This window comes from Danio rerio, chromosome 22 (genome assembly GCF_049306965.1).
Source record: "Danio rerio strain Tuebingen ecotype United States chromosome 22, GRCz12tu, whole genome shotgun sequence".
Lineage (NCBI taxonomy): Eukaryota > Metazoa > Chordata > Actinopteri > Cypriniformes > Danionidae > Danio > Danio rerio.
Genome location: NC_133197.1, coordinates 8,482,753 through 8,598,661, shown reverse-complemented (window position 1 = coordinate 8,598,661; position 115,909 = coordinate 8,482,753). Strand labels below are relative to the sequence as shown.

The following is a 115,909-nucleotide window of genomic DNA, read 5'->3' as shown; positions in this document are numbered from 1 at the left end:
TATTCCCTGACTTTGGGCATTGGAATCTATTACTTGTTCTCAGGTAACGTGTTTTGGCAAAAGAGAGGCTGTGTTTCGTATTTTCACTGAAATTGAAAGGAGGCAGTTGTTATCGGCTCCGTTTTGTTATAAATATCCACACAGTGAAGATGACGCTCATCTTATGCAGCACGACGCCTCAACATGTCTGCTGTCTAAGTTGCTAATATTAAAATGAAAATAGGCAGTTCCTAAATCATGTTTACATTTTATTGTTGAGAAAGTGAAACAAGCTAGGGTGATGTGAATGAAGTTATAAAGTACACTGTTCCCTTTGAAGATTTACCCGTGTCCTCGGTATAATCTGCTTTTCCAAATCAAACTGAGAAGAAGAGATGCAGCCTTGATCAAACTTGCGAAGTCTGAACTTACACGGAGATTATGCAGGACTGAACTGTGCGTGTTAGGCTACTTAATATTCAGGAAAAGCCCCAATCAGAGAGGCGAATGTCTGCAGCCCCGCTTCGGTTTTCAGATGTCTCCGTTTTCCATCATCCACACTGAGACGGAGCAGCAGTTTTCGGCGCTCGAGAACTCCGGCGTAGTGTGGACGGTTGGCGTAACCGTAGCAAAACTTAGGCGTTTTCAAACTAAAACGCATTCGTGTAAACAGGGCCTTAGAGTTTTCCAGCTCTTTTCATCCCCGCTTCTAGCAGCACACTCCATTTCCGCATTACTGGATCTGTAGCGACAACAGACCGCAAGGGATGATGGTCAAGCATGGGCTGATGGCAATTGTAGTTTTCGCTATCTCCCGTTCGCTTCATTCGCCTGAGCAAATTTTCTCAGAAGACCTATAGTTTTACCGAGTCATGCGACTTCGGTAATATCGAAAAAAATTAATATTGCGGTATGACGGTATTTACAATACCGTTACATCCCTAATATATACACATTACATATACAGTATATACAGTATGTCACAAAAGTGAGTACACCCCTCCCATTTCTGCATATATTTCTTTATATCTTTTCATAGGAAAACACTGCAGAAATGACTCTTTGACGCAATGAATAGTAGTCAGTGTAAAGTGTGTATAGCAGTGTAAATTTATTTTCCTCTCAAAATAACTACAAATACAGCCAATAATATCTGAACTCCTGGTAACAAAAGTGAGTACACCCCTAAGTGAAAATGTCAAAATTGAACACAATTAGTCACTTTTCTTTCCATGTCATGTATTTTTGTCATGTAGTGTTAACCTGTCTCAGGTATCCACAGTTAGCAGGTGAGTTAAATTTAGTTTAAAAGCTCTTCCACTCTACCAGGCCACTGAAAGTACAACATTGCACCTCGTGGCAAACAACTCTTAGAAGACCTGAAAAACAAATTGTTGCCTTACATAAAGATGGCCTAGGCTATAAGAAGATAGCCAACACTCTGAAACTGTGCTGCAGCACAGTGGCCAAGACCATCCAGCTCTTTAAGAGGACAGGTTCTTCTCAGAACAGGCCTCGCCATTGCTGCAGAGACTGAAAATATGAGAGGTCAGCCTGCATGATTGTGGTCCTAGAAGGAATCCTCTTCTAAAGACGATGCAAGAAAGCTAGCAAAAGATTTGCTGCAGGCATGTAAACTAAGGACCAGGATTACTAGAACCATGTCCTGTGGTCTAAGACCAAGATAAACCCATTTGGTTCAGATGGTGTCAAGTGTGTGTGGTGTGTAGAAGTACAAAGACAAGTGTGTCTTGTCTACCATTAAACATGATAGTGGGAGTGTCATGTTCTGGGGCTGCATGAGTGCTGCTGACATTAGGGAGCTACATTTCACTGAGGGAAACATGAATTCTAACATGTACTTTGACATACTGAAGCAGTTATCTCAGAAAACTGGACTGCAGAGCATTGTTCCTTCTTAAGGTCAGAGTTTGCATTGTCCACATTTATTAAAGGAAGTTTTGTGGTTGAGTACAGATGATAGAGCTTGTGGAAGTAAAGCATAGATGAGATATTAATTAAAAATACTGTCTTTATGTTTGACTTTATATGGTAAAACAAGAAGAGGTGGTTAAGTGTTTTCCCCATTCAAATGTACATGTATATATTATATTCATTGTGTTTGTATTCATGTCATAGTTTAGCTTTTTATTGCTATGAGAGGGCATAATTAAAATGTTGCTTGCTCTTTTCTCTTAGTTTTGCAGCATTGATGCCGATCATGAGGACGAGACTCTCGGCCAGCTGGTGAATGATGACAACCTTCACCCCAACTGCACTGTCAATAAGATCGTTGTTCAGAGAAAACCTCATTTGTGCCTTTTTGCAATCAGGGATATTTTCCCTGGATAGGAAATAACGTTTGACTATGGCGCATGTGATTGGCCTTGCAGAAAGGTTTGACATTTTGGTCACTTAATACATTAATACTTAATACATTCAGCAAAGCTAAGAGTTTTGTAATGTTAATATAGATTAAGGGTAAATCTGTTTAAAAATATAGAGTTTGCATCATCCATAAGAGATAACGAAATCAATCTCTTAATATTTTCTTCTTGTCTTAATGGGTAAAAAAAGTTAAATTAATTGGGTAATGCTTTACTTTTAAGGGGTGTTCATAATGCCTAGTTCAGACTGCGTGATTTTAGCCCCGATTTTGGCTCGCCGACAGGTTTTGAGAAATCGCCGACAAATGCCTGAAATCACAGGCAAATCGCTGCTCGTGCACGTGAGTGACAATCACACAGTATGAACGCGATCTGAGAGAATCGCCGATGAGTCGCCGATGCCTGTGAGATATTTGGCGTGCTAAATATCTGGAGCTGTCGGCGATTCAAATCATGCCGTGTGAATTGAGTTTTGACTGAAAATAACATCAGCGATCGCCTACAGAGAGAGCAGCTTTCACTTGTGTGTGCGTGTGTGTATACCTGCTGCAGGCCAGCGGGAGGCTGGGGGAGAAGTTAAAAGCGCTCTTTTTCGGTTTATTTGGACCCACGAAATGGAGGGAAAACTAGTGGAGGTTTGACAGGACTCAGGAGCAACCATGTCTGTTTGACGTTTCATACAGAAAGAAATTAGTTTATTATCAACGTTGAGGAGAAATGGCTAATTCCCTTTAAACCCAGGTGAGCAAACATGTACATGTTCTACCCCATTAAAGGCTTCTTTCTCATTATGTAGTTAATAACAAAAGATATACATGTTTTTGGCTGTGAGGCGTAGTTTGGACGAAGTTGTCGGCGATTCTGTTATAGTAAAGTCATGCAATTTGAATGTCCATGTCGCCGATCCATCTTGCAGTGTAAACAAAGCAACGACGAAACGCTAGCCCAGATAGTCAAGCAGTGTGAAAACATCTGTGACAAGACTAGTTTGAAAATCATGCAGTCTGAACTCGGCATAAGACTGTCATGAAACCTTTATAGTCATGACATGACTTATATAACAAACAAAGCTGTTTTTTTAATAGCTTTCATTGAATGATGCCCATATGACTGCAGAAGAGAACTGCTCCGACAACTCTCTGATGAGGTATGCTTATTATTATTATTATTACTAGTTGTTGTTGTTGCTGTAGTAGTGCATTTAATTGTAATTATTTAACTTAGTGTATGTCCTACTTTATGAACATATGCACTAGTGTAACATTGTGGGGACCAGAGGCATGTTAGAGAAGCTGTGAAACACACTTAGTCCTGAATACACACACAGTAAGGTCTGACATAGTGGGGACCGGGACCCTTGATTATTGCTGAGTACTGCTGTGTTGCCAGTTATTTACTGTAATAGAGCAGTAGTGCTAACTGGAAACTGTGTACAGTTAATTACTGTACTGTAGGTTTACGAATGACAGCATCATACTGCAAACTGTTGTGATGAGTCAGAAGGCATTGAATCCATTTGCAAGCTTTATTAAAAGCACACATACAAACAATAACAAAGGGCAATCCAGGAGTCAAATCGAGGGACAGGCAAGAGTTCAAAGGCAGGCAGATATCTTACTTCGTCAGAATAACAGGCTGGAGATCAGGGACAGGCAGATGTCTTTCTTAATCGTAGAGTCGAGCAAAGGGTCAGAAGCACAGATCAGTCCGGGATGTGGAGTATAGAACGCTCAGAAATGACAGCAGGGCAAATCAAGACTTCGCAAAGAACCAGAGCGTGAGTGTGGTATATATATACGCTGAGCTGATGAGAGGCACCTGGACCGCAATCAGTGCCAGGTAGCAGGGCTTATGGGAATTTGAGTCCGTGAATCGAAATAGAATTCAGGCGATGGCTCCCTCTGGTGGTGCACAAGAGGATTGGCATCGCCCTCATTTACAACAGAACCCCCCTCCTGCGAGCGGCTCCTGAAGCGAGAATGCACCTGACGCCGGGGTCTACCGCGCTGTCGGGGGGCTGGTTTCTCTGGGAACCTCTGATGAAACTCTTCCGTGAGAGTTGGGTCTAGAATATCTCTAGCATTCACCCAGGATCGTTCCTCTGGACCATACCCTTTCCAGTCCACCAGATATTAGAGGGCGCCACCCCGGCGTTGAGAATCCAGCACTTCTCGAACGAGATAGGCTTCTTCGCCCTCGATCATGACAGGTGAGGGGGTCCTTGTTTCCGATCCTTCCTCAACCTCTTCCTCTCGTGGACCACCAGCGGGTTTGAGTAATGACATATGAAAAGTGGGAGAAATACGAAAATGATTAGGCAAAGCCAAGCGGAAAGACACTGGAGTAATTTGACGTAAAATTTTGAATGGCCCTACATACCTGGGACTGAGTTTGAGGCAGGGTAACCTCAGACGGAGATCCCGTGTTGACAACCACACCCACTGTCCTGGTTGATACGTGGGTCCCTGGCGCCGATGATGATTTGCCTGGATCTCTCTCCTCCTAACTGCCCTCATGAGATGTCTGTGAGCCTGATTCCAAACATCCTCGCTCCGTTGCAGCCAATCCGTGACAGCTGGTAACTCAGTGGGTTCTCCAGACCATGGGAACTGTGGTGGTTGATAACCAAGAATACACTTAAATGGAGTGATACCTGTAGCTGGTTTTATCAATGAGTTCTGTGCATACTCCGCCCACATAAGATAACGGCTCCATTCATTCTGCTGCTGATGACAGTAGGAACGCAGGAATCGAATCACTTCTTGATTCAATCGTTCAGTCTGACCATTAGATTGAGGATGATACCCTGAGGTAAGACTAACGTTAATATTGAGGTTCTTGCAGAGAGCGGTCCATACCCGAGAAGTGAATTGGGATCCCCTGTCAGATACTATATCGTCAGGTAAGCCAAAAATTCGAAATACTTGGTTGCACAGAGCCTCTGCTGTTTCAAAGGCGGAGGGCAATTTGGGCAATGGTATTAATCGACAAGCCTTGGAGAAACGATCGACCACCGTTAGAATGACTGTGTTGTTCTGGGAAACAGGAAGATCAGTGATGAAGTCCACCGCTATGTGGGACCAGGGTCACTGCGGAACAGGTAGCGGTTGCAATAAACCAGCAGGGGTTTGGTGAGATGCCTTTGTCGTTTGTCAAATATTACAGTTCTGAACATAATTGATCACATCCTTCGTGAGAGAAGGCCACCAGAAACGAGCTCTGACTATCTTCAATGTTGCCGTGATGCCTGGATGCCCAGAGCTGGGAGTGTCATGAACATCAGTAAGTAGTCGGGAACGTATATTATTGGGTACAAAAGTTAGGTGATTCGGACAATCTACTGGAGGACAGTTTTCTCGGTTCGCCTCTTGAATCTCGGTAAGTATGTCCCACTGCACTGGAGCCACTAATAGGTTGGTAGGGAGAATCGTTTCCTTGCTAATGGTGGGTTTGTCCTCTGTTAACCTGGATAGCGCATCTGCCTTACCATTCTTACTCCCTGGTCTGTAAGTGACGATGAAGTTGAATCTGGTAAAGAATAACGCCCAATGAGCTTGCCTGGGATTTAGACGTTTGGCTGAGCAAAGATATTCCAGATTCTTATGATCAGTCAAAATGGTGAATTGCTGATTAGCCCCCTCCAGCCAGTGCCGCCATTCTTCCAAGGCGAATTTCATTGCCAGTAATTCGCGATTCCCAACATCATAATTTCGTTCTGCGCTAGTCAATTTACAGGAGAAGAAGGCACATGGATACATTTTGGATTGGTTGACCCTGGCGTTGGGATAACACCGCCCCGACTCCTGTGCTGGATGCATCCACTTCCACAATAAAAGGTAGGTCTGGGTTGGGGTGACAGAGAATAGGAGCTGTGGTGAATTGAGTCTTGAGATCTGTAAAAGCTTGACGTGCTTCGGAGGACCAGGATAATTTGTGGGAGTTTCGTTTGGTCATGGCTGTTAACGGAGCTGCTATGGAGCTAAAGCCTCTGATAAACCGTCTATAGAAGTTAGCGAAGCCCAGAAATCGATGTAACTCCTTGAGATTTTGGGGTAACGGCCATTGTTGAACTGCCTGTACTTTCGCATCATCCATCGTAATCCCTTCTGCACTGATGACATAGCCCAAAAAAGCCGATCTGTGTCTGATGAAACTCACACTTCTCTAATTTGGCGTACAATTGATGCTGAATCATGCGTTGCAATACTTTACGCACATGCTCGACATGTTCTTTCATGTTGTTTGAGTAGATAAGGATGTCGTCGATGTAAATGATCACCCAGCGATCCAGCATATCTCGAAAGACATCGTTCATGAAGGATTGGAACACAGAAGGACAGTTTGCCAGGCCGAAGGGCATTACCGTGTACTCATAGTGCCCCCCTAGTGGTGGAAAACGCGGTTTTCCACTCGTCACCGGCACGGATTCTGATAAGGTTGTATGCACTGCGAAGATCAAGCTTGGTATAATATTTGGCCTGTCTTAGTTGTTCAAGGGCAGGAGGTAGGAGAGGCAATGGATAACGGAACTTAACGGTGATCTCATTGAGCCCTCGGTAATCAATACAGGGACGTAAACTGCCATCTTTCTTCTTTACAAAGAAGAACCCAGCTGATGCAGGGGATGTTGATGGTCAGATGAAACCTTTGGCCAGTTCCTCGTCGATATATTCAGACATAGCTTTATGTTCAGGTTGTGACAGGGGAAATATTCGATCCGTTGGAGGAATTGAGCCGGGAATTAATTCAATGGCACAGTCACTTGGCCGATGCGGGGGAAGTTGAGTCGCTTTTTGTTTACTAAAAGCTTCGTGCAAGTCATTGTACTCAATGGGAATTCGTTCATCATCTGGTTCAGGCAAAATGTTAGTGGTTCGCAACGGAATTCTATGAATGGGCCGAATACAAACCTTCATGCATGACTCACTCCACTGCAGGATCTGTCCGTGCCTCCATGAAATGTGAGGACCATGTCGACGTAACCATGGCAACCCCAATACCAATGGATGATTAACTGAGTCAATAATGTAGAATTGTACCTCTTCAGTCTGTAAAACAACAACTCGTAATTGTAGCTTATTCGTGATCATACGGATGCGTCCTTCACCCACAGGATGTCCGTCTAATGCTTCCACTGCAAGACAGGAGTCACATGAGCTGAGGGATAGTTCATGACTTAATACAAATTTCTTAGAAATAAAATTTCCAGCAGAACCGGAGTCGACAAGAGCAGTGGTATTAATCGTTCCTTTACCATACGTAATTGTTACAGGAATAAATACACTGAAAAGTGAGGTAAAGCTGCTGGATTCTGTATTGGCGAAGTCTTCTGTTGTGATGAGTCAGAAGGCATTGAATCCATTTGCAAGCTTTATTAAAAGCACACATACAACAACAACAAGGGGCAATCCAGGAATCAAAACAAGGGACAGGCAAGAGTTCAAAGGCAGGCAGATATCTTACTTTGTCAGAATAACAGGCTGGAGATCAGGGGCAGGCAGATGTCTTTCTAAATCGTGGAGTCGAGCAAAGGGTCAGAAGCACAGATCAATCCGGGATGTGGAGTATAGAACGCTCAGAAATGACAGCAGGGCAAATCAAGACTTCGCAAATAACCAGAGTGTGAGTGTGGTATAAATACGCTGAGATGATGAGAGGCACCTGGACCGCAATCAGTGCCAGGTAGCAGGGCTTATGGGAATTTGAGTCCGTGAGTCGACTTAGAATTCGGGCAATGGCTCCCTCTGGTGGTGCACAAGAGGATTGGCATCGCCCTCATTTACAATACAGAGTAAGGAAATGTTCACAGTATGTCTGATAATGTTTTTTTTTTTTTTTTGGAGAAAGTCTTATTGGTTTTATTTCAGGCTAGAATAAAAGCAATTTTAATTTTTTTAACACCAATTTAAGGACAAAATTTCTAGTTTGTTCTACAGAACAAACCATCATTATACAATAACTTGCCTAATTACCCTAACCTGCCTAGTTAACCTAATTAACCTAGTTAAGTCTTTAAATGTCACTTTAAGCTGTAAAGAAGTGTCTTAAAAATATCTAGTAAATTATTATTATTGTCATCAAAGATAAAATAAATCATAAATGAGTTATTAAAACTATTAAAAATGTGTTGAAGAAATATTCTCTTCGTTAAGCAGAAATTGGGGAAAAAAATAAACAGGGGGCTAATAATTCAGGGGGGCAAATAATTCTGACTTCAACTGTAGATAAACAGAATATAAATAGAATATATGGAAATTAATACAATTAATTTATATATTAAGATTGGAGTAATTAAGTAATTAAATCTGTTTTTAATCATTTTTATTGTCTGCATTTTATGTCCTAAACTTGTTTTTTTATTCCTGTTTATGTAAAGCAATGTGAAATGTGCTATATAAATAAACTTGCCTTGTCTTGCCTTGCCTTGCCTAAATATGTCACTAAAGAAAATGACATATATTATTAAAGATAGATTAGGTTTTTGAAGATGCTTGGAACCTTTTTATGTCTAAAAAAAAATAAGCATACACCTAATGAGAGAATAAAGGATATGTATGTGAAAAATGATGGACATGTTTTATAATAGGAGGCTCAACTTATTACTATTTTTTAAATTCTATTTATTTTATTGTGTTGTGTTTATATGTATGTGCAGTTGTGCCTATAACATGTGAACAGTACGTATACTGTTGTTTTCTATTTGTCTTTATTTTCCTTGCTATTTATTGTTTTCTGTTTTGTAAGTTGTTGACTACAAGATATGAACGTACCGTATAAGACAATTTATGCTGCAAGTTTGTGTGTTTTGTAACTGCAATAAAAAAATTTACAATAAAATAAAAAATGAATTTTTTTTTAACACAGTGTTTGAGTTTGCCCATATTTTGTGTTATGAAATTTAGCTTCTTTAAATTGCCCTAAATCTTTCATCAATCTTTAAATCAACATTTAGATGTAGAGTCAGAATTTGACGCAAACAACATGCAAGCTCTTAGCAACATTGCTAAATCTAAATATGCATGAATATTCTTACTGCAAGCAGACCAGAATAAGATTAGCATGAAATATATTTTGACTTGTGCACACATTTAATTTTGTAAATGTGCTCAGTTCTTCTTTTGACTCATTTTACCCTCAGTGCTTTTATGATCAAGCGGTCAGCAGCTTCCCAGAATGCTGTTTTAACATACACACCCACATCTATTAAGATATGACAGCTTTAAACAGGTTTCTTTCCATCTAATGGTTTAATTTACTTCATTTTTAAGGCCAGGCACTGTTTTTAGAATTGATATTCTTGATGTAAATAAAGTGTGTGCTTAATAAAAAAAGGTTTCCAGAGCCAATAGTAAAGTTGTTTTCTTTTTAAAAATATCTGTTATTGTGCATCTTTTATTCTCAATTAACACATGGAAACTTGCAAAGCTGTTATGTGCTGACTGACAGTCTAAAGTTGTAAAATTAACCTAAAGCAGAGCAAAGTAAAGAATGAGGCACAAGAGTTAAAATGAAAGCAAGTTTATTTAATAATGTAGCAAATAACAATGTAATGCCTATGCAATTACATAAATATATCTTGGATGTCACCATAACAGCAAAAGAGAGGAATATGTAGTAAATTATTAGTAATAAGTAATATTAATTTAATAAGTTGCATGTGCTCTTAATGTGATTAAGACACTGTGATTAATACCACAAGTCTTGTCTGAGATAAAATAAAAATACGTTAAAATGGTAGTTTTTTTTTTAACCAGACATTTAAAAATCTGTTTACAATAAACAACACTACAAACACTGTACACTCTTAGAAATAAAGGTACTGAGGCAGTACCTCAAAGGTACTTTTTAAGGTACATTTGGGGACTAATATGCACCTTTTTTGGTACCACTGTGGACTATTTGGGTACAAATATGTATATTTTAAATAGGTACTGTACCAATGATAGCTCCTGTAACTTTGTTTCTGAGAGAAAAATTGACTAAGAAAGCATATAAAGGAAAAGAAAACTTTAACGTGGTTGTTAAGGTTGTCCCTGCTTTTTACTCATTTTAAGATAGAAAATGAATCACAACCTTCATACATAAAAAACAAAAAAAAATTAGATTATTCTGAAGCTTTTAACTTTTTTTTTTTTTGAGTATAATTTGGTTCTATTTACACCTGCATTTGAAAATGGATTTGTCATGTCTTTATGTTTTCTTTTATTTTACTAGAGTACACTTTTTTTCAGTTTTTGCCGTTGTACTGGGGTTGGACAATGAAACTGAAACATCTGGTTTTAAAGAACAATAATTCTTTAGTATGGTGTAGGGCCTCCTTTTGCAGCCTATACAGCATCAATCCGTCTTTGAAATTATAGACACAAGTCCAGCACAGTGGCCAAGGGGATTTTGAGTGCTTCTTTTTTCAAAATAGTGGCCAGGTCACTACGTGATTCTGATGGAGGAACACATTTCCTGACTCGCTCTTCCAAAACACCCCAAAGTGGCTTAATAATATTTAGATCTGGTGACTGTGCAGGCCATGCATGTGAAATGTTCAACTTCATTTTCTTGTTTATCAAACCAATCTGTCACCAGTTTTGGTGTTTCTACTGGTGCATTATCATCCTGATACACAGCGCCGCCTTCAGGATACAATGTTTAAACCACTATGTGCATGTAGTCCTCCAGAATGGTTCGGTCATCCTTGGCAGTGATGCACCCATCTATCAAACATGCTATGATATGCTATGATACTGAGGGTGTACTCACACTATGCTATGCGAACCGTGCCCAGGCCCATTTCCCAAATCGTTTGAGAAGTGTGAGTGCTCTGAATCGGGCTCAGGCACCATTCATTTGGCTGGCCTTGGCCCGGTTGGAAACAGTGTGCCAGAGCAGGTTTTACAAGGGCTCAGGCGCGGTACGCTTGTATTGTGAGTGCAAAGTGCACCTGAACCCGAAACTGAAGACGAGACGTGACGTAACTTTTAAGGGACTGTTCAATATGGGTTTATTAATCATTCTTACTGTTCAGTGAAAGCAAACTGTCAGTTTATAAGTTATTAACAAGCATGCTTCGGCCCAGTTTAAAGCAACTGTACATAATGTGAGTACGCCCTGAGCATGCAACAGTCTGGGTGGTACGCTGCTTTGGGGCTTCTCCACAGCATAACTCTAATGGATGCGAGAAACACAGTAAAGGTGGTCCCATCAGAGAACAATACATGTTTCACATTGTCCACTGCCTAAGATTTTTACTGCTGGCAGCATTGAAACTGATGTTTGGCACTGGCATAAGCGACCAAAGGTTTGGCTATAACAGCTCGACCATGTATATTGACCCTGTGGAAGGAGTTGAGGTGCACATTTAATTCTGAAGTAAGTTTTTTGGATACAATATGGGTTAACACCCAGAGAACTCTTTCAAACAGCTTTCACTTGTGTCCGCAGTTACTCCTGGTAGATGTGGTTCATCCTTCTTGGTGGTAGGGTGACATTAACCTGAATACTGTGGCTCTTGACACAGCCTTGAGTCTTCACAAAAACTTGCTGCCTTGGTCACAGATGTGCCAGTCATGTATGCGTCAACGGTTTGTCTTTTTTTTAACTCTGATGTGTCACCCATAATGTTGTGTGCTTAGCAATATTTGAAGCAAAACTTTGCTATTACTCTGCTTATTAAACCTTCAAACTCTACTCTTACTTATGGAATGTGCAATCAATAAAGACTGATCACCAGGTTGCTCAAATTTAGCCATGAAACCTCCAGCTCTAAACTGACCACTGTTTCAGTTTCATTGTCCAACCCCAGTATGTTCATTGTTATACAAATAGAAATAAATAAAACTTCAAAGATCATGAATGCCTGAAGTGTCCATCAGTAGTACCCTTCAAAATCTTTTATTCAGAAGGGCCCTTCAAAGTGGCCATGTTGAGGCAATTCGGTTTGGAACGACACTTCAATATGGAAGTTATTTTTGTTTTCACTTTGAAGTGCCCTTCATAGGGTGAACTATCTTCATAGGGTAAACTATCCCGATTGGACAAAATGCCTAGGACTTTTCCACAAAGCAGTTTTTGCCAAAATGTCAAAATAAAGAAAAAAATTTTGTCAGAAAATAATGACAAAAAAATGTGAGATATTTTAGTTATTGTTTGTTTGGCTTGATTCACAGATTCTGATCAGTAAAGATAAGTAAGTCAGTGATGAATGGTTTCAAATGCATGATGTTTTTTAAAATAATTTTTTTTGGTTAAGCTACACACTTAAAACTCATAACAAAATAAAATAATTGTAAAATTGAATATGAAACAAACTGGATTCTATCAAAAAGTTTTAATATATACTGCACTTCATCATTGGTTATTTGGTTAGTCTTTTACCTCAAGTGGTTAGGGTTATCTCAAGTGGTATCAAGAAAAATAATCTGTTGCTGCAAACTAAGGTGAATGCATCTGTGAATGAGTTCGCTATATGACGTTTACCCTAATGGATGCAATCATTCAAGAACATCTACAGTTAAACAGGGCTGCTGTCTGCTTGTTTTTGCACATTCCTCTTCTTTTGAAGACTTCTGGATCTGCATTCATAAATCAGTATAGCCACCGCGGCCAGGCCCACCACAGCAGTGAGAGCCAAAAGGATCACAGCGCCACTAGGGAGGCCATTTTCTGAGGGATGAAGTGTCAAACTGTTAGCAGTGTTAAAATGTTTAAATGATAATTTATAGAATTTACTACAACTAACTAGAAAAATCACAGAATAAATAAGATTTTAATAAAGAGTCCGCCCTCTGGCCTGATCAACTTTGATGAGAGTTACCAACAGAAGCTACATTGACCACTGAAAACAAGAAGCAGGTGTAAAGCAATTTCTCTGCTCAAAAGATCACATTTTCCCCTGAATATAGTATATACATTAAGAGTATAGATAGATTAAGAAGATTTAAATGAAGGGAAAGCTGAGTAAAGTTTATTTGTGTAGATGATTAGAGGTTTCATTTTAAATTTTAAGTAACTACGTAACAAGACTGGCCATGTTTGTTCTACACTGCTGAAGCAATCAGAGCTGTTGGATTTACGTTATGTTAGCCCATCATTTTCTTCTAAACTTTAAAAGTTGCTGTTCGACTGAGAGAGTAATGGGGGTAAATATTCAAGTAATATAAACAGTTTATATCTTATGTGAATAAAGCACATCATCTAGTTATATTTTTAAAAAGTATTATTATTGCCATCTCCAGACAATAGTGTGTATTTTAGAAATCTTAGATGTTATGTTTCGCAAGTAGTTATTTGTATTTAATGTATGAAACCTAAAATGAATGTTATTTGTTTGTAAATACTAGTAAATTGCAATTTCTGACTAGCATCGTGCATCTGTGTCTATGTCTCAGTGCATGTCGTCAGATTTGAATTGAGAAATTGATGATGTGCACTCTAAACATCCTAATCACACCAGTGTGAATGCACTGGGTTCCATTCAGAAGTACTCACCCCTATGCCCTAATCCCTCCCGAAAATCCCTCTGAAAGACTCAGAGTATTGGGCCCTTTTGAACTGGTGTGTTTAGATTTTTTTCTAAACTTTCTATATTTGGTGAATAAAGCACATCATCTACAGTAGTTGAATTTAAAAAGTATTATTACTGCCATCTCCATAGACATGAGTGTGTATTTTAAAAACCTTACATGTAGATTCGTTAGTAGTTATTTGTATTTAAATGTATGAAACCTAAAATGAATGTTATTTGTTTATAAACACTGATAAATTGTAATTTCTGACTAGCATCGTGCATCTGTGTCCATGTCTCAGTGCATGTCGTCAGATTTGAATTGAGAAATTGATGATGTGCACTCTAAACGTCTTAATCACACCGGTGTGATTGCACTGAGTTTCATTTGGAAGTACTCATCCTTATGCCCTAATTCCTCCCCAAGATCAATCTGAAGGGATCAGAGGATAGAGATGAGCCCTTTTGAATTGAAGAGTTTGTTCGACCGATAATGGACTTTAAGACTGTTACAAGTGACATCACCATGCACTGCTCAATGGATCATGGCCTGAAGTGTCCATCAGTTGTCTCAATTTAAATGGCCTTTTAAAGTGGCCAGTTTTAAGCACTACAGTTTGGAACAGCGCTGTCATATAGTTTTCACTTCAGAGGATGTGTAAACATGCCCTTAGTGGGTTTGAGTCATTTAGACTTATTTGAACCCTGATTTACAGTAGTTAAATGTAAATATATACTTCAGACAGGGTGTTCTTACCTTGGACAGTCAGCTTGAATGTGTTGAGTAGCATTTCTTCGTTGGTGTCGATTACATTATAATCTCCAGAGTCTGTTATTCTGATGTTGTTGATGGTCAGAGATCCAGTCTGATCTAGCTTCAATCTACCTCTGAAACTCCCATCAAGAGCGTCTTCGTGCAATGTGATTTTATACGGACCACTGCTGATCTCGGCTATGAGAATGTTCTGAGGTCCAAACTTCCACTCGATGTCCCTGTTTCTTTGTATTTCTAAAGTGATCGAATCTCCTTCCACCACTGACACTGGCTGCACTATAACAGCACCAGACTCACCTGGAGAATAAAAATAATGATAGTTTGATAATATCTTTAAGAACATGTAACTAATACACACTTGCCTGAAGTTGACATTTTTAAAGAACTTCACCGATTTTAACAGTACTGTTCAAATAACTTACCAAACAGGATCAATAGGGTCAAACTGTAGACAATCAGGTGAATCATTTTCTTCAGCAGTTTGAACACCAGAACAAATGTATAAAATGGAAGATTTCAGTTGTGCAGCGAGAGATCGCTTGTGGCAAACAGAGAAATGGGTCCTGGCTGAAATACATATGAAAGTGATGTGTGAAAAAATACCCCTAAGCACCTCCTGTCAAAGTCTTTAGGCCTTCCCACCTTGTCTTATTTAGTCTTAGTGTTTCTGCATATTTCCGTGCTAGTGTTATGTCAATTTGTCCCACTCTGACATAATTGTCTACCATAGCACAAATCTAATGGCTGTATCTATCAGTTAAGCCTACCTTATAAAAAAAAAAACATCCTACAGTACGCTTCTGCTTTTGTGTTTGTGATGATTCCGAAGATTCTGATTTCATTACATTATCCTATCAGTGTGAAATAGAAGTATATAAAGATAAACAAAAAGATATAGCATGATTATACAGTGCAAAATACCTTATTATACTAGGTAGGATAATTTTACAGTAAAATAGCTAATCAGCAGTGTTGGGGAAAGGTATTTTTGAAAGTAATGCATTGCAATATTGAGTTACTCCCATAGTTACCTTTTATGTTAATGTGTTATGTTACTTTTGAGTTACCTATCGACTTGCTGAGGCTTGATCTCTTTCAGAACTTGCAGGGTTTTATGTTCTACTTTTTAAAATAGAGGAGCTCTGGAATTAACAACACACCATATAGCCTACACCTTGTTTTACCTCTTTAAAAAAACACATACAAAATACAATTTAGGTTAATGTTATCTTCTGAGAACGTACAGACCTCAAAACTGCATTTCATTCTTCTTTGTTTTATTTTTGCAATTGTAAATACAGGGTAAATACTTTAATTCCACTTTCTAACAACACTTGCACTGCACAGATACTGTAGATCTTAAAAATTAATTTTCGAATCATTTTATTTGATTATGAAGAGTCACATACAATTTTGTTATTCTGTTTCATTTCATTTGAATATAAAATAGACCTAAAATAATATTAAAACACCTGTATATAGAAAAAAGGTCAGATAACTGAGCATACATTCGTTCATTCATTCATTCATTTTCTTGTCGGCTTAGTCCCTTTTATTAATCTGGGGTCGCCACAGCGGAATGAACCGCCAATTTATCTGGCAAGTTTTTACGCAGCGGATGCCCTTCCAGCCGCAACCCATCTCTGGGAAAGAGAACTGAGCAGTAGAATGTAAATAATGTGTTTGTGAATCATTTGTCTACTGTAAACAACCACAGTAAAACACCCAGTTAAATTAATCGCTTATTCTTCAGGACACAAAAAAGTAAGTAAAATAAAATTGTCTTAAAAAAGGTTCAGCACCCGTGTAAACATCTGAAATCTTTACTTGACAAATGCTGACAAATACAAACCAACTTCATCTGCAGTGAAGACAGCAGCACAAACCAATACACATTTAAACTGCTATTTTCCTGGTTCAAGCGGAAGTCTGGCTGACCTGTTGTTGTTTTTTTTGTGTGTCAGACTTCTTACCTTAAATGCAGTCAACAGAAAACAGCCGTAGTAATCATCTAACCATATCTGTAGTAATTATACAGCTGACTGGGTGAGTTCTCTTTGGGAAGTTCTGTGTAGGCGGAAGTAAAGATACCATTCTGAAAACGTTGCCCTATAGACGTTTCTGGAGATCGCGAAACACGTCCCGGGGGGTACGTTTTTTTGCAGTTTTTGTTTTCTCGAATCCACGAGAGGCTGCTGTGTATGCTTTTTGAGATCTCAAAATTGTCTCATGAGTGGCATTTGCGCCTGCTGTTCTCGTGTAAACCCACCAGAGGATGCTGTCGACTGACTGTTTGACTGACCAATCGACTGACCCAGCTTCCTCCTTCCCTAAACCCAACCAATTTTATTAAATATATTTAGACAGTGGCCTCCGCCTCCCCCATGCATTTGGACATTTTAATACTATTGTTTACACTCATCATAACAGGTAGTGTTGTAAAAAAGGGGTTACAAGGGAAAGTCTTATTTTCTTTTTCATGAAAAAATTGTATTTGTCTGAACTTGAATTGTATTAACTGAACTTCTGTATGAATGTGATAAGCTTTGCATACTAATGAAGCATTTTTGCAGAAGTACATGAAGCTGATGGAGATGCACAGGACTGATTGTCTAAAATTTAAGCTTTGCAGCTAAACTTCCTGTCAGCAGAAATGTGTTAAAACTGAACACAGAATATATGCAGTTGAGAAAAGCTTAAAATTTTAATGGTGTGCAGAGAATTCGTAGAAAAAGAGGATGCGTGTATGAGTGTGGCCAATAGAGGACTGGAGAATGATTGACAAGTGACGAATTCCACTAAACTCCACCTGTTAATATCAGCTGCCACAAGTTGAAATGAAAACTACGGAGCACCCGGAGGAAACTCATGCCAACACAGGAAGAACATGCAAACTATTGACCTTTTTGCTGTAAGGAGATTGTGTTACCCACTGCACCACCACGCCACATAATTGATGTTTCATTTTACAAATAAATGTAAATGAGCCACTGTTTTTAATTTTAAACTTTAACAGATTCCTATTATTTTTACTAATGATATATTATGTAATGCATTTGTATTTTTTAAAAAAAGTATTACATTTTTTTTATTGTAAATCTTTAGGAAATATTTTTGGTACATCAAAAAGTGTGGTTATTATGACCATCTGACAAACTAATCCAGCTAAAAAAACAGTTCTTAAAGTGTCATTTAAATGCAGTATTTAAGTAACTTAATTAATAAGAAAATGAGGCAAATAACTGCAAAAAGGTCCAGTTTTTGAGAAAAAAAAGATCCACCCCTTTTGGCTGGTTACGGGCCTTTAACCTCAGTTTCTTGTTCTTAGCAGACAGGAGTGGCACCTGATGTGGTCTTATTATTTTCGATGTGGTGGGATTATTATACATTATCATTATGGTAATCTAAGAAACATGTTGCCTGGTTAATTTAGGCATACAGTACTTTTAGGCAAAAAAAAAAAAAACATGATTTTGTGCTATATATTATCCACACTTCTGCACTTTTATAAATCGTGCATCTCTAAAATGTAAATTTTCACCAGAAAGGTCTTAGTGAATATTTTTATACTAACTATATATATATATATATATATATATATATATATATATATATATATATATATATATATATATATATATATATATATATTCTCAAAAAATATTTATCTTTTTATATTTTCTATCGGGTCATTATTTGTCTGATTTTTGTGTTTGTGTGTTTTATAATTTCATTCCTATTTATGCCTATATGCTTTAGCCGACCTTTTATTATTTAGGAATTGATAATTCTTTCGCAGAAGTGAGTTTTTTGTCACTTGACTGATTGTTTATCCCATTTATTTTTCACATCTCATTTTAAACAAATCTAATCAAAGGTAATCTCTTTTAAAATTAGTCCCTCGAAATGCCTAATTGTGTTATTGCTTTTGTTAAACATGAATCTATTCTGTATTTATTTCCCCCCATAAAAGCAAACAAAAGCGGGGATAGGCACGAATGCAACCAGGAAACTCCCAATTTTTCCGATTTATCCAGTCAGCTGTCCGATTTGTCCATGTCAGCTGTTTCGTGCTTTTCGGCGCATGCTCTGTGTCCGACCCCCAGCCTGAAAGTAGATGGCATAGCGGGACATGGCTTACTTCAGACTGGATTAACGTATTCTGCGGGATACTAGTCGAGTCGCAGTGAAAGTCAGGTACGTCTGAAAGTGACAAACTTGAGTAACTCGTGGATACTGACTCGAGACGGTAACTTTTTTGAATGGTTCAACTTCGATCTGTTTTCAGAGCTGTTCACTTCAACAGTCAACACGAACGCGGGAGGGACAAAAGTTGTGAGTTGCAGTCATTGACTGTAAAAGGTTGCATTGAACTCGGGTTTATAATTTAACTCGCTTCTTATATTTTGTCTTTAAGTTAATTCATTAAGTCTTTTGTCAAATCTCCAGATTTGTTGCTGTCAGAGTGTGCTTTGTGGCTCAGGAAAAAACACTAGATAACAGCTTGGCTGGAATCGGCAACAATATGAAGATCGTTTTACAGATCATTCTGTTTCTACTACCAGCATGCGGTAAGTGTGTGATTTGTGTTAATTTGGGCTTTTTTCGGTTTCACTTTCATTTCAGTTATCAGCAATGTCATCTCATTTAGTTGCAATATTTATTGATTAATTTAGTTAATTTAATACCCTGCTAAAAAATCCAGCTTAAACCAGCCTAGGCTGGTTGACTGGTTTTAGCTGGTCGACCAGGCTGGTTTTAGAGGGGTTTTGGCCACTTCCAGGCTGGTTTCCAGCCATTTCCAGCCTGGTCTTAGCTGGTCAGGCTGGAAAATGACCAGCTAAATCCAGCTAAAACCAGCTTGACCAGCCTGGTTTAAGCTGGACATAGCTGGTTTTGGCTGGGCTCCCAGCCTGCTAGGCTGGTCAAGCTGGTTTTAGCTGGTCATCTCCCAGCCTAACCAGCTAAGACCAGGCTGGAAATGGCTGGAAACCAGCCTGGAAGTGGCCAAAACCCCTCTAAAACCAGCCTGGTTGACCAGCTAAAACCAGCCAACCAGCCTAGGCTGGTTTAAGCTGGATTTTTCAGCAGGGTAAGTATATAATTCTTTTCACTCTTATGGCACACATTTTGTAAAATGCATTTTTCATGAAAATTATCACTGGTGTTACTTTTCAAATAGGTAAAACCACTGAACATCACTGTGTTTCTCAATGGTGATTAATTTGTGTCACCAGTATGTCACCTGTTTTTCCCCTCCACATCAATTGGAATGTAATAATTTACTAACATGTAAACAATGTAATCACTTGCTATGTCACTGCTTGATTAGTTGGCGAATAACCAATCAGAGCACTCTCTTCAGCAGACACTGATACTACAGTACAGCTGAACGGAGCAAACAAGCTCTAATGTTAACCCAACGAGAGGCTGAGCTACTGTTCCAGTTGCATGAAAGTCCTTAAATTAAGAAATCTCTTAGTTTGAAAGTCAAGGTCTAAAGGGTCAACTTAAGGAATTTAAGGCTACCATGAAGTATTTTCCCTTAATGATCTAAATGTAATTAGTTGGCCCACACAGAATCCGTGCACTCAGAAATCTGCAGATTTCCACAGATTTTTAGCTCATCATTGTGTCTATGTATTTACTTTTGTAAATGTGTGTACATTTATATTTATTCAGTTTTTAAATAAATTTCAGTAATATTGACAAATATGAAATTGTCCACTAATTTTTATTTATAATTTAATTTGTAAAGTAATATTTTCTGTCTTTTTATCTGAGACTTGCTTTTACCAAATAAGTTAATCTAATTGGATTTGCATTGTAAACATTAAATAAAAATTAAGAGGGTATTATTTTTTGTTTCATATATTAAGTGTTTAGTTACAATATTCCCAATATCATTCCTCATAAATCCGCAGATTTTATCTTTTTACTAAATTCTGCACAGAAATAGCACAAAATGTCAGCAGATTCTGTATGGCCCTACGCATTAGTAATCCTTAGTAACCATTTCCCTTTAACAAATTTAAGAGAACAAAACAGCCCTTAAGTGAGCAAATGACACACAAAATGCAAGCATTCTCACCCAAATAAAATGTTTTAGATAAAACCAGGATTGTAAAAACAAAAATATAGATTAATGATAGCATAAAACCATTTAATGAACAAACTAAAATACACAGCATGTCGATAGCATGTCTGCTCAGGAGTGCATCCATATAAAGTGTTTCAGCGTAGCTTCAAAAATCTCTACTACGTGATCCTAGCTCAGTTTTAAAGGTTCTTCATACATAATGTCGAGATAGGAAAGTAAACGGCACAGATGGTGCGCATTGCAGAGTTATTGCGAGACAAGTATTTGTTTCATTACAATCGGTTTATGGAACCATGGTTCCCATTGCCTTATGTTGGAAACTACTGTGAAACACTTAGAAAAGGCACTTAGACACTTCACACTGACAGTTACACATTTGTTGCAATGTTCTTAATGAAATCCCTTAACACAGGGACACCCTTAAGTTAAATTACTTAAGGACGCACATGCAACCAGGCACTGAGCTGCTGAGCTACTTTAGTCTGAAAATGCTTTGTAGATATGGGCCTGTGCTCGGTTGCATGGATGTTTAACTAGGCGTAACTTTCATGCCACTGGACACAGATCTTAAGTTTAGTTTAGTTTCTGTTGGATTCAGGTCAGGTGATTTTATTATAGCTTTATTTTATTTTCTGAAAGCAGTTGAGAGTTGTTTTAAGGACATTATGTCAAAGTTAGATCAGCCTGTACTGTGTTTTTCCACTTTATTTTGAGTGTGACTTTAAATCCAGACGTCCATGGGTTATTAAATTAGATTTTCATTGATAATATTTTGTTGTCAGCACATTCAACTGTGTAGAAAGTATTTAATAATACGAACTTTTGATTCATTCAGATCTAGGATGTGTTTATTTATTTTGAGCAGTGCATTTAACTGTATTTAGGAAAAATGTGAACGCAATTAATGCCTTTTTCATATTTAATTTTATTAAAATTAAAAATAAATGTAACCTAAAAATAAATCAACTATCTTTTTACCATTTAGATTTGTTATTTTAAATGTTCTCATTTAAGTTTTTTGCGGAACATAACCTATGTTTTTAAGAATGTTGGTAACTAAATTGTTCTGGAGCAGCAGAAAATGTTCAAACTATTTACCAGTTTAATTATATGTTTAATCAAAATATATCTTTCTAAAACAGTTTTTTTTCGTTCATGTCTACTTCAAAAATTTTGCATTTGACAATTATTTTAAAAAATATATCTTGCTATTTCTAATAATTTTGTTAAAACATTATTGGACTGAAGTTGAAGGCTTTCAAGCCATTGAAAAGGAAGTAAACTGATAAATGTTTTATTACTTAAACAGAAAACAAACATGCAGCACCAGACTCTCACAGATGAATGTCAAGTAAACAGAAACCAAAACCAAAAATTCAATTCAATATGTTCATGAGACTAGACGTGCGTCCCACTAACATTCAGTGTTTCAATCACCGATTCTTGTTTGTTCTGCAGGTGTGTTTAGTACTGAAAGGAATGTGTCAATGTCAGTGATAGGAGGACAGTCTGTGACTCTTTACCCTAACACTACTGATATAATGGAAATCAATCGACTGATATGGCGGTTTTTAAAAAATGGAAATTTACTAATCGCTAAAATCAGTGGAAATGGAATCACCTATCCCCCTAATGGCACTGAGATATTCAGAGGCAGACTGAAGCTGGACAATCAGACCGGATCTCTGACCATCATAAACATTAAAACCTCAGACGCTGGACTTTATAAGGCTGAGATCAACAGTAATAATTTGAATTTTATTTTTTTCTTCGAAGTTACAGTCAATGGTAAGGACATATTTATTTAATTGCTTTGTTTCCGTTTTATGTATATATGTTTATATATATATATATGTATGTATGTATATATGTATATATATATATGTATATATATATATATATATATATATATATATATATATATATATATATATATATATATATATATATATATATATATATATACACATGTGTATATATATATATATACATATATATATACATATATATATATATATATAAATATGTATATGTATATATATGTATATATATATATATATATACACATGTATATATATATATATATATATATATATATACATATATATATATATATATATATATATATATATATATATATGTATATATATATATATATATATGTATATATATATATATATATGTATATATATATATATATATATATGTATATATATATATATATATATATATATATATACATGTGTATATATATATATATATACATATATATACATATACATATTTATATATATATATATATATGTATATATATATATATATATATATATATATATATATATATATATATATATATATATATATATATATATACATACATATATATATATACATACATACATACATACATACATATATATATATAAACACACACACATATACACATAAATACAGTATGTGACGTTTTTCTTGATCATTTCCAGGTTTATCTCCAGGTGCTGCAGCAGGAATATCTGTTGTCGTTCTTCTGCTGGTGTTTGTAGGAGCAGCTACTTTTGTGTATTACTATTTCCAAAAATTACCTAATATAAGACGTAAGTATTACAGTCAAGACAACAAGAGATAAATGAATGATGTGGTTACAGGACAGTTTGAATGTAAATTTTTTCCATATATAGATAATAGTTATGATGTTGAGGTTCATGTTGACCTATTACTTATATTCAATATTTCGTCAATTATGTTCAATGTTTTATCAAATCAATTATTTTCTGATCCTGAAAGAGTATTTTTTTCAAAGTAAGTATTAAAATATGCTATGTAAAATATGGAGCTTCATTGTGCTACGGCAGAGGTGTCACATTGAAGATTTCACACATCGTATTTAAAATATTTTTAACATTAGCTCTGTTGAAATTTGGTTTTGAGCAGTAATAACTGAAGTCTGTGATTGTTCAGAGTTGACCTGCATTGTATTAAGACATTTGCTTGGTTTGTGTATATTTGATCAGTCTGACTTGCATCTGTTTTTGTTTGTGCCACTGTATGTGGTTTTAATCATCTTCTTAACTGTTACAGTCACCTCTGGTTCTGTCCTGTATGGCACTAGAGTGTTTTGGTTGTGTGTTCCCAGACTGCATTTCCCATATACCACTGCACTCATTACAGTCTGATCATCTCCAGCTGTTCCCTGTTTACATATTAGTTTTTGCTATTTAATATGTCCATATGAAACAGCTTTCACACTGGATGCGAAAAGTGTTGCGATATGAGGTTTATTTATTTTTAGGATGTGAGCCGTGCAATGGTGGTTTGTTTTTGCAACAACCACTAGAACATCAGACTGCACTGTTAACTAGCACATACTTGGCGGTCAACGTTTAAAATAGCTCATATAACAGTCTAGGGAAATTCCATTTTTTTACACATACTTATCAATGCATGAGGATTACATGCTGACTGGAAAAGCAAAACCTGCTCAAATGACACACTGACAGGACATAAATAAATTCTTACAATATTCCTTTATATTGTTTATTAAAATAATTACTTATTACAAAGTGTTTTTGGGCAAAGTGGATTCAACTTTGGGTTTGTGACCTTAAATTTTGGTGCATGCCTAGTTTTCTTTGTTGTATTTGGTTTGTTTTACTGCTTTGGCTGTTCATTGTGCTTATAGTTTTTGCATGTTTTCTTGTTTGACCTTGTGATTCCTTGAGTTTTTGTTACGCTAGAATACATTATTATTATTGCAGTAACATACTGCAAGCCAGAGTTTTCCTTGACATTAACAACACTGCATGTTTGGTTTTCAGATGAAATCAGTAAAGCAGGAGAATGAAAGTGTCTGCATCTCTACTAACAAGTCAGTTCATGTAGCATCATTGGTTATTAATTTAAGTTCAACTATATTTTATCAAATACTCATAAAATTCATAAGATGAATTAATATTATCAACATTTCACTGTGTTTATGTGCTGCTGTGACAGATGATGCGAAGATCGTGTCTGTGAAGGAGGGAGAATCTGTCACTCTACAGCCTGATGCTGTAATTCAGAGAGACGATCAGATACTGTGGATGTTTGGACCGCAAGAGACTCTTATTGCTGGAGTCAATGGAAATACCAGAGAGATCTCCACAGGTGATGGTGCTGATGGGAGATTCAGAGACAGACTGATGCTGGACTCTATGACTGGATCAGTAACAATAAGAAACACAGCAAGCGAACATGTTGGAGTCTATAAACTGAAGATCATCAGCAGCACTGGGACCTCATACCAAACCTTCATTCTTACTCTCATACGTGAGTATCTCAAGTCTTTAAATGAAAGTCAGTGATTAAAACTCAGAAGTAAAGATAAGGTGCCTGTTCAATGATGGGAACTAAACAAACTCAGGATATGATTACTAAGTTTACTAAACAGAACCACACTAGTGCAATCAGACTTTGTTTATAACCTGACCCCGATTATCAACCATCACTGTTAACTCAGATTTTGATCCGGAGTTAATGAGTGTGGACACATGAAGGTGGGACATTAGCAGCAACCAGCCAATCAAATGCCATAAAAAAGCTGATGATGTGACAACAAAAGTGATTACTTCTGACATATTGTTGACAGCTCAGTTCATAGGCAAAGTGATGAGTGTATATTTGTGTATATTTAACGTTCATTCTCTGTATTTCTCTGTTTCTGTGTGCTTCTGTCACAAATGAAGAGGATGTAATGTCAGTGACAGAGGGAAATCCTGTCACTTTAGACACTGACACTGAAATACAGAAAGGCGATTTGATCCTGTGGATGTTTGGAGATGAAGACAGTCTTATTGCTCAAATGCGAAAGACTAGAATTATTGGAATGACCAGAATGACGCTCGACAGTCCTGATGCGAGATTTAAAAACAGACTGACCCTCGACAAGATGACTGGATCTCTGACCATCGCAGACATAAAAAAATATCACACAGGACTGTACAAACTACAGATCAGCAACAGCAGCAGGGCAACCACAAGCAAGAACTTCAAAGTGCTGGTAAACTGTGAGTATTTCTGTGATGGTGTTTAGTGTAGAATAAATGTTCCCTTCTGGCTTTGTTTGGCATTATTTTCACTGAGAAAGCTCTTAAATATTTCATGACATATTATTATGTACATTTAAAGTTATTTTGTAATTCTAACTGTTTTCGAATGGGCTTCATCACCTTAATAATTAACTTGCATTTGTTTATTATCTTAGCAAAGTGATTGACGATCTAATTTCTTTCTTCTGCACTTTTGCAACAAAAAGTCATCAAAGTGTCAGTGACAGAGGGAGATGCTGTCATGCTAAAGGTTAATAGTGAAATAAATAAAAAAGATCAGATACAGTGGCTGTACGAAGAAAACACTTTTATACCTGAAATCAAGAAAGGGAACAAGGAGATCTTTCCAAATGATACAACTGATGGAAGATTCCAAGACAGACTGACTTTGGATGATAAGACTGGATCTCTGACCATCAAGAACACCAGACCTGAACACAGTGGATTTTATACACTAAAGATCAACAGCGGCAAAGGGTCATCGGACACACGGTTCATCGTTATTGTCAAAGGTGAGTCTGTGATTTAGCTCAAACTCCTCCATGTTCTGACTTCATCTCTGGATGCACTCAGCATATGCATTAAAAATGGACATACCATCTCCCACCACCAAGAGACAGTATTTAAATTTTACAAAAAGAGAACACGGAGTTACAAAAATATACATGGAATACTAGGCCTACAAACAGTTGTACCAACCTTACAATTCAATACTACAGTACATTGGTACAGTGATGTAATGAAACATTTACTTACCGTATAATGTGGTGCAGTATATAGTACTGGTAAGTCTTGCCCATCCGTAAAAACCCACTGGACCTCTAGATTGAAAAATCGTCAATTTCAACAGTTTTTCAATTATTTTCTCACATTCACTTGCATTGATGGATCTTCAATCTAGAGGTCCTGTGGGGTTTTATGGATGGGCGGGACTTACCAGTTCTATAGCATGTCATAATTGCTGTCAACATTTACATTCTCTAAATCTTCAGATTACGGTGGACACTACTGATGTTTGGTTGTACTCTATGTCCAGCCTCCCTCATTCTCATATCATGGACAAGAACATGGTCAATCACAGTACCTCTGATTTCATCAGATATCAATGTTCTTTGTCTTTGCTGACCACTTCGACCTCCTCTCACACAAACCCTTCCTCTTAGATTTCTGTCCATTGTAGAGCCCCACAAACCAGTGCTCTTTGAACTAGCTTACTATATGTTCCCTCACATCATTAGCCACAAGTGTGATCAGTTTTGAGTTGTACTCAAGTGGTGACACCTGTGCTTTAATTGTGTTTGACTTTTGTCACCTGTGCTCACCAATATGCAGCACTGGTGCATTACAATGGAAATGTTTCTAAACAGGTGAAGAGTGGTTTTGCCAAAATAGTTATTGATTCAATTAGTGGATTCGGGCAACTTAGAATTTAGTTCAGACAATAGGGTTTAATGCTTTAGCAATTGAGAAAAACTGTATTACCTCCAGTCTTTTAGTCAACCTTTAGTTTTTTTACATTGTGACTTGATCTAATTTCAACCTTTTTTTTTCTTCTTCTAAGCGAGTATGATATTAGGGAAGAAGGGAAACAACACCACTTTGAATGTTAATGCTGAATTACAAAGGGATGGTCTGATCCTGTGGATGTTTGGAGATGAAAACAACCTCCTAGCTCAAATGAATGGAGAAACCTCAGAGACCACATTTACTGAAGCCGACGAGAGATTCAGAGACAAACTGCTGCTGGACAAGATGACTGGATCTCTGACCATCAGAGACATCACAAACGAACACTCTGGAGCTTATAAACTACACATCATCAGCAGCAAAAAGTCCATCTACAGCTCATTCAGAGTATTTGTGTTTGGTGAGTCTTCCAGTTTAATAGACTTTACTATCATAATAAAATATTGGCATCTGAATTAGACTAAATTCAAATAGATTTTATAGCAGTTTACATGATACAAATCACTTAAAAGGATGGATTTGGACTGTGGGAGAAACCAGAGCACCCAATCGGAACCTGCAAACCCCACACAGAAACCAGTGATTATTATTTTTTCTGTGAGACAACAGTTCTATGCATCTAGCCTGTCTTGTTACTTCATATTACTAATTAGTGATGGCTGCTTTCTAATGGCCCGTTTCCACTGAGTGGTACGGTTTGGTTTGGTACGCTTTTATGGCCGTTTCCACTGTCAAAAGGCGTACCGAACCAAACTGTACCGTACCACTTTTTCGGGACCCTTTAGAAAGGGTCCCAAAAGGTGGAGCTACACACGCAGCTGAACGCTATTGTTTTACAGCGATACGTCGTTCGTAGACTCAACAAGCCAGAATGTAAACAAAGGACCCTCCATGTTTGAAATACACAGCGAGAGATTACAGCGGAATTATAAATACATATGCAGCCATGGTCGATCCTGCAAACAAACCCTGTCATTGTGATAAACAGCCACAAAGCCATGGAGAAAAGCAGATTCACCCTGTGCCACGTAGTTTTTTAATGAGCCAGTCTGAAGCCTGAGTGGTTTCGCTTTCTTTCTTGCGCTCGCCGCGCGTTTCTAGCTGAAATAACAAACTTCTTGATCTGACAATAATAACATGCACTTGATTATTGACAAGCTTTGGAAACCCAATCCTGTGAGAAGCTGACAAACGCGAAAATGACACATTCAGAAAGAAAAGGACAAACGCAAGAGTGGAGCGCTGGAAAAAAGGCGAAGCCAAGGAGCACGTTATTTCTTCAGCAAACGTGAACAAACTGCCTTGTTTTAATCTTTATTATCACCTTTTGGACTAATATGAACCGGGAATGATGGAATGACTCTCTAACAGAGGCTTCATGTGCTGCTGAAGATGACAGACACAGATGAGAGGTTTTCACTGACTGTAGGCTATACTTTGTGTTGTTTTGAACCTAATCTGTTTTAATCTGCAGTAATAATCAACTCCTGTTTATAGAAGTTATAGAAAAGTTAGTATTAAAATTTTATACACAAATATTTATGTGTATAAAACATCTGTTTTGTGAGAAGTGCTGTTCATATGATATGTGAACGACCTGTGCAGCTTTATTGTAGACATTTTCTCGAGCGAAAATGACGTCGACTGAAACTTTGTCATACACCACGCCCACCAAAAGGGTACCCTTGCTAGTGGAAACGCAAGCCTGATAAAGGTGACCCGTACCGACCCGAACCGTATCATACTGTACAAGTCAGTGGAAACGAGCCATAACATGTCAAAACATTTACAAATTGTTTGTTTTGAATAAGTGTTTCGAAGTGCATATCATATTTTCAAGGTTACATCATTTCAGTGAACATTTTTAAAAAATCAATGGTTCCTTAGGGATGACATGTGATACCCTAAAATCCACATGAATCATGAGGGTTCCCTATGATCGCCCACTAGTGGTGAATCACTCAACAAGCCTTGACATTTAAAATAAGAATGAATATTATGAATACACTTTATATGATATTGGATGATAAGCTAAGTGCTTTATAGTTTATACTTTCAATTTTAAGTTTGAAATAAGTTTGAAAAACGTTTTTGAAAATATTGGAAAAAATAGGGAAATACTTAAGGACACACAGTCTTATTAAAATAGATAGTATAACTTTAGTTAATCTCAGTCTGAGTATCTTTCTCTGTTTGTTCTCCAGGTCACTCTGTTTCAAATACTGTGTCGGTGAATGCGGGAGAAAGTTTAATTTTGATCATTAATTTTAATATAAAGCTAGGTGAGAAGCTGCAGTGGACATTTGATGAAGATGTGATTCTTGCATCTGGAATGAACGGAGACGTCAGAGAAACTTCATACGGGGATGATAAGAGATATAAAGGCAGGCTGGAGCTTCACCATCAAAGTGCATCTCTGACTGTGAAAAACACCAGAAGCAGCGACTCTGGAGAATATCAGCTGTTGATCTGCAATAAACGTGGGCAGAACTATTGCTTCAAAGTCAATGTTACCATTTCTGGTGGGTAACTTAACTTTTAACTTAAAACGATACCCAATCCATAATTGGGTTTTCTTTCTAATTTCTCTAACATATTTGCTCAACTAAATCCTTGAAATGACAATCTGCATTTTAATGGACCTAAACAAGGCCTGGAAGATCTCACTACATTTGTGACCCTGGGCCCATATTTATAAAGCTTCTTAAAATCTTAAGTTTGAAAGTAAATTTCATGAATTTTCAGCACATAAAAGCAAGTTATCACATTTCTTATAGCTAATGACGTTTACACTTCCAGTTATTATGTTGGCTTGAGTAAGCCAACATACTGTTATACTACTCTGTCCTTGAAAACAAACGTATCTCCTCCTAGGCCGTTCATGCCACAAGGCCCAAATGTGGTCAAAATGTGCCTTCTACATTCAAGATTGTTGCTATATCTCCTCATGCCTTTAAGACTTATTGTTTTTTTTAATAAAAAATGTTAACTATTACATTTTTATAATCCGAGCATATAAAAAAATTATACAAGCCCCAAATTTGGCCAAAAGCTGTATTTAGATGCGTTAGATTTTGTTGCTACATCTTTAAGGTTTATCAGACTTATAGTTTTCCAATAAATAATTTTTAAGCATTATTTTTCTCAAAATATGGCAAGCCATTTTTGACTTAAACTCCATATTTTTTACTGATATGGCAAGCCATTTTTGCATGTATCACTTTCACACCTAATAGGCATTGTATTTTCAAAACAATACGGCATAAAGTTCATTCCCTTAGTCCCTTTATTAATCAGGGGTCACCACAACGGAATGAACCGCCAACTTATCCAGTATTTGTTTTACACAGCGAATGCCCTTCCAGCCACAACCCAACACCAGGAATACATAATGTTCAAGTCCAGTTTTTGACACTCATAAAGACTGTCATAGAAACATGGGGGTTGATTAAGATCACTCATATTGCCAAGAAGCTTTGATGTATCATCACTAACCTGTCAAATGTCCCCATAGCAATAAAACAGTTTAACCTAGCAACCATTTAAAAATAGCAATATCTCTACATCAGAACATCATAGGGACCTGGGCATTGGCTTGTTTGACTCATGCTAGCAAATGGGACTTCCTGTGTACTATGCATGGTAACAATGATAATGGAAGCCAAGTGCTAATAACGATTAGCTACATGCTATGAATGATTATCTAAATGCAATAACATATGCTAGAAATGCCTACTAAGTATTAGCATTTGATCAAACATGTTCACGAGCATTACCTTTTAGCAACTGCTTGGCAACCACCTAACAATGCCATAATTGTTTTAGCAACTGCCTAGCAACCACTTAGCAACGCCGCCATGCTTTCTGCCAACTGCCATTCCCATTCCTAGCACAGTCACGTTGGCTTTCTCAAGCCAACATCAAAGTTTATTAATGAACTTTAGGTTCTAGTTATGTTGGCTTGAGAAAGCCAACATACTGTAATGCTACTTAAACTTATTCTTATTATGTTGGCTTGAGAAAGCCAACATACTGTAATGCTACTTAAACTTATTCTTATTATTATTATTATTATTATTATTATTATTCCGGCTTCTGACCAAAAAAAAGCAATCGCTTCTCCTCCCAGGGCTTAGATGCTACAAGCCCCAAATTTGGTCAAAAGCTGTCTACTGCCCATGAGATGGTTGCTGTATGTCCTCATGCCGATAAGGTTTGTAGTTTTTGAATTAAAAATTTTTTGAATTAAAAAATTGTAAATATTACAATCGAGTATTTGGGGCATATAAAAAAGTATACAATCCTCAAATTTGGCCAAAAGATGTGCTTTAAATTGAAGATAATTATCATATTTATTTGGTGTAATTATAAATAACAGTTTTCCTATAAATATTTTTTTTATATTAAATTTGTTAATTTCAAACCTAAAGCTTGTCAGAGTGTCCACGAGATGGCGCCAGAGAACCATTTTTGAGCCCTTTGTAATTTAGTAATGGCCCTTTAAGAGGCGGAGATATCCGGGCTGACTGTTTTTGCTCTACAGACAGAAATTCGGGCTCATTTCAGACGTGCTTGTTACAACATTTGAAGCTGTTTACATTAAAATTTCTCAGCGAAAATACACAAATACAAGTCATACAACACTATTTAGTGTTCCTTTAAGAGGCAGAGAGATCTGTGGTCAAAATCGAGGTAAGATTGAACTTAATTCTGGTCATTAGTCATTCATATTATGCTCGTGGTGAACTCCATAAAGCCTAATAAAACTGATCTGGATGCAGAATCATCCGCGTCGGAATCGACCCGCATGCATTTCTGTCTGCTACCCTGTGAGTTTTAAAATACATGCCTCTGATGTTGGCAGAAACATAACTTTAATTCGGATATTTCTTTCAAAACAGAATATTCTGTGCCGTGAAAAGCCTTCTCCTCTACTTGTGATAATGAAAATGAAAGCCATGCGAACATTCACGTATATTATACAATAAACATATTTAATATAAAATCATTCTAACTTTATTTTTAATCTGTATTTTAACCCTCTAAAACAGCTATGTCCTTGCCACAAAACTAATAATCCATCTTCAAAACCTACAATTTCTTTTCATTCGGTGCGGTCGGACCTGAACGTCTTTATACCGTTGTAATCACGTGTAAATTCTAACAAAGACAATGTTTGCACTTTTTAAATCACATTTTATTTATTGTGCAAAAATAAAACATCCAAATAGCATCATAACCAATAAAAACACACAGCAAAGAAAATGTATTTTAAAATAGTGAATATATATACATACAATGTATGAAGATTTTTTATATCCCCTTAATATGCTCTGCTGTTGCTGCATCAATTTCTCTCTGTAACATCTGGATTGCAATTTACACTGCAATGTTCACAATTTATTATTATGGGGGGAAAATCCAAACAGTATTATAATGTTTTAAAGCAAAAATGTTAAGAACAATTATTTACAAACAGTGAAAATAAAGTGTGTGTATATACATATATATACATACAATTGAAGTCAGAATTATTAGCTCCCCTGTTTATTTTTTCCCCAATTTCTGTTTAATGGAGGGAAGATTGTTTCAGCACATTTCTAAGCATAATAGTTTTAATAACTCATTTCTAATAACTTCTTTATTTTATCTTTGCCATGATGACAGTAAATAATATTTGACTTGATATTTTTCAAGACACTTCTATACAGCTTAAAGTGACATTTAAAGCCTTAACTAGGTTAATAAGGTGAACTAGGCAGGTTAGGGTAATTAGGCAAGTTATTGTATAACGATGGTTTGTTCTGTAGACTATCAAAAAAAATTGCTTAAAGGGGCAAATAATTGTGTCCCAAAAATAGTTTTTAAATAATTAATAACTGCTTTTATTCTAGCCGAAATAAAACAAATAAGACTTTCTCAAGAAGAAAAAATATTATCAGACATACAGTGAAAATTTCCTTGCTCTGTTAAACATAATTTGGGAAATATTTAAAAAAAGGGAAAAAAAATCAAAAGGGGGTTAATAATTCTGACTTCAACTGTATATATGTATGTATATATATATATACATACATATATACATATATACATATATAACACATACACACATTTATGGTTAGGGTTATAAGGATTATTTTTTAATCCCCCTTTTATGTTAGCAAAAACATAAGTTTACTTCAGATATTTCTTTCAAAAAAATATTCTGTGCCGCAAAAGAGCATTCTCCTCACTTGTGATAATGACAATGAAAGCCAAGCTTTTGGCCTATGCTGTACCAAAAAAAAAAAAAAATAAAATCACCCAGGTGATGACAACTAAATATTACGATTATAACATTGTGTTAGTGGCCAGTGGGGTGGAACAACGTCATTGGTCAGAATTAACCACGTGATGAAGACGTCCTATAATATTGTATTTAATGCGATTTTCTTCCTGTAAACTGTATATAACTATATAACTATAACTATATATATAATGCTGCAAATTACTGTAAATTGACTGTACTCTTTATTAACTGCAAAACTGATAAGACTGATTAAATAAAAGACAAATTAACTAAATGTATGTGCTATTGTTTCATTAGTATTTTAATTTAATATTTTTCTTTATATGATATTTATTATAATGTAATTTTGTTCAGATTATAATATATACTATAAATACTAACTATACTATAGTGATCTGCATTAAACAACCTGAACAAATCAGTCCTCTCTCTCTCTCGATTTGATCAAAAATGTAAATGAGGCCTTCCGATTAACAGTCCAGTGGACCCTAGCAACAGCCTAGAAACCACTCAGAACACCCTAGCAACTACCTAGGAATGCCTTAGCTACACCTTAGCAACCGCCTAGCAACCACTTCTCAACCGCTGTGCTTCCTGCCAACTGCCTTCGAGTCCCCGGCGCAGTCACGTTGGCTTTCTCAAGCCAACATCAAAGTTCGTCAACGAACTTTAGGTTCTAGTTATTATTCTTATTATTATTCCGGCTTCTGACTCAAAAAAGCAATCGCTTCTCCTCCCAGGGCTTAGATGCTACAAGCCCCAAATTTGGTCAAAAGCTGCCTACTGCTCATGAGATGGTTGCTGTATGTCCTCATGCCGATAAGATTTGTAGTTTTTGAATAAAAAATTTTTTAATTAAAAAATTGTATCGAGTATTTGGGGCATATAAAAAAGTATACAATCCTCAAATTTGGCCAAAAGATGTGCTTTAAATTGCAGATAATTATCATATTTATTTGGTGTAATTATAAATAACAGTTTTCCTATAAATATTTTTTTTTATATTAAATTTGTAAAATGCAAACAAAAAGCTTGTCAGAGTGTCCACGAGATGGCGCCAGAGAACCATTTTTGAGCCCTTTGTAATTTAGTACTGGCCCTTTAAGAGGCACTGCTCCTTTAAGAGGCGGAGATATCCGGAGTTATCCGTGCTGACTCCTCTACTTGTGATAATGAAAATGAAAGCCATGTGAACATTCACGTATATTATACAATAAACATATTGAATATAAAATCATTCTAACTTTATTTTTCATCTGTATTTAACCCACTAAAACAGCTATGTCCTTGCCACAAAACTAATAATCCATCTTCAAAACCTACAATTTCTTTCCATTCGGTGCGGTCGGACCTGAACGTCTTTATACCGTTGTAATCACGTGTAAATTCTAACAAAGACAATGTTTGCACTTTTTAAATCACATTTTATTTATTGTGCAAAAATAAAACATCCAAACAGCATCATAACCAATAAAAACACACAGCAAAGAAAATGTATTTTAAAATAGTGAATATATATACATACAATGTATGGAGATTTTTTATATCCCCTTAATATGCTCTGCTGTTGCTGCATCAATTTCTCTCTGTAACATCTGGATTGCAATTTACACTGCAATGTTCACAATTTATTATTATGGGGGGAAAATCCAAACAGTATTATAATGTTTTAAAGCAAAAATGTTAAGAACAATTATTTACAAACAGTGAAAATAAAGTGTGTGTATATACATATATATACATACAGTTGAAGTCAGAATTATTAGCTCCCCTGTTTATTTTTTCCCCAATTTCTGTTTAATGGAGGGAAGATTGTTTCAGCACATTTCTAAGCATAATAGTTTTAATAACTCATTTCTAATAACTTCTTTATTTTATCTTTGCCATGATGACAGTAAATAATATTTGACTTGATATTTTTCAAGACACTTCTATACAGCTTAAAGTGACATTTAAAGCCTTAACTAGGTTAATAAGGTGAACTAGGCAGGTTAGGGTAATTAGGCAAGTTATTGTATAACGATGGTTTGTTCTGTAGACTATAAAAAAAAAATTGCTTAAAGGGGCAAATAATTGTGTCCCAAAAATAGTTTTTAAATAATTAATAACTGCTTTTATTCTAGCCGAAATAAAACAAATAAGACTTTCTCAAGAAGAAAAAATATTATCAGACATACAGTGAAAATTTACTTGCACAGTTAAACAAAATTTGGGAAATATTAAAAAAGGGAAAAAAAAATCAAAAGGGGGTTAATAATTCTGACTTCAACTGTATATATGTATGTATATATATACATACATACATATATACATATATACATATATAACACATACACACATTTATGGTTAGGGTTATAAGGATTATTTCTTAATCCCCCTTTTATGTTAGCAAAAACATAAGTTTACTTCAGATATTTCTTTCAAAACAATATTCTGTGCCGCAAAAGAGCCTTCTCCTCACTTGTGATAATGACAATGAAAGCCAAGCTTTTGGCCTATGCTGTACCAAAAAAAAAATAAAATCACCCAGGTGATGACAACTAAATATTACGATTATAACATTGTGTTAGTGGCCAGTGGGGTGGAACAACGTCATTGGTCTGAATTAACCACGTGATGAAGACGTCCTATAATATTGTATTTAATGCGATTTTCTTCCTGTAAACTGTATATAACTATATAACTATAACGATATATATAATGCTGCAAATTACTGTAAATTGACTGTACTCTATATTAACTGCAAAAATTATAAGACTGATTAAGTAAAAGACAAATTAACTAAATGTATGTGCTATTGTTTCATTAGTATTTTAATTTAATATTTTTCTTTATATGATATTTATTATAATGTAATTTTGTTCAGATTATAATATATACTATAAATACTAACTATACTATAGTGATCTGCATTAAACAACCTGAACAAATCAGTCCTCTCTCTCTCTCTCTCTCTCTCTCTCTCGATTTGATCAAAAATGTAAATGAGGCCTTCCGATTAACAGTCCAGTGGACCCTAGCAACAGCCTAGAAACCACTCAGAACACCCTAGCAACTACCTAGGAATGCCTTAGCTACACCTTAGCAACCGCCTAGCAACCACTTCTCAACCGCTGTGCTTCCTGCCAACTGCCTTTGAGTCCCCGGCGCAGTCACGTTGGCTTTCTCAAGCCAACATCAAAGTTCGTCAACGAACTTTAGGTTCTAGTTTAAGACTGTTCTCTTAAGTGGTTTGGAGTTGGCAGTAAGGGTTTGTGTTGGTGCTGTAGTGTATAGAATTGCGCAATGCATATTTTTTAGTGATTTTTTAGTTGTGTACACAAGAGAAAAATCTAAAATCTTTGTGAAACAGATTTTTTTTTGTGTCCCTGCTTCATTATATCATCACAAAATACTAAAAGCTCTTTCCAGTGATATGCGGGAAGGTAGAATACAAAAGTACAGTCTTGTTCCTGTCCATGTTGCTTTAGTACACCAGATAAATAACAGTTTATTTGTTTTTAATGATTTACTTTTGTCTATTTTATATATTTCCATTCCTAAATGCAGAAATTTACTCAGAGATTGGTCCATATCTATGTCGTCATTCAAAACCCCATTTGTGGCACAGCAAAGGGTCGTGAATCACTTTTAAAGCTGATGCTTAAGATTTACTCCTGCACTTCACTTAAAGTACATCTGAGATGCATGATAAATAACTTTTAAGGGCAGTTTTAAGCCAAGAATGTTTTTAGACTTAAGTCAATTCTTAGCCCTGTTGTTATGAGTATTATACAAAACCTTGATATATACGGACCCTGGACCGCAAAACCAGTCATTAAATGTCTATTAAAATAAAAGGGGTTTTATGAATCATCTGAAACTATTTGTCAGAAATTCAAGTCATTGGATTTAATCTGGAAGCTGAAATATTGAGAAAAATCATCTTTAAAGTTGTGCAAATTAAGTTCTCAGTAATGCATATCACAAACTAGGTTTTTCTTATGGTAAGACATTTACCATATATCCATGCAACTTCTGGTTTTGTGGTCTGCTGTCAGATATTAGCAGTGGTGGATGAAATATAACAATCAAAACACTTAAATAAAAGTAAAAATTCCCTGATAAAATTGACTCGAGTACAAACAAAAAGAACACAAATGTGATAAAGTTGCTTGTCTCCATTGTCTCTATCAGATGTAAGAAGAGATATTGAATACGTACAACTATTGAATAGATGAAGATCTTCTCCCTTTATGTCCGTTTTTTTTCTTCCAGATGACTGCAGAAACAAACTAAATGAATCAGTAAATATACAGATGCCGCAATTGAGAAATCTTGAGTTATTTGTGAGTTAAAATGTTTTGAAAGCTTTAGATTTGATACACTGGGGGAAAAAATGCCTTTCTTAGATTTTTTTTGTTTTTATTTTTAAATATTTGGAAAAGAAAAACGGCAAATAATCTAAGTAAGAAAAGTCGTTTTTGCAGTGTAGTTAAACCTGTACATGTTAATGACTTACAGTCATTAGCAAATAAGATACAACTGCAGCTATTGGCAGGTTTGTCTGTTTGAAGAAAAAGTGTTTTGACTATCCAGCAGAGGGCCACAGAGGTCTGTTCTTTGTAGGTTGTAATTAACTTAGGCTGTGATCTCAATGTTTGTTGTGTTGTTGCATTACATTGATGTCCATTGAAGAGACTGTTTACCCAAAAATAAACATTTACTTATTATTTACTCATCCTCAAATCATTACAAACATTTATTGGTTTCCTTTTTTTATTGAGCATAAAGTTTTAAAAGCTGTAAACATTGACTTTCATTATAGGAAAAGCTGATACTATGGAAGTCAGTGGTTACAGATATCCAATATTTCTTTAAAATGTCTTTTGTGTTCAACAGAAGAGATGAAACTGGTTTGTGACAAGGGAAAGTAAATGATGGTGAAAGGAGGGTGAAATGTCCCTTTAATTACTGCTTATAATGATCATTAAATAGGTTTGCTATAATGTGCAGTGTGATTTAATAAAATGTGCATGTTTGCTTCTCAATTATTTGTATTTTAGTTATGTAGTTTTCACATATCAGTGAATTAAGCAAAAGTAGTTGATGCTCCAGCAGTGAATTTCAGTCTGTTGTTCACCACACAACACTGGGTGAAATATGGACAACCCTGACACTTCCTTATTTTTTTTTTTTTTTTATTGTAATTTAATTACATTTTTAACCAAGCAGTTAAGTTTAGCCATATTTGATCCACTGTTGTTTACTGAGTGAATACTATTCAGCATTTTTAGAGTCAGAATTTGATGTAAACAAAACTGAAGCTCAGCAACATTGCTGAATCTAAATATGCATGAATATCAGAATACATGCAGATCAAAAAGCATCAAAATAATTGAACTTGTTCACTCATTTATTTTTGTGTCTGTGCTCGCTTCTTCTTTTGACTCATTTTATCTTCAGTGCTGTAATTATCTAGCGGTCAGCAGCTTCCCAGAATGCGGTTTTAACAAACACACCCACATCTATTAAGATATGACCGCTTTAAACAGGTTCCTTTCCATCTAATAGTTTATTTTACTTTATTTTAAAGGCCAGATACGGTGTTCAGAATTGACTTTCTTGATGTAAATAAAGTGTGAGTGCAAACTAAGAAATGTTTCCAGAGACAATAATAAAGTCTTTTAAAAATATCTATTATTGTGCATCTTTTATTCCCAATTAACAAATGCAAACTTGCAAAACTGTTATACAGACTAAAGATCTAACCTAAAGCAGAGCTGAATTATTGTGTTTGCAAACCTAATGTTTTCCCCTAAAGTAAAGAACGAGGCACAATATTTAAAATGAAAGCAAGTTTATTTAATAATGTAACAAATAACGGTCAAAAGAGAGATTATTAATTAGTAATAGAAATTAATATCATTTAATACATTGCTTGTTGTTACATTTTAGTTCCTTTTCTAGGGGTACGGAGACAAAAGTAACAAAAAAATAATCATAATTTAGGATAATAAAAAAAATCAAATTTTAATTGGATCGAATTAATAATAAATTAATATTTAATAATGTGCGTGGAGAATCTCCTTTTTCTCTATCCCAGCATACCTTCACTTTAGATATAATAATAAAAAAAAAAAACTCTAAATAGAGATTTCAAAAGAAAAATATCTTTTATTCACTGTTTAACAAAATTCAATATTTTTTTTTTTTTTACATTTCCAGACAGGGTAAACAAAAACAAAGAGATACTTAAATGAATATTATCCTAACCAAAATCATTATGAGAGGGTAAGGCCAAAAATAACCACCAAAACAAAAGCTTCCTAAATTGACAAAGTTCTAGATTTCCTAATATATATATATATATATATATATATATATATATATATATATATATATATATATATATATATATATATATATATATATAGAAAACTCAAAATCAATGACAATGCTCTTACCCCACAACCTGGCTAAATCCAGAAACAGAAGGAAACTTAAAGGATAAACCCAAAATAAATCAGCACTCGTCTCTCTACACGGCTTACTTTTCACATAAAGTTACACGTCACACTTCACACTATAATCTCACAAGATTCACAAGCTCACAGTTCTAAATATCCAGCCAAAATTTCTATCACACTATAATCGCTGGGTTAGGGAAAACAGGGACTCTCTCCGTGCTTTGCCGCTATGCCTCATTATAAAGCCTGGAAGCTCAATCAACAGCAACCGATCCGATTTGCTCTGATTGAAAACAGGTGCGGCTGGTTTGGAACGCTGCTCAATGAGAGAGAGAGAGGCAGAGAGACAGAGAGAGAGAGAGCGATTAATAAAACAAAAGGGGAGAGCAATAAGCTGCCACTCAAACCAACAACTTATTACCTAAATACATCATAGGATGTCACACTTGTGCTCTTAAAATATTTGTTAAATATGTGAAAAACTGATTTTATGGAACAAATAGTTTTAATGTTTGCTGCACTTCAACAATGCTTCTGGTTGCTTGTTCTTCAAGTGGAATCAGAAAATTCATGCAAAATAGTCTAATTTCTTGTTGCAAACTAAGATGGATATAAACTGTGAACGAGTTCACCATTTGTAAATGATGTTTACCCCAATGGCAGAAGGGGATTGACTGCACTGTAAATAAATATCTGTAAATTAAGAGTTTTGAATTGCATTATGGATGTTTATCTCTGCTCTGTTGACTATTGGTGTTGAAAATTCAACTCGACAGTTTTAAAGTGACTTTTATTGACATTTCAGTAGTTGAAATATTATAATGTATAAGAACTAATATATAAAAAAATAAGTCTGTAAAATAACAGAAAACGTGCAGTTTATTACAAGGTTTCTGTAACGTAATATACAACACCAGCCCAGACAATCAATCAATCACTTTAAACTATTTAAAATGTCATTTTATCAAACTTTTCAAGATTAAACATTGTTGGAGGAAAGATCAAGGCCCTATAATGCAATTCTTAACCATAAATAAAGAGGAGGAAATGAAAAATAAAAAAATTAATCACAAAATACAGAGAACGTTCGAGGTTACAGAAGTAACCCTTCGTTCCCCGAGGAGGGGAACGGAAGTGCCATGAATGGGAGGATTCGGATCAGAAGCCGCTTATCTGGAGAGTATTGAACGGGCCAATGAATGAAATTAATTGGCAGCGTAAGCTTGCGCAGGTGTGCGACATCTGCAATCATCTCAGCATATAAGCACACCTGAAGCCAGCAGACGCCATCCTTTTAAGCTGAAGAGACTTTCAAACAGCTAAGGGACAGTCATTATGGCGACGGAATATGGCACTTCCGTTCCCCTCCTCGGGGAACGAAGGGTTACTTCTGTAACCTCGAACGTTCCCCTTCGGTTGGGGAACTTCAGTGCCATGAATGGGAGAATATGGAAAGCGCCATAATGACTGCACCTTACCAACACCCCCGATGAGGAGATAGTCAAGCAAGCGTGACGCACCCACATCATGGGGGGCGCGGTCCTCCAACGTGTCCCTGGCCCTAATTTATCCTACTTCAACAGAAGTTTTACGGATTTAGATATATTTTTTGGGAAGTCGTGAGCATCTAGATAATTCTAGGAAATACGACAGTACGTTGGGAAGCGTGCAATCCCGATAGGGAGGACGCTGCGGAGGCCATCCGTTACCCAAGGGGGGGATAGATGGCAGAATTTACCTATGGACTAGCCCTAAAAAGGGGGAGTACGCATAGCAAAGAGTGGTTAGCGGAGAGGGAAGACACGGGTCCGCCCAGGGGGGGGACTTAACCGTGGCGGAATAAGCATATGGGATCGCCTAGTGGGGATCACGCATAGCAGGCACCTATACCCAAAACGCGGGCTGACCAGCGGGCAGACCTACAACGTAGTGGGCCAGCAAGTGACTCCTCCGCTGAGTCAGTGCTGGGGGCCACGGAGGAATCTGCAGGGCTCACCTGACGGGGAACTTTACTGACAGATAAAAAAGGCGCACGTACCTCCGTGTTAGGGAGAATGGCGCAGCAAGCGTGTTTCAACACCCTACCGAGTTGTCTCCTCAATCACCAAAGGGTTACCTAATACCCTTGAGGAAACCGGCTCCACTCGCAGATTGTAAAACCTTGCAAATGTGTTGGGTGTCGCCCAGCCCGCAGCTCTACAGATGTCTGTTAGAGAGGCGCCGCGTGCATGCGCCCAAGAGGATGCAACGCTCCGAGTGGAGTGTGCACGTACTCCCGGGGGACACGGCTGACCTCGACTCGAATAAGCGAGTGAAATGGCATCCACAATCCAGTGGGATAATCTTTGTTTCGATACGGCACTTCCCTGCTGCCGACCGCCATAACAGACAAAGAGCTGCTCAGATGATCTAAAATTCTGAGTACGGTCCACATAAATGCGCAGAGCGCGAACTGGACAAAGTAAAGAAAGGGCTGGGTCTGCCTCCTCCGGGGGCAGCGCTTGCAGGTTCACTACCTGATCTCTAAAGGGGGTGGTAGGAACCTTGGGCACATAACCGGGGCGGGGTCTCAGGATAACGTGAGAGTAATCCGGCCCGAATTCCAGGCACGAGTCACTGACCGAAAATGCCTCCAGGTCCCCGACCCTCTTGATGGAGGCCAACGCAACCAGCAGAGCTGTCTTCAGGGACAGAAATCTTAGAGATACTGATTCGAGTGGCTCAAAGGGATCGGATCGCAGACTCGTGAGAACGAGGGCGAGATCCCAAGAGGGCATGAGAGGGGGGCGAGATGGATTAATTCGCCTAGCACCCCTAAGGAACTGGATGACCAGGTTATGCTTTCCCACGGTGCCGCCAGCTACCGCGCTATGATAAGCGGAGATGGCGGCCACGTAAACCTTGAGAGTGGAGGGCGACAGCCTGCTGTCCAACTTCTCTTGAAGGAAAGAGAGCACAACACTAATCTGGCAATTTCGGGGGTCTTCTCTGCGAGAGACGCACCATTCAGTGAATAGACTCCACTTCAGGGCGTAGGCGCGCCTCGTGGAGGGGGCTCTAGCCTGAGTGATGGTATTAACCACCGCAGTCGGTAGGTTACCTAAGTCTTCCTCGCGTCTAGGGACCACACGTGGAGGTTCCAAAGATCGGGGCGAGGGTGCCAGATGGTGCCCTGTCCCTGAGAGAGTAGGTCCTCTCTCAAAGGGATCCGCCAGGGGAGGGCCGTCGCGAGGAGTGAGAGCTCTGATATCCAGGTCCGGTTGGGCCAAGGGGCGCAACTAGCAGAACCTGTTCCTCGTCCTCCCTGACCTTGCACAGAAACTGCGCGAGCAGGCTCACTGGGGGAAACGCATACTTGCGCATGCCCCGAGGCCAGCTGTGGGCCAGTGCATCCGTGCCGAGAGAGCCCTCGGTCAGGGAAAAAAACAACTGGCAGTGAGCGTTCTCGGGGGAAGCAAACAGATCGATCTGGGCCTCCCCGAATCGCGCCCATATCAGCTGAACAGACTCGGGGTGGAGTCTCCATTCTCCAGGGCGTAACAGCTGTCGTGAGAGCGCATCGGCTGCACGATTGAGCGTGCCTGGGACGTGAATGGCGCGCAGCGATTTCAGCCGCGGGTGACTCCAGAGGAGCAGACGGCGGGCGAGCTGAGACATGCGGCGAGAGCGCATACCCCCCATGCGGTTGATATACGCCGCCGCCGCCGTACTGTCCGTCCTGACCAGCACGTGTTGCCGCTCCAGCACCGGTAAAAAGCGGTGGAGAGCGAGGAACACTGCCAACAGCTCTAGGCGATTGATATGCCAATGCAGCTGGGCACCCTTCCAGAGGCCCGCAGCCGCATGCCCGCGACACACGGCCCCCCAACCCGTGTTGGAAGCGTCTGTTGAAACAACAACATGGCTGGACGCCTGTCCTAGAGGCACACCGGCCTGTAGGAACGAGGGGTCGTTCCAAGGGCTGAGGGCGCGGCGACACAGCGCAGTAACCGAGACCCGGTGTGTGCCCGCGTGCCATGCGCGTCTGGGGACCCGATCGTGAAGCCAGTGCTGAAGTGGTCTCATATGGAGCAACCCGAGCGGCGTGACGGCGGCTGCGGATGCCATATGCCCCAGGAGCCTCTGAAAGAACTTCAGTGGGACCACTAGTTTGCTGTCGAGCTCCCTCAGACAGTTCAGCAACAGGCGAGCGCGTTCCTCGGAGAGGTGCGCTACCATGGTGATCGAGTCCAGCTCCATCCCGAGAAAAGAAATCCTCTGCACGGGGGCGAGTTTGCTCTTTTCTCGGTTGACCTGAAGCCCCAGTAGGCGGAGATGCCGAAGCACCTCGTCCCTGTGCATAATCAATTGCTCCCGCGAGTGGGCTAAAATCAGCCAGTCGTCGAGATAATTGAGTATGCGAATGCCCGCGAGCCGAAGGGGCGCTAGGGCACCCTCCGCGAGTTTGGTGAAGACCCGCGGAGACAGAGAGAGCCCGAAGGGGAGGACCTTGTACTGCCACGCTCGACCCTCGAACGCAAACCGCAGAAATTGGCGGTGGCGTGGAAGAATGGAGACATGGAAATACGCGTCCTTCAGGTCTATGGCTGCAAACCAATCCCGAGGACGAACGCATTGGAGAATGCGCCTCTGCGTGAGCATTCTGAACGGCAGCTTGTGCAGACAGCGGTTCAAAACGCGCAGATCTAGGATTGGCCGTGACCCACCGCTCTTTTTGGGTACGATGAAGTATGGGCTGTAAAACCCACTCTCCATCTCGGCTGGAGGAACCGGCTCGATTGCACCCTTCGCCAGGAGGGCAGCAATCTCCTCTCGCAAGACAGGGGCGGACAGGGGGTTGACCCTGGAGAAATACACGCCCGTAAACTTGGGGGGCCGTTTCGCGAACTGAATCGCGTAACCGAGTCTGATTGTGCGTATGAGCCACCGCGAGGGGCTGGCCCGCGCTAACCAGGCAGGCAGAGCCCTCGCTAATGGAGTCATCGCTACAATCGCTGACGTACCAGCGGTGGGGCAGCGCGGAGTGGGTGTGCTGATCCGGGAAGCACGAGGGTCCCGCGGAAAAGCTGGAGGAGAGCGATTCGCTCTGGCTCCGCACCCTGACTCCGGAGAGGGGGCTGGAGGGCTGAGGGAAGGGAGACCGTCCCCCCAGCGCTCGTGAGCCACTGGCGAAGCACGTAGAGTCTGCGAGCCGGAAGGCAGCGCGTCCCGGACTGGCAGAACTCGTGCAGTCACATCCGGGGAAGGGAAAAAGTGCTCTTTTACTGATGTTTTGGTGGCACTGAAAAGTACCGTTGTTATCGGGGCCCCGCCCTCCAGCGGGGAAAGAGCAAGTTTCCTCTTCTCCGGATGGCCTGTCTCAGGGACGCTTCGCGGTCCGTTTACCGGACTTAACGGCGCCCTGGGCAGGAGGGGCTGCCTGCTTTCGAGGTGAACGCCGCGCCCGCTTGGCCGGAGGCGCAGGCGGGGGCGGGGCAGCACTCGTTGGCGGGCGCCCTCGGCGAGGAACAGCGGAGGTGGATGGCTCGGCGGGCGGAGCGGGCTTACGGCCACGCCGATAGATGACATTGCCCATCGCATCCGACTGCTCTTTCACCGCCTTGAATTCCTGGGTGAATTCACCGACGGTGTCGCCGAACAGGCCAGCCTGGGATATGGGCGAGTCAAGAAAGCGAACTTTGTCAACGTCGCGCATATCGGCCAGGTTTAGCCAGAGGTGGCGTTCCTGAACCACAAGTGTGGACATCGTCCTCCCCAGCGCACACGCGGCGGACTTAGTAGTCCGAAGAGCATAGTCGGTCGCGGTGCGCAGCTCATGTAATAAGCTTGGGTTGGACCCGCCCTCGTGCAGCTCGGCCAGCGCCTGCGCTTGGTAGCGCTGGTAGGTGGCCATCGCGTGCAAAGCAGAAGCAGCCTGGCCCGCAGCCTTATAAGCTCTGGCTCCGAGGGAGGCAGACAACCTACAGGCTTTGGACGGGAGGCGGGGCAAACCCCGCCACGTAGAGGCGCCGCGCGGACAAAGATTGACCGCGATAGCGCGCTTCACTGACGGGATCGCCTCATACCCCCTGGCAGCTCCGCCGTCAAGGGCGGTGAGGGCGGAGGCACTCGCAGCACGGGCAGAGAAAGGTGCCCTCCAGGACTGCGTGAGCCTACTGTGCACTTCCGGGAAGAAGGGGACGAGAGGCTTCGAAGGCTTCGCCTTCTGGTCCTCTACGTAGCACCCATCTAGTCGGTCCGGCCGCGGAGCTGGGGGATAAACCATCTCCAACCCCACGGCCGAAGCAGCCCGGGAAAGCACGGCTAACATGTCCGCTTCAGGATCCGATTTGACAGCGCTCACCTGCCCGGAGGGGGCGAGCGGGTCCGGATCTTCGTCGGACAGTGAAAGCCCACCCTCCGATGCCGCGGAGGACATCTGATCTCCGGTGTCAGCGAGTGTGAGAGCTACCATCTGGTTAGACGGATCACTCTCACCACCCGAAGCTTGGATGGAGCGCCGTGAGGAGCGAGAGGTCCGCGAGCCCGTGGGCGGCGGATTAGCTCCCGCTGAAACCCTCAGATCTGCCCGAGCGCCCGCTGCTTTTTTAGAACAGGAGGCAACTGGGGTGGCTCGCTCTCTTGCGAAAGTTAGCCGCGATCTTAGCTGTGCAACGGTCATGGCATCGCAATGACGACATGAACCGCCCGCGAGCACCGCATTAACATGCTGGACCCCCAAACATGCAATGCAGTGATCGTGTCCATCATCCGGAGACAGGAAACCCCCGCATCCAGAAACGCACAGTCGGAGCGCCATCCTGAAAAGGACGTGCTGCACGACTGTGTTGCTCTTTTAGGAAAGTTGCAACTATACGCACCGCTCTGGAGGACCGGACCCAAAGAACCGCAGGCAAGGGAGTAACCCAGCTCGACCGTCTGCCACCGCGAAGACCCACTCTGGACCGGGAGACACACTCGTTCGCTCTGAAGTGCTGATCAGCAAGAGGAACCCTCATCGACTCACTCAGAAAGGATCTGAAGCGAAAAGGATGGCGTCTGCTGGCTTCAGGTGTGCTTATATGCTGAGATGATTGCAGATGTCGCACACCTGCGCAAGCTTACGCTGCCAATTAATTTCATTCATTGGCCCGTTCAATACTCTCCAGATAAGCGGCTTCTGATCCGAATCCTCCCATTCATGGCACTGAAGTTCCCCAACCGAAGGGGAACTGCTAATTCACAAAAATCTGAGGATGTTGCTGTCTCTCTTCCTGAAAGCCCAGGCACAGTCAGGTCTTGTAGTCAGAAAAAAAGGTTATCTTCTGATATTGACCTGGGCATAAACCACCTGATCCACCTCTGAACTTTTCTGTAAAAATAAAAAGCACAATAGATGAGTTATTCTAAATTTTTAATTGTGATCAGCGTTAGACAAGTGATAAGGTGAAGAAAAATGTATTTTAAATGTAGTTTTAATTGGGCTTGTACCACCCTAGAATCTCAGAAATGAAGGCACAAATGCTGTCACTGTAATGGTACATTCTTAACAGGCACACATCTGTACTTTCAAGGTGTATTTTACTGTTTAAAAATGTACAAATCTAAATGTCTTGGAACAGTTTAGTATTTTTGACAAACAGTGTTTATAAAATAACCAGTGTTCTTCAACTAAAACCATTATTTTGTGGAAAACACAGTGAGCAAAATTAGAGAACAGCAATGACATGGTGTGCAGTGTTATATACATATTGTATGGGCAAAAACACAAGCAGACACTGATCTACAGGTTATAAACAGATAATAATCATAAATCTATAACAAATGGTCTTACTGATTCAGGAGCACGTCTTTTGCGGGACACCGGCTTGGCATTAGTGATGTCTGTTTGAATCGGAACTGTTTGAACAATAAAAAATGCATTGAAACATTTGAATCAAATATAGCACTGGCAGATTTAACATTAACATCAGAACAACAACAAATATTTTAGTTGATTTATTTTATTAATTGCAGTTTAACTGTTTCAGCTGACTGCGATATCTAGATTATATCTTTTAATATTTATAATAATAAATGTTTAAAGCAGCAGGTAACACTTGCCTCCTTGATCTGTTCTTCTGCATTTCCAGCAGAAGATCCTGACTGCAGAAATAATCAACAGAGATGCAGCAGCAGCAGCAGCAGAGATCAACACTACCAGAGATCCTGGAGATCCTTCTGAGCACAAACAAGTTACTTTGTACAACTAACACTTTTTGTGTGTATTGCCTATTCTTGTTGAATCACTGAATGCCTCCACAATTGTCACAAAAGCGTCTGCTAAATGACTAAATGTAAATGTTACAAGGAGACTATTATTATTGTGAAAATCTGCTCAAACTCTTATTTTGCCACTGACATACCATTGCATGTCTGACAGTGTGTGTTGATGTCCAGATGTGTGGTCTGGTTGTTGATGGGGTTGTTGACCACACAGCTGTAGCTGCTGTTATCCTGATATTCCACCTCCAGTTTTAGAGAGACGCTGCTGAGATCAGACACACTAGTGCAGGACAATAAACTGTTTCCTTTGTACCAGGAGAGACTCACAAACCTCACATTCACCACTGAACACAGCAGCACACAGCTGGACACTGATGATGCATTCGAGCATGGAGTTAGGAAGGTGGAAATGACAGGAACCGGAAGAGGAGCTAGAAAACACAACAGAATATATTCAATTTAAGTCAAGTATCCACTGTCTGGCTTAATAAACTTCATTGAGATTTGTCAACAGGAGCTAAAATGATCACAAAAAACAGGAAGTAAAATGAATTTCTATGAATGCAATTTATATTAACAAAATCAGTTTACACTATAAAAGGAGAATAGGCAAATTTAGACGAACGGAAATCTGAGAGAAGTATAACTCTATTTTAGAGTATATTTCAGATTGTTCCGTAACCACATGTATGTAATGCTGGATTGAATAATCTGTCAGAAATCGTAGGGTTTATTTACACAACAATGATTTCAACTTGGCCTGAAAGTGCTTATTTTAAGAAAGAGTGTTTCATGACAATTTAGTTAAACATGAGAATTTTTCATGTTGTTCTGAAACATCACATACAACATTGTCAAAATGATCTCTGTTCATGCAGTTTCACAAAAATGGCTTAAAGAAATTGTATTGTGTGTGTAGAAGACATTATGCAACTAAGTAATTATAAAAAGGTATCCCATCATCATCCATACGCCATATGCATTACACTTGCTTATCAAGGCAACAATGGAATTTGTATTAGAGTGTGTGTTTGTAACGGAGGCCAGCTGGTGAGTGCTGTGCAGGTAAACCTCACTCTTCTGACCTCTAAAGGTGCTCTAGCGACAGACGCTAGAGGCCATGGCCTTTAGCCACCTTGATAGAGCAACCGATGCCACATTTTTACAGTGCAGCATTTTTAAGTTGTTTGCTATGACACAGAGTATCCCTACTGTATTATTACCATTACAAGTTGAAAGTCTTTATCAGATTATTTGTTGACAGTGCAATATTGTCAATCATTAGCTATAGTTTAAAAGTGACACTGATGGGCATTGTGTAAATCACATTTAATATATTAGCTGAAATCATTGCGGTGTAAACATACCCAAACCTTACATTGAAAACGAAACTAATATTTTTGTGTAAATTAAAAACAACAAAAACAACAACAACAAAAAAAAAAACTTTGGAAAAATTGTCAAGTAATATTTATGTGTATAAAATGTTTTGGTAGTGGCCATTTGAGAGCACTAGACAACCAAAATAGAAATGGAGGACTACAGGACTGCATATGCACATGTAGTGTTTTTTCACAAAGTGTCATCGACACCTACTGGCCTGACGTGTTAAATACGGCATTTATTGTATTTTTTGTGAATATGTAAATGAGAATATTTTTTTCAAAAACAAAAACATTTTAAGTATATCATATTGGCCGTGCAAACATGCCCTGAATGAGTTTGAGTTATATAGCAGGATTCACTTGGGTCCTTAAAAAGTCTTAAATTAAAACCTGGGAAATTAAGGTCTTAAATTGTCTTAAATTTATTGTAAAGTGGCTGTAGGTATTACATTTTCAGCCCGTATGTTTAATGACGATAGGAAAGCAAAGTGGTCCACCGTAAAACATTTATAGTTGATCAATTTAGTATGTGTGAAACAGGAGAGAAATGACAGTCTCCGTGATTTATTAGCTTATTACGGTAGGTCGGCTACAGACGCTTACGCCGGTCTGCACCTGCGTGCTGTCATTATGCGTTTGTTGATGTTAGGTTCAAAAAGCAAAGATGGGAAAGTGTAAATTTAATGACGTAGCAATGTGTAAATTCTGCAAAAAGATCTTTTCGTTAGGGACCATGGGGCTCAAAGCCGTCGAGTCGCACATGAAAGGAGGAAAGCACCAGCGGTACGTTGCAGCAGCTAGTTATAGCGGGCCCAGGTTAATCCCTGCATTGTTTCAATAGTATCTGGATGCAGCCTTTATGATGCAAGCTGAGACTGCATCACTCAGCGATGCAATGTCAGACACAATGCACTCAAATGGAGCTAGTGACGTCACTATGACGGGTAGGGTTAGTGGTGGGGTTAGGTGAGCCCATTAAAAAGCATTGGATGCAGCCCAGATTGCACTGCACCAGGTCTGCAGCCAGACCCCTCTCCATTGTTTGCAGCTAGACCTAAAAATGTTACTAGTACAGACTAGAGCTGAAGATCTTTCCCCGAACTTGACAAGTTGGGACTTAATTTCTATAATTTTAGACAGAGTCGAGCCAGCCTTGGGCTTGTGCAGTAAACGAACAGTCATGTGCTGCATTTCGATTCGCGTGAAAAAAGTAATCAAATCGTTTGTTACAACATTAGAATCTATCCCTGCAAAGGTGAAACAAATGATGACGGAGAAGTAAAAAAGAACAAATTTTGACTGCGGTCAGGCCAATAAGAACAGTCATTCTAGCCGCTAAGGTATTTTGGCGGTCGCTCATACACTGCGTGTTACGGTAGAGCGCTAAACAGCAATGTACAGCCAGCTGACAGGGAAGATGAAATAAATGTTGACTGGTGGAAGATGAACAAACAATCCTACCCAAAACATGCTAAATTAGCCAGATCAGTAGTGCATCCCGGCCAGTAGCAGCAGCAGTGAAACGGTGTTTAGTGCTAGGACTGCACTAAAGCCATTTACAGTGGATTCAATAATGTTCCCCCCAAGAAACACAGCCTAATCTTGATGAGTAAAGAATTGTCAAATTATAAATAAATCTTAAAATTAAACCCTAAAATCATAATGTAGACAGAGCATACAGGCTAATGTTGGCATTAATCTTTTATTATTCAACTTCACCGTCACCTTAATGCAGATTGTGAAGAGAATCACACAGAGCCTTTATCTTAGTTTCATTTTTGCCAAATACCCATCATAATTTATTCTAATTTAATTTTTTTAGAAAGACTTATTTTTATTGGTGCATTGGCCAATTTAAAGGCTAAGTGTATGTACCCAGGCCTATTTAGAGTGCTATGTTAAGATGTTACAGAGGGCTTATTTTATTTTTTTGTTCAAACTTCCAAGTGGCCTAAATCCTATGTTATGAATAAGTAATGTTAACACATATAAACGAATCATTCATGAAAAATGGCAAGAGAGCTGTGTGCATGTGCACATTTAAATAATGTCGAGCTATAAACAGGCTTTTTAAAAGGGGTCAATCATGAAAAGACTTGTTGGGCTCGGGCCCTATCGGGCCTAACTTTTATAGCCTGATTACAGCTCTAGTTCAGACGCCACCTCGGAGTCAGCTATAACAGTTTCATTTCACTGCCAGACACCCAAAAGGCAGGTACTGTGATGAGGCACAATTCATTTACATCTTTAATTTAAATAGGACATTAAATTGAGTAGCCTATTCCAAAGGGTCTATTTTTGGGGTCTTAAATTATATTTGTTGAGGTTTTAAAAGGTCCTAGCATAAAATTTAACTTTAAAATGGAGCAAGAACCCTATAGGCTTCATCTTGCTAATGTTAGCAACACAACATAAAGAACAGTTTAAGTTTCCAAACAAAAGTGCATAACTGAATTTGCCAAATTACAACCACCCATAACTCCCTCATCAGACTACATCTAACCATAATTTACTATATTTAAATGTGTATACATCAGACAGGGTGTTCTCACCATGGACAGTCAGCTTGAATGTGTGGAGTAGCATTTCTGTGCTGGTGTAAATTAATTCATAATCTCCAGTGTCTGTTATTCTGGTGTTGTTGATGGTCAGAGATCCAGTCTGATCCAGCGTCAGTCTGCCTCTGAAACTCCCATCAAGAGCGTCATTATACAATGTGATTTTATCTCTGTTGATATCAGCTATAAGATTCTGATGTCCAAACTTCCATTCGATGTCCCCGTCTCTCTGTATTTCTAGAGTGACTGATTCTCCAACCATCACTGGCTTCACTGTAACAGCATCAGACACACCTGGAGAACAAACTGAGTGATAATTTCATAACATCTTTTACAAAGATTTAATGCACAGCTAAAGGTGAAATTATAAAACTTAAAGCTCACTGATTTTAACACCCTTCCATGCTTAAAAAACAGCTTAAACATCCAACGCTGGTTATCTGGTTTTAGCCACTTCTAGCCTGCTCTTAGCTGGTCGACCAGCTGACCAGCATACAGTAAGGTAGGTTAAGCTGCTTTGTTTCAGCTGGGATGTACAAATGTAAAACTTACCAAATAGATACAACAGAGTCAGATTGAAGACAATCAGGTGGATCATTTTCTTCAGTTTGAGCATCAGAACGGATAAAAAAACTGAAGATTTCAGCTGTACAAAGCGAGAGATCAGTTGTGGCAAACAGAGAAATGGGTCCTGACTAAAACAGATATGAAAGTGATGTCTAAAGAAATATCTCTAAGAGCACATCCTGTCAGAGTCTCTCTGCTTCTCTTGCATGGTCTTATTTAGTAATGAAGTTGATGAAGTGTTTCTGCATTGTGATATTTCAGTACCCGTTTGTGTTCCGGGACTGTAAAAGGTCCATCAGTAAACAAAAACAACTTTGATGTCTTTTCATTATGTGAAGGACAGAAGAGTCAAGATTCAGGATACAATTGCAGCTTAATTTCAAGATATAAAAAATAAACTTTAAATGCAAAATGGAGGAAAACAAGGCAAATCATTACCAAAGCAACAAAACGTCAAACAAAATCAAGACTAAACTAAACTCAGAAGACAGGATGGAAAATGACGCCCTCCAGTGTTCATTTAAGGACACTGCAAGTGTTTGTGACAATCTAACAATTTTGCCATATATGACTTTTCGTACATGACAAACATGACTCTAGGGTTTTTGTGATAGTTACTTCTGTTTAGTTATGTAGTCATGTGCACTAAAATCACAACATGCATCTCAATTTTTCATCTTCAGAAAGGCAGTATAGTGTCATGTGTTGGTTGGCCATCTCATTTTTGAGTTGTAAAAAAATCCTCCTATTTTGCCAGTGCTTTATACTTTTTTAGATACGAAATATCAAAAGTTTTTGTCCCGTTTTGTCCACACAGGCTATTAAAAGAACCATTTATAGAAACAGAAAGTGCAAACGGCAGACAGCTGTGAAATGTAGCACTGGCACCAGGATTCTCCCGGCCCTTTCGCCTCCTGGTCCGCCCCTGTCAGGCAGTGTTAAATGTCAGCTGTTGCATGTTTTTTTCGGCGCATGGTCCGTATCGTCAGTCCGGATGAAATGAATCAGTTCATAATTCTCATAGCATGGCATGCCTTGCTTAAGGCTAGATTTGTATATTTTCTGGGATACTAGTTTTTTTTCTTAGTCAAAGTGACTGTACGTTTCAAAGTCGCTCAAAGAGGGAAACTTTAGTAGGATCAGTATTGATAATGCGGACGGTTTTGAACGATTCAGTCCGTTTTGGTGAACTGTTGAGAAGTTTACTTTAATGAACCGGTTCACTAAAACGATTCGTCCAAACGAACGGGACAACAGTTTTACGCCTAGCAGCAGACTCGAACATGAAAGACTTGAATTTTAAACAAACGTGTCATATAGATTTATTTAAACATCTCTCCACGGTTCTCCAGAATTGTTGTTTCTTTCAGAAAACGCGCTGGGTGTGCCTCAGAAACTCACTAATACTGTTTTTATAAACCAGATTTAGCTGGAAACCGCAGCAATATGAAGATCATTTTAGGGATCCTTCTGTTTCTACTATCAACATGCGGTAAGTGTGCGGTTTGTTCAGTCATTATTGGCCTGCTTTCGGTTTCACACAGCATTTTAACTAACATGGGTAAAAGTGTATTTTTAGCTAAATTTGCCTGCACCCCATGATGACTTGTGTGAAGAGTTAGTATGTCCTTTACATTGCATAATCATTTTTTCTAAGGGAAGTACTTGTAATTACAGTAACTACTCTTTAAGAATATTACTAATACGTATATATACATACATTCATTCATTTTCTTGTCGGCTTAGTCCCTTTATTAATCCGGGGTCGCAACAGCAGAATGAACCACCAACTTATCCAACAAGTTCATTCACCTGTACCGCATGTCTTTTGACTGTGGGGGAAACCGGAGTACCCGGAGGAAACCCACGTGAACACAGGGAGAACATGCAAACTCCACACAGAAACGCCAACTGAGCCGAGGCAAACGTGCTACCCACTGCGCCCCATATATATATATATATATATATATATATATATATATATATATATATATATATATATATATATATATATATAATGCTTTCATAAATAAATGGTTCTTATCATTTTGTTTGAAACATTTATTATTTCATAATAACCTGATGCTTATATACTGTACATGTATTCTTCTTCTTCTTCACGATTCTTTCCCTGCAAAAAAAATCCAGCTTAAACCAGCCTAGGCTGGTTGGCTGGTTTTAGCTGGTCGACCAGGCTGGTTTCCAGCCATTTCCAGCCTGGGCCAAATCAGGCAACGCAATTAGCAGGAATGTAACACTTTTTCTGGGGCAGATTTTAATGTCTGAACACCCTGGATGGGGCCCCTTTCCAGGGCCAAAGTGGCTACCAGCAGGCTGGAAAATGACCAGCTAAATCCAGCTAAAACCAGCTTGACCAGCCTGGTTTAAGCTGGATATAGCTGGTTTTGGCTGGGCTCCCAGACTGCTAGGCTGGTTTTAGCTGGTCATCTCCCAGCCTAACCAGCTAAGACCAGGCTGGAAATGGCTGGAAACCAGCCTGGAAGTGGCCAAAACCCCTCTAAAACCAGCCTAGTTGACCAGCTAAAACCAGCCAACCAGCCTAGTTTGGTTTAAGCTGGATTTTTCAGCTGGGTTGGCAGTGTTGAGTTATTAACTGCTTATTTCACATTTTGCTGATAATAAATATTTTTTGTTTTTCATTTATAGCTGAATAGTTAAACTAATTATGTTCAAAAGGAGAGACTTAATTCTCTCCCTTTAAATGATTTCTCACTAACATTCTCAGCAGTGTTTCAGTCTCTGAGATGCTGTTTCTGTTTGTTCTGCAGGTGTGTTTGGTTCTGGAATTAATGTGCAAGTATCAGCGATGGAGGGACAGACTGTGACTCTTAACACTGATATTAATGATATAAAGAATATCACTCGAATAATGTGGAGATTTGAAACTTCACGCATTGCTGAATTCCATAACAACAAGACCATTTATCCCAACGACCTTGAGAGATTCAGAGACAGACTGAAGCTGAACAGTCAGACTGGAACTCTGACCATCATGGACATCACAACCACAGACACTGGACTTTATAAGGCAGAGATCAACCACAAATCTGGCACTTCAAAGTTGTTATTCAACGTTACTGTCAGTGGTGAGGAATTTTTCAAAAGTTTTTGTTCCCTTAACTTTTAGTTATACTATATAGAATTTTAATTATACTGTTTTCAACACTTTTACAGAGTTACAGCTTTACAATATCACAGGGACAGAAATTGCTTTACAATATGCTGTTGTCTTTCTGAAGGATTTTATACATAAACTGCCATAAAAGGCCAAAGATGTTTTGTTAACACTTGAGCATTAGTCAATGTACATCAACTAGATTTATGCATGTATACTGTATTAAACTTCAGTTGTTAGATTTGCTAAACAAAAGCAACACGTTCATGGTGCAGTAGGTGATCTGCCAAAATGATAACTGGTTAGCATAACATCTTTAAAACACAGTCCCTCCCCTGCCATCCAAAGCCACACCTTCTGAAATACAAACTCACACAGTGAAGATGACAGCAGACAACCCACTAGTTCATGTCATTCGCCAGCTAGAAATGTAGTTAGTGGTTGTCCGGCAGCGTGCAGCAATTACACTTATTACTAAGTCATACTTGCATGCAATTTTAGACCGAATATTCAGAGTAGCATGGTAAACAAAAAAGTCAACTTGACCTCAGTAAAGCAGGCTATGCGGAATAGCACCATTTACTGATGTTTTGTTGTTAAAATAAATAAAATAAATAAAATCTACATTATCAATGCTGTAAAAGGTGCTTACACTGCAAAAAATGCTTTTCTTGCTTAGATTTTTTGTCTTGTTTCTAGTTTAAATATCTAAAATTTCTTATATCAAGAAGCATTTTCTAGACAAGCAAAACATATTATCTTGTTTTAAGAAATAATATGCCAATATTAAGTGAGTTTTTCCTTAAAACAAGTTAAAAAATCTGCCAATAGGGTAAGCAAATTAATCTTGTTTTTTCTTTTGACGTAAGATTATTTTGCTTACCCCATTGGCAGATTTTTAACTTGTTTTAAGGAAAAAAACTCACTTAATATTGGCATATTATTTCTGAAAACAAGACAATATGTTTTTCTTGTCTAGAAAATTCTTCTTAATTTAGGAATTTTTAGATGTTTGTACTAGAAACAAGACAAAAAATCTAAGCAACAAAAGCATTTTTTGCAGTGTATGAAACTGAAAATAGTCACATCAGTCTATTGCTGGAAGATTTCAGTGGCTGAACAACACTTCTGTGCATATAACCCATTCAGAACAACATAATCTACAACAGCTTTGCGTGACTAAAATAGTTTTAAAACATAACCTTTCCTGTCTAAAAGAAATATTTTCTAATATTTTCTAAAATAAATACTTCAGCCATTGTGTCATCCTTCCTCCAGCGTGCAAAAGCAACTCCAATATTGATTTAAAAGGTTTCAATTCAGCATTTGATTTTACCACGACTGTGATTCTGAAGTTCACACCTCACTCATGGAAGACGTTCTGAACTTACTTAAGGTTAAGAAACTGAGCAGTATTTAACATTATGACCTTTAATAGCAAACAGACTGCAATCTTAAATCGCAAAACACTAGATGTCTGTAATTTACAATGAATGACGACAAATTGATCATTCCAATATGGCGGATACACAAATGTGTTTGGAGCTGATGTAACTTGCAGGCAGCTTGTATATAAATATCAAGAGTATTCTTAAGTACATGTTGTAATTTTTATATGTAATTAATCAAGAATCATTAACGAACATTGACTTACAAGATCTATAGTAGTGAATGTTTATGGTGTTTATTTCTGTTTTTCTTGATCAGTTCCAGATTCAGGTTTATCTCCAGGTGCTGCGGCAGGAATATCTGTTGTCGTTCTTCTGCTGGTGTTTGCAGGAGCAGCGGTTTTTGTGTTTTACCATCGCCACAAATTTCTTCCTAAAAGTGAGTGATGTAGTGCTACAGAAGAGTGTTAAATGTATAATGGATTTTCATATATAGTTCATAGGTATGATGTTGAGTTTAATATTACAAATGTACATTATTAATTTCATAAATCAAGTATTTTTGGAGCGGCCTCTTTATTTTGTTCAAAGCTACAGTGTATTGTATGTTTAAAATGGGGACTGCATGATTGATTCAAATTTCCTAGTATTAATAAAACTTTTGTTTTTATGTGCTGCTAAAAAGAGGCGCAAAAAGGAGAGTTCGTTGTTCAACAATGTCAGATGTGTAAGTATTAAAATGTGCTTTTGTAGGGTGTTTCCATTTTTAGTCAGCATAAAGGCCATTTTTAACACCAGCTTGGTTGAAATTGGTTTAGAGTAGCAATAACTGAAGTCTGTTTATAACCGTTGACCTGCATGACATTAACAAAACTTGTGTTTGGTTAGTTTGTGTATATTTGATGATGCATCTTTTTTTGTTTGTGCCACTGTATGTGCTTTTTTAATACTTTATTTATTTAGGGGGAAAAAAACAAGAGGAAGAAGAAAATAATTACTAATAAAAAAAAAGGGCAGTCCACACGGCCAGACGCCAGCGAGAGCAAAAGTCTCTTCTCCTCAGAGTTTGCCACCTTGTGAACTGCTGACAGGTGCAGCGAGGTAAAGAGACTCACACACCGCAAGGGGCAGGCCAAAACAAGGCACCCACTTCCGTGTCATGCCGCTGATGCCCTCCTTAGAGAGGTTGTGTGTGTAACCATTACATTCAAATCATTTTTCCAACGGGTTTAATGCTTAGCTGTTACGACTTTTTGGGGATTTGTTTTACATTTTTCCCCCTTTCGAAGAAACCCATTTTAGCCATCGAATGGCATCATTTGGGCAGCTTCACTGTGCCAACACTGTGAGACTTTGCATGTTTTTTTGCTGTGGGTGTGCACACCTGACAGGATTGAACCAGACCAGAAATACGCACCCTTAACCTTTTTCTGGGTATGTTTCAGAGATCAGCTTGGATTGGGGCCAGCCAGACCCAACACCACCTCTCATTGTTTCACCCTGCCAGAGACTCTACTGGCTGGGGCATCACATGAGCTCCAAAAGATCGGCAGAACCTAAGTCCGCAATTTCACTTATCTTCAAAATCCTGTTTGCAGGTCAGAGATAAACTTGGTCGGGCATGTACCTCCAGGCGCGGGACATCCCGACAGGTTGGCCAGGAAAGGGTGCCTCTGGTCAGGCATGACCTGGCGTTTTTTCAGATTTTAATGTCTGAACACCTTGAATGGGAGCCCCTTCTAGGGCCAAACCAGATGCCACAATTAGCAGGATTCTGACACTTTTTGAGGAGCAAATTTTAATGTCTGAACACCCTGGATGGGGCCCCTTTCCAGGCCAAAAAGCAGCTGCCACCTATAGCGGGAATCAGAGGCAGATTTTTTTGTATGAAAACCCTGGATGGGGCCTCTTTTCCATGGCCAAAGTGGCCGCCACCTTAAGCTGGAATTGAACACTCTTTCTGGGGCAGATTTTAATGTCTGAACACCCTGAATGGGGGCCCCTTTTCCGGGGCCAAATCAGGCAATGCAATTAGCAGGAATTGAACACTTTTTCTGGGGCAGATTTTAATGTCTGAACACCCTGGATGGGACCCCTTTCCAGGGCCAAAGCGACTGCCAACTTTAGCAGGAATCAGACAAACTTGCTGGGGCATCACACAAGCTCCAATCAGCCAGTGGGCAAACAAAGCACAAGAACCAAGTTCATGTTTTCATGCGTCGTCAAAATCTCGTGGGCAGGTCAGAGATTAACGGGGTCGGGCACGTACCTCCAGGTGCGAGATATCCCGACTTGTAGGTGGCCTCCTGTCAGACATGGCCTGATGTTTTTGGGCCTGGTTCAACAACTCAACTCAACTCAACAACTCAACTCAGTGAGTGTACTTGCTTCAATCCGGCTTGAGACCCACCATCCTCATAATGAGAGGTAGACGCACACTAGAAAGAGCCACCATCCCGATGCAGACTTAGTCATTCCAGAGACCCACCATACCCCAAAAAAGAGTCCAAATCACTCCAAATGAGGGTTGGACTCTGAAAAATCATTTCCAGACACCAAGGAAGACCCACCATCCTTATTCTATTTGGACTTCCTCCAAACAGTGTATTTCCTTTACAATTTCCAGCATTTTCTCAAGGTACAGTATAATGTATTAAATGAGTAGACCATTTCTTCTCCAGTTATCTTTTTTTATTTTAGTCACTACTTCATACCAGAAGCACTGTATTTTTGGGCAAATATAGTTCAAAAGATTTCTGAGTGTCTTTTAACCCATTCACACTCTTTGAGTTTTAGGATTTCTTGTTTATATGTATGTGGTTTTAATCATCTTATTAACGGTCACAGTCACTGCTGGTTTTGCCGTTTATGTCTACTAGAGGATTTCCTTTATCTTTATCTCCTTGCATTCCCTATATCTTATCATCATAAGTTGTCTTTTTTTTTTTGCATTTGTATTTGCTGTCCTTCAGGGATGAACAGACATTTTAGTCAAAAATTCAGTTTTTGGCTCAAAAAAGAAAAAAGGGGGGAAAATATGAGCTGAAAAAAGTATCTACCTCCAGCCGAGTAATTACAGCGACTTTTATGCTGGACACAGAAAGCGCAGTGCTATGAAATCCATGTATTTTAATAGCCCGAGCCATGCAATTGTGGTTAGTTGCTGCACTGACCAAAATGGAAGAGATCCAGCATACGCTATGGTCAAAGTTCAAAATAGCTCAAAATTCGCTCATGTATGCACATACTTATAACTGCATGAACTGCACATGCTCACCGGAATAGCAAAGTCTGCTCAAATGACGGGCCAACAATAGATTTCCATGCCATATGCTTGATCCTGCAGCTTGCATTAGTGCTACTGTGCTGTCATAGCAATGGCGGTAAAATGATGCATCTCGACTTGTTCACAGTTATCATAATTTTAGTCAATTAAATGTTTTTAAATAAAACAATAAATACTTATTACAAAGCAGTTTTGGTTTTTAGCCAAGTGCATCCAGAATTTTGTGTTTCGGACCTAAATTTTCTCTTTCCTCACATACCTAGTTTGCTTTGATGTCTTTGGTTTGTTGGTCTGCTTTGCCTGCTCACCTTGCTTGTTTTTTATTCAGTTGCCCTTGTGATGCCTTGTTTTTGTTAGCCTGCATTGCATTATTATCTTCCCAATAATAAACTTTGTTTGTGTCCTCAACCCAGAGTTTGGTCTGACATCACCTTTACTGCACTTTTAATTTTCACGTCAAGACTGTAAAACAGGAGAATGGGAATGCCTGCATCTCAACTAACAAGTCAGTTCATGTAGCATCAATGGTTATTAGATTGTTCATTAACATTTAATCAAATACTAAATAAGATTAATTCATAATATCCTCATGTCACCATGTTTATGTGCTGATGTGACAGATGAGGCAAAGATAGTGTCTGTGAAGGAGAGAGGATCTGTCACTCTAAAGCCTGATGCTGTAATTCAGAGAGACGATCAGATACTGTGGATGTTTGGACCGCAAGAGACTCTTATCGCTGGAGTCAATGGAAATGCCAGAGAGTTTTCCACAGGTGATTGTGCTGATGGGAGATTCAGAGACAGACTGGAGTTGGAGTCTAAGACTGGATCAGTAACAATATCAAACACAGCAAGCGAACATGTTGGGGTCTATAAACTGAAGATCTTCAGCAGCACTGGGACTTCATACCAAACATTCATTCTTACTCTCACACGTGAGTATCTCAAGTCTTTAAATGAAAGTCAGTGTTGAAGTGAAGAGTAGGTGCTTGTTCCATGGTGATGGCTAAACAAAGTCAGGATTATAGGATGAGTTTTAAGTTTACTAATTTACCAGTGCAATCAGGCTTTATTTTTACCATGACCCTGATTATAAACTTATTCTGTTAACTCAGACTTTGATCCAGAGTTCATGAGTGTGGGCACATGAAGGCAGAACATCAGGAGCAAACAACCAATCACATGCATTGAATCAAAAAGATACTGTGATTACCAGCTCAGTTTACAGGCTAAGATTAATCGGTTTAAACATTCAGATCTTTAACCTTCATCCATGCCTTCTGACTCCGTGACCAAAGTGTTCATGCCTGGTTCAAATTGACCTGATTTCTTTATCATTAGTATTATTGCTATTATTATTATTAATAAAAAAATGAACTCAGTTAAATAGTTTGATTTCATCAATTAATTAAAAAAAACTTAATCTACACATTCCTGTAATTGAATACAAATGAACTTGCCATTATATAAAGTAATGTTAGTAATTGTTAGTTCATCCCAAAATATCTTGTGGAAAAAATATAGCATGTAGGTAGAAGACTAAAATTATAAAATTTCAGTGAAAGCATCATATTTTTATCACTTGTGCAATAATTAATATTTCGTATAGTCATCGTTATAACTTAATGATAAACCTATGCAGGTCAAATTTAACACTGTATTACACTCACATTTAAACCTATATAAACTCTTCGGAGGGGACGCGGTGGCGCAGTAGGTAGTGCTGTCGCCTCACAGCAAGAAGGTCGCTGGTTCGAGCATTGGCTGGGTCAGTTGGTGTTTCTGTGTGGAGTTCGCATGTTTTCCCTGTGTTTGCGTCACCCTGTCAAAATCTTAGATTAGCTGGGTGACTTTAGCAAGGGACATGCCTTCACTATTGATACTAGAAGTATGACATCCTTTTCATATTTGCTTATTTGAAGGCAAGAGATTTCATCATGCTCTCAGTCATAATGGCTTTTAGTTATACTACTATTCACAATTTCTATAGCCATTAAATATTTTCTACACACACACACACACACACACACACACACACACACACACACACACACACACACACTATTGGTTGTTGTAACCCAATGTTGGATCAAATATAATCAAACACAACCACTGGGTTTGTCCACATTTGAGCCAACATTAAGTTAAAACAGCCCAGCATATTTTCTTCACCCACACTGTATGTACAGTCAACAACTTTAAATGAATGTTTTGTATTTATTTATTATATAATGTTTTGTATTTATTTAATATATTTATTGTAATTTAATGTGATTTTGTCATTAGCTTCATGAAATTATTATTCTTATTATTTTCCATTTTTAAATGACATTTGTCTTTTTATAATGCATCTTATTCTAGTATCACTAACCTGTAAGGGTTTAATTGATATTTATTTAAACTATCACAAAACTGATTGAATCAACTCTTGTTTTTGTTCAGTCCTGATAAACAGCATCTGAATGAACTTTCTTTTGTGTTTCTCTGTTTCTATGTGCTTCGGTCACAAATGAAGAGGATGTGATGTCAGTGACAGAGGGTAGTTCTGTCACTTTAAACACTGACACTGTAATACAGAATGAGGATCTGATCCTGTATATGTTTGGAGATGAAGACCGTCTCATAGCTCAATTGGAAAAGACCACAGATACAGTCGTCTTTCCTGATAAGATATTTAAAAGTCTGAACCTCAACAAGAAGACTGGATCTCTGACCATCACAAACTTCAAAAACTATCACACCGGACTGTACAAACTACAGATCAGCAACAGCGGCAAGATAACCTCAAGCAAGACTTTCAAAGTGCTGGTAAACTGTGAGTATTTCTGTGATGTTGATGCTTTGAAATGCACACATGTAATGTTTTATTATCACACAGTTGCAATGTGTGTGTAGTAATATTAATTGACTCAATATTTTAGGGAATTTTTGTTAATAATGAAAAGTAACGTGTGTGTCTGTTTTAGTGCCACATAAATGTTCCCTTCTGACTTTGTTTCATTGCTTTTAAAACCAGAGTTATTTGGTTATTCTGACTGTTTTATAATAGGCTTTATCACATTATTAATTAATTTGGAATAGTTTTTTTCTCCTTGTAAAGTGATTGAGGATCTCATTTCTTTTTTCTGACAGTCAACAAAGTGTCAGTGAAAGAGGGAAAATCTGTCACGCTAAAGGTTAATGGTGAAATTGGTAAAACAGACCAGATACAGTGGCTGTACGAAGAAAACTCTCTTCTAGCTGAAATCAAGGAAGGGGGCAGAGAGATCCTTACATATGATACAGCTGATGGGAGATTCAAAGGCAAACTGATGGTGGATGACAAGACTGGATCTCTGACCATCAAGAACACCAGACCCGAACATGCTGGACTTTATACACTAAAGATCAACAGCAGCACAGAGCCATCAGATAAACGGTTCTTTGTTTTAGTCAAAGGTGAGTCTGTGATTTAGCTCAAACTCCTTCATGTTCCGACTTCAGAGATGATGTCTCTGAAGAATGTCTAACGGAAATCCCAAAATCACATGAATAAAAATAAATGTGCATAAATTTATGTGAACTGAATAGGATAATTTTTTTTTCCAATAAGAAACAATGTACATTAACTATGATGGAAACATGCGTGCACAGAGCATCTGCATCAAATATGTATGTGATTTTGTTTTAACAAATCATGTGATAATATAAATGGTCTTGTGGTGCCACAATAATGGACAAACCAGCAGACCGATTAAATTGTAAATGATCTGAAAATGTCGTTTTGTTCATACTAAAATGCTTTAACCAAAGTCTGTCATCACAGTGGTTCAGAATTATTTCCTCCAGTCTTTTACAGTCAACATTTAGTTTCACATTGTGACTTGATCTAATTTCAACCCTTTGTTTTGTTTCTAAGCGAGTATGATATTAGGAAAGGAGGGAAACAACGTCACTCTGAATGTCAATGCTAAACTACAAAGAGATGATCTGATCCTGTGGATGTTTGGAGACGAAAACAATCTCATAGCTCAAATGAACGGAGAAACATCAGAGAGCACATTTACTGAAGCCGACGAGAGATTCAGAGACAAACTGCAGCTGGACAAGATGACTGGATCTCTGACCATCAGAGACATCACAAACGAACACTCCGGAGCTTATAAACTACACATCGTCAGCAGCAAAAAGCCCACCTACAGCTCATTCAGAGTCTTTGTGTTTGGTGAGTTTAAATAATAATGAAATAAAATAGGGGGATCTGAATGCTGAAAACAAGAATGATAATAGGAGCCTTTATTCTTGTTACTTCACTGATTCACTTTTCTTCGGCTTAGTCACAGATTTATCAAGGGTCGCCACAGTGGAATGAACCAACAATTACTCTGGCATATGTGTTACGTAGTAAATGCCGTCCCGCTGCAAACCCATCACTGAGAGTACAGCAACTTCAGTGCTGATAAACACCCATTTACTCTCTCATTCACACACACACACACACACACACACACACTGCGACCAATTTAGTTTCTCCAATTCGCCTATATTGCATGTGTTTGGGCTGTGGAGTAAATTGGAGCACCAAACTGGAACTTTTTTTTTTTCCTGTGAGGCAACAGTCCTTACCGCTGAGCTGCCTGTCTTGTTACTTCATATTAATAAATACTGATGGCTGCTTTCTTACGCCCCATTCACACGGGGCTTCAGCGTCAATGCTTGACTGAAGGCGTGTTTGAAGTTGGGGCTAAAGCGTTCGTCATAGCAGCGTCAGCCAATGAAATTCAGTCAGCAATAGTCCACTGTCTAGCTGGTGTATTTGCATACAGCGATCTGATTGGCTGACGCTTCCTTTGGCGCTTGAAAAGTTGAGCTTGTCCCCACTTCTGCAGTGAGCAACGCCTCTGAAGCTGCGCCGATGGATCCACTATGCAGTTCGGCAATGCTTGACCTCACCCATTCAAAGTGAATAGGAAGGGTTGACGCTGACGCCCCGTGTGAATGGGGTGTAATGCTTTGTGAAGCTTTACAACATTTACAAATCTTTTTTCTTTTGAATCGGTGGTTCGGAGTGCATTTCATATTGGCAACGTTACATAATTTCCGTAAACTTCGTTATGAGACAACATTTTGAAAATTCAATGGTTCTGCTCTAGTGGTGATGTGTATCCTAAAATCTACATGAATCACGAGGGTTTCCTCATTTACCCCTTACTGGTGAATCACTGAACAGAACAAACAATGAGCCTTAATTTTTTAAAAGTATGCATATTAAGAGGAAACTTTTTATGATATTAGATGATAAGCTAAGTGCATTTATAGTTTACACTTTTAATTTTAAGCTCACAATATTTTAATTTTAAACATGTTTTGTCTGGGTCTTTGAAAATACTAGAAAACAAAAATAGAGAGATACTGAAAGACAAACATTTCCCAGAGATGGGTTGCAGCTGGAAGGGCATACGCTGCGTAAAAACTTGCTGGATTAGTTGGCGGTTCATTCCGCTGTGGCGACCCCAGATTAATAAAGGGACTAAGCCGAAAAGTGAATGAATGAATGAATGACACACAGTCCTATTCAAACTGATAGAATAACTTTACTTTTATCTCAGTCTGAGTAACTTTCTCTGTTTGTTATTCAGGTGAATCTGGCCCAAACACTGTGTCAGCGATGGCAGGAGAAAGCTTAATTTTGATCACTTATTTTAATATAGAGCAAGGTGAGGAGCCACAGTGGACATTTGATGAAGGTGTGATGCTAGCATCTGGAACGAACGGAGATGTCAATGAGACTTTATACGGGGATGATAAGAGATTCAGAAGCAGACTGGAGCTGCATCATCAAAGCGCATCTCTGACCGTGAAAAACACCAGAAGCAGCGACTCTGGAGTTTATCAGCTGAACTTCTGGAATAGAAACAAGAAAAACATTTGCTTGAAAGTCAATGTTACTGTTTCTGGTGGGTAACTAAACTCTAATTAACTTTAAAATGATAACCAATTCATTATTAGTTTTTTTTTAATGCAAAATCCATTTTTCTAACATATTTGCTTATCTGAGGCCTTGAAATGACAATCTGCATCTTAATAAGGCCTGCAAGATTTTATGAAGCTTCTCAAAGTCTTAAGTAAATTTCATGAATTCTCAGCACATAAGTATAAAAGCAAGTTATATAAATATATATTTTTATTTAACGACTCTTACATCAACCGTTATTTAAGACCGCTCTCTCAAATGGTTTAGAGTTAGCAGTCGGGGTTTGTGTTGGTGCTGTGGAGTAGACAACATTATTAGACACCATTTTCATTGACCCTGTGGGAGAAACCAGAGCACCCGGATGAAACCCATATAAACACCGGGAGAACATGCAGACTCCACACAGAAATGCCAACTGGCACAGCCAGGACTCGAAACAGTGACCTTCTTGCTGTGAGGCGACAGTGTTAACCACTAAGCCACAGTGTCGCCCTGAGGACTATTTATGCTTTGTAAATCCCTTATAAATGACAAATAAAGGCTCAGAATATTTGAAATCGGTAAACATGACTTTAAATGAAACATATCAAATGAAAAATACATTTTTGCAATCTTATCTACAATATAATGACTGTATAGTTTAAACATCGCTTAATAACATCGACATATTTTATCATAATATATTGTTAATATTATATTGCTGTCGTTTTATTCAATTTTAAGTTTATTTTGACACTCCTGTTATTCAGCCATATTTAAACCTTTACGGTAGTTTTATTCTTTACATAAGATTGCAAAGAATTATTGTTCTTATGATACTTAAAATAATTTATTTATCATTTATAAAGGATTTACAAAGCATTAATAGTCCTCACTTTAGATTAGGTCACAAAACTGGATCAAGTTTAGTTAATAAATCGTTAATAAAGTGAAAAATGAATCATTAACAATGTATGAAAACACAATCGTTTAGCTCATTTTACATGTGCATATAATTCAGCAATACAGCAGTTGTAGATGTAGTTATTTATACTGCTTACTAACATCTATTCATGTATAGTTAATGCTTAACAAGTGACAAATTAACCATTTACCATATGCTTAACAAATGATTCATAGTGTGTAGTTATGAAGTATTCCTGAAAAAAAGGATAGTTTCTGAATTGTCAAATATATCTGTACAACTTAAGAGGTTTTGTGGTCTGCTGTCATATATTTACTGTGGTGGATGAAGTATAATAATAAGTAAGCACTTGAGTAAAGGTACAAATTCCCTGAAAAATTGACTCCGGTACAAACAATTGAACACAAATGTGACAAAGTTGAATAATTTGGAAAATGGATTATTTTGATTGTCCCAGTCAGATGTCAGAAGTGATATTGCTAATGTACAATTACAGAATAGATGAAGATCTTTGTTTTTGTCTGTTTTTTTCTTCCAGATGACTCCAGAAACACACTGAATGAATCAGTAAATATACAGATGCCACAATCAAGCAATCCTGAGTAATCTGTGAGTTAAACAGACCTTCCTGAAAACTCATAAACACTTTGAAAGCTTTAGATACGTTTTGAAATCTATATGAGACACTGAAATGCTCTTCTTAGATGTTTTATTCTAGTAAAAATGTCTTAAAAAATCTTAAAACAAGAAGCGTTCTCTAGACTAGACTTTCTAGTCTTGTTCTAAAAAATAATTAAATAAAATTAAGTGAGTTTTCTTAAAATAAAAAATAAATCTGCCAATGGTGTAAGCAAAATAATCATGTTTCCTTTTGACATAAGATTATTTAGTTTATTATAGTGCTTGTTTTAAGGAAAAAATTCTTTCTTAAACCAAGACAATCTGTGTTGCTTGTCTAGAAAATGCTTCTTGATTTGAGAATTTTTTAATATTTGGACTTGTATGCAGTTAGTTTTGTTTCTTTATTATTCAATCAAAAATATTTAGTTTTAAAGAAAAATTAAGTATGTAGTAATTAAAAAAATAAAATAATAAAATAAAAAAAAAGTTTTTCCAAAAAAAAAAAAAAACATGTTTAATTTAAAAACTTATGTCAATGATAATGAAATATTTTGGATTGCAATAAATAAACAATTGTCCTATTATGCAGTTACCACAATTTTCATTGCACACTCATTAATTTTGCTCTCTTATTAATAAAATATTTTATTATCATTGACATAAGTTTTTAAATTAAACGTGTTTTTTTATTTGAATTCTTTTATTTTTTATTTACTACATACTTAATTTTTCTTTAAAACTGAATATTTTTGATTAAACAATAAAGAAACAAAACTAACTCCATAGACTAGAAGCAAGGCAAAAATTTAGATAAGAAAAGCTTTTTTCTTAAACCTGTGCATGTTAATGAATTGCAATCATTAGTAAATAGGATGCGAGTGCAGCTATTGTTTAGTCTGAGAAACAAAGGGTTTTGACTATTTATTCAGCGGAGGGCCACAGAAGTCTGTTCTTTCTTGTGTTGTAATTAACTTTGTCTGTGATCTCAATGTTTGATATGTGTTGTTGCATTACAATGATATAAGAGACCGTTTACCCAAAAAGGAACATTTACTCACTATTTACTCCTCCTGATTACAAACCTTTATTGGTTTCCTTTTTCTATGAAAAATGTTAGAAAGCTGAAAATATTGACCTTCATTTTAGGAAAAGCTGATATTATGGAGGTCAGTGGTTACAGATATCCAACATTTCTTCAAAATGTCCCATTTTGTGTTCAACTGAAGAGATGAAACTGGTTTGTGACAAGTGAAGGGAGAGTAAATGATGACAGAATTGTCATTTTTGATTGAACTATCCCTTTAATTACTGGTTAGAATGATCAATAAATAGGTTTGCTATAATGTGAAGTGTGATTTAATAAACTGTGCATGTTTTCTTCTTAATTATTTGTATTTCAGTTATGAAGTTTTCACATATCCGTGAATCAAGCAAAAGTAGTTGATGCTCCAGCAGTGACTTTCTGTCTGTTCACTACACAACACTGGGTCAAATATGGACAACCCAGACACTTATTTTTTTTTATTTTTTTTTTATTAAAATTAAATGACACTTTCTAACCCAGTGCTTGAGTTTGCTTATATTTGACCCAATGTTGTGTTGTGACATTCAGCATTTTAGAGTGAGTTAAATGTTAATCAAATCTTAATTTCTGAAACATTCAGATATAGAGTCAGAGTTTGATGTACACAACATGGAAGCTCTTAGCAATGTTAAATCTAAATATGCATGAATATAGTTTTGCTGCATGCAGGTCAGCATAAGATAAGCGTGGAATATATTTTGACTCGTGTGCACGCATTTATTTTTGAGACTGTGCTCAGCTCTCATTTTGACTCATTTTACCCTCGGTACTTTTATGACCCAGCGGTCAGCAGCTTCCCAGAAACTGCCACATCTATTAAGATATGACAGCTTTAAACAGGTTTCTTTCCATCTAATGCTTTATTTTTTTTTACTTTTAAAGGCCAGATACTGTGTTTAGAAATTATTTTCTTGGTGTAAATAAAGTGTGTGTGCTGACTTAATGTTTCCAGAGATAATAATAAAGTTTTCTTTTAAAACCAATATATATATTACTGTGCATCTTTTATTCTCAGTTAACACATGGACACTTGCAAAACTATGACTTGGAAAAAAAAAGACGTTGACTTAAAATTACAAGTCTACTAAAGATTTAACCTAAAGCAGAGCTGAATTATTGTGTTTTCAAATCTAATGTTTTTCCCACAAAGTAAAGAATGAGGCACAAGAATTAAAATGAAAGCAAGTTTATTTAATAATGTAACAAATAATTGAATGCCTATGAGATTACATAAAATATATTTTGGACGTCACTTTACAGCAAAAGAGAGAGATGTACTATAATTATAATGATTATTGATAGTAATAGTTGTGTAAGAAAAATGATAAGGACGTCTTGAAGAAAAAAGTAAGTTTTATTCCAGAGTAGTAGTAACAAAGTGGAGACAGCACTTCAGATTCAGCGGAGATGAAATAAATCCAGATTATCCTCCATTCAAACATTTTATACTGTTTCTTCCCCCTTACCATGTTAAGGTTTCGCTTTGAATGTAAATAAAAAACAACAATAAAAGTGATGCTCTTCCGTTTCCAGATCTTTGGTAGACATTTAAGTGGAAAGACCAACTGTTATAGAAAGCAGATGGCTCGTGATGGCTCTCTGCTGCTCCCATGATAAAAGAAGTGAACTATCACTTCAACAGCATTATTTAAATACTTAAATACGTCATGTGTGATAATTAAGCTCTTTGTTAAGAAATCAGCATAGAATACACTTGTGAAATAGAAGTTGGGTCAAGGCAGACTAATTTCTTACAGTTGCATGTGCTCTTACTGTGATTAAGACAATGAATTATTTATATCAGGCTCCTATGAGCTTTTAAAAACATTTTTAAAAAGGTAGTTTATTTTTTTAAAACAGACATTCAATAATCTTTACACAAAAAACATCACCACACATATAAAATAGACAATTAGGAAAGTAAACAAACGAGAAGAAAACCCACAAAACATACATTGACACATCTGTTTAAAGTTACTGGGAATTCAAGAATTTTGAGACTGTTTTGATAATATGAACAAAACGCATATTTTAACTGCCAGACTAGCAGGTTTATGACAATAAATGGTTATCATAAACTCCCAAGTTTGGTTTAAATATGACAAATATTATTGAATTAAGTGGTGAGGAAATTTTTAGATAAAGCTTCATGTGCTCCTAAACAGTCAGGCACTGTGCTGAAAGGTAACCAAAGTGCGAACTGCAAAACTTGTCACGTGAGTTTCCAGTCTAACATATTCACGTCCGTAGGGATGGAAGTCTATAAGGAGAAAAGCTCAGTGTGAAAGCTTGATTAGCTGCTTCAGGTGTGTAATTGAGGTTGACGCACCCCCCAAAAATTCACAAAAGAAGTTTATTAATATAATGGTAAATATTTAATGAATAGTTTGATTGGAAATATTGGTTCTTAAGTTAAATTTGTTCCTCTCAAATATCTCACAGACCTCTAGGACCATGAGTCAAACCAGCCATCTCACGAGAAAACGTAAGTATTTCAGAGTTTAGTCATATGAAAATGTACAATTTAAAAAAAAAAAGAGGCGTGACACCCAACGCTACCCCTAAACCCAACTGTCATTGGGTGATGAGCAAATCCTACTAAACTGTTAGAATTAGATCATACAAATTCATACAAACTAGCCACTAAATCAAAAAGTTACGAATTGCTGTGAGATTGCGTTGGTCAAACACCCATTTTTGTTCCAATCGGCCTTCATTTACCTTCTCAAATAGCTACTAAAATGTTATTGCACAATGGTGACAATGTTTTCAAGATAAAGCAATGCCCTCTTTAGATATTACTGGGATATCAATCAAAGACAATATATTTGCTATAAACACAATACAAAGAATCTGCTTTTACGATTTTATTTCCGTTATAGTGCTACCATAAGGCCAAATGCAGCATTTCATAATTTGAGCACAGATTGAGCACATATTGTGAGTTTGGTCAAGACATCTTATTCTGTTCTAGAGATATAAAATTATATTAGTAAAAGTGGATCCACACACTTCAAAGGTTTTGAGTTTTGACCAGCAATGAAACGGAAACTTTGCATGCGTCTCAGTCAGCACCCGAGATCATTGATCAGTAGGTCTTGTGCATAAATTCGGGCACTGATGAGCTGTTTCACTACACATTGGGACACATCCTCATTGTATCTCATCAAAACTGTTTTTAAATAACAGCAAAACTAATGTTCATATATTAAATAATACGTTTTTAAAACAATTAATCCATTATCAATGTTTGCTAGATTTTTTCTAACATATCTATCTTTGTTTGTTCATATTGAAAATAAAAAAATTGACCCTTTTTAGAAAAACATTTTATTTGTCATTACATTTGATCATTTTGGCTTCCAAAATTCCATTAAGGGTGCGTAATGTTGAATAATGATGTGCCCTGATTTTCACAGTGCATTGTGGGATTTATCTGGATGCAAACATTTCAGCGCACTAGAAAAATTTTGAGATTGAGACGGCACTTAATATGGCTGACGCCCTGGTCAGTGCACTGAACAAGGCTGCTGATTGAGATTTTATTATCTTCTATTTTTTGCAAAAAACTAGAGATGAATAGGCGTTTTTTGCTTCTTCCTGTGCACGCTTCTTCTTTTGAAGACGTCTGGATATGAACTTATAAACCAGAACAGTCACCACAGCCGTGACCATGGCCACGCCCACCACAGCAGAGAGAACCAATAGGATCACATGTTTAGGAAAGAGGCCATTTTCTGAGGAATGAATTGTTAAACTGTTAGCAATGTCAAAATGTTTGTATTATTTATTTATTTATTGTGGAATTGACTTATAATTGTTAGTATCCTCACCACCATACCTGAGTGTGTGTTACAGGGTGTGTCCAGATGTGTGGTGTGGTTTCTGATGGGATTCTTCACCACACAGCTGTAGGTGTTCTTATCCTGATATTCCACCCCCAGAGATAGAAAGAGGCAGATGCTGAGATCAGACACACTGGTGTTGGATAATAAACGGTTTCCTCTGTACCAGGAGAGACTCACAGCACTCACATTCACCACTGAACACAGCAGCACACATTTGGACTCTGGAGATGCAGCTGGGTGTTGAGTTAAGGTGGAAATGACAGGAGTAGGAAGAGGAGCTAGAAAATATTACAGAATAAATTAGATTTAATTAAAGTATCCTATCTGACTTAATAATAATAAACTTCAGTGACTTTGTTTACATGGACATCAGTAATCAAATTATTTGCCAACCACAGAATAAGACAATACTGTGATTAAGGTGTAGCAAATTAGCTCAAAGGGAATTAAAGATTCATTTAAAACGGGCTTCAAAACAATCGACTCTTTAAATCCGTGGAAACAAATCGTCCAGCGATTGTTGGAACAGACAGTTGACTTCAATTAGGCAAGGCAAGTTTATTTATATAGCACATTTCACACACAGTTGCAATTCAAAGTGCTTTACATAAACAGGAATAAAAGAGACAAATATAAGAAAATAATAACAAATAATAAAAATCATTAGATAAAGAAGAAATAAAATGTTTTAAAACAGGTTATAAAAGAATGACAAACCTATTAAATCATAACAATTTTAGTTAATGTTTTATGACGTTAGTTAAACACTGAGAATTTGTCAAGTGGTTCTCTGCACAAACATCACATACAACACTGTCAAAATGATTTCTGTTTATGCAGATTCACAAAAATGGTCAAACGAAGTTGTATTATGTGTGCAGAAGAAGACATTATGCAACTGAGTAATTATAAAAAAAGGAGTCCCAAAAACCAAAATATGTGCTCATCATCTGTATTGCCATACGTTACACTAGCTTTATCAAGGCAACAAAGGAATTTGTATTAGAGTGTGTGTTTACTGTGAGCGCTGCTCTAAAACACTCAGCTGTGAGCATTTTTGCACTGCAGCATTTTTTAAGTTGTTTGCTATAACACAGAGTATCCCCGCTGTACCACTACAAGTTGAACGTCTTTATTTGTTGACAGTTGTGCAATACTGTCAATCATCAGCTTGCTCAAAAGTGACACTGATGGGCATTGTGTAAATCACTTTAATATATTAGCTGAAATCATTGTGGTGTAAACATATCCAAACTTCACATTGAAAACTACACTATTGTTGTTGTGTAAACTAAAAAAAAAAAAAAAAAACATTTGTAAAAATTTTCAAGTAATATTCATGTGGCCTTTTGTGAGCACATCATCATCTTTGCTGTGCAAACATGCCCTGAATGAGTTTGAGTCATGTAGACTTATAATACTTCATCCTGCAAATATTAGCAAACCAACATGTTTGAATGAACGGTTTAAGATTCCAAACAAAAGTGCATAAATGAATTTGCCAAATTACAACCACCCATATATAAATGTAAATATTTTAGACAGGGTGTTCTCACCATAGACAGTCAGCCGGAATGTGTGGAGTAGCATTTCTGTGCTGGTGTTGATTGCTTTATAATCTCCAGAGTCTGTTATTCTGGTATTGTTGATGGTCAGAGATCCAGTCTGATCCAGCGTAAGTCTGCCTTTGAAACCCCCATCAAGAATGTCATCAAGCAATGTGATTTCATCTCTGTTGATGTGAGCAATAAGTATGTTGTGGGGTTTAAACTTCCACTCGATGTCCCCATTCCCCTGTATTTCTAGAGTGACTGATTCTCCAACCATCACTGGCTTCACTGTTACAGCATCAGACACACCTGGAGAACAAACTGAGTGATAATTTGGTAAAATCCTTATAAAAATTGAACTAATGCACAACCGACGGTGACATTGTAAACGACTTCACTGATTCAACACCATTAGTGAAATAACGGTTTAAACCAGCCTAAGCTGGTTTTCTGGTTTTAGTTGGTCAGCCAGCGTGGTTTTAGAGGGGTTTTGGCAATTTTAGGCTGGTTTCAGCCATTTCCAGCCTGCTCTTAGCTGGTCAGGCTGGAAGATGACCTGCTAAAACCATGCTGGTCAACTAGCTAACCAGCATAGGTTAATTTAAGCAGTTTTTTCAGCAGGGATGTACAAATGTAAAACTTACCAAATAGATGCAACAGAGTCAGATTAAAGACAATCAGGTGAATCATTTTCTTCAGTTTGAGCATCAAAACAGATAAAAAACCCAGAAGATTTCAGCTGTACAAAGTGAGAAATCAGTTGTAGCAAACAGAGAAATGGGTCCCGACTAAAACAGATATGAAAGTGATGTGTAAAAATAATCCCTGAGAGCACCTCTTGACAGAGTCTCTATGCTTTCTGGCATGGACTTATTTAGTAATGAAGTTGATGAAGCGTTTCTGCATTGTGATATTTCAGTACTGGTTTGTGTTCCGGTACTAAAGAAAACACATCAGTATAAAACAACAACAACCATGATGTCTTTACATGAAGGACAGAAGAGTCAAGATTCAGGATACAATTGCAGCTTCATTTTAATTTACAAAAAATAAACTTCAAATGCAAAATGGAGAAAAAACAAAGCAAAACAACAAAACGTCAGAAACAAAATCAAGACATAGAAGAGGGCGTATAAGGACAGAACTCAAACTAAACAGCTGTAGACAATAAATTGACCAGGGAAGTGATGAAGATCAGAGACAAAACAGTACACACATAAGGCAGAAAGGATTAGAGAGGATGCTCTCCAGTGTTCATTTAACAACACAGCAAGTGTCTGTGACAATCTCACAAGGTTAGGGATACATAACTTTTCAATCTCTACACATGATTTTGTGCTAGTTCTATGTAGTTATTATGTGCACTAAAATCACCACATGCATCTCAAATGTGTATCTTCGAAAAGGCAGTATATGTCATGTGTTGGTTGGCCCTGTGATTTTTAAGTTGTAAAACATTCCTCTTATTTTGCCAGTGCTTTTGATACTTTTTATTAGACACAAAATATCAGACAGTGTTGAATGTCAGCTGTTGCATGTTTGTTCGGTGCATGCTCCATATCCTTAGGCTCCGTTTACACTATTGTGTTTTAGTTTGAAAACGCATAAGTTTTGCAACAGTTACTCTATCTGCCCACACTACGCCGGAGTTTTCGAGTGCCAAGAACAGAGCATTTTGGAAAAGCTGGAGAAGCCGTTTTCATTCTGAACGCTGCTGCTCCGTCCCAGTGTGGATGGGAAAAAACGGGGACATCTGAAAACGGAGGCGGGACTGCTGAGATTCGCTACCTGATTGGGGCTTTTGTGTTATTGCGTATCCTTCCCTTATTCGTCAAGCCCTCATCACATGATTATAACACATGGCTTTAACACTACTGGAAGACAGCAGACCAGCCTTCACTGTAAACAACAACATGAGCACAGAATGGGAGCGTTGTTTGCACTATTGTCTGTTTAAGGCGCCATTGTGCAGTTATTCATTTGTTACGATTAGTAACAACTCGACTTGGTCGTCTGTCCACAAAAATTCCTCTATTGCTGTCTTTGCCATCGCGTTCATTGTTCAAGTGGCATTTATTGACTATCAATAACCAAATGCCGAGTGAGACACACGCTTCCTGTCTATACTAGAACGCACATGCCCAGAGTGCGCGAATGGTCATGTGATATACGTTTTTGGTGGCGTAGTGTGGATGGAGATATGTTTAGAAACGCTACGTGAAACACTAGTGTGGACGCGGATTGTTTTTGATCTAAAACGCCGTTTTAAAACTAAAACACACTAGTGTAAACGGGGCCTCATTCCTAATGAAATGAATCAGTTCATCAATTCTCTCAGCATGGCGTGTCTTACTTCAGGTTAGATTGGTATATTCAGTTTTTTATTCAGTCGAAATGACTGTCAGTTTTGTCTCAACGTGAGTAATTTGTGGATAAGGATTAATTGACGCGAACAGTAGACAACAGTTTTACGCCTTGCAAGAGACAGATTTTGCCAACCACCAACATAAAAGAAGAAGAGCACATTTGTAAACAGACTTATTCTGTGATCAAATTGATTTATTTAGTAAATATAACACGGATCTCCAGATTTGTTGTTTCTTTCAGAAAATGCGCTGGGTGTGCCTCAGAAACTCACTAATACTGTTTTTAGAAACCAGATTTAACTGGAAACGTCAACAATATGAAGATCATTTTAAGGATCATTCGGTTTCTACTACCAACATGTGGTAAGTGTGCGGTTTCTTCATTCATGATTAGGCCTGCTTCCAGTTTCACACAGCATTTTAAACTAACAAAGGTAACTGTATTTTTAGCCAAATTTTTCTGCACCCCATGATGACTTGTGTGAATGATGAATTGCATTGCATAATTATGAAGTACTTGTAATTACAGCAAATTACTTTAAAAAAAAATTATATATATATATATATATATATATATATATATATATATATATATATATATATATATATATATATATATATATATATAACTTATATTATTATATATTTAAGAAAATGAAGAGAATCAATGATTTATTAAAGTATAATACTTCAATTATATATATATATATATATATATATATATATATATATATATATATATATATATATATATATATAATTGAAGTATTACTTTAATAAATCATTGATTCTCTTCATTTTCTTAAACGTATTATTTCATAATAACCTGTTGCTTATATACATGCATTCTTCTTCTTCATGATTCTTTGTATTGGCAGTGTTGAGGTATTTAATGTTCATTTCACTTGTTGTTGCTGATAATGAATATATTTGTTCTTTGCATTAGTTAAACTAGTACGAGATTATTATATTTTAAAATTTAAGGTAGCACAAAAGTAATTAAAAATAGCCAGACAGCGTTACTATAAATGTGCAAATAATGGATTACAGTATATTAACGAATACTAAATGTTGTCATGTAGACTAATCTGAGATCAGTAACTCATCACAATTCATAAGCTGTTTTCTTGAAGGATAAAAATAAAGAAAGCCAAACGTACAATTCCTCAACATATATGGATTATTTGTAGGGGATTTTACTTTGTCAGGCAGACTGGTTGTTCTTTATTTTACAGCTGAATAATTAAAATTGTTAAATATTTTAATAAGGCACGACTAAATTCTCTCTTTAAATGATTTCTCACTAGCATTCTCAGCAGTGTTTCAGTCTCTGAGATGCTGTTTCTGGGTGTTCTGCAGGCGTGTTTGGTGCTGAAATGAATATGTCAGTGTCAGTGATGAAGGGACAGACTGTGACTCTTAACACTGATAATAATGATATGAAGTCATTCGAATTCTGTGGAGGTTTGAAACTTTACGCAATGCTGAATTCAATGACAACAAGACAACGTCTCTCAATGACAACAAACAACAAACTGATGCTGAACAGTCAGACTGGAACTTTGAAAACCTCAAACAGAGAAAAAAAGCAGAGATCATCCACAACACTGGAACTTCAAAGTGGTTATTGTCCATTACTGCCAGCGGTGAGGATTTATTTATTTATTTATTTTTGTTCTCTGAACTTTGACCAGTCAATTTTAGTTATACCACTTTTAACACTCTTATAGAGTTACAGCTTTACAATATGACAGGTGATAGAATATGCTTCACAATATGCTGTTGTGTATCTGTAGGATTTTATATATAAACCATCATAAAAGGGCAAAGATGTTTTGTTAATGCTTGAACGTTAATCAATGTATACATCAACTGTAGATTCGTGCATATATGTATCAGATTAAACTTCAGTTGTTTCATTTGCTGAACAAATGCAATACGTTAATTAACAAATGTAAAACAATTATATTAAGATGGAATACAGTGTAAAGTTCTGAAGTTCACAGCTCACTCAGGGAGACCTTCTGAACTTACCAGTGAAAAGGTTAAGAAAGGTTACTGAACAATATTTAACATTATTGCCCTGCATCTACAGTCTCTGCAAACAGAGGGCAATCTTACATCACATTTACAATGAATGACGACAAACTGACCATTCCAAGATGGCGGATACTTATCAATGTGCGAATACAGGGAACAGTGTATAAGTAAGCACAAACCATGTTCTATGGTAAGTAAAAGAACAAAATGACAAAACTGGCTCTTCCTGCAGATGAAAGTGAGGATGAGATGGGTTTTAGTGTCCATGAGAATGATGCAGACTGGACATTTGATAAAAGTAGTGATGCAGACAGTTCAGGTAAGTAAACTCTGAGACAGCGTAGTAAAGTATATAGTATAATATATATACATAGTTAGCTAGTAGCTACATTATTTTGATGCATCTGGATAAACTAGACTTGTCATTTATTTGTTATAATATTTACTGGAGGAAAGATTTATATTTACTGTATGTTATAAACATAATAATAAATGATTATGTTTGTTTTCAATAATATTCAGCAAAAATAATGGAATAAATAAAAGCTGTTGGAATATGAGTTGTTGGAATGTATGTATAAGGTCACATTTATAAGTTTTGTGTTAAAGCTTATAATACTGCGACACCTATTAAATCATTTCAAGCAACAAAATTATTAATTATAAGAAAAGTTCTAAATTTGTAAGTTATATCCACTGTTGGACGTTGTTGCTTTTATGGCAACATATCAGAATGTACCTTTAATGTTTTTTGTTTTTTTTTTTTGTTTTTTTTTACAGTGCTTTAAGTTAAGCCATTCTAAGAAAACAAACACAGTCAAATATTTTTTATAGATCTATCATACTGTGTGTAGTAGAGGGTTAAATATGTATATGAAACAAGCTGATTTGAAGAACAAATAGTTTTAAATATTTCCTGCACTTCAACAATTCTTTTGGTTAATCGTTATTCAAGTGGATTCAATAGATGATTCATGGATAATAGTCTAATTTCTTGTTGCAAACTAAAATGGATACAAACTGTGAATGAGTTCTCCATTTGTAAAGTTAAAAGTTAACAAGAAGTTTTTTACTGCACTGTAAAATTATATCTGTTAAGACTTTCTGTATTCTGTAAGTGCTCTCCGTTTATTTATGGTTGTGATATTGGTTGCATTATGTGAGCTTGATCTCTGCTCTGACAACTTTTGATGTTGAAAATTCAACTCTACAGTTCAACAAACTGATCTTTATTGACATTTTAGTAGTTCGAAATGATATCATGTATCTAAAATAATATATAGAAAATAAGTCTGTCTGTTTATTACAAGGTTTCTATAGCGTAATATACAACACCAACCCAGACAATAGACCACTTTAAACTATTAAAAATATCACTCTTTCAAACTTTTCAAGATTAAACATTGTTGGAAAAAATATCTATCTCCTATAATGCAATTCTAATGCAAAAATTAACAGGGAAAAGAATTAAAATTAAAACATAAATCACAAAATATGGAGAACTGCTAATTCACGGATATCTGATGTTGTTGCCAGAGGCTCTTCTTGAAAGTCATCACACAGTCAGATATCTTCTGGTCTTGACTGAGGCATAAAGCCCCAGATTCTCCTCTGATCCTTAAATAAAAATATAAAGCACAATATTGAAAATGTTTGAAAATTGAAAATATTGAATATTGAAATGAGTTCATCTAAATGTAACTGTGATCAACATTAGACACAGAATAAGGTGAAGATTAAAAATGCAGAATTAAAGGGCACCTATTTTACCCCCTTTTCAAGATTTGATGTAAGTCTTTTATGTCTCTAGAATGTGTCTTTTTACTTTTCAGCTTAAATACACATCAGATTATTTATAATACTTTTCTGAATATTGAAATTTTAAGCTGTTTTGGCTGCCTGTTCCTTTAATGCAAATGAGTTGGATCTCCCAACCCACCATTCCCATGTGCATGTCAGAGCCACAGAGATCTCTCTCTTGCTCTAATGCTTTCCTGCTGTGTCTCACCTCAGATAAACAGCACAGTGACAGATAAGAAGGAAGCTGATCTACCATTTATGAGAAATACCACAGGAAGAACTTTTCCAATGGTTATTTTATGTATTTGTTGTGAAATTAATTCAAGCCTTTCTGCAACGAGTCACACACAATGCTGTTACAAAGTTCATGCACACACATTTAGCTTTGCTCTGTTCTTGCACAGCAAATGTGGCAGGAAACACGTTATTATCCACTGCTGTATAGATATCCGGTATGTTAATAGACAAAATAAACCTGAATTAACATCCACAAACCGGGACTGAAACATCTTCTTTTATAATTGAACTGACACATGGTTGTGGTGATGAATTACAGCGATTTTACTGTCTTTACTTCATTAAAAAAAACATGCACTGTTTTAGAAATGTTTTAAACTTGTAAAACTCATTCTTGAAGTGCAGATGATATACGTGTAACAATGGAGACATGTTAAAACGCATCTGTCAATCAATTCAGTGGGCATGGCAAACCTGACTCCTACATCACATTGCCGTATGACTCAGAACTGGAGGGTTTTGGATTCTATTTTAATGTCGGGAAATAAAAAAGAGACTTGTTTTGTTTCTATCACTCTAATATAACTGTGGACACACTATTCCTGCACACAGTCCTGTTCAAACAGCTTAGAAGAGATAATTTTCATCATAGGTGCCCTTTAATGTATTTTAAATGAAGTTTTAGTTGTGGTTGTACCATTCTAGACTCTCAGAAATTAAGAGTAAGAGTACATTTTTATCACGCACACATCTGTACCTTCAAGGTGTATTTTACAGCCTAAAAATGTACAAATCTGAATGTCTTGGAACATTTTTTGACAGTGTTTTATAAACTATCCAATGTTCTTCAAGCAGAACCATTATTGTGTGGAAAACACAGTGACAATGTAAGGATGGCCAAATATTTCCACAGTATCAGACCCTGAGAACTGTTAGGGAATTCCTTGAGGCAAGATCACAAGAACTGTCATCCAATAATGGCCCGTTTCCACTGAGTGGTACAGTATACGGTTCAGCATGCTTTTATAGCCATTTCCACTGTCAAAAGGTACCTAAAACCGTACCATACCATACCACTTTATGGGTAAACTTTTGAAAGGGTACTGAGAACAACAAAAGGGTACCAAAAGGACACGCAGCTGAATGCTATTGGTTTATAGAGATATGTCACTCGCTCGTGCATCAAGACAGGAGAAAGAAAACAAAGGAACTGCCACTTTTAAATACACAGTGCAGACATTACACTGTAATAATATATACATATAATAGATAGCCATGGTTGACCCAAGCTCAAACCAACCTTGTCGTCATCTTGATAAACAGCCACAAAGCCAAAAAAAAAAAGAAAATATACCCTGTGACCTTTTGTTGTTTACAAAGCTGTCTAAAGCTTGAGCGGTTTCGCTTTCTCGTGTGTACGTGCATTTATATTTGAAAAAATGAACTTTTTGAGCGATGATAATAAAGTGTGCATGATTATTGAAGTGCTTCTGACATTAGATCCTTTCAGAAACGGACAAGAGAGAGTGAAGCGCGAAAAAACAAAGCAGAAGCCAGAAAAAAGGAGTTCAGCAACCTAAAACATGAACAAACTGCCATGTTTAACTATTATCATCACTTTTCGGACTATTATGAACTCAGCATGACGGAATTACTTTCTAACATGAGGTTACATGTGCTGATGAATATTAAAGACACATATGAGAGGTTTGCACTGACTGTAAGCTATATGTTGTGTGCTGTTTTTGAACCTAAATAAGAACTAAATGTATGTTGTGTGTAGTTTTTCTGTTACTGGTAACATACCATGGGGCGGCCTAATATTACTTAAAGGAAATTGGTTTACAGTTATACCAGTACTGGTGTAGTTGTGACCGTGAGCAGATGTAATATCTGACTTTAAGTGACTTTGGGTAAATGATGAACAATTAAATGACAAGATAAGATGTTTAAAATATAGTCAAATATCTAAATTAGTTTCTCATTTATGAATGTGATCAGTGCCTTATCATGAACACAATTGTTAATTAATGATCACTTAAAATTGAAGTCAGATTATTCTAACAAAAAAAATATTTCTTTTTCAAATCTGCTAGAAACAGCTTACATGCATTTCACCTTCACCCATGCTGTTAGTTTCATCATTTGACTAATACAGGGGTGTCCTAGTTTAGCTTTAACTTTATTCAACACACTTGCCTGGAAGTTTTAGTATAGACAGAGCTTGATTAGCTTCTTCAGGTGTGATTAATTGGGGTTGGAACTAAAATATGCAGGATGCCAGCCCTCCAGACCCGAGTTTGGGAGGCACTCCTGCACTAGATATACTAGAAAACTTATGGCAGGACTGTTGAAGCAAGTTGAAGCTAAACTAAGCAGGACACCGGCTCTCCAGGACTAAGTTTGGACAACCCTGGAATAATAGATGGTCCCACAACATACTGTTGTGTACTGTTACATTCATTATGTATGGACAAAAACACAAGCGTACATCAACAGGTTATAAATACCATTAATCAAAACTGAATGACAAATAGACTTACTGATTCATGTGCAAGTCCTTTGCAGGGCACTACCTCAACATAAGTGATGCTTGTTTGAACTGTTTGAATAATAAGAAAATGCATTGAAACATATTAACTTAAAATAGCACTGCCAAATTCAGGATCTAAATAACAAAAAAATATTTTAGTTGATTTATTTTAATAATTGCAGTTTAACTGTTTCAGCTGACTGCAATTTTTAGATTATATTTTATAATATTTATTATTTAAAAAATGTTTAAAGCAGCAGGTAACACTTGCCTTCTTGATCTGTTTTTCTGTGTTTCTCACAGAAGACTGCAGAAATAATCAACAGAGATCCAGCAGCAGCAACAGCAGCAGCAGCAGCAGAGATCAACACTACCAGAGATCCTGGAGGACCTTCTCTGAGATTCTCTGAGCACAAACAAATTACTTTGTACATATTGCACTTCTTGTGTGTATTGCCAGCCTGATCTCACGAGAAAACGTAAGTATTTTACGTTTTGCCAGTTTAGTGGCTAATTTGTACGAATTTGTACGAGTTCAGTCGTACAAAATGGTACGATTTTAAAAAGGAGGCGTGGCACCTGACCCCACCCCTAACCCCAACCGTCATTGGGGGATGAGCAAATCGTACTAAATTGTATGAATTAGATCGTACGAATTCATACGAATTAGCCACTAAATGAAAAAGTTACGAATTGCCGTGAGATTGTGTTGGTATTGCCTATTCTTGTTGAATCACTGAATGCCTCTTCAATTGTAAGTCGCTTTGGACAAAAGCGTCTGCTAAATGACTAAACGTAAATGTAACAAGGAGATCATTATTATTGTGAGAGAAAATCTGTTTTTGCCACTGCCGTACCTTTGCATGTCTGACAGTGTGTGTTGATGTCCAGATGTGTCGTCTGGTTGTTGATGGGGTTGTTGACCACACAGCTGTAGCTGCTGTTATCCTGATATTCCACCTCCAGAGGTAGAGAGAGACTGCTGCTGACATCAGCCACACTGAAGTTGGACAATAAACTGTTTCCTTTGTACCAGGAGAGACTCACAGTGCTCACATTCACCACTGAACACAGCAGCACACAGCTGGACACTGATGATGCATTTGGGTATGGAGTTAGAAAGGTGGAAATGACAGGAATCGGAAGAGGAGCTAGAAAACAATACAGAATATATTAGATTTAAGTAAAGTATCCCGTTTGCTTAATAAACTTCATTAAGATTTGGCAACAGGAGATACACTGACCACAGAAAACAGGAAGTAAAATGATTTTTCAGAAACGCAATTTTATATTCACAAAACCAGTTTACACTTTAAGGGAATAGTACGCAAATTTGGAAAAAGTGAAATCTGAGAGAAGTATAACTCTGTTTTTAGAGTTTATTTCTAGATTGTTGTGCAACCACATGCATGTAATGCTGGATTGAATAATCTGTCAGAAAATGTAGGGTTTATTTACACAACAATGATTCCAACTTAGCCCTGAAAATGCTTAATTTACAAATTTTGGTTAAACACTGAGAATTTGTCCTGTGGTTCTCTGCACAAACATCACATACAACATTGTCAAAATGATCTCTGTTCATAAAGATTCCCAAAAATGGCTAAATGAAGTTGCATTATGCCTGCAGAAGACATTATGCAACTAAGTTATTAATAAAAAGTATCCCATCATCATCCATATTGCCATATGCATTACACTTGCATTACCAAGGCAACAATGGAATTTGTATTAGAGTGTGTGTTCATTGTGAGTGCCATTCTATAACACTCAGCTGTGAGCATTTTTGCACTGCAGTAAATTTAAAGTCATTGCTGCAGTGATAAAAAGAGTACCAAAAATCATACTTAGGTAAAAGTACCATTATTTGCCTAAAAACATAGTGCAAGTAAAAGTATTTGTTGTAAATATTACTCAAAGTATGAGTAAAAAGACCTTTCCAAAGTACTCATTAGTATTACGCTATAAAAAGCTGATGTGTTATGTGATTTGTGTATGTGTGTAAACGTAAAATTCTGTAGTGCATTTAGTTATTGTCCAGTAGGCACACAATATCATAAAATGTTAATGTAAAGTTAGATTATGTGACATCAGATGATCAAAATTCACTGTCTAGCCAGCACCCAAGGACCTTATTTTGATGTCCAATAACGACGTCAAATGACATTGATATTTGGTAATTTTAGGTTGTGTTAAAAAGTAACTAAAATCAAATGTCAAGCCAACATCTTGAACCAACGTCAAATACTGACATTCATTCATCAGGTATGGCAACCAAAATCCAAGATCTGATAGACGTCATAGTAGTAACGTCCACACAATGTCAAACTGTAACATCATTAGACATTGATATTTTTTGATTTTAGGTTGGACATTAGACATTAACATTGTGTTACATCGTAACGATGTTGGGTTCTGATGTCAAACCCCGATTTTCATTTCCAAACAACATGCAGCATCCCCACGACATTGGGGTACGTCAATCTGACGTCATGTTGACATCCTGTGCCTGCTGGGTGTTTAAGGCCATTTCTGTCACCATACAGTAAACATCTGTCATCTTCTCATCAGTGACATGCATCTAAACAGTCAGTGCGATTTTGTAAAGATTTTGGACATCTTCTTGGACACTTTTAATGCTTCCAAATTTGCTGCAATAAATCACCCATGTCTTGAGGGAGTTCAATATGATGGGATTTACCTTCTATGTGTGATCTGATTGGACAGAAATCACAAAACTGATGTTTCTTATCCCCATAGACAAGAAAAAAAGTAGTGACTGCAGATTGAAAAAAAGTATTAAAAGTACTAAAAGTACTGATACTGCACTGAAAATGTACTCAAAGGAAAGTAAAGATACACATTTTAAAACAAATTAGTAAATTCCAAATCCTGAGAAAAAGTACTCGATTACAGTAATTTGAGTATTTTAAAATTTGTTACTTTACATCACTGTTGCTATGACACAGAGTATCCCCGCTGTAACATACACATAAAATGTCTTTAGCAGATTATCTGCATCATCAGCTTGTTCAAAAGTGACACTTATGGATATTGTGTAAATCACATTTATAATATTAGCTGAAATCATTGCAGTGTAAACACACCCAAACTTCACACTGAAAACTACACTATTATTGTCATGTAAATCAAAAACAACAACAACAAAAAATATATAAATTTGTGAAAATTGGCAAGTAACATTCATGTGTAAAAAAAGTTTTGTTAGTGGCGATTAGCCCTAGACAACCAAAATAACAATGTAGGACTCCAAGAATGCATATGCATATGTTGTGTTTCTTGACAAAGTGTTATCACCACCTACTGGCCTGACATGCCATTTAAAGCAGGGGTTCCCAAACTTTTTAGCTTGCGACCCCCAAAATAACAATGCTAGTGACTCGCGAACCCCAATATCCTCTGAGGTGGTTATATATACAGAAACCTTGCATGCAATAGCGCACACACACCAATAGACCCAAGTTTATTCTTAGTTTATTCTTTTTTAATGTATATCAGAGCTGTACATGTGCCAGAAAGTTTAACCTGATGTTATACAATCAATCTGCTGCATCTGATGTCATGGGTATGTCTTTAAAATTATGTAATTACCCCAGGGGTCCCAATCCAATAGAACTAGTAACTATAAGCTACTGTAGTAACTATATAGTATAAACAACAATTTTTCTCTTCAGTAGTTTATTGATAAAACATGGTAATTTTTATGGTTTAATATGAATAAATAGATTTTTGGAAATCACCAGGCGACCCCCCTTTATTGTCCCGCGACCCCTTGGGGGTTCCCGACCCCCACTTTGAAAACCACTGATTTAAAGGATCTATGAATCTATTTTTTTTTTTTCGAAAACAAATACATTTTAAGTACATCATCTTTGCTGTGCAAACATGCCCTGAATGAGTTTGAGTCATAAAGACTTATAATACTTCATCCTGCAAATATTAGCAATCCAACATAGATAACAGTTTGTTTCTTTAAAAAAAATTGCATAAATGAATTTGCCATTTTACAACCACCCATAATTCCACCATCAGACTTATTCTAACCATGATTTACAGCATTTAAATGTGAATACATCAGACAGGGTGTTCTCACCATGGACAGTCAGCCTGAATATGTCGAGTAGTATTCCTGTTCTGGTGATGATTACTTCATAATCTCCAGTGTCTGTTATTCTGGTGTTGTTGATGGTCAGAGATCCAGTCTGATCCAGCTTTAATCTGCCTCTGAAACTCCCACCAAGAACATTTTCATGCAATGTGATTTTATTGCTGCTGATCTGAGCTATAAGAATGTTGTGGGGTTTAAACTTCCACTCGATGTCCCCGTCTCTCTGTATTTCTAGAGTGACTGATTCTCCAACCATCACTGGCTTCACTGTAACAGCATCAGACACACCTGGAGAACAAACTGAGTGATAATTTCATGCCATCTTTAGAAAATGTAATTAACGCACAGCTGAAGCTGAGATTGTAAAATAACTCACTGATTTTAACGCAATTTCTTGCTGAAAAAAAGAGCTTAAACCTAATATGTTTGTCTGGTTTTAGATGGTCGACCAGCCTGGTTTTAAAAGGGTTTTAGCCATTTCCAGCCTTCTCTTAGCTGGTCAGGCTGGGAGATAACCAGCTAAAGACCAGGCTGGTTGAGCAGATAACCAGCATAGGCTTGTTTATGCTGTTTTTTTTTCCAGCAGGGATGTACAAATGTAAAACTTACCAAATAGATACAACAGAGTCAGATTGAAGACAATCAGGTGAATCATTTTCTTCAGTTTGAGCATCAGAACAGATAAAAAACAGAAGATTTCAGCTGTACAAAGCGAGAGATCAGTGGTGGCAAACAGAGAAACGGGTCTTGACTGAAACGGATATTAAAGTGCTGTGAAAAAACACCCCTGAGAGCACCTCCTGTCAGTGTCTTTATGCGTTCTTGTATAGTCTAATTTAGTGATGAAGTCGATGAAGTGCTTCTGCATTGTGATATTTCAGTACCGGTTTGTGTTCCGGTTCTAAAGAAGACACATATACAACAACAATCTTGATGTCTTTATGTGAAGGGCAGAAAAGTCAAGATTCAGGATGCAAATGCAGCTTCATTTCAAAATATAAAAAATAAACTTCAAATGCAAAATGGAGGAAAACAAGGCAAATCATTACCAAAGCAACAAAACGTCAGATAAAATCACGACTAAACTAAACCCAGAAGAGGACAGAACTTAAACTAAACATCTGCAGACAACGAAATGATGGAAAAGGACGCCCTCCAGTGTTCATTTAAGGGCACTGCAAGTGTTTGTGACAATCTCACAATTTTGCCATATATGGCATACATGACTCTAGGGTTTTTGTGATAGTTACTTCTGTTTAGTTATGTAGTCATGTGCATAAATCACAACATGCATCTCAAATTTTCATCTTCAGAAAGCAGTATAGTGTCATGTGTTGGTTGGCCATCTCATTTTTGAGTTGTAAAAAAATCCTCCTATTTTGCCAGTGCTTTATACTTTTTTTAGATACGAAATATCAAAAGTTTTTGTCCCGTTTTTTTTCCACACACGCTATTAAAAGAACCATGTGAAACTGAAAGTAAAATCGCCGGATAAATGCAAACGGCAGACAGCTGTGAAATGTAACACTGGCACCAGGAATCCCCCGGCCCTTTCGCCTCCTGGTCCGCCCCTGCCAGGCAGTGTTAAATGTCAGCTGTTGCATGTTTATTTGGCGCATGGTCCGACGTATCGCCAGTATGGATGAAATGAATCAGTTCATAATTCTCTTAGCATGTCTTATTGCTTTAGGTTAGATTTGTATATTTTCTGGGATACTTTTTTCTGAGTCAAAGTGACTGTCAGGTACGTTTCAAAGTGGCTCAAAGAGAGAAACTTCAGTCCGTTTTGGTGAACTGTTGAGAAGTCTACTTTAAAGAACCGGTTCACTAAAACGATTCGTTCAAACGAACGGGACAACAGTTTTACGCCTAGCAGCAGACTCGAACATGAAAGACTTGAATTTTAAACAAACGTATTCTGTCATATAGAGTTATTTAAACATCTCTCCACGGTTCTCCAGATTTGTTGTTTCTTTCAGAAAACGCGCTGGGTGTGCCTTAGAAACTCACTAATACTGTTTTTATAAACCTGATTTAGCTGGAAACCGCAGCAATATGAAGATCATTTTAGGGATCATTCTGTTTCAACTATTAACATGCGGTAAGTGTGCGGTTTGTTCAGTCATTAATAGGCCTGCTTTGGGTTTCACACAGCATTTTAACTAACAGTGTATTTTTAGCCAAATTTCCCTGCACCCCATGATGCCTTGTGTGAAGAGTTAGTATGTCCTTTACATTGCATAATCATTTTCTCTAAGGGAAGTACTTGTAATTACAGTAACTACTTTTAAGAATATTATATATATATATATATATATATATATATATATATATATATATATATATATATATATATATATATATTCAAATCAAGTAATGCTTTCATAAATAAATTATTCCATCATTTTGTTTGAAACATTTATTATTTCATAATAACCTGATGCTTATATACTGTACATGTATTCTTCTTCTTCTTCTTCTTGATTCTTTGTATTGGCAGTGTTGAGGTATTAACTGCTCATTTCACAATTTGCTGATAATTAATATATTTGTTCTTTATTCATAGCTGAATAATTTAAAATAATTATGTTCAAAAGACGAGACTTAATTCTCTCCCTTTAAATGATTTCTCACTAACATTCTCAGCAGTGTTTCAGTCTCTGAGATGCTGTTTCTGTTTGTTTTGCAGGTGTGTTTGGTGCTGGAATTAATGTGCCAGTATCAGTGATGGAGGGACAGACTGTGACTCTTAACACTGATATTATTGATATAAAGGAAATCACTCGAATAATGTGGAGGTTTGAAACTTTAGTCATTGCTGAATTCAATAACAACAAAACCACTTATGCCAATGACCCTGAGAGATTCAGAGACAGACTGAAGCTGAACAGTCAGACTGGAACTCTGACCATCATGAACATCAGAACCACAGACACTGGACTTTATAAAGCAGAGATCAACCACATCACTGGCACTTCAAAGTGGTTATTCAATGTTACTCTCAGTAGTGAGTTTTTCTTTTTTTTTTTTTTTTTGTTCTGTGAACTCTGATCCGGGAATTTTAGTTTTATGGTTTTTAACACTCTTATAGAGTTGCAGCTTTACAATATGACAGGTGACAGTACTTGCTTCACAATATGCTGTTGTGTTTCTGTAGGAATTTATACATAAACCGCTATAAAAGGCCCAAACTTTTTGGTTAACACTTGAGCGTTAGTCAACATACATCAACTGTAGATTTCTGCATGTATGTATCAGATTAAACTTCAGTTGTTAATTTTGCTGAACAAATGCATTACATTAATTAACAAATGTGAAACTATTATATCAGATTATATATGATCTTTGATGATTTGTAAAATGGCATTCAAGTCAGTACTTCACAGTTCAGTTAATAACCATTGTATTAAGTTAAACAATCAGTCTGTTTAACCCTTTGAGCAGTGAGGGGTTTGTAACAGTATGTGGGATTTTTATTTCTGAGCCCCTGGCAGAATCATCACACACAGGGGATTTAGAATGTACAGAAATTAGAATGTAACAGAATTCCAAAAGCTTGTTAGGTCACCATGGAAACCAATATGGAATACAGTGTAAAGTTCTCAAGTTCACACTTCACTCCAGAGAGACATTCTAAACTTACCAGTAAAAAGATTAAGAAACTGAACAATATTTAACATCATTGCTTTTCATCTACAACCTCTACAAACAAAGGGCAATCTCAAATCACATTTACAATGAATGATGACAAATTGACCATTCCAAGATGACGCATACTTTGTGCATAAAGATCAAATTGTATTCTTAATTAGATTTTTAAATCTTTATATGCAATTAATCAAGGATCATTAACAAACATCAACCTACCAGATATTCATTATTGGATGTTTATGGTGTTCATTCCTGACTGTTTTTTCTTGATCAGTTCCAGTTCCAGATTCAGGTTTATCTCCAGCTGCTGCGGCAGGAATAGCTGTTGTTGTTCTTCTGCTGGTGTTTGCAGGAGCAGCTGCTTTTATGTTTTACCATCGCCACAAGTTTCTTCCTAAAAGTAAGTGATGTAGTGCTGTTAATTGTATAATACATTTTTCCCATATATAATTGATAGATATGATAATATATAATAGTTTAATATTAGAAATGTACATTATTAATTTCATAAACCAAGTGTTTTTTAAGGCTTTATTTTGTCCAAAGCTACAGTATATTGTACAGTTGAAGTCAGAATTATTAGCCTCTCTGAATAATTAGCCCCTCTGTTTGTTTTTTCCCCCCCCAATTTCTGTTTAACGGAGAGAAGATTTATTTCAACACATTTCTAAACAAAATAGTTTTAATAACTTCAAATTTCTAATAACTGATTAATTTTTATCTTTGACATGATTCAGTTCTATTCATCTTTATTTCTACAGGGCTTTTACATTGTAGATTGTGTCAAAGCAGCTTCACATAGAAGATTAAAGTAAATTGAAACAGTGTCAGTTCAGTTTTGTGTTGAAGTTCAGTTTAGTTCCGTTCAGTGTGGTTTAATGATGAGTTCATAGTATTTTACTAGATATTTTTAAAGACACTTCTATACAGCTTAAAGTGACATTTAAAAGCTTAACTAGGTTAATTAGGTTAACTAGGCAGGTTAGGGTAATTAGAAAAGTTATTGTATAACAATGGTTTATGGTTTGTTCTGTAGACTATCAGAAAATATATATATAGCTTAAAGGGGCTAATAATTTTGACCTTAAAATGGGTTTTAAAAAATTAAAAACTGCTTTTCTTCTAGCTGAAATATAACAAAACAGACTTTCTCCAGAAGAAAATAACATTATCAGACATACTGTAAAATAAAAAAAATAAAAAATAAAAATATCAAAGGGGGCGGGCTAACAATTCTGACTTCAACTGTATGTTTAAATGGGGACTGCATGATTGATTCCAATTTCTAAGTATTTAATAAACTTTTGTTTTTTTGTGCTGCTAAAAAGAGGAGCAAAAAGGAGAGTTCGTTGTTCAACAATGTCAGATGTGTAAGTATTAAAGTATGCTATTGTAGAGTTGTTGTCATTGTTAGTCAGCATATAAGTCATTTTTAACACCAGCTCTGTTGAAATTGGTTTAGAGTAGCAATAACTGAAGTCTGTGTTTGTCCACTGTTGACCTGCATGACATTAACTAAATCATATTTGTGTTTGTTTATTTCTTGTTATTTTTTTCTCGTTTGTCCCTGTGATGCCATGCGTTTTTGTTAGCCTGCATTACATTATTATCTTGGCAATAATAAACTGCTTGTATCCTCAACCCAGAGTTTAGCTTGACCTAAACAGCACTGCACTTAATTTTCACATCAATACTGTAAAACAGGAGAATGGGAATGCCTGCATCTCTACTAATAAGTCAGTTTATGTAGCATCAATGGTTATTAGATTGTTCATGAACATTTAATCAAATACTAAATCAGATTAATTCGTAATATTCACATCACCATGTTTATGTGCTGCTGTGACAGATGAAGCAAAGATCGTGTCTGTGAAGGAGAGAGGATCTGTCACTTTACAGCCTTATGCTGTGATTCAGAGAGACGATCAGATACTGTGGATGTTTGGACCGCAAGAGACTCTTATTGCTGGAGTCAATAGAAAAACCAGAGAGATCTCCACAGGTGATGGTGCTGATGGGAGATTCAGAGACAGACTGGAGTTGGACCCTAAGACTGGATCAGTAACAATAACAAACACAGCAAGCGAACATGCTGGAGTCTATAAACTGAAGATCATCAGCAGCACTGGGACCTCATATCAAACATTCATTCTTACTCTCATACGTGAGTATCTCAAGTCTTTAAATAAAAGTCAGTGTTGAAGTGAAGAGCAGGTGCCTGTTCCATGATGATGGCTAAACAAAGTCAGGATTATGATGAGTTTTGAGTTGACCCTGATTATAAACTTATTCTGTTAACTCAGACTTTGATTCCGAGTTTATTAGTGTGGGCACATGAAGGCAGAACATAAGGAGCAAACAGCTAATCACATGCCTTGAAACACAAAGATACTGTGCTTGCCAGCTCAGTTCACAGGCTAAGATTAAACAGTTTAAACAAACAGATCTTTAACTTTAATCCAGGCCTTCTGACTCTGTGACCAAATATAAATAATAATTGATTCATTTAAATAGTTTGATTTAGTCAATTAATTGAATAAGCTTATTCTACACATTCCTGTAATTGAATACAAATTAACTTGCTATTAAAGGAAGAACTGTTTACTGTCAGTAATACTACTAATGTTTGTAATAACTGTTAGTTCAGCTCAAAATATGTTGTGAAAAAAATATAGCATTATGCATCTTTTTCTAGTGTCACTGACCTGTAAAGATTTGTTTTATATTTTTTTAACTACCACAAAACTAAACTAGCATCTAAATGAACTTTATTTTGTATTTCTCTGTTTCTTTGTGCTTCTGTGAAATGAAGAGGATGTGATGTCAGTGATGGAGGGTAGTTCTGTCACTTTAGACACTGACACTGTAATACAGAACGATGATCTGATCCTGTGGATGTTTGGAGATGAAGACCGTCTCATAGCTCAGTTGGAAAAGACCACAGATACAGTCGTCTTTCCTGATGAGATATTTAAAAGTCTGAACCTTGACAAGAAGACTGGATCTCTGACCATCACAAACTTCAAAAACTATCACACAGGACTGTACAAACTACAGATCAGCAACAGTGGCAAGATAACCTCAAGCAAGACCTTGAAAGTGCTGGTAAACTGTGAGTATTTCTGTGATGTTGATGCTTTGAAATGCACACATGCAATGTATTATTATCACACAACTGCAATGTGAGTAGTAATATCAACTGACTTAATGTTTTGTGGTATTTTTGTTAATAATGAAAAATTAATGTGTGTGTCTGTTTTAGTGCCACATAAATGTTCCCTTCTGACTTTATTTTCACTTAGAAAACTTAAAAAATTCATATGATTTCATATATTAATTTATTTTGCTTAAAATCAGAGTTAATTGGTAATACTGTATTCTAATAGGCTTCATCATGTTATTAATTCAGTTGGATTAGTTTTCCCCTTTGTAAAGTGATTGAGGATCTCATTTCTTTTTTCTGACAGTCAACAAAGTTACAGTGAAAGAGGGAAAATCTGTCACGCTAAAGGTTAATGGTGAAATTGCTAAAACAGATCAGATTCAGTGGCTGTACGAAGAAAACTCTCTTATAGCTGAAATCAAGGAAGGGAACAGGGAGATCCGTCCATATGATACAGCTGATGGGAGATTCAAAGGCAAACTGATGGTGGATGACAAGACTGGATCTCTGACTATCAATAAAACCAGACCCGAACACACTGGACTTTATACACTAAAGATCAACAACAGCAAAGAGCCATCAGAAAAACGGTTCTTTGTTTTAGTCAAAGGTGAGTCTGAGATTTAGCTCAAGCTTCTTCATGTTCAGACTTCATCCAGAGATGACGTCTCTGAAGAATGTCTAATGGAAATCCCAAAGTCACATTAATTAAAAAAGTTTGCATAAATTTATGTGAACAACTGAATAGGATAAACTTTTTTTTTCCAATAAGAAACAATGTACATTAACTATGATGGAAACATGCATGCACAGAGCATCTGCATCAAATATGTATGTGATTTTGTTTTAACAAATCATGTGATAATATAAATGACCTTGTGGTGCCACAATAATGGACAAACCAGCAGACCGATTAAATTGTAAATGATCTGAAAATGTATTTTCGGTCATACTAAAATGCTTTAACCAAAGTCTGTCATCACAGTGGTTCAGTATTATTTCCTCCAGTCTTTTACAGTCAACATTTAATTTTACATTGTGACTTGATCTAATTTCAACCCTTTGTTTTGTTTCTAAGCGAGTATGATATTAGGAAAGGAGGGAAACAACGTCACTCTGAATGTTCGTGCTGAATTACAAAGAGATGATCTGATCCTGTGGATGTTTGGAGACGAAAACAACCTCATAGCTCAAATGAACGGAGAAACATCAGAGAGCACATTTACTGAAGCCGACGAGAGATTCAGAGACAAACTGCTGCTGGACAAGAGGACTGGATCTCTGACCATCAGAGACATCACAAACGAACACTCCGGAGCTTATAAACTACACATCATCAGCAGCAAAAAGTCCATCTACAGCTCATTCAGAGTCTTTGTGTTTGGTGAGTTCAATGGACTTTACTAATAAAATACAATATGGGCATCTGAATTAGTTTAAAAAGCTGAAAACAAAAATGCTATTAGGAGCCAACAGCTAATTGGTAAGTATAACAGCCTTCCATTGCTGTTATCGCCAGAAATGGGGGTGAGCACGTATTTCACGCGTGCAATCAGAGTCCATGCATGCTAAAGTTGTTTTTAAGCAGAATGTCTTTATTTGTGCAGGTGAATTAAACAAAGCCTCAATCTTTGCTTCTCCTTTCTTCTTTATCATGTCAATATAACATTCACTCCATGTATACACAGCACATATCTAAACACTGCTGTTTTCTGGCTAGCAAACAAGTTACTCTGTAGCACGGTCAAAAACCGTGTGCTTTCCCATACCTGACGCTCTTCCTCGCTTACACAGGCACCTCAGTTATAGTTTTCAGTTAGTGACACCTAGTGGACAACATAAATCACTACAACACAAAAAATGGCTCCTACACACCGGCCCCTTAATTGATTATGGTAATTAACATAACAATTACAAATATTACGTAAAGGAGCCATAACAAATATTGAAGCACCACATGACTCAGACTGTAACAGTCCACATTAGTCATTTACCTCCAGCAACAGACAAAGCTTTCTTACTGGTCGTTCTAAAATACTACTCTTGGTTTTTACCTTTACAGTTCGTACCAGGCCCTTATCATCTGAAAAGGTTTCTAATACTCGACCAAGTGGCCATGAGCCACGAGGCGCAGTAGGATCCAGTAAAAGTACAATGTCCCCTGTACTAAAACTTCGACGTTCCTTTGTCCATTTTTGACGTTTTTGGAGTAGAGGAAGATACTCCCGTATCCATCTTTTCCAGAAAAGATCAGCTAGGTACTGCACTTGTTTCCATCTTCTTTTCACATAGAGATCTGTTCTTTCAAAAAGACCTGGTGGTAAAGCAGGCTTGCCTTTCATGAGAAGCAGATGATTTGGAGTAAGAGCTTCAAGGTCATTGGGATCACTGGATACCTTGGTAATGGGACGATCATTTAGGATTGATTCTACTTCACACAGAATGGTATGAAAGGATTCGTCATCCAGTGTTTGTTGGCGAAGTACAGAGCAAAGAATGTTTCTCACCATCCGAATAATGCGCTCCCATGCACCTCCATAATGGGATCCAGCCGGTGGATTGAAGCTCCACTGAACACCTACTTGAAGTAACTCCTTTTCAATTTGCTTGTCGTTCCATGCAAAAATGGCCTCTTTTAACTCTCTGTTGGCACCAATGAAGTTTGTCCCATTATCTGACCTGATGTGTACTACTTGACCTCTACGAGAAATAAATCTTCGTAGAGCATTTATACATCCATCTGTGTCCAAAGAATAGGCTACTTCCAAGTGCACCGCTCTACTTGCCATACAAGTAAAAATCACTCCGTATCGTTTTACTGTACTACGTCCTCTTCTAACTTCGATAGGACCGAAGTAATCCACACCAGTATTTGTAAAAGGTGGAAGATCAGGTGTAATTCGTTCAAGAGGTAGGTCAGACATCTTTTGTTCGCCCATCTTTCCTTTGTAACGTCTACATACAATACATTTGGAAATGACTTTTCTTGCAGCAGCATTAGCGTTTATAATCCAATATGATTGTCTGAGTTTGGACAACATATGATTCCTACCACAATGACCCAATTGGTCATGAATGTGATGAAGTAGAAGATTTGACACATGGTGATTTTTGGACAAAATGATGGGATGTTTGGCTTCGATAGGCATGGCTGCCTTTCTGAGTCTTCCTCCTACTCTGATGAGTTCGTCATCCAATACAGGGTCCAATCTGTATATGCTGCTCTCCTTCTTGACCCCACAGGAACCATGCTTCAGTTGTTGAATCTCATCTCGAAACTCTTGCTGCTGACTGAAGCGAACAATGGCTATTTCAGCCTCAAAGAGGTCTTCCAACGACAAAAATTGTCCACCCAAAGTTGCCTTGAATGACTTCATTTGTAAATCTATGTCTGATTTTGAAGCACTGCAATTCCTTTCCAGTAACAGTAATTCCTTTCTTTTGAGACATATCAGTTTCAGTAGCTTTTTTACCTTGAGCATCCAAGCAACTGCCACTTTCAGTTTTTTCCAGTCTGAAAAATGTGTGATAAGACAGTTACTGGCATTCTGGATATCTTGCATGATAACAGCATTCACTCTAAGATCTTTCTTGATCTCTGGATCATCATCTTCGTGCATATCGACAATTTGCTCTTTTGGGTGTAACTGATGCTCTTCTGTTCTCCAAAGAAAGCTAGGACCTGCAATCCATCTCTTACTGTGCATAAATGCCTTGATATGCATTCCACGTGAAGCATCATCTGCCGGATTTTCCTTGGTGGCAACATATCTCCATTGCTGAAGCAATGTCCTATCTCTAATGTAAGAGACCCTATTTGCAACAAAGGTTTGGAAGCGTTTGTCTTCATTTTTGATGTACTTGAGCACAGTTTGACTGTCAGTCCAAAAAACTGAGTTCTCCAATTGAAGTCTTAATTCCCTTCTCAACATCTGGTCCACTTTAACAGAGAGAACAGCTGCTGTTAACTCCAAGCGAGGAATGGTTAGAGTTTTAAGGGGAGCCACTCTGGACTTAGCAAGTAGAAATGTTACATGCACTTTATCATCACTGTTAATCATCCTAAGATAAGTAACCATACCATATCCTTTTTCAGAGGCATCTGAAAAATGATGCAAACAGGCATGCATGATTTCACCGAAATCTGTAGGTTTTAAGCATCGGCCTACTTGAAACTCTGACACTTCATCCAAATTAGAAATCCAACAAGTCCACTGTTTTCTGAGAGCTGGAGGTATTTCTTCATCCCAGCCCAGATTCTGTCTACACATCTCCTGTAGAAGCAACTTGGCGGGCAACATAAGAGGAGCAAGAAATCCCATAGGATCATAAACTGAACTAACAGTAGACAAAATTCCTCTTCTTGTGCACTGATGGGGTTTCAACTGCAGTTTAAATTGAAACGTGTCAGCTTCTGCACACCACTGAAGCCCTAAAGTTCGTTCTACAGGCAGCTTGTCCCGGTCTAAATCCAAGTACTGGATGTCTTTACTTCTGTACTCTTCTGGAACTGATTGTAGTACCTTACGGCTATTACTGGTCCATTTCGTCAAACAAAATCCACCCTTTTGACAAAGAGCAATAAGATCCTGCACCATGGCAATAGCAGCCTCCTCTGAGAAGATGCTTTTCAAGCAGTCATCTACATAGAAACAATCAAAGACAGTGTTGATCACTTCTGATGGAAAAAGTGCTTGATTGTCCTCTGCCGTTCGTCTTAATGCATAACATGCACAACTTGGAGAAGACGCGGCTCCAAACAGATGGACTATCATTCTATATGTAGTGACTTCCTGCTTCAAGTTTCCATCAGACCACCATAAAAACCGAAGAAAATCCACATCATCTTCTGCTACCTTGACCTGATGAAACATAGCTTGAATGTCAGCCATTAGTGCTATGGTTTCCTGTCTGAATCGTAACAATACTCCCAAAAGTGAATTTGTAAGATTGGGACCTTGCAACAATTGTTTGTTGAGTGAAGTATCTCTAAACGTTGCCCCACAATCAAACACGACCCTCAATGTTCCTTTCTTTGCATGTAATACTCCATGATGAGGAATATACCAAACCTTTCCATCATCACGATCTAATTGATGCTCTGGCACCTTTTCAGTATATCCTTTCTCCAGAACATCAGACAGAAAATGAGTATACTCCTCATGCAACAGTTGATTCCTTTCAAGCCTTTTTCTCAAACCATTACACCTTTGTTTGGCAACACTTAAGTTGTTTGGAAGTACAACATCATCACTACGAAATGGTAGCCTCAGGCTATAATGACCATCCTGCATTTTGACAGAGTTCTTCATCATTTCCATAAATTGCAAATCCTCCCTTGACATCTCCTCTTTCTCGACAACAATTTCATTGAAGTCGTGATTATACTGATTTTGGAGCAATTCTTCAAGCCTTCTGATAGAAATCCTATTAACAGTAACAGAGGGTGTACCAGTTTCATCCTCACAGTTACTGCTTGCTTCTGAAAGTCCATTAACAACCCACCCCAGTAGGGTTCTAATGGCATATGGCCCATCGCCATAGCTGTTTATTATTTCCCAAGGTTCCATTACTTGAGATGCATTAGCTCCAATCAGTAAACCTATATTGGCTTCAATGTGAGGAATTGTTACTCTGTCTAGATATGGCCATTTGGAAATGTCCTCCTGCGTTACAATATTGTCCGAATTGACAGGCAGTTTCTTCTGTGTGTACACTTCAGGAAGAGAGAAGAACTTATTACTGTTGATACCGCATACCTCTAAACCAGTTATGACATTACAAGACACAGGCTGTTCTTGCCCCATAGTACGAAGATAGATGTTAATTTTTTTTCCTCCAATGTTAAGCTCATTCATGAGCTGCTCTGAACAAAATGAGGCTGAGCTCCCAGGGTCCAGAAAGGCATAAGTCTGAATTACTTTCTGACTTTTAATTGATTTTACTTGTACTGGAATAATTGAAAGCAAGCACTTTTCATTCCCGGCCCCTGTATGGCCACAAGTTTGGGTAGAGACTATGCTGCTCCTCTTTTCAGTGTCCTTTGCCTGTGGAATTCCAGCTGCCAATTTGCGATATATGTGCAAAACTGTAGGATGCATTTGCTTGCAGACTTCACAGACAAGACGATTGTCACATTCTTTGCTTAAATGTCTAGATTTCAAACAGCTGAAACAAATTCCTTTTCCTTTCAAAAAGTCAATCTTTTCTCGTTGTGTCTTCTTCTTTAAAACATGACACCTTTCCAAAACATGATTGCCTTGACATAACAAGCAAGTCTTGCTTTCATCAATCTTGCTCACAAAACGAGTTCCTTGCTGTAAGTTTTTAACTGGAACTGAGGCAACAACATTTGTAGCAAAACTGTTTCCCTTGAATACCTTACCAGCTTTGCTTGCAACTTGTTGTTTGTCTTGAATACATCCAAACACAGGATCAGAAACGATCTTTGCATGTCGTTCGATGAAATCAACAAGATGTGAGAAATTGGGTCTGGCTTGGATCAGATCCATTATCTCACAGGCCTTTTCTCGCCAACGTTCTCTCAACTTGAAAGGTAACTTCATTACAACGGTTCTCATATTACTTGGCATGTTGAGCTCTTGCATAAAAGAGATGTCATTAAGAAGGTTACAACATGAGCGCAAAAACAAGGAATATGCATATAACCCTTGTGCGTCCTCAGCCTTTAACAAGGGCCAGCCTAAAGCTTTATCCATATATGCAGCAGCAATTTTAAAATCATTACCAAATTGCTCCTTCAGAAGATTCTTAGCCAATGGATAACCTATTTCAGGATCAAGATGTTGACAACTTCGAACCAGTTCTTTAGGTTGACCTGTGGTAAATTGCTCCAAAAAATACAAACAGTCCCTTTTATTGCGAGTTCTTTCCTCAACACCATGTTCAAATGCTCTCAAAAAGGATACATAATGAAGTGGATCACCATTGAAGACTGGAATCTCTCTATTTGGAAGTGTGTGAGGTTGAGCTTGATGTACAAGATATGCAGTGAGCTCCTCCTGCTTTTTCAAAATCTCAAAAAGAGGTTCATCGTATGATGTAAGAGGGTTTAAAGCTTGTGTTGCCATACTGCCACTGGAATGTTGTACAAACTGACTTGAGTCCTGATGTTGATTAGTGCTGGTGCCATAAGTGTTCAATCCTCCTATGTGCTGCATTGTTGTTGATTGTGATGGGAAGTTAGAAGTAGCACAAACTGATTGTGATGGGAAGTTAGAGGTAGTGCGAGTTGGTTGTGATGGACTGCTGTTTTTAGCTCCAACTGTGGCCACTGATAGTTGACTTGTTGGTACATATTCAGTAGCTTGTGGATTTAATATTTTTCTTCTTGTTGAATCAAAAATTCCATTTCCAATCACATCCCTTGACGTTTGACTCTTTGTAACTTCCTTTCCTTTTGAATGAGAACTACCAGTATGTGAGCATTTGCTTTGGCTGCCAACAGTACTCAAAACAGCAAGTTTTGCAGTAGATGCTGCTATTTCAGCATCCAATTCAAGTTGTTCCTTCTGTTTTCTCAATTCCTCTTGCTTCGTTTCAATTGCATGTTTAGATTTCAATGCAGCGGCACAGGCCATAAGTGCAGCTCTCTCTGCTTCAGCCTGTACACGAGCTGATGCAGTAGAAGAACTACTACTGGAACTGTGCTTACTATAGTTAGTGGCACCCTTTGAAACATTTGAAACACTGTCCTCTGGGACAACCTCATCATTAATATTTGCATCAGTAACCACTTCAGTTATTTCCTGACATGTGTCAGATGTGGACAACCATAAATTGACATGTTCAATAAACTCGTTTTTTGAAATCATTTTTGCCTTGTACCATATATCATGTTTCTCAATTTCATTATCAGGCAACAAAGTCAACAAAGATTCATGTGCTTCTTGAGCCTCCAAACATAACCTTTTGAAATTTTCAAATACACTTTGTACTTCATTTTCATATTCTCTGTTATTTTGCATCAACCTTTTAATAGTTTCTATTATTTTGTCTGCTTTGTTCAACTTTGCTTTCCTAATTGCTTGCAATGATTGCAGTTTTTCCAATAAGGCCTTTGCGGTAAGTTTAACTGGCCTTTTTTGCCTTTCAGGCTCACTATCATCATAAAGCTGTTGTTTTGACCCAGCAGATTCTTCCTCATTTAAACACTGTTCCTCCATATTACCACAATTTCAGAACAACCATACAGTACAAAAAATTGTCCAACCCTTTGGCAACCAATGCATTGGATTTACGCTTGTTTTGTGTGCACACATAATAAATGGCCATTAAGTTCAGTTATTGTTGCAACAATGTACCTTTAAATCCTGTGTTGAATCACCATCCAATGCGAATCCAACAGGAACAACGAACGAAGTCCAACGCAACTAGAACAGGAACAGCAAACGAAGTCCAATGCAACTCTATCAGGAACAGCAAACGAGATACACAGCAACTCCAACAGGAACAGCAACGAAGTCCAACGCCACTCCAACAGGATCAGCAAGCGAGATCCACAGCAACTCAAACAGGAACAGCAAACGAGATCCACATGGCTATCGGTCCCAAGTATAAATGTGTTCAAGAGCTGTCACTGACGTGAATTTATACTCACAGATCACTGGAAGCAGAGGTTTTTGACTTAATATAACAGCCTTCCATTGCTGTTATCGCCAGAAATGGGGGTGAGCACGTATTTCACGCGTGCAATCAGAGTCCATGCATGCTAAAGTTGTTTTTAAGCAGAATGTCTTTATTTGTGCAGGTGAATTAAACAAAGCCTCAATCTTTGCTTCTCCTTTCTTCTTTATCATGTCAATATAACATTCACTCCATGTATACACAGCACATATCTAAACACTGCTGTTTTCTGGCTAGCAAACAAGTTACTCTGTAGCACGGTCAAAAACCGTGTGCTTTCCCATACCTGACGCTCTTCCTCGCTTACACAGGCACCTCAGTTATAGTTTTCAGTTAGTGACACCTAGTGGACAACATAAATCACTACAACACAAAAAATGGCTCCTACAGTAAGTAATCTATAGGTCTAATTATGTGGAAAAAAATCAGCCTTTAGTCTCGTTACTCATGCGTTTTTTTTCCGGTTAGTCACAGATTTATCAAGGGTCGCCACAGTGGAATGGACCACCAATTACTCTGTTATATGTTTTATGTAGTAAATGCCGTCCAGCTGCAAACCCATCACTGAGAGTATAGCAACTTCAGTGCTGATAAACACCCATTTACTCTCTCATACACACACACAAACACACACACACACACACACACACACTGCGGCCAATTTAGTTTCTCCAATTCACCTATACTGCATGTATTTGGATTGTGGGGGAAATTAAAGCACTATTATTCAAAAGAAGGTAATGATTCGCACTCAATTGCTTCATTCTGTTTTTATTTTTACTTTTTCTTACATTTTTAGGGGTGATAACAGACTAACAGACGTTTCGGCACATCGTTTTGCACAGACGTTTCGGAAATTGGAGCACCAAACTGGAAAAAAAAAATTTCTGTTGGGCAACAGTCCTATCGGCTGACCTGTTACTTCATATTACTAAATAGTAATGCTTTCTAAGCAGTGCTTTATGAAGCTTCACAACATTTACAAATCTTTTGTTTTGAATCAGTGTTTCAGAGTGCATATCATATTGACAAAATTACATAATTTTAGTAAACTTTACATCATTTCACTATTAAAAAAAAAATAGAGATACTGAAGGACACACAGTCCCATGCAAATATATAGTATAACTTTACTTTTATCTCAGTCTGAGTAACTTTCTCTGTTTTCCCAGGTGAATCTGGTCCAAACACAGTGTCTGTGATGGCAGGAGAAAGCTTAATTTTGATCACTAATTTTAATATAGAGCGAGGTGAGAGGCCACAGTGGACATTTGATGAAGATGAGATGCTAGCATCTGGAAAGAACGGAGATGTCAGAGAGACTTTATACGGTGATGATATGAGATTCAGATGCAGGCTGGAGCTGCACCATCAAAGCGCATCTCTGACTGTGAAAAACACCAGAAGCAGCGACTCTGGAGTTTATCAGCTGACCTTCTGGAATAGAAACAAGAAAAACATTTGCTTGAAAGTCAATGTTACTGTTTCTGGTGGGTAACTAAACTCTAACTTTAAAATCATTTCATCATTTCAATCACAATTCATTATTAGTTTTTTTAAGTGCAAAATCCATTTTTTTCTGACATATTTGCTTATCTGAGGCCTTGAAATGACAATCTGCATTTTAATAAGGCCTGCAAGATCGCACTGATCCTGGCTTGTATTTATGAAGCTTCTCAAAGTCTTAAGTAAATTTCATGAATTCTCAGCACATAAGTATAAAAGCAAGTTATCAATCTGTTTTTATTTAATGACTCTTACATCAACAGTTATTTAAGACCGCTCTCTCAAATGGTTTAGAGTTGGCAGTAGGGGTTTGTGTTGGTGCTGTAGAGTAGAGAACTTTATTAGACACCATTTTCATTGACCCTGTGGGAAAAACCGAAGCTCCCGGAGGAAACCAATGCAAACATGGGCAGAACATGCAGACTCCACACACAAATGCCAACTGGCACAGCCGGGACAAGAAAAACAGTGACCTTCTTGCTGTGAGGTGACAGTGTTAACCACTAAGCCACCGTGTCGTCCTGAGGACTAATTATGCTTTTTAAATCCCTTAGAAATGACAAATATAGGCTCGGTTGTATTTTAAACAGGAAAAAACAAACAAATGACTTTAAATGAATCATATCAAATATAAAAATAAATCTTTGCAATCTTATCTGAAATATAATGACTGTACAGTTTAAACATCGCTTAATAACATCGACATATTTTATCATAATATATTGTAAATTCTTATATTTTTGTCGTTTTATTCAATTTTATGTAGTATTTTAACACTTCTGTTATTCAGCAAAGTTTAAAGCTTACAGTAGTTTTTATTTTTTAGATTGTTCTTATGATACTTAAAAGACCGCAATTATCATTTATAAGGGATTTACAAAGCATTAATAGTCCTGACTTTAGATTGGGTCACAAAACTGGATCAAGTTGAGTTAATAAAGCAATTTAGTAATGAAAAATGAATCATTAACAATGTACGAAAACACAATCTTTAAGCACATTATACATGTGCATACAGGCCAAGAAAACAGCAGTTGTAGATGTAGTTATTCATACTGCTTACTAACATCTATTAATGAAGAGTTAATGCTTAACAAATGACGAATTAACCATTTTCCATATGCTTAATAAATGATTCATAGTGTGTAGTTATGAAGTATTCCTGAAAAGTTTCTGAATTGGTAAATATATCTGTACAACTTAAGAGGGTTTGTGGTCTGCTGTCATATGTTAGCAGTGGTGGATGAAGTATAATTATCAAGCACTTGAATAAAGGTACAAATTCCCTGACAAAATTGACTCCAGTAAAAACAAAAAGAACACAAATGTGACAAGGTTGAATAATTTAGAAAATTGGTGATTTTGATCATCTCAGTCAGATGTTAGAAGTGATATTGCTGATGTACAACTACAGAATAGATGAAGATCTTCTCTCTTTTTTTCCTGTTTTTCTCTTCCAGATGACACCAGAAACACACTGAATGAATCAGTGAATATACAGATGCCACAATCGAGAAATCCTGAGTAATCTGTGAGTTAAACAGACCTTCCTGAAAACTCATAAACACTTTGAAAGCTGTAGATACGTTTGTAGATGTTTTATTCTAGTGCAAATATCCTAAAAAATCTTAAATCAAGAAGCATTTTCTAGACTAGACTTTTTAGTCTTGTTTTAAGAAATAATTAAATAAAATTAAGTGAGTTTTCTTAAAACAAAAAGTAAATCCGCCAATGGTGTAAGCAAAATAATAAAGTTTCCTTTTGACATAAGATTATTTAGTTTATTATATTGCTTGTTTTAAGGAAAACTCAATTTTGATATATTCTTTTTTTAAACCAAGACAACATGTGTTGCTTGTCTAGAGAATGTTTCTTGATTTCAAAATTTGTAGATATTTGGACTAGAAGCAAGGCAAAAATTGAGATAAGAAAATGATTTTTGCAGTGTAGTTGAACAGTTGAACCTGTGCGTGTTACTGAATTGCAATCATTAGAAAATAGGATGCGAGTGCAGCTATTGTTTAGTTTGAGAAACCAAGTTTTTTGACTATTTATTCAACAGAGGGCCACAGATGTCTGTTCTTTTTTGGGTTGTAATCAATTTTGTCTGTGATCTCAATGTTTGAAATGTGTTGTTACAGTACACTGATGTCTATTAAAGAGACCGTTTACCCAAAAAGGAACATTTACTCAATATTTACTCAACCTCAAGTCATTACAAACCTTTATTGATTTCCTTTTTCTATGAAAAATGTTAGAAAGCTGAAAATATTGACCTTCATTATAGGAAAAGCTGATATTATGGAGGTCAGTGGTTACAGATATCCAACATTTCTTCAAAATGTCTTCTTTTGTGTTCAGCAGAAGAGATGAAGCTGGTTTGTGACAAGTAAAAAGAGAGTAAATGATGACAGAATTGTCATTTTGGGTGAAATGTCCCTTTAATTACTGGTTAGAATGATCACTAGATAGGTTTTGCTATAATGTTAGGTGTGATTTAATAAAATGTGCATGTTTCCTTCTCAATTATTTGCATTTCAGTTTTGAAGTTTTCACATATCAGTGAATTAAGCAAAAGTAGTTGATGCTTCAGCAGTGACTTTCTGTCTGTTCACCACACAACACTGGGTCAAATAAAGACAACCCTGACACTTATTTTTTTTAAAATGTAAAATTAAATGGCACTTTCTAACCCAGTGGCTGCGTTTGCTTATACTTGACCCAATGTTGTGTTATGACATTCAGCATTTTAGAGTGAGCTAAATGTTAATCAAATCTCAATTTCTGAAACATTCAGATATAGAGTCAGAGTTTGATGTACACAACATGGAAGCTCTTAGCAACATTGCTGAATCTAAATATGCATGAATATAGTTTTGCTGCATGCAGGTCAGCATAAGATAAGCGTGGAATATATTTTGACTCGTGTGCACGCATTTATTTTTGAGACTGTGCTCAGCTCTCATTTTGACTCATTTTACCCTCGGTACTTTTATGACCCAGCGGTCAGCAGCTTCCCAGAAACGGCCACATCTATTAAGATATGACAGCTTTAAACAGGTTTCTTTCCATCTAATGCTTTATTTTCTTTTACTTTTAAAGGCCAGGTACTGTGTTTAGAAATTATTTTCTTGATGTAAATAAAGTGTGTGTGCTGACTTAATGTTTCCAGAGATAATAATAAAGTTTTCTTTTAAGACCAATATATATTACTGTGCATCTTTTATTCTCAGTTAACACATGGACACTTGTAAAACTATGACTTGGAAAAAAAAAGACGTAAAATTACAAGTCTACTAAAGATTTAACCTAAAGCAGAGATGAATTATTGTGTTTTCAAATCTAATGTTTTTCCCACGAAGTAAAGAATGAGGCACAAGAATTAAAATGAAAGCAAGTTTATTTAATAATGTAACAAATAATTGAATGCCTATGTGATTACATAAAATATATCTTGGGCACCTTCACAGCAAAAGAGAGAGATGTATAATGATTATTGATAGTAATAGTTGTGTAAGAAAAAATGATAAGGACGTCTTGAAGAAAAAAAGTAAGTTTTATTCCAGAGTAGTAGTAACAAAGTGGAGACAGCACTTCAGATTCAGCGGAGATGAAATGAATCCAGATTATCCTCCATTCAAACATTTTATACTGTTTCTTCCCCCTTACCATGTTAAGGTTTCGCTTTGAATGTAAATCAAAAATAACAATAAAAGTGATGCTCTTCCGTTTCCAGATCTTTGGTAGACATTTAAGTGGAAAGACCAACTGTTATAGAAAGCAGATGGTTCGTGATGGCTCTCTGCTGCTCCCATGATAAAAGAAGTGAATTATCACTTCAACAGCAATATTTAAATACTTAAATACTTCATGTGTGATAATTAAGCTTTTTGTTAAGAAATCAGCATAGAATACACTTGTGAAATAGAAGTTGGGTCAAGGCAGACTAATTTCTTACAGTTGCATGTGCTCTTACTGTGATTAAGACAATGAATTATTTATATCAGGCTCCTATAAGCTTTTAAAAAACATTTGAAAGTGGTAGTTTATTTTTTTAAACAGACATTAAGAATCAGTTTACACAAAAACATCACCAAACATATATAAAATAGACAATTAGGAAAGTAAACAAAGGAGAAGAAAACCCACATAACATACATTGACACGTCTGTTTAAAGTTGTGTAAAACAAATTCTGCAAACAGCAATTACTGGGGTTCAAGAATTTTGAGACTGTTTTGATAATATGAACAAAACGCATATTTTAACTGCCAGACTAGGTTTATGACAAGAAATGGTTGTCATAAACTCACAAGTTTGGTTTAAATATGATGATATTATTGAATTAAGTGGTGACGAAACATGGATACATGAGATACAGCTTCATGTGCTTCTGAACAATCTGTGGCGCTTTGCTAAAAAGGTAACCAAAGTGCGAACTGCGAAACTTGTCACATGAGCTTGCTTTTCCAGTCTAACAAATTCATGTGCGGATAGATGAAAGTCTATGGGGAGAAAAGTCCAGTGTGATAGCTTGATTAGCAGGTTCAGATGTGTAATTAAGGTTGAGGCACCCACCGCTCTAGAAAAAGTTCACACAAGAAGTTTTCTAATATGGTGAATATTTAATGAATAGTTTGACAATATTGGTTTTTAAGTTAAATTTGGTTCTCTCAAATTTCTCACAGACCATGAGTCAAACCAGCCTGATCTCACGAGAAAACAAGTATTGTTTGAGTTCAGTCATTTGAAAATGTACGATTTTAAAAAAGAAGGCGTGGCACCCAACCCTGCCCCTAAACCCAACCATCATTGGATGATGAGCAAAACCTACTAAATTCAACGAATTAGATCATACGAATTAGCCACTAAATCAAAAAGTTTCGAATTGCCGTGAGATTGCGTTGGTCAAACACACCAATTTTTGTTCCAATCTGCCTTCATTACCCTTCTTAAATAGCTGCTGAAATGTTATTGCGCAATGGTGACAATGTTTTCAAGATAAAGCAATGCTCTTAGACAATATGTTTCCTATAAATGCAATCTAAAGAATCTGATTTTATGATGTTATAGAGCTACCATATGGCCAAATTCAGCATTTCATAATTTGAGCACAGTTTGAGGACACATTGTGAGTTTGGTCAAGACATCTTATTCTGTCCTAGAGATATAATCATATCAGAAAAAGTGGATGCACACACTTCAAATGTTTTGAGTTTTGACCAGCAATGAAACGTAAACTTTGCATGCATCTCAGTCAGCACCCGAGATCATTGATCAGTAGGTCTTGTGCATGAATTCGGGCACTGATGAGCTGGTTCACTACACATTGGGACACATCCTCATTGTATCTCATCAAAACTGTTTTTAAATAACAGCAAAACTAATGTTCATATATTAAATAATACGTTTTTAAAACAATTAATCCATTATCACTGTTTGCTAGATTTTTTCTAACCTATCTAGCTTTGTTTGTTCATATTGAAAATAAAAAAATTGACCCTTTTTAGAAAAACATCTTATTTGTCATTATATTTGATCATTTTGGCTTCCAAAATTCCATTAAGGGTGCGTAATGTTGCATAATGATGTGCCCTGATTTTCACAGTGCATTGTGGGATTTATCTGGATGCAAACGTTTCAGCGCACTAGAAAAATTTTGAGATTGAGACGGCACTTAATATGGCTGACGCCCTGGTCAGTGCACTGAACAAGGCTGCTGATTGAGATTTTATTATCTTCTATTTTTTGCAAAAAACTAGAGATGAATAGGCGTTTTTTGCTTCTTCCTGCGCACGCTTCTTCTTTTGAAGACGTCTGGATATGAACTTATAAACCAGAACAGTCACCACGGCCGTGACCATGGCCACGCCCACCACAGCAGAGAAAACCAATAGGATCACATGTTTAGGAAAGAGGCCATTTTCTGAGGAATGAAGTGTTCAACTGTTAGCAATGTCAAAATGTTTGTATTATTTATTTATTGTGTAATTGACTTATAATTGTTAGTATCCTCACTACCATACCTGAGTGTGTGTTACAGGGTGTGTCCAGATGCGTGGTGTGGTTTCTGATGGGATTCTTCACCACACAGCTGTAGGTGTTTTTATCCTGATATTCCACCACCAGAGGTAGAAAAAGGGTAATGCTGAGATCAGACACACTGGTGTTGGATAATAAACGGTTTCCTTTGTACCAGGAGAGACTCACAGCACTCACATTCACCACTGAACACAGCAGCACACATCTGGACACTGGAGATGCAGCTGGGTGTTGAGTTAAGGTGGAAATGACAGGAGTAGGAAGAGGAGCTAGAAAATATTACAGAATAAATTAGATTTCACTAAAGTATCCCATCTGACTTAATAATAATAAACTTCATTGACTTTGTTTACATGGACATCAGTAATCAAATTATTTTCCAATCACAGAATAAGACAATACCGTGATTAAGGTGTAGCAAATTAGCTCAAACAGAATTGAAGATTCATTTAAAAGGGGCTTCAAAACAATCAACTCTTTAAATCCGTGGAAACAAATCGTCCAGCGATTGTTGGAACAGACAGTTGTCTTCAAATAGGCAAGGCAGGTTTATTTATATAGCACATTTCACACACAGTTGCAATTCAAAGTGCTTTACATAAACAGGAATAAAAGAGACAAATATAAGAAAATAATTACAAATAATAAAAATGATTAGATAAAGAAGAAATAAAATGTTTTAAAACAGGTTATAAAAGAATGAAAAACCTATTAAATCATAACAATTTTAGTTAATGTTTCATGACGTTAGTTAAACACTGAGAATTTGTCAAGTGGTTCTCTGCACAAACATCACATACAACACTGTCAAAACGATCTCTGTTCATGCAGACTCACAAAAATGGTCAAATGAAGTTGTATTATGTGTGCAGAAGACATTATGCAACTGAGTAATTATAAAAAAGGAGTCCCAAAAACCAAAATATGTGCTCATCATTTGTATTGCCATACGTTACACTAGCTTTATCAAGGCAACAAAGGAATTTGTATTAGAGTGTGTGTTTACTGTGAGCGCTGCTCTAAAACACTCAGCTGTGAACATTTTTGCACTGCAGCATTTTTTAAGTTGTTTGCTATAGCACAGAGTATCCCCGCTGTACCACTACAAGTTGAACGTCTTTATTTGTTGACAGTTGTGCAATATTCTCAATCATCAGCTTGCTCAAAAGTGACACTGATGGGCATTGTGTAAATCACTTTAATATATTAGCTGAAATCATTGTGGTGTAAACATATCCAAACTTCACATTGAAAACTACACTATTGTTGTTGTGTAAACTAAAAAAAAAAAAAAAAACATTTGTAAAAATTGTCAAGTAATATTCATGTGGCCTTTTGTGAGCACATCATCATCTTTGCTGTGCAAACATGCCCTGAATGAGTTTGAGTCATGTAGACTTATAATACTTCATCCTGCAAATATTAGCAAACCAACATGTTTGAATGAACGGTTTAAGATTCCAAACAAAAGTGCATAAATGAATTTGCCAAATTACAACCACCCATATATAAATGTAAATATTTTAGACAGGGTGTTCTCACCATGGACAGTCAGCCGGAATGTGTGGAGTAGCATTTCTGTGCTGGTGTTGATTGCTTTATAATCTCCAGAGTCTGTTATTCTGGTGTTGTTGATGGTCAGAGATCCAGTCTGATCCAGGGTCAGTCTGCCTTTGAAACCCCCATCAAGAATGTCATCAAGCAATGTGATTTCATCCCTGTTGATGTGAGCAATAAGTATGTTGTGGGGTTTAAACTTCCACTCGATGTCCCCGTTCCCCTGTATTTCTAGAGTGACTGATTCTCCAACCATCACTGGCTTCACTGTTACAGCATGAGACACACCTGGAGAACAAACTGAGTGATAATTTGGTAAAATCCTTATAAAAATTGAACTTATGTACAACTGACGGTGACATTGTAAACGACTTCACTGATTCAACACCATTAGTGAAATAACGGTTTAAACCAGCCTAAGCTGGTTTTCTGGTTTTAGTTGGTCAGCCAGCGTGGTTTTAGAGGGGTTTTGGCAATTTTAGGCTGGTTTCAGCCATTTCCAGCCTGCTCTTAGCTGGTCAGGCTGGAAGATGACCTGCTAAAACCATGCTGGTCAACTAGCTAACCAGCATAGGTTCATTTAAGCAGTTTTTTCAGCAGGGATGTACAAATGTAAAACTTACCAAATAGATACAACAGAGTCAGATTGAAGACAATCAGGTGAATCATTTTCTTCAGTTTGAGCATCAGAACAGATAAAAAACCCAGAAGATTTCAGCTGTACAAAGTGAGAGATCAGTGGTAGCAAACAGAGAAATGGGTCCCGACTAAAACAGATATGAAAGTGATGTGTAAAAATGATCCCTGAGAGCACCTCTTGACAGAGTCTCTATGCTTTCTGGCATGGACTTATTTAGTAATGAAGTTGATGAAGCGTTTCTGCATTGTGATATTTCAGTACTGGTTTGTGTTCCGGTACTAAAGAAAACACATCAGTATACAACACCAACCATGATGTCTTTACATGAAGGACAGAAGAGTCAAGATTCAGGATACAAATGCAGCTTCATTTCAAAATACAAAAAATAAACTTCAAATGCAAAATGAAGAAAAAACAAAGCAAAACAACAAATTGTCAGAAACAAAATCAAGACCCAGAAGAGGGCGTATAAGGACAGAACTCAAACTAAACAGCTGTAGACAATAAATTGACCAGGGAAGCAATGAAGATCAGAGACAAAACAGCACACACATAAGGCAGAAAGGATTAGAGAGGATGCTCTCCAGTGTTCATTTAACAACACAGCAAGTGTCTGTGACAATCTCACAAGGTTAGGAATACATAACTTTTCAATCTCTACACATGATTTTGTGCTAGTTCTATGTAGTTATCGTGTGCACTAAAATCACGACATGCATCTCAAATGTGTATCTTCGAAAAGGCAGTATAGTGCTGTGTTGGTTGGCACTGTGATTTTTGAGTTGTAAAACATTCCTCTTATTTTGCAGATACTTTTTATTAGACACAAAATATCAGGCATTGAATGTCAGCTGTTGCATGTTTGTTCGGTGCATGCTCCATATCCTCAGGCCCCGTTTACACTATTGTGTTTTAGTTTGAAAACGCATAAGTTTTGCAACGGTTACTCTATCTGTCCACACAACGCCGGAGTTTTCGAGTGCCAAGAACAGAGCATTTTGGAAACGCTGGAGAAGCCGTTTTCATTCTGAACGCTGCTGCTCCGTCTCAGTGTGGATGGGAAAAAACGGAGACATCTGAAAACGGAGGCGGGACTGCTGAGATTCGCTACCTGATTGGGGCTTTTGTGTTATTGCGTATCCTTCCTTTATTCATCAAGCCCTTATCACATGACTATAACACATGGCTTTAACACTACTGGAAGACAGCAGACCAGCCTTCACTGTAAACAACAACATGAGCACAGAAATGGGAGCGTTGTTTGCACTGTTATCTGTTTTAGGCGCCATTGTGCAGTTATTCATTTGTTACGATTAGTAACAACTCGACTTGGTCGTCTGTCCACAAAAATTCCTCTATTGCTGTCTTTGCCATCGCGTTCATTGTTCAAGTGGCGATTATTGACTATCAATAACCAAATGCTGAGCGAGACACACGCTTCCTGTCTATACTAGAACGCACATGCCCAGAGTGCGCAAATGGTCATGTGATATACGTTTTTGGTGGCGTAGTGTGGACGGAAATATGTTCAGAAACGCTACGTGAAACTCTAGTGTGGACGCGGATCGTTTTTGATCTAAAACACAGTTTTAAAACTAAAACACACTAGTGTAAATGGGGCCTCATTCCTAATGAAATGAATCAGTTCATCGATTCTCTCAGCATGGCGTGTCTTACTTCAGGTTAGATTGGTATATTCAGTTTTTTTACTCAGTCGAAATGACTGAGTAATTTGTGGATAAGGATTAATTGACGCGAACAGTTTGAACGATTCAGTCTGTTGTGGTGAACTGTTCATTTACAGTAAAAAAAAGGATCACAAAAATTATTCGTCCAAACAGACGGGACAACAGTTTTACGCAACCCAAGCTCATTCTGGAAACGTAGCCCCGTGGACGTTTCTGGAGACCGCGATTTATGTGGCCGGAGGTACGTAAAGGCCGCGTTTGGTTTTTTTCGAGCGAACGCTGCGGGGCGGTGTGGCGCCGCTCCGCCCCTCCTCTTCGCGCTCGCCGGCCGACGGCTCGCCTCCGAGTGGAGGGCTTTCCCGACGCAATCAGTTTGTCTGCCTAACTCACAGCGTTGCGTCGGCGGAGCGGAGGCCCCAGACGAGGAGGAGGAGGAGCCGGAGCTGGCCGCGGTGGACAACGACCGGGATCGAGTCCGGGGAACAGCGGGTTCCGGAAATCAGGTGAGACGAAAAACGGAATCCGGAAAATGAGGGCGAGAACGCGGCGGGATCCGAAAACGCGGTCGAAATCGAAGACGAGGGCTTTTGCTTTTTTTTTTTTTTCCCCGATCCGGCAGCTTTTCGCACGAGAACGGTGCAGGCGCGAACGCCGTGCGCTCCCGAGAGGCGCCCGCCCAAGACGCGAAAAAGCGCGCACAGCGGCCTCTCGCGGATCCGCGAAAACAAAAAAACGCTCAAATACGTACCTCCCGGGACGTAAATCGCGGTCCGCAAAAACGTCCACGGGGCTACGTTTCCACAATGAGCCCGGGTTGGTTTTACGCCTTGCAAGAGACTCAGACAGATTTTGCCAACCGCCAACATAAAAGAAGAAGAGCACATTTGTAAACAGACTTATTCTGTAATCAAATTGATTTATTTAGTAAATATAACACGGATCTCCAGATTTTTTGTTTCTTTCAGAAAACGCGCTGGGTGTGCCTCAGAAACTCACTAATACTGTTTTTAGAAACCAGATTTAACTGGAAACGTCAACAATATGAAGATCATTTTAAGGATCATTTGGTTTCTACTCCCAACATGCGGTAAGTGTGCGGTTTCTTCATTCATGATTAGGCCTGCTTCCGGTTTCACACAGCATTTTAAACTAACAAAGGTAACAGTGTATTTTTAGCCAAATTTTTCTGCACCCCATGATGACTTGTGTGAATGATGAATTGCATTGCATAATATTTTTTTTATGAAGTACTTGTAATTACAGCAAATTACTTTTAAAATTATTAATATATATAAATCATTGATTCTCTTCATTTAAACGTGTTATTTCATAATAACCTGTTGCTTATATACATGCATTCT

General features: G+C 37.4%; 7 protein-coding genes across 22 annotated transcripts; 3 read left to right on the top strand and 4 right to left on the bottom strand.

The window, feature by feature from the left end:
* Positions 1 to 12,674: 12,674 nt before the first annotated feature.
* si:ch73-27e22.7 lies at positions 12,675 to 18,678 on the bottom strand (the record flags this gene model as incomplete). The annotated part of the gene is given in 4 exon segments (NM_001386849.1): positions 12,675 to 13,022; positions 14,621 to 14,935; positions 15,061 to 15,109; positions 18,644 to 18,678. Coding segments are annotated over 3 exon segments (513 nt in total). The 3' UTR covers positions 12,675 to 12,870.
* Positions 18,679 to 18,722: 44 nt separating this feature from the next.
* Positions 18,723 to 49,682, top strand: si:ch73-27e22.2. 4 transcript variants are annotated; one of them, XM_073937288.1, is made up of 12 exons: positions 18,723 to 18,835; positions 18,927 to 18,973; positions 19,088 to 19,209; positions 22,197 to 22,526; positions 23,222 to 23,332; positions 24,554 to 24,603; positions 24,729 to 25,043; positions 25,460 to 25,780; positions 26,029 to 26,334; positions 27,384 to 27,689; positions 29,494 to 29,811; positions 48,139 to 49,682. In XM_073937288.1, the coding sequence occupies exons 6-12, from the start codon at positions 24,576 to 24,578 to the stop codon at positions 48,228 to 48,230; spliced, it is 1,686 nt and encodes a 561-aa protein (XP_073793389.1). In that variant the 5' UTR covers positions 18,723 to 18,835; positions 18,927 to 18,973; positions 19,088 to 19,209; positions 22,197 to 22,526; positions 23,222 to 23,332; positions 24,554 to 24,575; the 3' UTR covers positions 48,231 to 49,682. The 4 variants fall into 4 exon arrangements, with proteins under 4 accessions (XP_073793389.1, XP_073793390.1, XP_073793386.1 ...); XM_073937289.1 differs by lacking the exon at positions 48,139 to 49,682 and having other exon boundaries at positions 18,927 to 19,000; positions 29,494 to 30,148; XM_073937285.1 differs by lacking the exons at positions 24,554 to 24,603; positions 48,139 to 49,682 and having other exon boundaries at positions 29,494 to 30,148.
* A 4,066-nt stretch (positions 49,683 to 53,748) lies between these two features.
* On the top strand, positions 53,749 to 70,136 carry si:ch73-27e22.4. 7 transcript variants are annotated; one of them, XM_073937262.1, is made up of 12 exons: positions 54,021 to 54,273; positions 55,571 to 55,888; positions 57,625 to 57,744; positions 57,991 to 58,032; positions 58,269 to 58,406; positions 61,005 to 61,096; positions 61,212 to 61,526; positions 63,107 to 63,406; positions 63,724 to 64,029; positions 64,490 to 64,795; positions 66,210 to 66,527; positions 67,987 to 70,136. In XM_073937262.1, exons 6-12 carry the CDS (start codon positions 61,069 to 61,071, stop codon positions 68,052 to 68,054), a joined length of 1,641 nt encoding a protein of 546 aa, XP_073793363.1. In that variant the 5' UTR covers positions 54,021 to 54,273; positions 55,571 to 55,888; positions 57,625 to 57,744; positions 57,991 to 58,032; positions 58,269 to 58,406; positions 61,005 to 61,068; the 3' UTR covers positions 68,055 to 70,136. The 7 variants fall into 7 exon arrangements, with proteins under 7 accessions (XP_073793366.1, XP_073793362.1, XP_073793364.1 ...); XM_073937265.1 differs by lacking the exons at positions 57,991 to 58,032; positions 58,269 to 58,406 and adding an exon at positions 53,749 to 53,825 and having other exon boundaries at positions 54,205 to 54,273; XM_073937261.1 differs by lacking the exons at positions 58,269 to 58,406; positions 61,005 to 61,096 and adding an exon at positions 53,749 to 53,825 and having other exon boundaries at positions 54,205 to 54,273.
* Positions 70,137 to 70,325: 189 nt separating this feature from the next.
* On the bottom strand, positions 70,326 to 75,400 carry LOC141380171 (uncharacterized). 2 transcript variants are annotated; one of them, XM_073937284.1, is made up of 4 exons: positions 75,196 to 75,400; positions 74,558 to 74,860; positions 72,995 to 73,279; positions 70,326 to 72,890 (listed from the first exon to the last, which is right to left on the bottom strand). In XM_073937284.1, exons 1-4 carry the CDS (start codon positions 75,257 to 75,259, stop codon positions 72,706 to 72,708), a joined length of 837 nt encoding a protein of 278 aa, XP_073793385.1. In that variant the 5' UTR covers positions 75,260 to 75,400; the 3' UTR covers positions 70,326 to 72,705. The 2 variants fall into 2 exon arrangements, with proteins under 2 accessions (XP_073793385.1, XP_073793384.1); XM_073937283.1 differs by having other exon boundaries at positions 70,327 to 72,890; positions 74,558 to 74,872; positions 75,196 to 75,365.
* Positions 75,401 to 78,539: 3,139 nt separating this feature from the next.
* LOC141380169 (uncharacterized) lies at positions 78,540 to 91,701 on the bottom strand. 3 transcript variants are annotated; one of them, XM_073937281.1, is made up of 6 exons: positions 91,524 to 91,701; positions 87,642 to 87,956; positions 84,385 to 84,678; positions 83,799 to 83,933; positions 83,538 to 83,596; positions 78,540 to 80,574 (listed from the first exon to the last, which is right to left on the bottom strand). In XM_073937281.1, exons 2-6 carry the CDS (start codon positions 87,910 to 87,912, stop codon positions 80,521 to 80,523), a joined length of 813 nt encoding a protein of 270 aa, XP_073793382.1. In that variant the 5' UTR covers positions 87,913 to 87,956; positions 91,524 to 91,701; the 3' UTR covers positions 78,540 to 80,520. The 3 variants fall into 3 exon arrangements, with proteins under 3 accessions (XP_073793382.1, XP_073793380.1, XP_073793379.1); XM_073937279.1 differs by having other exon boundaries at positions 87,642 to 87,944; XM_073937278.1 differs by lacking the exon at positions 91,524 to 91,701 and adding an exon at positions 88,266 to 88,484 and having other exon boundaries at positions 87,642 to 87,944.
* LOC137488999 (pregnancy-specific glycoprotein 22-like) lies at positions 89,269 to 107,825 on the top strand. 4 transcript variants are annotated; one of them, XM_073937256.1, is made up of 11 exons: positions 89,269 to 89,400; positions 89,695 to 89,757; positions 90,346 to 90,663; positions 91,582 to 91,707; positions 92,636 to 92,677; positions 93,157 to 93,471; positions 94,120 to 94,419; positions 94,775 to 95,080; positions 95,549 to 95,854; positions 104,289 to 104,606; positions 106,083 to 107,825. In XM_073937256.1, the coding sequence occupies exons 2-11, from the start codon at positions 89,712 to 89,714 to the stop codon at positions 106,148 to 106,150; spliced, it is 2,145 nt and encodes a 714-aa protein (XP_073793357.1). In that variant the 5' UTR covers positions 89,269 to 89,400; positions 89,695 to 89,711; the 3' UTR covers positions 106,151 to 107,825. The 4 variants fall into 4 exon arrangements, with proteins under 4 accessions (XP_073793357.1, XP_073793358.1, XP_073793359.1 ...); XM_073937257.1 differs by lacking the exon at positions 104,289 to 104,606; XM_073937258.1 differs by lacking the exons at positions 92,636 to 92,677; positions 93,157 to 93,471; positions 94,120 to 94,419; positions 94,775 to 95,080 and having other exon boundaries at positions 89,636 to 89,757.
* Positions 107,826 to 108,006: 181 nt separating this feature from the next.
* LOC141380170 (uncharacterized) lies at positions 108,007 to 112,911 on the bottom strand. Its single transcript, XM_073937282.1, has 4 exons — positions 112,844 to 112,911; positions 112,206 to 112,508; positions 110,648 to 110,932; positions 108,007 to 110,547 (listed from the first exon to the last, which is right to left on the bottom strand). The coding sequence occupies exons 1-4, from the start codon at positions 112,905 to 112,907 to the stop codon at positions 110,363 to 110,365; spliced, it is 837 nt and encodes a 278-aa protein (XP_073793383.1). The 5' UTR covers positions 112,908 to 112,911; the 3' UTR covers positions 108,007 to 110,362.
* Positions 112,912 to 115,909: the final 2,998 nt, after the last annotated feature.

Bases quoted from the DNA above. Each gene is read 5' to 3' on its own strand.
- LOC141380170 (XM_073937282.1), bottom strand. From the start codon at position 112,907: ATGCTCAAACTGAAGAAAATGATTCACCTGATTGTCTTCAATCTGACT. The intron at 112,509-112,843 runs GTAAGTTTTACA...TTTGTTCTCCAG, and splicing joins GACTCTGTTGTATCTATTTG to GTGTGTCTCATGCTGTAACA. The intron at 110,933-112,205 runs GTGAGAACACCC...AATATTTTCTAG, and splicing joins ATTCCGGCTGACTGTCCATG to CTCCTCTTCCTACTCCTGTC.
- LOC141380171 (XM_073937283.1), bottom strand. From the start codon at position 75,259: ATGCTCAAACTGAAGAAAATGATTCACCTGATTGTCTTTAATCTGACT. The intron at 73,280-74,557 runs GTGAGAACACCC...AATATTTTCTAG, and splicing joins ATTCCGGCTGACTGTCTATG to CTCCTCTTCCTACTCCTGTC. The intron at 72,891-72,994 runs GTATGGTGGTGA...TTCATTCCTCAG, and splicing joins ACCCTGTAACACACACTCAG to AAAATGGCCTCTTTCCTAAA.
- si:ch73-27e22.2 (XM_073937285.1), top strand. From the start codon at position 19,164: ATGAAGATCGTTTTACAGATCATTCTGTTTCTACTACCAGCATGCG. The intron at 26,335-27,383 runs GTGAGTCTGTGA...TCTTCTTCTAAG, and splicing joins GTTCATCGTTATTGTCAAAG to CGAGTATGATATTAGGGAAG. The intron at 27,690-29,493 runs GTGAGTCTTCCA...TTTGTTCTCCAG, and splicing joins ATTCAGAGTATTTGTGTTTG to GTCACTCTGTTTCAAATACT.
- si:ch73-27e22.4 (XM_073937261.1), top strand. From the start codon at position 54,228: ATGAAGATCATTTTAGGGATCCTTCTGTTTCTACTATCAACATGCG. The intron at 54,274-55,570 runs GTAAGTGTGCGG...TTTGTTCTGCAG, and splicing joins GTTTCTACTATCAACATGCG to GTGTGTTTGGTTCTGGAATT. The intron at 66,528-67,986 runs GTGGGTAACTAA...TTTTTCTTCCAG, and splicing joins AGTCAATGTTACTGTTTCTG to ATGACTCCAGAAACACACTG.
- LOC137488999 (XM_073937256.1), top strand. From the start codon at position 89,712: ATGAAGATCATTTTAGGGATCATTCTGTTTCAACTATTAACATGCG. The intron at 89,758-90,345 runs GTAAGTGTGCGG...TTTGTTTTGCAG, and splicing joins GTTTCAACTATTAACATGCG to GTGTGTTTGGTGCTGGAATT. The intron at 104,607-106,082 runs GTGGGTAACTAA...TTTCTCTTCCAG, and splicing joins AGTCAATGTTACTGTTTCTG to ATGACACCAGAAACACACTG.
- LOC141380169 (XM_073937278.1), bottom strand. From the start codon at position 88,329: ATGCTCAAACTGAAGAAAATGATTCACCTGATTGTCTTCAATCTGACT. The intron at 84,679-87,641 runs GTGAGAACACCC...ATTGTTTTCTAG, and splicing joins ATTCAGGCTGACTGTCCATG to CTCCTCTTCCGATTCCTGTC. The intron at 83,934-84,384 runs GTACGGCAGTGG...GTTTGTGCTCAG, and splicing joins ACACTGTCAGACATGCAAAG to AGAATCTCAGAGAAGGTCCT.